The sequence below is a fragment of the Castanea sativa genome, chromosome 4 (assembly GCF_040712315.1).
Source record: "Castanea sativa cultivar Marrone di Chiusa Pesio chromosome 4, ASM4071231v1".
Classification (NCBI taxonomy): domain Eukaryota; kingdom Viridiplantae; phylum Streptophyta; class Magnoliopsida; order Fagales; family Fagaceae; genus Castanea; species Castanea sativa.
The window spans coordinates 30,657,850-30,802,028 of record NC_134016.1 but is presented as its reverse complement, the minus strand read 5'-3'; the positions used below and the strand labels follow the sequence as shown (position 1 = coordinate 30,802,028).

The window sequence follows — 144,179 nt, the reverse complement described above, 5'->3', positions numbered from 1 at the left end:
CTACCTCAAGTCTAGGTCTAGCATCGTTAGGCTTATATCGTGCCTTCCCAAATCTAACAAAGGCATGAAGGACGACTATTTAATCGCCTCTAGGGAGTGGTACAGCGGTCCCCATTGTCCAGTTGAAGAGGGAAAACCAGGTGTGATTCCATAGGACTTAGGTCTCCTGGGGTTTATTCCTTCTAAATTTACCATTTATATCGATATTGTATTTTATTTTCCTCTTTTTTGACGATTAATGTTGGTCTAACCATGTTTGGTTCCTCGAACATTTTTTCAAACAAACAGCATGTGTCGCCCCATCTAAGCCTATCCAGCATCGCGGAACTCAATAGAGTTATGAGATCCGAGGTATTCATGAGTGAAGACCTACAAGTGAGGGCAACCCATCTCATCTTGGGGTACGAACCGTTATTGAACACCTTCCAAGATATAGGCAACGCGATCATTGCGGGTGACCGGAGACGTAGAAGGATAGACGTCTCGAAACCAGATTTCCTTGCTCCCCACAATTTACTGGACGACCCCTCCGTCATCCTATACGTTCGCCTAATAAAAGCAATCCCTCTTCCGGCATGACCCAAGGCAAAAGCCATCCGAGAAGAGTCCACATCCCCTTGCTTATCCCTTGAGGAGAAAATATACCAATTTCGACTTGAGGAAGCAGAGAAACCTTCAAAGGGCCTAGTTGTCAACCTCTCGGACGAAGAAAACAAATCCATCGAGGCCTTGGGTATTCAGGGTTTCATAGTTGCGCGGGTTGATAGCAGTGAAGAGAAGGAAGAAGAAGAAATGTCTCAAAAACCAGGGATAAGTTTGAAGGATCTTCTCGGTAGGAGGAATAAACAAGCCATTGTGAAGGGCACCTCGGTATCTCAACCTCTTGCCAATCTCCCACCCCTTCCCCTTCCTCTAAGCCCTTTTCTTCCTGCACCCAACCTCAAGAAGAAAAGAGCGAATGAGGTTGGAGACGAGGAGTTGGCCCAGAAGAAGAAGCAGAAGCAACAAAAAGCGAGAAAGGGCCAAGTTTGAACCTCTTCCGTGGAGAGTAGGGATAGCCATGAATTGGTTGAGGTGCATCAAGCTCAATCCCATTGGTCACCTTCATTGGAATTGGATGGGGTTCCCATTTCCCGCAACTCTTCTATAAGAGAATTCCAAAAAGGACACGCTCACTACCTGACTAAAGTCTTGGAACAGCCCTTCCCTTTACCAAAGGACATGGAAGCCCTAGAGAACATGAGGTAACCACAACTCTTCCTTTCCCTAGAAAGGGATTTGGCTCTGGTATATGTTACTCAATTATCTCCACTTTGTTATTTTCACTATCCACTTTTTATAAACTTTTTCATACGTACTTTCCTATTATTACCATCACAATGTATTTGTTCACCACCTCCTCACAGGCTATCCAAGAGGTGTTTGTGGCCAAGAAATGGGTAGAAGATGCTCGAAACAAGGCTGATGCTGAGATCAAGGTCAAGATTGAAACTGAACGAGCTCTAGGCCTAGCCGAGTAGGAGAAGAAAGAAGCTACTGACAAGCTGACAGTAGAGGGGCAGTTAAGGAGGAGTGCTGAGGCTGGGCTTAAAACAGTCGAGATGCAGGCAGAGGAGCAACGTAAACAGCTTCTTGCTAAAGGATAAGAGCTAGCCACTGCCTAAAAGGACATTCTGCGCTTGAAGGGTGAGTTAGCTCAAGCCCAAGAAGCAGCTCGTACTATCAAGGAGACTGTGGATGCTACTTCATGAGCTTCTTACAATAAGGGGGTTGAAGGGACTGAGAATCGGTTGGTAGAAGAACTAGTTGAGGTGTGTAGGGAATATTGTCAACAAGTGTGGGCAAAAGCCCTCAATGTTGCAAAGGTCCCTGCCACCTCAGAGTGGAAAAAAGCCGAGAACATGTGGATTCCCCCTGACATCCGAGTGATTAAAGCCATACTTCTTCCTCCAACTACCTATGAGCCAACACCTCCTACCCAACCCTCAGTTGTCCAGGGCTCACTTACCCACTAAAGCGTCTACAGGCTCTGATCTAGCTGCAGCCTAGGGTGACCGGGTTGATCCTCCACTTAGGGCGAAAGACAAAGGAAAGCAAATTATGACCTCGTCCGAGATCAAGCCTTCCAACGCTTCCCTCATCATCAAAGAAGTGGCCCCTAAATCCCAAGAGACTAGGCCCAAACAAAAAGGGGAGGAGGACAAAACCAAGGTAGCTGAAGTAAAGTCCACAAAATACCCTCCAATAAAGACCAAGACATAAACAACCTAGGACTCTTTCTCCACTTTTTGTTCTAACTTCAAGATAATTTTGTTTTTATAAGTTCACTGTTACCTTTTGTCCTGTGTTTTTATTTCCAATGTAACCATATACACTTGTAATGACAAGTTCAACTTTGAGTTTTAATTTCTTACTAATTTCACTTACTGGCAATGTTCTACCCTTTATTTTAATATAATTTGTATATGTAACATGAATAACTTGGTGCACAAATGAACAGTGTAAGTCACAATAATGCATTAGGTAATAACAACAATCTGTCATGGAGATAATTTTATCTTATGGACTTATGCCTTCAATAATAATTTGTATGTTGGAATTATATTGTTTATCGTGCAATAGCTAGTAGTTAAGGAACACAAAAATATACATGAACCCAAAACGAGGGGAATATGGCTTGAAACAAGACCTTATGTAAAACTTAAGCGCAAAGTAAATCATCAATCTTACCAAAGTATGTGGTCTGGGAGCTAAATATTGCCAAAACTCTATTTAATCCTTGGAAAGATGGACAAAAGTGGTAATTTTCCCAAAGTAGATGGTCTAAGGACCAAATACAACTAAGGTTCTATTTAGCACTTAATAAAGATATCAATTTCTATAAGGTATACGGTCCAAGGAGCTAGGCATGACCAAGTTTCTGTTTGATACTTAGAAAAAATGAGCTGAAGTGTTAATTTCCCTAAAGTAGATGATTCGAGGACCGAGCGTAACTAAGGTTCTATTTAACACCTAATAAAGATATCAATTTTTACAAGGTATGTGGTCCGAGCAGCCAGACATAACCGAGTTTCTGTTTGATATTTAGAAAAAATGAGCTGAAGTGTTAATTTTCCCAAAGTAGATGATCCAAGGACCAAATGTAACTAAGGTTTTGTTCAACACTTAATAATATCAATTTCTACAAGGTATGTGTTCCGAGGAGCTAGACATAATCGAGTTTATGTTTAAGATTTACAAAACTAATAATCAATGCAACACAATGATAACAGAACTAAGATGACAGAAGTGCCTTTTATTAATAACAGTACCTTCGTAGGTTATTTACATTCCAGGGACGTTGTACAACTTTTTTATCTAAGTCTGCAAGATAATATGCCTCTATACCAGCTACTGAAGTGATACGATAAGGTCCTTCCCAGTTAGGTCCCAATTTTCCCCATGCTGGGTTCTTGGCAGTACCTAAGACCTTCCTTAACACCAAATCATCAGGAGCTAGTGGCCTTAACTTCATATGGGAATCATATTCCTGTTTGAGTTTTTGCTGAACATAAGCTAGCTGAACCATAGCATTCTCTCGCCTTTCCTCAACTAGGTCTAGGCTTTTTTCCAGTAAGTTGTCATTATTGCTATGAATGAAGGAGCTCGTTCTCAGTGTCAGGACCCAGTTTCTAGAGAGATTACAACCTCAGCTCCATAAGTCATTAAAAAGGGTGTTTCACCAGTGGATCTTCGAGGTGTAATCCAATACGTCCACAAAACAAGTGGCAATTCTTCCACCCACCTCCCTTTAGGATCATCTAGCCTTTTCTTGAGCCCATTGACTATAACTTTGTTTACTGTCTCGGCCTGCCCATTCCCTTACGGATAAGTTGGAGTGGAATATTTATTCGAGATGCCTAGATCACAACAATACCTTCTAAAGGCCTTACTATCAAATTGCAGGCCGTTATCTGAAATAAGAGTATGAGGGATTCCAAACCTGGTGACAATGTTTTTCTAGAAAAACTTCTTTGCATCCACATCTCTGATATTTGACAATGGCTCCGCTTCAACCCATTTAGTGAAATAATCCGTTCCAATAAGCAACCATTTCCTATTCCCTGCTGCCTTTGGGAAAGGCCCCACAATATCCAAGCCCCACTGAGCAAATGGCCAAGGACTACACAGAGGGTTAAGGATACCTCCTGGTTGATGAATATTGAGAGCATACCTCTGATATTGATCACATTTTTTTTGCGTAATCCTTTACTTCTCTCTGCATATTGGGCCACAAGTACCTTTGTGTAAGAGCCCTATGAGAGAAAGACCTTCCCCCTGTGTGACTTCCACAGATCCCTTCATGTAACTCTTCCAAAAGTAACTCCGTTGCTTCAGGGTGTACACACAACATATATGGTCCTAAAAAAGAGCGTTTGTATGATTTCTGATTCTCGAACAACCAAAACCGAGGTGCTTTTCGGCGTATTTTGTCTGCCTCAAACTTTTCCTAGGGCAAGATATCACTTTTAAGGAATGACACTATAGGATCCATCCAACTAGGCCCCACCCTAATTTGATGAATTCGGATGGTGTCATTATTCATTCCAGTAGGTTTACATAAATCTTCAATAATGATGACCTGTGGGAGGTCTTGTACCAAGGATGTTGCAAGTGTGGCTAGTGAGTCAGCATAAGTGTTCATACTCCTCGAAATATGCAATAAGGTAAAAGATTCAAACTTAGATTGTAAATACCTGACATGGGTTAGATACTCTTGCATCCTCGGATCTCTAGCCTCTAGTTTCCCTTCCACTTGGCCCACAACTAATTGTGAATCCAACAATATTTGCACCGTTTTTCCACCTATTTTTTGAACCATATCCATCCCCACTAGTAGAGCTTCATATTCTGCCTCATTATTAGTAGCCAAGAATCCCAGTCTCAAGGATTTCTCTAAAGTAAGTCCCTCAGGGGACACTAAGACTAGTCCCACACCAGATCTTCTTTGATTTGCCGCTCCATCAACATACACCTTCCATGTCAAAGGCTCCTTGCACGTGATCACGCCAACTGATTTTTCATCCATGTCCAACTTTTTGACATTTTCTTCTATTGAGGGTTCGGTAAATTCTGCGACTAGATCAGCAAGGATTTGACCCTTCATAGAGGTGCGAGGCATATACTTGATATCGAAAGCCCCTAAGACGGTGCCCTATTTGGCAATCCTTCCCATGTAGTCAGCACTTTGAAGTATAGACTTAAGAGGAAGTTGAGTTAAAACAACAACTGTATATGATTGAAAATAGTGGGGAAGCTTACGCGTAGCGTGTACCACCGCTAGGATCGCCTTCTCCAGCGGCAAGTGATGTACCTTGGCCTCTTGTAAAGATTTAATCACATAATAAACTGGTCTCTGTACGTTATTATCAACCCGTATCAAAACCAAGCTAACAACTTGATTAGCCACAGCAATATATGCAAACAGAACTTCATCAATTTTTGGCCGAGACATAATGGGTGGTTGTAAAATATACTCCTTAAGCTGTTGAAAAGCTAGAGCACACTCTTCAATCCATTCGAACCCCTTCCACTTATTCGGTAACTGGAAGAAAGTCCTACACCTGTCTGCAGACCGAGAAATAAACCGATTAAGGGCAGCAGTCATCCCTGTCAACCTCTGAACTTCTTTAGGATTCCGAAGGGGCTGTAAGCTATTAATTACCTTGACCTACATAGGGTTAACTTCAATTCCCCTGTGTGTTACCATATATCCTAGGAACTTTCCAAATCCCACACCAAACGAGCATTTAGAAGCATTAAGGCGCAATTTGTACCTTTGTAGCGTCTGAAAAGTATCATTCAAGTATGCTACATGCATGGAAACCGATTTACTTTTCACCACCATGTCATCCATATACACATCAATAGTCTTTCCCAATTAAGGCTCAAACATCCTAGTCATCATTCGTTAATAGGTAGCCCCTTCATTCTTCAAACCAAAAGGCATCACCTTATAATGATAGTTCCCTGTAGGGGTGACAAAGGTTGTTTTCTCCTGATTATCCAAAGCCAAGGGTATTTAGTGGTAACCTTGAAAAGCATCCAAAAAACTCATCCGAGGATGCCCAACAATAGCATCTACCAACTGATCAATACGAGGCATTGGGAATGAATCTTTAGGACAAGCTTTGTTTAAATCTGTGAAGTCCACGCACACTCTCCACTTCCCATTCTTCTTCTTCACTACCACTATATGAGCCAACCATTCTGGATAAAACACTTCTTTGATAGCACCAGCCTTTTTGAGCTTAAGTACTTCTTCCTTGATAGCCTCAGCATACTCTTTAGATGAGTGTTGAGGTGGTTACTTCCTTGGCACCAAAGCTGGATTGACATTCAAGTGGTGACAAATGAAATTCGGATCAACCTCCAGAGCCTCATAAGCATTCCACGCAAATACATTCACATTCTTTTTAAATAACATAACCAACTTCACTTTCTCCTGAAGTGGCAGCTAAATTCCCACCTGAAAGAATTTTTCATGATCGTCGTCAATAAGAACCTTCTCCAACTCCTCACACGTAGGTCCTTTTACCTCTGCCACCTTGGGTGTGGCAGAAGACATTGATTGCAATGAGCCCCCCTCAGCAGAGGCCAATGACTCTTGCCCAGGCTGATGTAGAATTGCAGCCGTCATGCATTGTCTGGCCATAGACTGACTCCTAACTAATTTTTCAATTTTTTCACTTGAAGGGAACTTTACCTTTAAATGCAGCGTTGAGGAAACCGCACCTAAAGCATGAAGCCAAGGTCTTGCAACAATGGTTGTATAGGGAGAATAGGCGTCCACCACAATGAAGTCCACTTCCACAACCTCGGAACCTAACTGTACAAGTAATCTAATCTGGCCCATTGGTACAACAGCCTTCCCTTCAAAGCTTATCAATGGTGAATCATAAGTCGTCAAATCCTCAAACTTTAACTTCAGCCCCTTGTACAGGTCAGGATACATAATATCTGCATCACTGCCCTGGTCCACGATTACCCTCTTCACATTGTAGCCCCCTATCCTCAACGTGACCACCAAAGCATCATCATGGGGTTGGATGGTTTCGATCTTATCTTCTTCCGAGAAGCTCAGAGTAGGTGGGACATTTCCTTTAATCCTCTTCGGCTTAGAGTTAGACTCCTCGGCAAAGGTTCGTGCCACAGACATCACCCTAAAAGGACGAGAACCAGTCCTACCTGGAGCAGCAAAAATAACATTGATCATACCTAAGGGAGGCCATGAAGCATTGTTACCCTGATTCATCGAACCCGAATGATCTCCCTACCTATTGGGCCGATACAGAAACTACTTTAACCTATTCTTCTTAACCAACTGCTCCAAATGATTCCACAGGGTCTTACAATTCTCAGTGGTATGACCCCCCTTGATGATAATGGAAATAGAGGTTCTGATTACGCTTCTTGGGGCCCCAGCCATCTTGTTGGGCCACTTAAAGTATGGTTCATGATGGATTTTCTCCAACACCTGCTGCACAGGCTCACGAAACACATTATTAACTACCTAAGAAGGGGATGGACCAGATTGCCCAGCAAAATCTCTCTAGGGCCTGTTGTTATTGTATTTGTCTGACCTGAAATCTATCCTCTCCTAAGGGATAACCTTCGCTTTCCCCTTACCTTGCTGTTGATCTTCCTCAACCCGTTTGTACTCATCAATGCGATTCATGAGCCGACGTACACTATTTATAGGCTTCGTGGTCAGAGATTTCCTTAAGTCATGCTTAGTTGGCAGACCAACCTTAAAAGTATTGATCACCACTTCGTCAAAGTCACCATCGATCTCATTAAACATTTTCCAATATCTGTCAGAGTATGTCTTCAGGGTTTCCCCTTCTCTCATGGCCATGGACAACAATGAATCTAGAGGCTGAGGAACTCTACTGCAGGTGATGAAACGAGATCTAAAGGCCCTAGTGAGTTTCATGAAGGAATCAATAGAACTTGCTCTCAAGCCATTGAACCACCTCATCGCAATAGGTCCCAAGCTAAAGGGGAAAACTTTACACATTAAAGTTTCATTTTTAGAGTGCACCACCGTTCTCTGATTAAAATGACTCACATGTTCTATAGGATCCATTCAGCCGTTGAAATTTGGTTGGGTGAAGCATTGAGGAAGCTTTCCTTTCTCCACCCTGCGTGTGAAAGGTGACTTAGAAATTTGGTGCAACGCCCTGCTCATAGCATCGTTTCCCAAGCTCCTGAAGGAAGACTTCTTGTCCATACGACCATGAAGATCATCTTCCTCACATGAGAAAGATTCACTAGGAGGAGTTCTTAACCTAGGTCTATAACTACTACCTTGAGAGTCTTCAAAAGAAGGATCTAAAAACGAAGGTGTTCATCTCCGTCTTGCACGGCGTAACTTCTTCTTCAAATGGTCAATCTCCTTCTGCATGGCCTTACCATCGTCTTCCTAAGGAATTCTGCTTCCACCTCGTGAGTGACTCCTAGTGGTGTGCCCTATATTCACACTACCCTCCCGATCTCTTTCCCGCTTAAGATGTTGGAAGTGATCTTCATGTTGGGACCCTAAAGACTATGCATGGTGTGCACCCGAGCCTACCATCACGTTACCCTTCCTCAAACACAAGATTCCCCACAGACGACACCAATTGTAAGGTCACAATTTGCACCTAGACCCAACCGTGTGAAAGGAACCGGCCCAAAAAGTCCAATACAATGAAATTTATAGAGAGTGGGCTTGAAACCTAGCTTTTATGGATATGGGATAACGCAAATGATAAGATAGATCCGTGATTCACATGCAACAAGAGGTTTAACTAGCAGAAAGTCTTCTCGGACGTATGCCGAGAACGATTTGTATTGCTTTTCTTTGTTCTAAAGATAGATTACAATTTAGGGTAATGGTTATAGTCTTTTTCTCTTTCTTTTTCTGGATCTCTCCTCTTGAATGCCTTTCTTTTTCTTTTATATCATTCTCCTCCTTCCCTCCATCTTCCACATATGGATCAAATTCATGATCTAGATACTTGTCCCATCTACCGCCCTCTTGAAATCTTCAAACAATAACTGTAAGGTTGATCACCACTGTTTAGATGTCATTTTCCCATTAATACGGCCAAAGAGGTAGGTGCGGAGTCTTAAATGCGGTGGTAGCAACTTTCTATAAGATATTTCTCATTTGTTCTTCCTCTCTATGCCCTTGGAAAATACCTCTTCATCCACAAGACTTTTTAGTATGTAACTCTTATCACCATGTTGTACCTTTTAACCTTCACTTCACTTAGCCGAGGAGTTACCCCTTCTCAGACTATTTCCTTCAGTTGTTCTCGCCACAGTTTGACTGTGGGCTTTTAAGTTCAGTACCGTTACTTCCAATAAACCCTCCTCGGACAAATTAATACCCTCGGATCAGACCCAAAGCCCAAAAACATATTCTAACCCTTCTGCCCCCACAATTTTTATTTTGTTTTTTTGTTTACTCTTTATTGTAAAACTTTAGGATATGGATCAATTACACTTAAATATGAGAGTAAAAAATTAAAATGGTAAAAAAGTTTATTTGCATTAAATAGATGCCTTTTCTCTATGCTACTCAAATGGTCTATTTGCTCCTTTATTTTGTACGCATTAAATTGTTGTACAATGATTTTACTATGTACCTCACAATAATTATGTTAAAACCATTTGATAGTTCACCTTTTGTGAAATTCTATCATTAATTAAAAGTTCCGCTATTTATTTTAAATTGTTTTTATTATTTACCTCAGTTTTATATGATACACTTCTTGTCACATAACTAAAGATACTTCTTATTTTATTTTTTCATTATTTTATTTTAATGATATTAATGAAAGTTCTTATTTAAGTAATAATTTTATTTAATCCATGAGGATAACCCGCCCTCACTCTGTGTAGCACAAGTTTTATCAGCCCCAAATAGTTGATGGCATGAGATGAGTTTTACCTACTCCTCCAAATATTTGTATATATAGCTTTTATTTTATATCCTTATTTTTATATATAAAATTTAATATATATATATATTATTTTTAATTGCCTTCTAATGAAGCAAAATTTTACCTCGTTAGTATGTTTCTCGTCAGTACTATGGACGACCTAGAGATCTTGTACCAAAGAAAGCACTAAGCAGATAATGACACCGGTTTAGGGCCTGCCAAGGACTCTCCGATGCTTTAATTAGCTTAAACTCTTTAAAAATCTGTAATCTGTAGAGCAATTTGTGTGTGTGTTCAACATGCCACACTTACTTGTCTAATGTCTCTCCTAGCTTTATATAGCCTTTGTGTGAGTGAATGCTTAGTCTACTGGCCTCTCTAACGTTGTACCACAATTGGAGAATTTATGGCCTAATAATGATCATTTATCCTTAGCCCTTTAACGTCTGTAACGGCCATTAAATGCACATAATTGGACGACAATAACGGCTCCATTCTCATTTATCATTTGGACAATAAATGTTGCCAGGAATTAATGTGCTTAAACTCGTCCATACTTTTAATCATCATTAACATGGACGGTTTGCAATATGGACAAACATTTTATCGTTATCCATTAGTTATGGTTAAGCTGGAAGGTTAAATGGCTCATTTAATAGCCATTTAACTTCCCCATTTATTGTCCTGTAATGGTTGTGTTATGGTCAGCTTAAAATAGTTGTATAGCTATGAGCTGGTGGCTGGAAAGGTTGTATGTCTGTTACACTTGTGGCATTTAAGTGAGGAATTTATATTTGAGCATTAATGTGTGCTTATGATCATCCTTAGAAATGACGATCGTCCTTAGTAATGATGATCGTCTTTAGTAATGACGGTTGTCCTTAGTAATGACGGTCACTTTATGTACGACTATTTTACACTACTCCTCAGTTGCCCCCTTTATTCCTTTGTCGTCCTTTGTTTGGACGAGCATAGGAATAGGAAAAGTTTTTGGCAGTTCAATCTCCCCTTTGTGTCCCGAGATTCTTGTCCCATCACATTTAATGTGAGGAGTCTTTCTCGTCAAGTGATTGACACATGCCTTCTCTTCATTGGTTGCGCGTGTGAAGTTTTCTTGAGCTTTCCGCGCGCCTTGATTTTTGTTTTCCTTTTTAGAAAATTGCTCATCGGTTTTTAACCATGCAAATTTAATCATATGACTTACTCTCAATTTGATCATCATTATGATTGTGTTCATCGATTTTTAACCATGCAAATTTAATCAAATGACTTACTCTTGCTTTGTGAATTTGATCGTCATTATGATTGTACTCGTCCAAATTAAACCTTATGTGACAATTTTACTCTTATCGATATTTTCATCGTCTACTTGGTTTTACTCGTTGGACTTTCAATAACGGGCTTTCTTATTAAAAAAAATTTTGTATGGTAAATAATACTTTTAGATCTTTCAAGAGAACGACATTAATTCATGTGGGAGAAAAATGCCCCCTTATTCATTTTTGCTTAGAAAACAATTTGATGAAAGAAAATTGAAAACATCATCTAACAAGCAATAATACCTCTTGAAGTGCTCTACATTCCATGTACTAGGTAACTGTTTGCCGTTAAGTGATTCGAGGTAACAAGTTCCTCTTCTAGAATACTTGTCAATCTTGTATAAGCCTATGTATTTTCGTTGTCATTCTTTTGACTGGGGGAACGATCCATCTTCTCCTTCTTTTTTTGTTAGAGCTCATCGATTTCTTCCATCCTTCGCTTGCCATCTACTCCATTCGTCGTTAATGCATCCTTTCTGTTCATGTACTTCTGGTCTTTGAACAGAAGGTCTGTCATTGTAGTTGGCGAAGTCTTCCCTAGGGAGAAGATGAGGTTAGGATTGTTCAATCCTGCTTAGAAGGTCCTCATTATTACCCGATCGTTTGCCTCATCAATTTCTAACACTACTTTGTTGAAGAATTTTACATATTCTCTTAGGGTTTCCCCTTCTTATTGTTTCACAGTTAGCAAGTATGAGGTGGACCTCTTATGGCTTTGGCCCCCAATGAAATGATGAAAAAAAGTGTCACTCAGTTGCTCAAAGTTCGCAATTGATGCCACAGGCAGCTTGCTAAACCACACCCTTGTTACTCCTCCAAGCGTTGTTGGGAATGATCTGCAAATTACCTCATCTGGGATCTGCTGGAAGTTTAATATTGTCTTGAATGCCCTTATGTGATCTAGGGGATCCTTAGTGCCATCGTAAAGCCCCAGTTGTGGGAGACGAAATTTGGGAGGCAAGGGGCACTCTAAAACGCTAACAGTGAAGGGTGAGTTTGTCCTTTTGATCATGCCATCAAGATTTATCACTGTCTTTCCCTTCATGGCGTTCTTGACTTCATCTAACTCCTTATTCATGTTTTTCATCATCTAAACGTTGCCATAAGCCAATTGTGCAGTGTGCTTAGAAGTTTCTCTTTTGCTATTTCCTGGACTATGGGCTTCGTAGTCATTGTCATTGTGATTACGTCGTGACCGTGACATATTTGTGCCCTTTGAACACACTCTTCGCTTCAAGTCTTCATTTTGTTTCTTCAATTCTTGCACATTGGTTGTTAATGCTTGGATTTGTTGAGCCATCACCACGAGGTTTGGTGGCGCAATTATGGTAGAGTCCATCGGTTCTAAGGAACTTAGTCAGTAGAGAATTCAATGACTTATTGATTAATAGCATGTCGCTTCCCATAGACGGCGCCAAACTGTTGAAGCAGAATTTCACCTCGTCAGTACGATGGATGACCTAGAATCCTGTGTCAAAGAAAGCACTCAATAGATAGTGGCACCAGTTTGGGGCCTGCCAAGAACCCTCTGATGCTTAAGTTAGCTTAAACTCTTTAGAAATTTGTAATATGTAGAGTAATTTGTGTGTGTGTTTGTGTGTTCAACATGCCTCACTTACTTGTCTCTCCTGTCTTTGTATAGCCTTTGTGAGAATAAATGCTCAGTCTACTGGCCTCTCTAACGTTGTACCATTGCTGGAGGATTTATGGCATAATAATGACCATTTATCCTCAGCCCTTTAACGTCTATAACGGCCATTAGATGCGCATAATTGGACGACAGTAATAGTTCCATGCTCATTTATCATTTGGACATTAAATGTTGTCTGAAACTAATGCGCTTACGCTCGTTCATACTTTTACTTGTCATTAATATGGACAGTTTGCAATATGGACGAGCATTTTATCGTTGTCCGTCAATTATGGTTGAGCTGGAGGATTAAATGGCTCATTTAATAGCCATTTAACTTCCCCATTCAATATTTTGTAACGACTGTGTAATGGTCAGCTTAAAATAGTTGTAACAGCTGTGAGCTAGTGGCTAGAAATGTTGTACGTCCGTTACACTTGTGCCATTTTAGTGAGGAATTTATATCTGAGCATCAATGTGTGCTTATGATCATCCTTAGAAATGACGGTCACTTTATGGACGACCATTTTACACTACTCGTCACCTTCAACCCATCCTGTTTCTAACTTGCTCTGCACGAGCTTTCCCAATCTAAAGAAGATGTCAATAAGATACCCCTAATGCAATCCCGCCTCACCTTGCTGCCACCCCTAGCATTTTTTTTAAATGAAATTGCATACTACTACTATTACAACCAATCGTACATAAAATGTCAATGATACTTCAATTCCTCGAAAGAGATGAACGCATGCAAGTCTTCCTTGAAAAATCAAATAATGATAGGAAATCATTTTATATGTATATAATTTTAAGTTGGAGGGCCAAATTCACACCTTGGTAATTTGTTGTGGAAATATCCCGAATTGTAGGGATAGAGCCACCATTGGATTGGGGGGCAATGCCCCCCAATTTTTTTATTTTTATTTTTTAAAAATAATAATAATAATAATAATATTATTATTATTATTATTATTATTATTATTATTATTATTATTATTAATTTTTTTCTATAAAAGTAATATCATTGATTCTTTTAAGAGTAATGTTATACTCACAAATGTTTTTACAACATTTTTACAAACTGTTTTAGTAGTAAATTTTTATTGGTTCGCATATGAACCTACCACTCATATCATTTTTTTACTTACTAATAACCAATTATCACATCAGTAATTTATAATAAAAAAATTGTAACTCTAACATTTTCCTCATGTTGGAGCATTTTAATATTATATAATTAAAATTGATTAATATTACAACATATATGTAAAGATGTGGGAGTTAATATGAAAGATGAGAAGTTAATGAAAATGTTTAATCCCACATTAAAAATGAGCGAGACTATTTTTTTTTTCTTCTAATTATGATGATTAATACGTTAATATGAATTGACTCAGATATTGGGCTAGATACGTGCACGAGAGGTAGGTGAAGGGAGGAGGGCTTGAACTCTTTATACAAAGATTGTTCTAACCATACGACATTTGTTGGATTGTTGTATCCTGCACCAGTTACAAATGATAGGCCAAGAATGTATTAATTCCTTATGATAAATTAATTGATTAATTAGCCAAGTTAATCATTTAATCCAATTAACATGCAAAACACATGGTAGCACAAATAAATCACCAACTAAGTTAATATACAACGAAAAATAAAGTTAACATGGTGATTTGTTTACAAATGGGGAAAACCTCCAAGGCAAAAACCCCAGCTGGTGATTTTAAGGTCACCACTCCCGAGAATCCACTATTATCACAACAAGAAGTTACAAGTGAAGGAATCTCAGTACCTTATACCAACCTACAGTTGCACCCTTACCCTAGTACACAATTGGACTTATTCTATAGTGACAATCTCTCATTTTTAATGCATGGCTCCTAGTACATGACTAACCAATCGATGTGCAAATCACAGTACGTGACTTAATCACCAACTTGAGAAAAATGTTGGCTACAAAGTTCTTTAATTCATCAACACGATGAAGATCACAAAACTTCTTGGTCACAAAACCCAATGACGTACAAACACAGTAGCTTCTTCAAGAGAAAGAAGAACTAGGGCAAATTCTATCACCAGTCACAATTTGCATGAACAACACTTTACTCCACACTCGTGCAATTGTGCCACCTTTGACGGCCCTTAAAATAATCTTTATATATGTTTAGGGTTTTAAGAAAAGAAAGCTTAAACATGTACGCACGAATTGGAATGAAATCAGAAATTTGATTTTCATAAATCTCGATAGATAGGGTATCTATCAAGCAGCTATCAAGCATCGGGTTAAACTGCCTTTTGAACCTCGATAGATGCTATCTGTCGAGCTAGTTATCAAGTTTTAAAATCTAGCACTTCTTCATTTGTTTCTTGGACAGATTTGCATGGTTTCAATACTTGGACTTGAACTCTTATTCTTTAAAGTATTAAACACATTCTAGATCTACCCAATTACAAGTAAAGTACATTTTGTTAAAAGATTAGCCAATTCTATATGAAATATGTTCCTAACATGAATCACATATGTCCTAACAATAAAGTTTAGCCAACTAAGGGCTTAAATTTCCTTAAAAAGAGCGAGTGTTGCACCTTAGTCCAAATAGTGTTATATGTTTTCTAATATCAAATTAATAATATTTAAAAGTATTATTCAGTTTCTCTTTGTATTATTTTTGTTATTATTGTGTTTGCACCAACAATTTTAAGAAGATTCATTCATGGAGCCTAAACAAGAAAAACCAAATGAGACTGTTGGAGATCTCAATAAGATGAGTGAGGAAGAATATAGTCCTCATAAAAAAAAAATAAGTATACAAAATATGAATATAATTGTCGCTCTTATTTTTTGAATTGTCTTGCCGGTCATTTCTATGATTATTATGATACAATTTATAATTCTGCCAAGAAAATTTGGAAAAATTTACAAAGCAAGTATGATATCGAGGAGGTTAGTGCAAAGAAGTATGCTGCTAGTAGCTTTTTCCCTTACCAAATGGTGGATGGAAAATCGGTGGTGGATCAAGCACAAGACTTCCAAATGATTGTGGCAGAATTGAGATCCGAATGCATAAAAATTAGAGACAATTTAGTGGTAGCTGGCATAGTTGATAAACTACCACAATCTTGGAAGGAGTTCCAAAAGACTTTGCAGCACAAACAGAATGAGACATTCTTAGAGACTTTGATCACACGCATTCGTGTGGAGGAGGAGGTTAGAGGACAAGATGTACTCATGACACAAGAGAGGAATGGTAATTCCACCACAAAGGTTACCTTACTTTAGCCAGTAATAATATGCCTAAAAGTCATTTTCCTAGAAATGGTCAATTGAACCCTAAAAAGAGAGCCTTTAAAAATAATAATAAACCTCAAGGAAGGGGAAACCTGAATAAAAATTACAATAAGAACCAAGGACCCCATTCACAAGATCAATTTAATAGATCTTGTTTTGTCCATGGCAAGAGTGGGCATATTGCTTAATTTTGCAAATTTCAAAAACGTGAATCTGTTCCGCAGGCTAACATAATCGAAGAGTCTTTAATGGCTATGATTATAGACATCAATATGGTGCAATATACTGACGGGTGGTGGGTAGATTCTGGTGCTAATAGACATGTCTACTATGACAAAGATTGGTTCAAGTTGTACATTCCTTTTGAAAAAGAAAAAACAATTATGCTTGGTGACTCTAGCAAAACCAAGGTTCTTGGGAGTGGTGAGGTTAATTTGAAATTCAGTTATGGACGTGTGATAACATTGAAAGATGTACTTTACACTCCGTCCATGAGGAATAATTTGATGTCAAGTTTTTTGCTTAACAAGACTGACTTCAAGCAAACTATGGAATCTAATAACTATGTAATCACTAAAAAGGGATGATTTGTGAGCAAGGGTTATGCTTATGATGAAATGTTTAAATTGAATGTTGAGAATAATAAAGTATCTACCAGTTCAGTTTATATGATTTCTTCTATTAATTTTTGGTATGGTAGTTTGTGCCATATAAATAATAGATACGTAGGAATCATGAGTAGTTTAGGATTAATTCCAAGATAGTCAAAATATTTTTGAAAAATGTGAAACTTGTAGTCAAGCTAAGATTACGAAAAGGCCTCATAAAAGTGTTGTAAGAAATACCAAATTGCTTGAGTTAATTCACTCCGATTTATGTGAATTTGAGGGAAGTTTAACTCATGAGGTAAATAGATATAATATCACTTTCATTGATGATTTCTCAAAATATACAACTATTTATTTGTTGAAAAATAAAAGTGATGCTTTTGAAAATTTTCAAAATTTTTTAAAAGAAGTTGAAAATCAATTCGATATAAAAATGGAAAGAATAAGAAGTGATAGAGACTGTGATTATGAATCAAGTGCATACAACTCATTTGTTCAATCTTTGGGAATTATCCATGAAAATACTGCACGATGTTCACCTGCTTTTAATGGTGTAGCTGAAAGAAAAAATAGAACTTTAATTTAGTTAACAAATGCCATGTTAATTGAATCTGGTGCATTTTTACATTTTTAGGGTGAAGCTATTTTAATTACATGTCATGTTTTGAATAAAGTGCCACATAAAAAGTCACATACCATACCTTTTGAAATGTGTAAAGGACATAAGTCGAATTTGGGATATTTGAGAGTATGTGGTTGTCTTGCTTATGTAAGACTTACTGACCCTAAAATACCTAAATTAAGTATAAGAGCTATTATTTGTGCTTTTCTTGGCTAAGCGATTAATAGTGCAACCTATAGGTTTTTTGATCTTGAAAAAAAATAATATTTGAATCTGGTGATGCAATTTTTTATGAAGAAAAATTTCCTTTTAAATTGAAAATTAGTGAGGGTGAAGAAAATATTTTATCACAACCTAGTTCTTCTACTTTTCATTTACAAAATCAAGAAAATTTTGAAATGGAACCTAGAAGGAATAAAAGAGCTAGAGTTGAAAAGGATTTTGGTTCTGATTATTATGTTTTTAACATTGATGAAAATCCCCAAAATTTAAAAGAAGCTTTAACATCACCTGATGCTATATTTTGGAAAGAGGCTATAAATTATGAGATGGAATCTCTAATTTTTAATAGAACTTGGAAAGTAGTAGATCTCCCACCAGGTTGTAAGACCATAGGATGTAAATGGGTCCTTAGAAAAAAGTTAAAATCGGATGGATTAATAGATAAGTTTAAAGCTAGACTTGTTGCAAAAGGCTTTAAACAAAAAGCCGATCTTGATTTCTTTGATACATTTTCCCTAATAACAAGAATTACATCTATTAGACTGTTAATTGCTATTACTGCAATTTTTTATTTGAAAATTCATCAAATGGATGTAAAAACTGCTTTTCTAAATGGGGACCTAGAGAAAGAGATTTATATGGACCAACCTGAAAGCTTTGTAGAGTTTGGACAATAAAGCAAGGTATGTAAACTAATTAACTAAATCCCTATACGGCTTAAAATAGACATATAAACAATGGCATAAAAAGTTTGATTCCTGTATGATTGAAAATAGTTATAAATCAAATTAATGTGATAAATGTATTTTAATGATTACTGCATATGCAATGGAATAATTTACATGTTATTATTAGCCTCTATGTGGACGATATGTTGATTTTTGGCTCAAATATGCATGTTATAAATGAGACAAAAAAATATGCTTAAAAGTCATTTTGATATGAAAAATCTTGGTGAGGCTAATTTTATTTGGGCATGAAAATTACAAAAACATGTAATGGAATATTTCTTAATCAATCATATGATGTTGAGAAAATATTGAGAAAATATAATTTTCATGATCACAAAAGTGTAGCTACTCCTTTTGATTCTAGTCTTCATTTATTTCCTGTGAATAATGATGATGAGATTTTTAATCAAAAGGATTATGCTAACATCATTGGTAGTTTGTGTTATGCTACAGATTGTACTAGACCTGACATTGCATATGCAGTAGGAGTGCTTAGCAGATTTACTAGTAAGCCTAGTAGAGATCATTGGCTAGCTATTGAGCGAGTTATGCAATATTTAATTGGTACCAAAAGCTATGACTTATTTTATAAAAAATACCCTGGTGTGATTAAAGCTTTAAGTGATGCCAATTGGAATTCTTTGTTTGGTGATTCTCTTTCTACCATTGGTTATATTTTTACCTTAGGTAGTGATGCTATTTGTAGGAAATCTAAAAGGCAAACAGTAATTGCTAATTCAATAATGGAAGCTGAATTAATAGCATTTGCTTCAGTTAGTGAAGAGGCAAATTGGCTTAGAGATTTGTTATATGAAATTTCACTTTGGAAAAAGCTAATTTCACCTATATTAATTCATTGTGATAGCACTGCCACAATTGGTAGATTTAAATATTGTTATTACAACGGTAAATCCTAACCTATAAGAAGAAAGCACAGTATCATGTAATCTTATTTGAGTAGTGACATCATAACTGTGGATTATGTTGTAAAATTTTAAAGTACTCGCAAGTGTACAAACCGTACCGAAGTATAATTTGACAAAAACAAGATCGAATCCACAGGGACTTGAATGAACATAAGAAAATTAATTAAACTTTAACCAAATTAATCCTAATCTAGTTTAATAAAAATTGGTTGTTTTGAAATTAAATATACTAAGCAAATAATTAAACTAAGAAAAAATATAATATAAAGCATTAAAGAGATGTAAACAATCTAGATAAAGGAATTAAAGTATTGGAATCCGTCTTATAAGTCACATCAGCATATATTTATGATAATTAATTTTTTCCAACTACTGCATAATAATCTAAAAATCAATCTTGCTATCATGAAAAATATTATCATTAAAACTTCTATTTAAATATCTAAAGCATGCTCTTCTTCACTTCCTAGGTATAAAGTCAAATCATCAATTGTATCCATAGACAAACAAATCACAAGAGATGTCCAATTTAAAAATCAAGAAATAATAAACCAAGCATTCAATTAATTAAGACAAATCCTAAATCATGAGAAATATAAGATTGAATTCAAATCTGGAATCCCATCTTAGTCAATTGATATGAACCAAGAACAATTTAAATCATTAAAAAACAGCTATTGCGGGAAAAATCAAATCATATAAATATTACTGATAATTCTTAACAAGGTTTCATTATCAACCCTAATTATAAATTTAGTTACTCATGGTAATTGAAATAAAAAACAAGAATAAAATACTAAATATTAAACTAGACATATAAAATAAATAAAGAAATAGTCACAATGTTGTCATGGAGAAAAGCTATAGAGAATTGCTTCTATTCTATATTTTGCATCCCAGCCCTAGCACTAGCCTCCTCTGAATTTTGCCCTAAAGATCCTTTAAATAGGTCAAGGAATCCTATTACAAATTGAATACCCATTTGGATAAAATCCCAGATTTTTAGACTTCACTTAACCGACGATTTTGGCCCATTTAACGGCAAAATTCGGACTTTTGATAAACTACAAAGTTGTATCCCTTTAAGTTAACTTTCCAGTCCAACTGAATCATCTCGATTGGACATCTGAACCGAATGTTATGCCAAAAATACTAACCGATGTGCAAGCTGAAATCTTAATTCGAATTGGACTTGGCTTTGGTGCAAATTTTCTTTGATTCCTTACTTCAATTAAACTTAAATTTAATTGGGTTGGCCTTCTTTAGTTTCATCATGGTCCTTGTAAAAGTAAAGTCCATTAGTTTTCTTCTTTGCACAAATCCACTTATTTAATTTCATTCTCCTACAAAAGACAAATTAATCCAATAAAATTCAATTGAGCACAAAATTGATTATTCAACATTATTTCAAAACCAAATATAAAATGAATGAATTAACTCAAAATAAGTATGATAATGCTTTCTAACAATGATATAAATATTCAAAATTAAGCTATTATTAATGCACATCATTCATCCCTATGATGTAAGAGCATTTATCCTGTAATGTGGAGAGGTTGAGTAAAAAACTCCTAATGAAATTTGTAGCTCATATAAGTGGGGTGTCAAAATTATAAGAGCGCCCTTGATAAAATTTCATCTATGTGAGTGTGGGGTTGAGACCGCTCCCTATGAGATTTGAACTTAGTCTCAAATACACTCATGCAACTGGGATCAGCACACGGCCATAAAGTGCTAACTATAAAAACTCATGTCAACACCTAGGTTGTTATGTGTAAGCAGTGACGCTTAATTTCCCTAAAGCAATCCTAGTTCAAGTCGGAGACCACTACGACTTTGGAGTTGAGATCGTTGTTTTACTAAGTGAAGGTTCAATACAGAGCACACCTTCATGATACATAGTGATCCATCTCTGCCTGGTAATCTCTCTTTAACTAAAAAAAACTAATATTAAAATGAGTGGGGGATTGTTGGGGCATTTTAATATTATATAATTAAAATTGATTTATATTACAACATAAATGTAAAGATGTGGGAGTTAATATGGAAGATGAGGAATTAGTGAAAATGTTTAATCCCACATTGAAAAGGAGAGAGACAAATTTACTCTTTTTAATTTTGGTGATTAATGGACTAATATGAATTGACTCAGATATTGGGCTAGATAAGTGCACAAAGTGAAGGTAAAGGGAGGAGGTATCAAAAATGGAAATGAATTGGCCTCTTACATCCTCCTACTTAACAACCCATTCAGAATAATTATCATATCCGTTGATGAGTAAATGACCCAAATTAATACTCCATCTTGAGACCCATTGAGCCTATAAATAGGCTCATTCACACCAATTAGTCACCAATCGAACCATAAGGTTAAATGAAAATAAAATAAATATAAAAATAAAATAAATATAAAAATAAGTTTAATAAATCATAAAATAAATATGAAAAAAGGCATGCCTAAATTACTAATTAAAATTAAGTCTAATGAACAAGTCACTTAGTATAATACAAATTCAACGTTTCAGAAGGAACAAAGCTAAAAAGTAATTATAAAATAAAAGGATTTCATAAAATTGTAATCAAGCTTTGCTAAATATGTCTTATTACATTATATATCTTAAAATTATAAGTATAAAAGTATATCTCAAACTCTAAAGTTACATTCTATGCATATTGGATATCTCACACATTGCTCTAATCTCAGGAATTACGATTTGAATCAAAACTTTAAGCTATATCTTTGTTGAAAAGTCAAGCATCAACCTTATTATAAAGTCTCTTGTTTTTGTGGAGGACATATTTTATGTAAAACTTGTTAATTCTATCAATCGGGGTCTAAATTTCCTCACAGTTTTCATTAAGCTCTAAATTTAGACAACAGTATTGCAATAAACCCATGAAGGTAATTTTATTCAAAACTAGAAACTAGATGAGTCATAACAACTTTTCCGAGTTTCAATAGTTGTGAAAAAAACCATTGGGTTTTCCAGGATTTTATCAGGTCAATTGCATAAGTGGTCCAATCAAATAACAAGACCAGCTTAAGTGTTGGTTCATCAATACTAGCCCAACTGGCCTAGAATGGTCAGGTTTAATAACTATTTCCAAAAGTAAAATTGCAATTACACTTAAATGTGAGAGTCAAATAAAAAATTAACATGAAAAGTTAAAATGGAAATAACCAAAAAGGGAAAAAGTCAAAATACCTTTTAAAAAAATGATCTAGTGGCTGAGTTTGAAAGTGAAAAATGGTTTTTTTTTTTTTTTTTTTTGGTTTTTGTTTTAGGAACCCTTGTCGCAAGGGAAGTAAGTTAACGTAGTAAACCTTGAACTTGGAACTGAGTCAACTTGTGCCTAACATTCCATGATGTACTCTTTATCTTTAATTTTAGGTCTATATTATAACAGTCAGAAACAATCTAGTTTTGATAAACAAATAGGTTTTGTCCAACATCGGGTGTCGTGAGTCTATGTGTGTGTTTCTCACTAACTCCGCTTAACTAACTATCACATGCACTTTTGGTTGTGGCGTGTTTGTGTGATAAAAAAAACAAATGGGCTTTGTCCCACATCTAGTGCGTGAGTCTGTGTGTGTGTGTGTGTGTGTGTGTGCGCTCGTTTATCACTAACTCCACACAGCTAACTGTCACATGTAATTTTGGTTGTTGCGTGTTAGTGTAATCAAAAAACAAATGAGCTTACCACCGAGCCTTGTAGCCTAGTGGTACCCAGTTAACATTATAACCTTCAGCTCAGGGGTTATATCCCCTATAATTACCCAGCAAAAAAAAAAAAAAAAGAGCTTTGTCCCATATCAAGTGCATGAGTACATAGGAAATCGATGTGGGGATCTTTTGGCAAAAGAAGAGTCAATTGTAGAAAGCCTTTTGTGATGTAGTAATGCTACAAAAAGTTCTTCTTCTTTTTTTTACAAAAACTTCACAATAGTTGAAATGGTTGACTATGAGTCCATGAGTGGTTAACACATTGACATTCATGTAGGATGGAGCTACTGCTTTTTCTCAACCACTCATAATTGATAACTTTAGCATTTTTGAAATTAGTCACAGAACCATGCGATGTATAAATAAATATTTGATGATTTTTTTTTTTGGTTAAGTGAAAAATGAAAATAGTAGACAAAACTTATAGTGTTAGTCTCAAACCATTCTTAAAATGATATGAGTATTTTCTAACAAAGTACAATTGCTATAATATATTAGATTTTTTAAATTAAGCTATTTATATTTGTTATTTGAAAGTATTTTAAATTTTGTAAGTTTTTTTAAGAAAAGATGATACATTTTACATTCAATTACTGTATAAGGCGAGATCTTTTGTAAATAATGTAATATGTGATTAAAATTTGTTTCTAGTACTCCTTACCAATAACTCATCTTCTATAAGTCTTGAAATGCCTGAAGAAGAAGCAGATATAATTAAATTCATCACTTATATTATAAAATAAAATAAAAATACAAGACTTTAACAACATAAGAAAAATATAATTTTTATCAAGAACCTACTAACATTACGCTAAGAAAGTAACATAATTGTCAATGAAGCAACTCTTAATTGCCAAAATTAGACATAGCAAAATGGACTGATGTAGATTGAACTGAATTGAAATGGACAGTAGAAATTGAAGTCGACCGAAATGCTACGTTGATATAGCTATTGTTTAACATTAGATATTATATAGATTTGTTGCGAAAAAAAGTTAGAGTAATGAATTAGGCATAAACTATCTTTGATGCTGATTTTTTTTTTTTTTTTTTTTTGAAAGCCCAGCAGCAGGAAGAAGCCTAGCAATGTGGGCTTGAAGAGAGATAGTGGGTTGATAGGAAAGAACCATTAATGGAAGGAATAATAGATCATAGGCCCATAAAATAAATAAATGGGTCTTGAGAAAAGCAAATGGGCCCTGAGAAGCCTAAAGGAGGAAGAAGCCCAGCAATGTGGGCTTGAAGAGAGATAGTGGGTTGATAGGAAAGAACCATTGATGGCAAGAATAATAGATCATCGGCCCATAAAATAAATAAATGGGTCTTGAGAAAAGCAAATGGGCCTAAAGAAGCCTAAAGGAGGAAATAGTAAACCCATGGGCATTATGTAATGAAAAAAAAGCAAGAATTGTCCACAGCATGCCCAAGTTAATGAAGTAAGAAAGAAAGGGGTTGATGGAAAGCTCATGAGCCCCAAGGATGAAGGATGAAATAATTGGGCCAAGAAAGCCCAAAAGAGTTAGCAAAGTGCCCATGGGAATGCAGAATTAGAAAACGGGTCAAGGACGCCCAAGGGAAGCAAATGGGTCAAGGATGCCCAAGGAGATAGAAATGGGACAAAAGAGCCCACAAGCAAACGGGCTGAGAAAAAACTTAAAAGCAGAATGAATGATCATACAAAGTCATTGAAAGAAGGATGAGCAACAGACCCAAAAATGCCCAATTAACACAAGTCAAATAACATCGTGGCAAGAATTGCAGAGTGGTATGGCAGGAATGACAACAAGACTACGGGTGGAACAAGGAATGGACTAAAAGGAAAAAAACCCAAGCAAAGCCAAGCCCTTGAAAAGAAGCAAGCCAATAAAGAATGAAAGACCAAAAGACAGTTCACGCCATAAGAAGTTATAGATGGATGGCAGAGTGCACAAATGAGCCCCAAACCACCGCAAACGCATGAGTAGCGAACAGGTTTTGGACGTACACAGGAAGTAGAGCACGCGCAAGACTTAGGCACTACCAGCTTGTACCCAACCAATAAAGGAGTGGTGGGTCATAAGTCAGAGGTAAAAAAGGGTATGATTTGGCGGTGGGAAGAATGGGAAGCCTATTCTAGGGTTCCCGCTCAAGCTCTTTTGGGGGAAATGTCCTGCTAGGATGACATATCACTCAAAAGAGAAAGAATGAGCTAAAACCACTAGGTGCATGCCATAAGGGATAGGTAGAGAGAACATCCACATCGTGACAGGTTAGAATGTCACGGCGAGCAAACAAACAAAATAGCCTTCTTTATCAGGTAATAGAGAATGGCATAGCCAGCACAGGTAAGTGGTAGTGGTTAGGCAGCTGACAAACCAGCAGTGGTCGACAGGGACACCCACACCAGATAAAGGTTGTTAAGGGGTAAAATGGTAAAAAAAGTCACGGCAGAAGTATATAAAGGGCATTTGCTGGGCACAATAAAGAGGGATCGCAACAATAGCAATCACCACAAGAGTGATCACCATCACATCGCACAAGAAAAACACAAAAAGAAAGAGAGAAAACAAGGAAAAAAATTGAAATAGTAAAACAGAGGAAAAGAAACAGAGAGTTGAGTAAAGAACAAGAAAGAGTAGAATGACAAGCATGCACCAATACGTTTTCTTTCCTTCTCTCCCTCCTAAAGCCTACTCTCTGCTAAAGAAAAAGAATTTGTTTGGGTGCAAACCATTCAAGTCTGTTCCCTCAAAGTGAGTAATTTCTGCAGCAGGATCCTCCTGTGAGGTTTTCTATATTGAGGAAATGGTTCCCTCCTTGGCCTTTGTTCTATGACAAAACTGAATGTGGCAAACTAATCATCTTCTTCTTTGATCTTTTACCAATCATTGCTATCGTTTCTCCTTTTGTCTTTATTATTACACTTATAACGTGTTCTTTCTCTTGCTTTAATGAAATATTGCTTACTTAATTTACCTAGCAGTAACATATCCTGCTTATCACTATTTTATTGTACCCATCTACCATAACTTTTCAACGGCAACTTCGTCATGGGCATGTGACTAAAAGTTTCGGCAAACGAACGAAGGCATAGTTTGTGCACAAGCCGAACCAAAGTGAGTTGCAGTTAGGCTAGTCCTGACTCTCTTATGCAGTTGGGCTAGTCACAAAAGGCCCACCACAACTATTTTACAACATTTTTATAAAATGTTGATGTGACCAACTTCTTATTAGTTTTCTCTAGGCCCACCATTAATATTACTTTGTCATTTACTAATAATCATTCACCACATCAGTAGTTTGTAAAAAAAAATTGTAAAATAGTTTTTATCTCTAGTATTATTCAAAAAGTTTCATGATAGCATTATTGTTTTGAGTTATACTTAAATCCTTCATGAATGTAAATCAATTTTTTGTTGATGTTTGGACTTTGGATGTCATATACCTTAAACTCTGCTAAATTTAATTCTCTTTAAATAGATTCCCTTTTGCGAGAAAAAAAAAAAACAAAACGAAACAAAACCAACAACAACATATGGAGCAACAAAAAACAAAGCAGAATAGAGGTGAAGAAACGGTGGGTGGAGTTGTGTGGTGAGAGAATGACGAAAGTGGGAATAAGATCTCAAAGGTGGGGCCCCTAATCTCGAATATTTCCATAGAATAATTCACTCTCATTTTACATTCACCTCATTATATTATGTGTTACGTGTCAACAAACTAACGACTAATTATAAGCTACAAATTTATATTCAATTTTTTATTTAAAAAAAATATGTATTTTTTTAAAATTAAATTTTCAGCCATTTCCTCAGTTGAAAAATTACAAATTTTTTAGAGAAAAAAAAAAAAATCAGAATGCAAGACTAGTAGGAGAGAGTTGAGGAGGGTGTGGTGAAAACAGTGACAAAAGGAGAGAGAGAGAGAGAGAGTGAAGAGAGAGTGGCCATGGAAACTGCAATATGCGGTCGAGTCCCTCTTTCACCCAACAACGTTTTCAGCCCTACAAAACTACTTGGTACTATTCTTCTCTCTCTCGCTCTGTTGTTTTGATTTAATTAATGAAAGCTTTGTTGTTGTCTATGTTTCCACTCTTTAGTTCAATCAAATCCTTTCAAAGAAAAAATTAATTACTATATTGATTATTTATATTGAGACCATGTAAACAAAAGTTAAAATTGTAATGGAAATGGAATGAAGCTTTACATTTTACATTGTATTATTATGGAATTGTAGGTATCTCAGGGGATAAGTACGCAAATTATAAGCAATGCAATCAGCGGAGCATTTTGATGGCAGTAACAGCTGCTGGGGCAGGGAAAGGAGGAGGCTTATTGGAGAAGCCTACCATTGAAAGAACCACACCTGGCCGTGAATCTGAATTTGACTTGAGGTATTCACACTATACCCTATACTCTATCTATACAAACTGTTAGAATTATGGTTCAATGATTAAATTCACTGGCTTAAACTTGAACTTACTTTTGGGACAATCAATCATTTAATATGGATGGCCTGACTCTTAGAATTATGGTTAAATGATTAAATTAACCCGCTTAAATTTTTGGAACAAATGGTAATTTAACATAGTATCAGAGCAAATGGTCTTACTTGTTAAAATTATGGTTAAATGATTAAATTCGCCGGCTTAAACTTTTGGAATAATTAGTAATTTAATATGGTATCAGAGCAGAAGGTTGTGAGTGCTAGAATTATGGTTAAATGATTCAATTCACCATTTTCTAACAGCTTAAGTTTTTGGGACAATCAGTAATTTTTCTAACCCACCGCATGGCATATGTACTTTTAGTCGCACGAACTTTTTAATGAGTTGTGTAACTTACTTGGTTGGTTTTATGAATTCCTACATGATGGGTTGGAAGAGATTACTCCAAACCCGTTTGGGGGAAAACTATGTCTATTTGTAAATTGCTTAGTGTGCCAATTTGAAAACAAAACTAAACAATTAATCCACCAGTGAATAGTAGTATAGGTTTTGGAGCAAGAGTCTTATAGTTCAGAAACTTTCTATTCTTCTTTATAAGGAGAACTAGGGTCCCACTTGTTACAATTAAATTATCCACCAAAAAAAAAATTATGGTTTTTTTTTATTGGGTGAAGTTTGGTAAAGATATAAAACTGGGTCTTCTTTTTCATTTTTATTTCCAAAATTAGCAGTATTTTTCTACTGAAAGACTAAGACATGACGATTTTGAATGACTCGGACCTTCTATATTCAAACCAAAAGGTCCAAAACTAGTTCAAAGGATTGGCTTTTTTATTCAAATTAGATGAGTTCTATGATTTTCCAAACACTCTTGTTGGATTTCGATTTACAGTGAATTTTTGCAATTGATTAGTCACATGCTTGTGCAATACACAGGTAAATTCACAAGAGTTTAAAATCATATACTATATAATAATAATTGCATCCTAGAAGTTGTAGTTGTGAGTTGCAACATTTGATTCAACATAAGTATTACATGTTATACAACGTGTTTTTGGTACAGAATAAGTACACATTATATGTGTTTCTTCAGTACAAGTATATCAGAATTATTTACATATTTCGCTTCTTGCAAATTTATTTCTAAACTTTTAAGAAATTTAAATACTACTTTGATTAAAACTCAATGACCAAAAGTTTAAGAAATTTAATAGGAGTTTTATTTTGTTACTTTAAATTATTTAAATCGTCTATTGTAATTGTTTTGTTTTGATAAAGACTTGGTCTTACATAGTATTCTTTTTTGATGAAATTTAAATTTTTTTTTTTCAATTTCAATTATATTATTGAAATATCCCTTTTACCTTCCATATAACTGATATAAGTATATAAGAAATATTCCATTAACATTGCTCATAAGAAAAAATATTATTAGTACAAAATGGCTGCTATTAGTACAAGCTGTTGCATTTATTATTCAAGTGATTAGTTTTTTTCTTTTCTTTTCTTTTACTTTCTTTTGTTTTTTGAAAGGTAGTATAATATTTTATTAAAATGAGAAACCTGGTGTTATATGGTGGGGCGGGGATAATATATGGAGAAGGTGATAAGTAAGAAAGATGGGACTGCTTGGGAGGGTGGTGTTATAATGTTGTTAGATTGTGGAAAAATATTAAAGTGGCTGGGCCAATATATCCAAAGTTATTTTCAGAGGCAGAAGATGGCACTAGAATATGGTTTTGGCATAATCTTCGGTGTGGTGATTTGTTGCTCAAAGACATATCCTGAACACTCTTTCTTATTACAGGAGATAGAGATGCAATTGTGGTGGATTATATAATCAAAAAATGGTTGTCTTCACTAGAACCCCTTATTTTACATTATATTCCACCAAAGTTTATTGCAACTTGCAAGGGTAAATTGATTTGGTCTTCTTTGATTATAAGGCTTTGAAGCGGGGAGTGATAGTGTTTTTTTCCTTGGAAAAGCATATGGATAGTCAAAGCTTTACTAATAGTGGCATTTTTCGCTTGGACTGTTGTTTTGGGGAAATTATATCAAGGGACAGTATGAGAAAGCTGGTATAATAATTACGGATTGGTGTTGCATATATATATGAAATGGGGAATCAATGGATCATTGGTTGTGATATCACATAAGAAATATGGACTCATGTTCTGTTTCTTATGGGTTAGGTGGGTTATGCCAACAACAGTGGTTGAGCTATTGACATGTTGGAAGGAACATTTTGGCAAACAGTATAGCATTGAAATCTGAAAGGCAATTCATCTTTCATTAATGTGGAGCATTTGGAGAGAATCAAGAGATAGTAATGTGCATGCTTTTGAGGAGATGAGTTATCCATAGTGAAATAGAAGCTTTTATTATTAAGGTCTCTCAATGACTAGATGATGGCTACTAGTTAACTCTCTTCCATGAACTTTTGGTGTCCCTAACCTTATGAACTCTAGATGTTAATTGTATTTCCTTTGGGTGCTTCACTTCTGTACATTATGTGTACTAGGTTGCACTATTTTTAGTAAAACTTAATACTTTTCAAAAAAAGAATGAGAGACCTCATGCATACTGGATATATACGAAAGGCTCCCCTAAATATTTACAATCCAAGATTTAATGAATTTATAAAATCTACAGGAGTGGAGGCATTGCCAAAATCAATACATTACTTGTATAAGGTCCATATGATTGACATTTAAGCTCAATGGTACTCAACTAAACCATTCAAGTTGGGATTATTCATCCAAATCATCTACTTAAGGCAAAGAAGAGATTCCTTCTAAATAGAATTGCTTCTATGTCATCCAAATAAACCATTCCAAATTAAAATACACGTCAACCACCTTTTGGGGCATTACCCATTGAGTCCTAAACACAGTGAAGATAGAAGACCAAAACCTTCTAGCAAGAAGGCAATGAAGCAACAAGTGATCAACAAACTCATCAAAATGGAAGTTTGAGAAGTAGGTTCTTCCTTAAATGCCTTTCTTGGTTGGTAAAAATGGAATGGCAAGCTTGATTCTTCAAGTCATCAGCAAAATATTGCCATCTGTACCAAAAACAAAAGCCCCATTAGTGCTCAAGGGTCTAAAACACTAAAAGATGGAGAAGCAACTGAAAACAGAATCAACTACTAGGGTTAGAGTCCTACCACATTTACACATACAAATCAATTCACTATAACCATCCTTCTGATAAGAGTATCCAATTTTACAAATTTTCCTCAAAGCAGCTGTCTGAGCAAAAAAATAACCTTCTTCTAGAATGTAAAAGGAATTTCAAGGAGTCCTTTTGAAATTTTTTTATACATGTTACTGACAATGATGCCATCATAAGTACATATATAATGTTTGCACAAATTTTTCTGAGAGTTTATGAGTGTACCCTCCTTTTGAATTTTTTCAAGGAGTCGTGCTTCTTCTTTTTTTCTTTTTGACACCATTGCCTTGACTAGAGCACCTAATTGAAAGCCTACATAAGTTATTTGTTGGGTGCTCATACTGTATGTCTAATCACTTGCAATCTTATGGAATCTCAGAGTTTTCAGCTCTGACATGGAAAGTTTGAGTGTCTACCAATAGATTCAGATAGAGAATGAACAACCACAATATAGCAATATAAATCTTCCAACTAGAGGTGGGCAATTTGCAGTGCATTTTGCCTTGTTTAAGGCCCTCCCACATTACAGAACAATCAGGGAGTGAAAATTCCTCTGCCTACCTTAAACTTTGAGGAGGACTTTAATTCTCCATGACTCCATCTATTTGCACATTTCGCAAACTACAATCCACTTCAAATTTGTCTAACTTATACAAAAGGTACTGACAGTGTAAATCTTTCTGTTATTATTCTCTTTCTTTTACCATCTCGACATGCTCTGTTGGAGACTGAGTTTGATTGGGCTATTTCCCGAAAGCACTCATCTTGTTGGATTATTTAGAAGTTTCAACAGCCATGGGAAAGAGTAATTATGATTTTGCCTCCTTGACTTGTATCATCATTTACTTGTCTTATGTAAGTTCTAGACCTTTATTCAGGATGTTATTACAGATGCCTTTGCATATTAGCACTGGCTATGCAAAATTTGACAGTAGGTATGTAATATGCAGTATAAAGTTTGAAGATAGGTATGAATACTGATACCAAACATCTTGGGTGGAGTTTAGGATTGCAATCATTTTTTTAGGTTTAAAACTACTGGAGAAATATGGGCATTTCAGTAAATGGTAATCTATGATTTTGCCTCTTCATTGATGTGGAGTTCAGTTCTTAAATGGCATATTTATCATTAAATTCAATAGCAATTTCATCCATCTTTAATATGGGTCAGATTGGCATTCATGGCCCACAGTGAAAACTTTTGGTTCATTATTTAAAGTTGGTATGATTACCTGGGCCATTTGGATAGGCGGCCTTTTAGGTTCAAATTCATAGCTCTTCCTAACTGTTCTTAATGATTGAGGAAGGCTGAATGCGAGGACTGTTACTGTAACATTTTGGAAGTGGCTTGATGAAGGTGATGAGCTGTTACAGCATTGTCTCGAGAAGTTTTTGCTAATATTCTCACCTGTCTAGAGGGTATTATAAATCTTTTTGAATAGCTTTGTCTTCTAATACTGGAAAGGATAGCTTTTTTTATTACTTAGGTACTAACTGTTTTCTACTCTTTGTTTATATTATTTGTATGTTTTCTTGTTAAATCAAGTACAACAAAGTAAATAAAAATTGAATCTGTATCATATGTTTGCCCATCTTGTTCTTAACTGAATGGCATTTCTCCTTAGGTTTCAACTTCTATCAGTTGTTCTCTGTTCTTCCCTGTATTATTGTAATTTTAATCACAAGTTAATTACCAGTGCACCTGAGCAAGAGTTGTTGAGCCTGGAAGCATACCATCATCATTTTAGTATAGAAGTAGAAAGAAGGGAACTATAGAAATTCCCCGTCAAAAGTAGAAAGAAAGAAATGATGACAATGCCCCTATCTTTTGGGGTGAATGACTAATTTATTCTTTTATCCCAAGTTGATTAAACCATAATTGCAAGTGGTTAATTTGTTGAATAGATTGTGTAATGTAACAAATAGAATTGATCCCAAAGGAGCTGAATCATCCAATTAATAATCATTGTCGTTCTCTCTTCTTTTTTCCCCCTCTAGTATGGCAATGTGCCGTGCTAGTGGTTGATTAGCTGTATTTGTTTAACATTGTCTGAGTTCATGCCGAATTTATGCCCAGATGGAGATGACTATCCTTTTCTTCAGATAATAAGAGAATACTCAACTTTGTTTATTGATTTGGTTTTCAGAAAATCAAGGAAAATGGCGCCACCTTACCGTGTTATGTTGCACAATGACAACTACAACAAGCGGGAGTACGTTGTTCAAGTGTTAATGAAGGTCATCCCGGGAATGACCGTTGACAATGCAGTTAACATCATGCAAGAGGCACATTATAATGGCCTGGCAGTGGTGATTATTTGTGCTCAAGTTGATGCAGAAGAGCATTGCATGCAACTCAGAGGAAATGGCCTTTTGAGTTCAATTGAGCCTGCCAGTGGTGGGTGTTGAGTTTTAACTAGTATTATTATCAGAAAGATATATTTCTTAGGCAACGGGGTTCAATCCATGTCAAGTACTACAATTTCTGCTCATATGTACATAAACTGAGAAAGTCCTATATTAAGAGAAAAACCATTGTTATTATGTTCGCCAAAGTTAAGCCACGACTCCAACTAATACATCAATGTTGGTTTATTCAAATGGACGTGGCATTTGTGTGTACAGTTATCAATTTGTGTGCATTGTATTGAAATTATGGAGAATATTACCTTAGCATGTGTTTCTGGCACTAGTTTTTGCCTATCAAAATTCTTGAATTTGATGTTCAGGCTTAGGAATCGATCAGAGCAGAACAAGTAGGTTGCTTTCTTAGTTCTTTCTAGGAATATAAAACAAACATGTTTTTTTCCTATAAAAAAAAAAATACAATAGATTCTATTTGATTTGATTTGATTTTTAGGCGGGGTTGTTCTGAATGGAACTAATTTAAGTGGAAATTTTTTGATGAACTATAAATAAATGCTCATTTTGAAAGCAAGGTGTAAAATATAAAGCTGCATGAACGAATGAACAGTAAATTAGAGGAGTAAATGGAGACGCGGGGAATCGAACCCCGTGCCTCTCGCATGCGAAGCGAGCGCTCTACCATATGAGCTACGTCCCCTACTTTGAAATCTGGGGTGAAAAGCATTATACATTTACCAAGCCAACAAAGTCAGAGGATAGTCACATAAAAATAAATGAATAAAAAATCAGAAGATGGTCAACTCTACCTCCACTTCTCTCTCTCTCATAAAAGAAGCATTGAAACACTTTTTTGTTAATGTGTATATATATATACATATATGAATACTCTTTGAGAAGAAAAGGAGAAGGAAGCTCTCAATCAGTCAATCCATCTCTAATCTCTGGAACAAAAATTTATGATGGAAGGGGGAGATGATAAAAGACCCATTCCAATTACAAAAAAGCAATTCAAAGGGCCAGATTGTGTATCAAAATATTTACATCTTTAGAAACAAAAGCAAAATTCAAGCAAGACAAAAGTTTTAGAGTAGATTTAATATCATATAGAACCGAATCCAGTGAACCAAAGGATGGGGATGGGGTGTTGAAGTTTTGCACAGTATCAATGAGAGTTTTGGAATCTCTGTCAATGATTGAATAATTATCAAACTTAAGGCCTGCACAAATCCCATTTCATCCCTTGAGTTTAACTTTTAAAGGTACACATGGAAGTTAATCATATTTAAAATTGTAAAATGAACTGATATGTTTACAAAAATTCGAGTTTGGCCAGTAAAAATACTTGTTTGAGTTTATATTCTAATTACACATATGACATATCAACATCAAGCCAAAGTTTAGAGCTTGATTACTTAAAAGGAACCAAGTTTGAACAAACCAAAATTCAACATGATATGTTCGTGAATACCAAAGATAATTTTTTCCATGATTAATTTATTACAAGTTCAAAAGCCAAATTCGTAAAAGGACATTTTTCATGATTTACTTTGAAGTGTAAATGAGTTAATTAATAAAATTATGATATTAGTTTGGTTGCTAGTATGTGTACGGCATACGGCATACGGCAAAAGGTTCATCTTCCCCCATGCCTAAATCCAAACAGCCTATGAACAATACCCGACCTTGGGCCCACCATTCCTCATGGTCTATCTTAAGCGGCCCAAAGACACCCGCCCATCAATTGGGAATTCAATACACGGCAAGACAGTCCTCATAAGCAATAGTTTTGGCATCGCCATTATTCGGTTATACCTCAACATACCAAGAGTGCCTTAGGAAACTCCACTGCCGAGCAATGTTTGGTGGCTAGCACTAGTTCCAATATCCCAACTCCTATTTTCAATGCAAAGTGTATTCTTGTCAGGAATAATCAAATGGGTCCAACCCACACAAGTGATGCCAGAAGACAATCATTATCACCAGGCTATAAATACATGAAGAAAAGAGGAAAATGGGGTTTTTAGACACTAGAGAGGAGGGATTAGGATAGTAACCGAGCATAAAAGAAAGGCTTTCAGTGAGAGAGGTTAGTTACTTTTACGGGCCTTCAGTGAATCTGCTTAGGAGCTACCCATTGTAGGATACTCAAAAAACTCCATAAAACAAATAAATTGTGAGCTCAATTATTAGGTTGGCCCATCAGTAGAAAATTAGGTTCGCACAGTATGCATTAACAAAGGTAGAAATATGGGTTTAAGTAAAAAATGTATTAAATTAACTCAACAAAGCTTATAAGCAAGCTTGAGCTAATTTGAAATATAGGTTTAAGTAAAAAATGTTTTAAATTAACTTAAGTAACTCAATAAAGCTTATAAACAAGCTCGAGCTAGTTTGGAATCTATTAAGGTTATTGAAATGACAACCTTGGATTTGTATAAATACAATAGTAAGGTTTTCATTAACGATATATATTGTTTTAACAAATTATTGTTATTAATTTATATATACACACTTTCATTCATCCATAAACCTTAAAAGGAGGGAAATTTCATTCCATCTATAGCATTTATAAAGAATTTTTCTTATTCTGTTGGTGAAATCACAATTTGAGAGGATATTGACTAACTAGCATTTATACAAACCTCAAGAGTGTGGTATTATTATACAAATGTTTTGGGCGGTGTCAGTTTGATAAAACTAAAGGAAAAGTTGTGTAATATGGTTTTATATATATATAGAATAATAATACAAGCAAGATAACCTTTTCAATTGAAAGCAAGATATACTTTTAACTGACTGAAACTTGAACAACTATGATTAATGTAGGACTATAATTTATACATTGGGTGCTACAATGACCTGCTTATTTTGCCAGACGCAAGTTGCCAAGTTCTCCATTTAAAGATAAGAAACTATGTCCAGTAGCACAATTAAAATAATAGTCAAAACCAAATACGTCGTTGTTACTTTTTATCGAAGAAGATAGTAGGCCATGTTGTTAACTATCGACAAACTTACATCAACAGTTTATAAGTCAGATATTTCACTACCAAGATACTCGGATGAGGAATTTTAGGTGCAATGCCAATTATAACCAAAGCTGTTTATGGTCTCTCGTTTTGCTACACGGATACTTGTGTGAACAATATTATTATATCGAGCACGCTCGCATGTGTCATTGTTTTATACAAAGTCGTCAATTGCATTTTGTTCCAGTTAGAACGGCCAAAAAAGTTCACTCCAATTAGTTACCCAAAAATGAATGACCCCCCCCCCCCCCCCCCCCCCCCCCCCACCCCCCTGTTCAGCCTCAGCTTGAATTCTAGTCCATTCCAATTTATTTCGATTTTTGCTCTGTTCCACTAAATTTCAGTAGGCATGTGAACAAAACTTTGTTTTTTTTTATTGATTTTTTTTTTCCATTCCTTTTTAGAATAATAATTTGAGTTTCGCTGGAACCATAAGATAGCTAAATGAAAGATCAACTTCATGGGCAGCTTGGTACACTTTTGGATGAGTTAAATAGAAATAGCTAAATGAAAGTAACACCTCCAATCATAAGAGTCAACAACTTTTGGACGAGTTCCGCATTAGATCACAATGAATGGACATCAAACTAACTACATTGTCATCTGTTTATATATTAGACACAGGCTTTGAAGTTTTTACAGGCCTGAAAATGTTAGTGTGATTCACACAAGGATCCAGAAGCCATACCTAAGCATAAGACAAAAATATTGCAAATTAGTACCTTTAAATGCTAAAAGATACACGATCTTTAAAAGGATGCCCTGGAATCATTAACTCAGCTATGGCAAAGGTAACAAACCTCTGGTAATCCCATGGATGGAGAAAATGGCATCTTAGGGGCATTTTCTTTGAATGTAAGAAGCCCCATGTTCTTCATACCTGTCAATCATATACAAAAACAAAACCATTTAAGTAATCTATAAGAAGTTCAACACCGATTTTGTAAGCCTGACTTTAATTTTTCGTTCCAATAAAAAAGTGTGGTTAAAATGCGTCTCTAACAATTAAAGACACTTTCTAAGCACAGTTATGGCAAAAAGGGGAAGCTTACTCAGACTTGGAGAACCACATCTGCTGAAATGAACCAAGAGAAGCCAATATACTCCCTCCTATCCAAACACTGCAAAAGTTCTCAACACCAACAATAAGTTAGATGAAGCAACAGTGCATAAATTTTGTATGTAAACAAGAATTTTGCAAAGAACAACGAAAGAAAGAGGTGTTGCAGGAGTTCAACTATAGCAGTATGTTAGCCAAAAGTGAGAGGCTACAGTACATAAAATTGAGAATAATGAACTTCATTAGGAAAGTTGAGTATGTGGACACCATGATTGATAGATCATAATTGATTAAATTTTGAATAACTAAGGCACAAAGTTAATCAGATTCAAGCCTTTCATGTATCAGGAAGTGGTCTATATAGAGGTTGCCCTGGCCCCTAGTCAAAAGGCCTAGTAAAAAATGCTAATACATTTCTTCTATACAGAAAATCATATCACAAAATATCATGCTTCAAGCTTACAGAAACTTGCATCCTAATCATGCTTCAACCTTAGAGAAATCTATAAAGTCAGACCCGTCAAAATGATGCCACCTACTCGCACTCAAGCAACACAAGTAGTCCTCATGGAAGAACCACAATTGTAAACATTTGTTTGACAGAGCATCAGATACCAAAATATTAGGTACTGCAAAACACTGACCTGAATCTCCTTTCTGTTGCATTTCCACTTGCCAATACTTTAACTCGAGCAGCTTGAGGAGATTCCTACAAATTGAGGATGATATCACAGAAATGAAAAATCTCCATGTAAACTCAAAATTCTCCATGACTTGCCTAAGGTGTGATATCAGTGGTGTTTGTAAAAATATAATAGTAAATAAGATTTTGGGGGGTGGGGGAGGTAAGTTGGAAGGTTTGAATGCTCCAATGAAAATTGTTGGTGATAAGTTGCACTAATATGGTTATTTAGGCCCTGTTTGGTGAGTGAGTTCTAACTCACATTTTCGCATTTTAAACAACCTTAAACATATTTCCACACACTTTTTCACCCACACGTATATTAAAAACACTCAAACAACATAACTTAAACTCCTCTCCCAAACACCCCCTTTATACTCAAGGCTTACTGCATTATGAAACCGATCAACTAAGTTGTTGAAAAAGTGTGTACCAACCAGAAAGGAATGTAAGCAAGAGTTGGAAAAGAGAGAGGAAAAAAAAATAGGATAAACAATATACTTCTAGCAAGTCTTTCTCAAGGCGTTCCTTCAACTGTTGCATTGACGCAGTGCCACCAGCAAGCTGTATAAAATAGAAACAGCAGAAAGCTTGAAAATGATCCAAGTTGTAGTAAACAAAGGCACGTCTATTGGATATATTGTGTGTGTGAGTGCATGTGCTCGTGTGTGTAATCAAATTGCATGAAGAAAGTAGGGTATGTACCTGATAGAGTGGTCTCTAAAGAAAAGGTAAAAAGAGTCTCATTGAAAATATTTTAGCATAGATAAAACTATTCACCTAGTCCTATAGAAGTTATTGGGAAGTCTGCACACATAATACATTATAATAATTATAATAATTTGATCATTTTTTCCACACAAAAAAAGGATATTCAACTTAAACTAGGTTACACTATTGAAGTTTTCATACTTAGTAGCATTTTATAATCTATACAAAAAATATTTAAGAAGTTAATGGATGAAAAGTCAGAATTAATCAAGATATCGTAAAGAAGAAAATTGAAAACGGAAAAGACAGATTGACACATATATTAAATTTACCAGTATACTACTAAATAGCTCTCTCCGAATGTCCACATCACACTTATTAATGCTCTCTATGACCTGAACAGTTTAAAAGAAATTAGTAAACCAAGAGAAATTTAAAAATAATTAAAGACGAAATGCATGCAAGTGTAAATGCATAATCAAACAGAAAAGTTCACCATTTGTGGTAGACCACGAACAGATGGAGCAATCTCCGCAAAATTCTCCATGCCAGGAATTGTCTGAGGTTTACATCAAGAATAAAATTGAAAAGTGAACACACGCCAAAAGTAACGAAGGGGATATTGAATTGCCAAATAAACTGAATAAGCACACAAAACCATTGAGATCTATATACCAATTCAACCACTTAACATTTCAGACGCACAGACAAGAACACTAGATATACCATGATACAGAAATGGAAATTCTTAACAAACTAGAACTCAACATAGCGGGAAGATGGGAATTAGTTAACTAATTAATATTTTTGGGTTTATTTTATATAATATTGTTAGGCATGTTTATTTTAGGTTTTAAATAAATAATAACCATAAAAAAGTTCATAGTGAATGATAAAGTTAATAATGAAAGTTATTAGACATATATGTTTATTTTGGGGTCGATGATTTCTTACTAGAAAATAATCAAGTCAATGATAAGGTTGAAAAGAAAAGGAGGAAATTATAATAAAGACATTTTGATCAAACCTTGAACCCATACCAAAGATAGCTCATAACAAAAAAAATTAAAAGCATTAGACTGGTGAGAGTAACTGAGATTAGTAGAGAGAGTGTGAGAGAGAGAGAGAGAGAGAGTATCAAGGGTTGGTTAAAGCAGCTTGGACGGAGGCCGACGATAGATGGACAGGTCTATCGAAAACCAATGACAGAGGTGTGATGGCTGGTCAAGAGAGAGGTAGAAGATTTTTGATTGAGAGAGAAAAACAAGAGCCCATATGATTTGTGAGCTTGATCAACAGTTGAGATTGCACAAAGTAATCAAAATAGATCCTTTTTTTTTTTTCATTGGTCGTCATATTAGGACCATGTCCCTACTGTGCCCTGACCATGTCCAAAAAATAAATAAATAAAACTATTTTTTTCCTCCCAACATGCCGTGAATACGCATGCAACCTTGTTCCCATCAAATATAGTCTGACATGGACACACCAGGGATTTTGCCATATCCGTGCTTCCTAGCATAGCATACGTACATTAATAAGTTGCACATGCATTGAGTGAATTTTCAACCAAACATAAATGCTCTTTTATTGGTACGGTACACATGCATTTAGTGAATTTCAAAACCCAAGATTCTTATGGGAGGAGGAAATGCCATTTGTGCCAAAGCTCAATGGCCACAAATATGTACATTAATTTTGGGTATGTGCATATCATACCAATATATCATATCAATAAAACCCAGTTTTTATTGCACATTCATCCAAAAGTAACCAGTCACCAAGATGACAACGAAAGTTAAAGAGGAGGGTGTGTTTCCATTTGTATTTCCTATTATGATTCCACTAAATAACTTATCTTTCAAATTCTCATTAAACCAACGCAATAGAAAAGGCAATCAATAAAATTAGGAAGCTAGTGTTAACACACAGTGAAATCGGATTTTTACAGGTAGAAGCCAATTTAGCCAATAAACCACTGTTTTAAACCCATATGGTAATAATGGTACTAAATGAGATATGAACCCAAATTTTCCAATTTACTTGAGAAAATATATAAAAATTTGACATTTTGTAAACTCACAAGACACCCACCTGAGCCAGGGATGGATTAAATAAAACATCAGGAATCTTGAATCTGTCAGCTCCAATTTCAATAGTCCTGCATTATCCATTCAGAATAAAATAACTACATATCAATTTAGAAAGAACAACTTAAGGTTACTTAAACAGTATATAACCGAGGTAATAGGATGTTGTTATAATGCCACATTGTGCCTCATGAATCCAAAAAAGTTTATGAAGACCAGAACCGGGGAATTCAAAGATGCAGAGCAATGATACATGATGTAATCTGATAACTGGTAACAAAAAAGTAAGGGGCTTACTGGCCATCAGGTAGCTCATATGGCGTCATTGGAATGTTTGAATAAGAACTTTCTGTAACAATAAGGATACAACATCAGAATGCTTAGTATGGTCAATGCTTCTAAAATGATGGAGATTTAACTTGAAGAGAATTAACAAGATTGTCAAGGTACAATTATATATGAAACATGACCGCTTGTATATCATCTATTGCTAATGCGAAAGTACTAAGGTTCAGGCTTTGTACATTTTCCAAGATAATATTTAATCAAGCTGTAAAAGAATTGACGTATCTTGCCAATGAGCCCTAGCTCGACCAACATCTCCTCCCCTTCCAGGAGAAAGGTGGTGAGCAAGGTTGTGGGTTCAAAACCCATCAAGTGCATCTGTAATTACTAATTACCAATAAAAAAAAGGGTATTCCATCAGTCCTTAAGTAGGCTCCTGGCTCTCATACAATAAAAATTAAGCATTTTGTGATACAATAGTGGGAGCGTGGATATAAATGAGCTACTTAAGGAGCCTTTGGGGGGACGGGGTATGGAAGAGTAAGTAAAAATCAGATTCTGAACCCATCGCAGGAGTTTTGGACCTTCTAAAAAATTGATGAAAACATGGTGAAAATGCACTTGCAAATTCATGAATTGCTACAAAAAACATGCTTGACCACAAGCACTAACCAGAGGAAAAAAGAAAAAAAAATACAGTAACTAAATAAGATAAGCATAAAATTACATGCATATATCTTTATAGCTACAAAACAGCATCTTAAAGTGTAGATAGGGGAGGAGCACAAACCATCATACGGAGTATCTGGGGCTCGACACACACATTCCTTAATATCACTAGCAATTACCCTCTGTAATAAGAGAACAATTAGAAAATCATAATAAAAATGAGAGGGATATTAGTAGAAAATTAAAATAGAGGATACATCTCAATATAAAAAAACCATGATCAATCACAGACCTGGGAGTAGAGCTTGTAGCTTTCTGTTGTATTTGGAAAATCAAGGTCTACCGTCTGTGGATTAATAAAAGTTAAAATTGTTAGCAATTACATGTTAATAATTTAACATGCAAACGCACGATTAGGAAATGTATAACTCATAGTGCATTTCACTTAAAATAATGACAGGAGTATAAGAATCTTGCGATATCTAGTAGTTCACCAATAAAATTTATTCTTGAGCTGAGAAGCATATCAATCTTTTTGGTAAAGAAAGTCAGAAGCATAATAAGAACAGTGGTCAAGGTGTTGAATGGTACACCTTTAGAAGTTTAATCTTAAGCAATAATGGACAGTATTTTGAATTTCAAGGCCTTTGATTACAAGCAGCACGCCAGATAGTCAAAGGGGAATCAGGTGTATACTAGAGTCAACTTAAATTTAGGAACAAGTGAGTATATTGTTAAAGAAATCACGAATTGTTAATAAACAAAGACATGTTTCAGGCTAAGAAGAAGAAGAAAAAAAATCTAACATTAGACTTCATATAAAGCTTACAAGCAACCTGACCATGTGGGTACTATAATTTTGTGGTTTCATGCAGAGCAAGAAGTCAAGACAGAGGAGATGAGGAAAGAAAGTATGAGAATGAATTATGATACAAATAAAATGAACAAATTATGCGCACAAAAGAAACAAGCAAAGAAATCATTGAATACCTGATACTCCCCTGGCCTTGTTTCCTTTCTCTTAAAAGCATATCGAGGTTTTATCTGCAAAAGAATATTAAGAACACATTTTGAAAAATAAAAGGCAAGGGAAATTTATGAAAATTGAGACAATCAATTTGCCATTCAAGATAAATATTAATTTTAGTCACTTACCATCATTCCTTTGCTTTCCAAACTTTTCAATAAGCAATCAGTAAGAAATTCTCCTCCAATTGGAGAAGATGCCACAGCCTATTGTTGCAAACACAAAAACAAGGGAAAAGAATCTGTTACAAGCTATGAAAAGATTAATTAGAACTTTAACATTGTAAAAACAGGACATTAAACAACTTTAAGCCGCCCCCTCGTATTTTGGGGAGAATAGGAGGGGTGGGTACAGGTTATATAGGATGAATGTTAAAATATAAGAACGAAGCTTATACAATCACTTAGTAACAGTTGTATGTATCCAAAAGACATGGACATCAAAACTTATCAACCATAGGTAATTAACATTCTTAAATGTTAAGATTTAAGAATGAAGCTCTGTTTGATTGATCTCATGCATGGGGGGCTTACAAATAACCATTCACTTTAAACTTCAAAGAATCACTTTATTTTTTACATTTTATTTTTAAAAATTCTTTTAGGTGACTTTGTGTTCATTATTGTGTGCATGATGTGCATGAAGTAGTCTATTCCCTTATTAAATACCATTACTTTTTTTTTATAATACCATTACTTATCCCACCCCCCCCCCAACAAAAAAGAAATGATTGCCCAGGGAAACCTTCCCTATTTTTTGGAACTCAAACAACCTTCTAAAATTAGATAATTAGTTGTACTTGTGACTGGGATGAAAGGATTACTGACAATAAAAAAAAAAGGTAAAACTTGCCAAATGAGTGATACGAGCCAGTATATGTATCAATAATTATATAGCTGACAGTACATATATGAAGCTACAGTGACTATGTAAGAGTCCAAAAGGCAGAATTTGAATAGAAACTGAGCTTGCTTAACAAGAACAAAATTTACTTGAATATAACAATAGCAAGTCATTCTTCCACTTGGTTAATAGGTGAGGAATACCTTTTGAAGAACATAACCATCATGCACTGGAGCAACTGTGGTTGATCCTCCACCACTGAACGAGTTGGGAATTATAGACTATCATATATTAGTTTTGCTTCTCACATATACCAAGAAATATTAAATGAGGATGAATAATATACTTTTGATAAGTGACAAGAAAAATAAATAACAATTGCAAATTGCGCAAACTCATTAAGCTACTGACAAGACAAGAAGAACCAACATATTTCTTAAATCAAAGAAAATAACAGTCTTTCCAAAAAAAAAAGTGTTAACATTAAATATAGACAAAAGGAATATAACGCAAATCAATAACTCATAATTCCTTTTTTTTTTAAACACTGATATTTTTGTGATGAGTATATCATCATTTTATTAAGAGTAGGAGAGTGCTTCCCGTTCAAAAATATCATGCAGAAAGAAAAAAAAATGTCAAGAATTTGATTAAATTCAAAATTAATTTTTTTTTCTGCTAGGTAGATAAAATCCAAGAAATAATCAAAGAAATGCAAAGCAGATATGATATGAAAAGAGGTTTAAATTAAAAGAAATGCCAATCAATAATGCTTTGCATGTAGCTAGTAATGCCAAAGAAAAGGAACCAATACTCATGCAGAATAATTAAATGTGACTACCTGTCAACAACTAATGCGGTAGCACGTCCTGATGCAAAAGATGTTAGAACCTGGCATCAACAAGTACTCCGATCAATCACAATACTGACATTTCTTGATGAAAGGAGAGGGAAAGAGAAAATTCATATTAATAATCAAAGTACGCGAAGTGAGGTTATGGGTCCATTAGGAGCATACAGCATTCTTGGCCAAAAATAATGCAGGAACTTTGTACTTTTCGAACATAAGCTCCGCAGTCCTGTCAGATACATGACAATCAAAATCTTTAACCAAACATAAAGCTACATCCTAAAGAATAAAATGTAAAAACTGAAACCATGAATATTGATTATCACTAAGAGGAAAAGGCTTATTGAGTTAGGTGAGTTTAATTGTTCCGCATGAGGGTAGAGCCAGATAATGAAGGCATATAATCTTAAGTGACAAGAAGCTTGATTCTTTATAGATTTATATAAGACAAGAAACTAATGATCATGTATCATGCTTTGCATCAAATATTACTTAATAATATTTTTATTTAAATCATGAAAAAAAAATCCTCCATTAATGGATTCAATCATAAAGGTTACAAAAATAAAATAAAATTAGCCCAATGGGACAGTACTTGTGTTCATAATACAGTACATTTTTATAAAACTGGCACCATGCTCTTGACAAACTCAACTGAAATGCATTTACATGTAACCTTAGACCGCTGTAGTGAACATTCCACTTTCGAAGAGATCATATTGTTGTCTAAGTCTTAATTTTGTCTTAAATTTTCAGACATTTCCAATTACCCATTTTAACATACGTTACTTTTGTTTAAGATTATCTTAAAAGGCTGTGGATAAAGATAGTCCTCTTCTTATTCTTGGAGTGGTAATTTACAAATGCACCCAATGGTTTTGAACTCACGACCTCGCCGTTCTTCTTGTTCTTACAATAGGAGGATGCACCATCTAAGAAAAAATGTCTATTGATGAAACTATGAACCTGGTCTAAATTCTTTGTCCAAGCTTATCCACAATGAGGTTTGAACATGGCGGCTTTCGGGTCTCTCCAGACCAGATAACATACATGCACTTTATACACTAAAAACTGTTGCTCAAAACACCCTACCAAACAGCCCCTATATTTGAAAGTTACAACACAGTTTCATGAGTTCAATAGGAAACAAAGAGGTTGTTGTTCTATTACACACAAACTTCGAAGATTAATTTTGACAAGGTTTAGACAGAACCTAGGAAACCATTAAAATTTATCAGGACTACAATCAAGAAGAAGTTATTTAAAATTTGCAAGGACTAAAATGTTCACTTTTTTCCCCCACACTCCATTTTCAGCTGAAATTCCTGATGCAAGATACCTTTTAGTTGAACATTCAGTTTCATTTCACAGAACATAAACCCTAGAAAAACCAGATAAGGCTTCAGGATCAACTGTTCTGAAAGGAAAAGAATTTATCATTATATCACAGAAGTTTTTTCTAAAATAAAATCAACATATATATGCAGTTTTCACTCAAAAGTTACCAACGTCTGTACCTTATATAACTCATGAAATAACTGACAAAGAAAGCTGCTAGTATGTATGCACAGAGACAACAAGTAACAACAACTTCAGTAAGCCAATCCTCATTGGCTCTAAAATAATGCAAGCCATAAAGATTACAGCATCCAGAAACCGCTCTAAAATGAATTATATATGAGAAGCACTCATCATGTTATACAGTGCCAGCTCACCTTTCTCTTTGCTGTGGAGTATTAGAAGATGGTTCTGCAAGTAGCATTGGATGCTCTTTAGGATCAACCAATAGGCATTCCCTAAAACAAAAGAACAACCAATTATGACAATTGACATACAGTAACATAATTACCCAAAAAATTTCTGGCTGATAATTGATATTTTATAGATAAATAATACAATTCTGATTGGTCTTGAACACACAACCACACAGTCCACCCAGTTCTCACAGCAAGAGGTACTATTTCAGCTAAAGCTCATTGAATTAGGCTGAAAAATGATCACAAAAAAAAAAAAAAAAAAAACAAGAGCCTTCACATAGTTACATATAAAAGTTTGTAAGTTTTCAGGCAGTGGAGTGGAATTACAGAATAACATAGATCTATTTTTTTTTAAATCTGATATTCAATGAGAAAATGCTTGCGCGAGTAAATACACACAGACACAGAGTAGAGTCCTACCGAATGACATGATTCTACTCTAAATTCAAAGCAACTAAGTAGGTCCACACCTTCACCACATCTCTCAAAACTACAAAAGATCATACGATCATTTTATGATTTAGACACACAAGCCATCTTTATTTCATTAGCATATCACTAGAAAATAGGATTACGAGCACCAGAAGATAGTATAGAAATCTATCCTCAACCATTACCTGAAAGCATGGTCCCATATGCAGTCAGCTATCTCCCAGTCAGCAATGACTCCATCCTTCAGAGGTGACAGCACCTAATAAATAGACAACAAAAATCCTTGTAATAAGAAATTATTTTAAAATATCAGGTCAAAATTCCCATATTAGGTAAAACTAACAAGCTTACATCCATATGATCCCGACGGAAGCCTAAGGATTGAGATCCAACGAACAATTTGCGTTTTCCCTTGGCTTTGTCAGAATCAAGAGTTTTGACAATGTTTTTAGAATCTACTGCAGATCCAGAATTTTTTTCAGTAATTGCAGTCTCATCAACGTCCATTTGGTCAATTGCCCCAACAACCTTAACAAACACAGAGGGATATCAAAAACTGATTCTAGCTGGTACAGATTCAAAAACAAAGCACAAGTGCACAACAATTTCCAGCAAATTATGTTAAGGTGGACAATATATTTTACACCTAATCCCTTAGAGTGTAGACTGTAGACTTATGAAGCAGTTGCATATCATTATAGAAAGCTCCCAGGCCGATGCTCACAACCTTTAACAGTCCAAGCTGGGTTTTCTTTTAAGTAATAAAAAATTTATTGATATAAAAAAAATTTAAAAAAAACAAAAACAAAAAGCGTAGCCCAAGTACACATGGGGTATACCACTGGGGACTAAACAATCAATTATGCAAATGACATAAATCTATCAAATCAATAATTGATCATAAAGACTGACTATGCAAAACCAAGGTATGGGCCAGTGGGACCACCCCTGTGGGGCAAACCCCGGGTGCCTACACACCCCCGCTGAGCAAGCATCGGTTAAATTGCGAAATGTAGCTATGAGTTGAACCAGAGACTTCTGAGTTTACAGTCAGTCCAGGCACTCTCCCTTACTGCTAAGGTACCCCGAGTGGGGGCAAAGGATTCATACATATATGTCATATATATTCAACGCATAGAATGAATGCGCAAGTCTAAAATCCCAAGAACCAAGAACCAAGTTTTTTTTATTTTTTATTGGTAAGTTATACATACTCCCAATAGATCTTCAACCGACGACCCCTACCTTCCATGCCATTGGCGTAAGTGCCAGTTGACCTATAGTTCATTGGCGGCTCAAAGAGCCAAGTATTCAACACCAAAAATTGAACATTCCCATTTCCCACCAAAAACATATTATCACAATCAACCTCCACACCCCTTCGTTAACTATAAATTACCAAAATCACTACATTTTGCACAACTGTTTAAATAACACCAAAACCGGAAACTTTTAACATTCCCCCACCAATCTTACCACAAAAAATACCTCAAAAATACCATCCCATTCCCTCTAAAAGTTTCCACATACCATTAACAGTTCGATGCTACAATTCCAAACTCACTAACACAAATTTTATAGTAGCATTGTGCACACATCAAATACAGGTGTGGGGGTAAAATTGAGACTAAAAGTTAGAAACTTTAACAGAGTGAGAGTGAGAAAAAGACTTACAGAAGGGAACACAGCTTTGGGGGCATCTTCGCCGGCGTAACCGGCTTTGCAAGTGTGCGACCCTAGGTCTATTACTATAGCTGATACCTCATCTGTTTCAACAAAACAAAAAAATCAACAATTCAAAAGAAAAATTAGTAAACTTTAAAAATCCCTAGGTGTATGTATGAGAAAACAAAGTATGAAACTTTGTGCACTCACCTCCTCCGTACATGGCTGCAAGATTTCACAGAGAGAGAGAGAGAGAGAGAGAGAGAGAGAGAGAGAGATTTTGGGGTTCTGGTTTTGGTCTTGTAGTTTGGTTAGGGTTTTAGAGAAGAGAGTCGGAGTGAGGGAAAAACTGAAGTCAAAATATTTTGATTCGTGAAGATCCGAATCCGAATCCGGATCCGACTGTGACTAAGATTCGGACTCGTAGTGGACTCGATATTCCCCCACTACTCTAGTTGGTCGAATTTGGGTAAAGCAGTGTTGGGAGGGCGGGTTCGGGTTAGAGATATTCGTCACCTGTACCCGTTTAAGCCTAAGAACTAAGATGTACTGAGAGAAAGTAAGAAGGTATTTTATGCCAACTTTTTTAAATCCCAGTTTTGATGCTAGTGGGAGTTTTGTAAAGTGGGCCAAGCTGTTTGGCCCAGTGAAAACAATTACAAAAACCCAACATTTTGGGCCTGCCTATTTCAAATGTGTTTAGTTTTTCAAAACAAATGGATTTGGCTTTCCTATTAAAAAATAAAAAAAAGTTATACATTTACAATATTTTCACAATACTTTCATAAAAAATTTTAAATAGTACATTTTTATTGGCTGTTACAGCTGGGTAAAAAACTTAAAATTTTAAATAGTACATTTTTATTGGCTGTTACAGCTGGGTAAAAAAATAATTTAAGTTGTAGTATCAAATTAGAATCATTAATAATTTACCACATATGATTTGTTGTAAAAATGTTGTGGATATAGAGTAGTATTTTTTTTTTAAATGTTTTTAGAAGGATAAAAAATGGTTTTGAGATAGGTTTTCAAAACGTGTTTTTATTACAGGTTCTTGATGTGAAAGAAGACCAAAAAAAAAAAAAAATTTTATTTGGCAAATGTATCTCTAGTATAAGTTTTTGTTAAAAACACAAAACTCAATCTTGAAAATACGTAAAAAAAAAATCAATTTTGGTATTTGTACAATAAATTTGAGCAACCATTTTCTAAGTTTGGCTTTTTAAAACGTTTCACTATTCCATCATATTTTATTTTTAGATGATTAAAATGAGTTTGTTTAAAATGCCTAACCAAACAAGATACAACTTAGGTCTAGTGCATTAATGCACTGAACCAAAACTTAACCCAACCAAACAAGCCTACTTTACTTTCTTTCATCTTCTTAAGAAAAATCCTAAAATAAAATGTGTTTTTGTTTTCGATCTCTAAAATAGTTATAAAAAAAAAATATTTTTCAAAAACATAAACCAAACATGCAAATTATTTTACGTGCATCATACCCACAAACACCAAACAAGCAACAAATCCAAATTGAAATTTCAAGCACAAACTACTAATACCAATACATATATATATATATATATATATATATATATATATATATATATATATATATATTACATAATTGAACAGGCAACAAGTCCATTGAACTTTCAAGCATAGCAACCTTGCACATCCATCACAAGAGAAAGAGAGGAAGGTAGAAAGAGAGACTTTGATTAGAACTACAATTTAGTTTTGTATAGTTGGAAGGCTATGACTCAGTTGTCCATGTCCCAATGGAAGATTTAGCAGCTATTGCGGCCCCTGCTTCCTCGAATGAAACTCTAGGTTGAGGAGTTACTCAAAAGGCTGCCAAGATATCAGTATATATGGTTTGATTTACGAGTATAATAAGTCAATTTATAATCTTTAACTCCAGCTTTGAATCCAACACTTACTTTAGTCTCTATTTGTGATGACATAAGTCCCTCCCTACAACTCATGAACTAATAATTTTTGTAACAACAAGGTCTACTTGACATGAAATAAGTTTAAGTTTAAGTTTGGATCCAGCTTTATTGTGAATGGGGGAGATGAACGAGATGGAGAAGAGGGGCAAAGATTTGGTGTGATAGTTCTCATGGCTTAACGAATTCAGAACACCACGAATCTTACACACCCAACACCAATTTGTGACTCTCAAGATCAGCACCACCAGCTCATAGGGACTAGATTGAAGACATGACATGGCTAAGGTCATAGGTCGCTGGGAGGGTCATAGGTTGTAAGAATTCTAGAGAAAAAAAAAAGAAGAGAAAGGGCTTAGAAAATAATGGGCAGGGACATTATTTATAGAATTGTAATCGCCTTTTGGTTGAAAACAACTAAAAACTCTAAAGGGATCAAATCATAACTATAAAGTTGTGATTTACAACTATGTTTTATGTTGGCTTTATTCCATAACAAAAAGTGTTGTATTTGCTTTAATTTGTTCCTTGTATTTTGTGGGATTTTATTGTATTGGGTTTAGTATTAAGTTGGTGAAGAATCGAGCATAAAATAAAAAATCAGTGAATTTTGAGAGTGTCTCGCTAAAAACTTACCTGCGAAAGAGTCACGTGAAAAGCACATGCTAGAAGCTGAAAAGTTGTGCCAGCCTAAAGGATTTCATGAGTATCTCACGAGTAAGCCCTTCACACAAGATACTCGCAAAACTCTCTACTTAAAGGATTTTTAAATGTGACTTTCTTACTCTTCACCCATACTATATATACCATCGTTACCCAAAAAAGTAAAGAAGACAATTCAGAGAAAAAAAACCCTAGACAGGTTTTCTACAACACACGCATCCATCTTTTAGAGAGAGAAAACTACTCATCCTTAGTGAGAAATCATTGTAGCCTCTTTTTATTCCCTCCCCCATTGTCATACCTTGAGAGGGGATTTGTACCCAAATACAACCCATATCTTTTCAAAGTGTATAAAGTATTTTGGAGCTTGAGAAGCTTTGGAGATTTTCCAAAAGAAGCCAGTGAGGCTTGGCAGATGCAATCGAGCGTATTGCGGAATCCAAAAAGCTAAACAAGACACGATTCCGAGAAGCCTTGTTGGAGTAGGAGTTTGGAGGGCTTAGGTACATTGGGTAGATTAGGCTTGGAGGGTCTTTTGCTATTCATGTATCCCAACTTATTGTCTAGTGGATCGATTTACCGATTGGAGGGTGGCGGAGAGGTTTTTCGCCGAGTTCTTCGGTTTCCTCTTCGATAACACGTCTTGGTGTTATCTTGTAGTTGCATCTCTCTTCTCTTACTCTTGTGCTTTACTTTTATTGTTTGTTATTCATGTTTATGCACTAGAGTAGTTATCAGTTTATTGCGTTTCATTTACTCTTGTTCCATAGTTAGATAAGTTAGAATACAAACAATCTAGTCGTAACTTTTAATTGGGGGTCTAAACAAGCTATTGTGTATTTACATAAATTCAAGCTTTTAATAACGTTGTTCAATAAATATCTCTTATTCTTTTTTCTTCACATGTGCATGTGAGAGGTGACTCTCTCCTTCAAATTTTTTTTTTTTTACTTTGTTTATATGCGATTGAACTTACTAAGAGCATTAACATCAATTGTGCTAAATCCTATTTTTTTTTTAGCATTTAGCACACCAAGCATTTAAAAAAAAAACCATACATCAAATGTGTCAAATGCTAAAAAAAAAGTCATTTTATTCATTTTATCTCTCCTCTCTCCTATCTATTTGTCTTCTCTCACCTACCTCTCTCTCTCTCTCTCTCCTCGTCACAAATTACTTCTCTCCCAGCCGTTTTAATCAATTGCAATACATCACAATCAAGAGCTAAAGGTGGCTTTTTATTGAGTCGACCCTTACCATGGAGATCGACGTGGGAGGACAGGATAAGATCAGCCGGTGGAGACCAAGGTTAGCATGGTGGATTTTGTAATTGTGAATGGGTTGTGAGGATGGTGAGAGAGACCGTTGAAGAGGAAGAGAGGGAAATGACTATTGAAAAGAATAGAACATTAAACTAGAACACATAATGTAAAATGTATTGTCAAATGCTATATTAAAGTAGCAGTAAAAATAACGTGGGAAAATAATTTATTTTTTGAACATAAGCTCTAAGAAATGCTAACTCGCCTCCTTTCTTGAAAGGGATAAATTATCATGTGGATTAAGAAACTTTTTGTTTGACATGAGACTAACTTAATAAAAAACACTAAATTGTCAACGAACTTAAAATTATCAAATCATCACGCAATTTAAGAATATATATATAGCCTAACTTTTGTATTGGTCAATAATTTGTTCTTAGATTGTTTTTTTCCCCAAATCACTAGACAATTGCTGAGGCTAGGTGTATGAATAATCTTTTATTTTTTAATTTTTTTATACAAAATAGAATTTATACTCTATCATAATCTAACTTATCTTAGTGTATATGTATGTGAAACTCTCCCTACAATTGCTGAGGCTAGGTGCATGAAAAATCTTTGATGTGCAATGATCAAGATGCAGTTTTTTAGTTAACCGAGAGCATCCTTTCCTCTGCTTGTTGGATTATATTAATATTGGCAGTTATGGCATTTATTAATGAATAATTTAATAAAAAATTTATACACTTATGAAAAATATAAAAAATTATAAAAAAAATAATTGTTTCCATAAATTTTTTTTAAAAAAATCTGTTAATTTTTTAAACAGTTTTTTTTATCAGCGTATTTATAAATTATTAAATTATAATGATATTGAGAACAAATGTCTCCCTAATGTCAAACTTCCATTCCTTTATTAAATGTAGTATCGTTTTTTTTTTATTATTATTATTTTTTTTTTGAGTTTTTTTTTTAAGACTTGAATTTTAGTCTTTATCTCTCACACCTTACAAGCATTTAATACTTAACTACCTATTAAGCATACGTGTCAAGAATTGTGGCAGTACGTATGATAAAGTTTTAGCTCTTCCTTATTGAATGCAATTTAAGGCCCGTAGCCCTGACCCCTCTATGTCCATGATAAATGTGAAGCCTGAGAAAAAGAAGCCATCTGATTTTGAAGACTTAAATTTTAGTTGTTATATTTCCCACTTTACAAACATTTAGAGAGGGTTTGGATAGCACATCTGCGTCCAGCTTTCCGCGTGTTTTTTTTTTTTTTTTTAAAGACCAGCGCTTAGTGCACTGTTCATGGGACATGAACAGTATACTAAGCCATATGAACAGTAAAAAAGAGTAAACAGTAATTTTTTACACATTTAAAAATTATTTTGTTACAGTGTTTTCAGTTTTCAGCAATAAGTTCTATCCAAACGGACCCTTAATACTTATAAAATAATTATCTTATTAAGAATAGGTGCCAAGAATCGTGATAGTATATATGATAAAGTTTTAGCTCTTCCTTAATGAATCCAATTTAAGGCCTGCAGCCCTAACCTCTCTGTGTCCATGATAAATGTGAAGCCTGAAAAGATAAGGCATCTGAAAGAAAATCAAAATTAAAATTAAAAAATTTCTTAATGTAATCATATCTTATCTTATCCAAAAAGAGAAAGACAGTCTGATTTTCATCATTTGTGCAGACCACGTAGAATTAAGAGTTCAAAATTTTGACTCATCAGTTACTGCATGAACCAACCAGCGTGGATCTCATTGTTTTCTTAAAATTCCGTGAACTTTTGCCTTTGCCCATTAAAAAGTAAAAGAGTAACTATTATAAAATAGTATAAAGTATAGTTGTGAATCTCCAATTGTGCCCCTAAATTCGGTGAACCAGAAAAACTTTTTGTCATTAAAAAACAAAAATCAAAAAGAAAAAAGAACAAGCACTTACCTTTCTTTTATTATTTTATAGTATTAATGCAAGACAGAAAAAGAAAACAGAAAACACAGACATTTTGGTAACGTATAATTATAGAGAGCTTCACAGTTGTCAAATGGTCCTGTACAATATTAGTCATAACTTACGAGAATTATATATAATTATATATCCACCACGTTATGTTTGAGAAATTTCTGTGTGTCAATGTCACGGACACACACCTGCCTCACCTAAAATCAGTCCCAAAATTCAATTTTCAAAAAGCTCACCACCGTACACTAGTGAAATTTATTGCTACCTTATCATCATATCACAATTCACATGATTCATATCCACTATCAAGGCTCGTACCTCCCTCTTTAGCTTTCACATTTATTCACATAAGCTATTACTGAAAATTGAAAGCTAAGAGAGTTGAAAGTGGGAAGTTTGGTCCATAGCATTTCCTACTTTAATATATTGTAACAATTTTTATGAGTACTGGTGATAATTACTTAATGGCCAATTAATTATTTTAGAAAAATCTTAATACTATTTTCATTAAAAATATATAAAATGTCAGGACCAAAAATCACGTAAAAGACTTAACAACAACAACAACAACAACAATAACAGCGTTTTATGACTGAAGGTCCTAAAACAATGAATTTGTAGAGAGGGTAGCAACAACAAAGTTTTTGACGTCATTTTTTCCCATTCCTGTGTCTCTTCTTTCTTATTTATATCTTTTGCCCTTACTATCTCAGCCCTACACCTCTCATCTACTCAACCCCCTTTACTGACACTTATCCATTTCCTTGTAGTCGGTAATGGAGAGAAGTTTTAGCTCTGTACTTTGTACTATTCAGGTCATTTCTACATTAATGCAACGGATAAAGCTGATACTCCCTATTTAATGCGGCCAGAATGGTTGGTGCAGAACATTCAATGCAACGTTCATAGTTATCCAACCCCCACCCAGATATTTGCAATATACCCCATACATCATCAATCTATCTTTCGTCCTTTGCCAGGCCATCCCACTTCATCCTCGGAACCTTGACTTTTATTCTCCTTTACTCCTTATACTTTCTAGTATGTCTTCGAGTCTTTAGATCTTTGGATCCTCGGGTCCTCGGATCTTCGGGTCCTCACATAAAAAATTGACAAATTTTTTAGAAAAAAAAGAGTTAACGGATGCTCCAAAACATTGATTTAAGAACTTCTTTAGAAACTTTACCCAATAATTAGATCCAAAAATTAATTACTTTATATTTTCCTATAAAACCAATGTTTTTAAAGCATTTGTTCATTTTTTATTGTTGAATATGAGATATGGATTTTAATTCTCGTCTACATCAACAAATGATTTGTGTATTGGTTTGATGATAAAAATTTTTTATAAAGAATAAATGCCATAAGTTGAAATTCTTATAAAAAAAAAAGCATTCATTAACTTTTCCCTTTATTATGCGAAATCGGGGGAAATAGATGTTTAGTCTTAATTTTTGAACTATGAAGCCAAATAGTCACATTTTCAAACTAAGTAACAAAATAACCTTATTTTGGAATTCGACATTATTAATATTAAGTTTCCGTCAGAACTTGATATCATCAATATCAAGTTCTATGCATATTTTTAAGTGAAACTTGACATTTTTAATATTGAGTTCTACACAAAACTTTTTTTTTTTAATTGAAACTCATAAAACTCACCATAGTTTTTTTTTTTTTTTTTTTTTTTTTTTTTCGGAGAACTCAAACCCAAGGGCCAAGTGTTATTTCAAAAAAAGAAATTACAGTGCATCCCTTGTAAATGACCACGACTGGAAACGATTCAAACTTGTAACTCATCGCCTGACTTAAAAGTTAGATTGTTTAGCAAAAATATGAGCACACTTAAAACTTGACATAGCTAATATTAAGTTTCAAAACAGAAGTATTTTGATACGCAATTAAAAAATAAGGCTATTTGACATAAAATAGTTAATGCTAAACAGTCATTTTCTCCGTAAAATCTGTTTAAGCCGTGTATTCTACGTGCAGCAATAATTAGCAAACTTTACTGTTCTCTCAACTCTCAACGAGATTGACGTGAGCAGCATAGGCCCCGCCCAATTACTCCCACTACTAGTCTCTGCTTTCCTTTCTAAATAAACCCAAATCTCTCACTATTTCGGTCTAAATAAACACACACACACCTCTCTATTTCTCTTTCTGAATCCAGCTCTCTGATCTGAGGTCTGGATTCTCTAACAATGGCCTTTAACCCATTCATCTTCGTTGTTCTCACCGTCTCTCTCTTCCCTTCCATCACTCTCTCTCGCACCTTGTTATCAGAGACTACCACTCACACTGACCTTGATGTCTCTGCTTCACTCCAACGAGCCCAAGCTGTCCTCAACTTCGACCCACAAACCCTTCAACCCTTAGACCAACAACAACAACAGCTAGAAGAAGAAGTGCAAACTCTCACATACCCAAATGCCTCTTACTTCTCAGTTCAACTTCACCCACGAGAGAAACTCTACAAAACCTCACACAAGGACTATAAAACCCTCGTCCTCTCTCGTCTCGAGCGCGACACGGCCCGTGTCAACTCGCTCACCACCAAGCTCCAGCTCGCCCTCCATGGCGTCAAGAAGTCGGATCTCCAGCCCTTGGAAACGGAGCTCCAACCCGAGGACTTGTCTACTCCTATCGTCTCCGGCGTGAGCCAAGGCAGCGGCGAGTACTTCTCCCGTATCGGTGTGGGAAAGCCATCAAAGCCTTTCTACATGGTCCTCGACACGGGAAGTGACGTCAACTGGCTCCAGTGTCAGCCTTGCTCCGACTGTTACCAACAATCCGACCCGATCTTCAACCCGAGTGACTCCGTCTCCTACAACCCACTCTCCTGCACGTCCTCACAATGCAGCTCGCTCGACGTGCCCGCGTGTCGCTCCAACAAGTGTCTCTACCAAGTGTCCTACGGAGACGGGTCCTTCACGGTCGGCGACTTCGTCACCGAAACGCTGTCGTTCGGAAACTCCGGCTCCATAAACACCGTCGCTTTGGGTTGCGGACACGACAACGAGGGACTCTTCGTAGGCGCCGCAGGTTTACTCGGACTCGGTGGCGGCCCACTCTCACTCACATCTCAGACCAAAGCGTCGTCGTTTTCTTACTGCTTGGTAGATCGTGACTCGGGACGATCCTCGACTCTCGAGTTCAACTCAGCCCCACCCGCCGACTCGGTCACCACTAGTCTCCTCAAAAACAGCAAACTCGACACGTTCTACTACGTCGGACTCGCGGGGATGAGCGTCGGAGGCCGAGCCGTTTCGATCCCAACCTCGTTGTTCCAACTCGACGCGTCGGGAAACGGTGGGATCATCGTCGACTCGGGCACCGCTATAACTCGGCTGCAAACTCAGGCCTACAACGCGCTCCGTGACGCGTTCGTTAAGCTCACTCAGCACTTGCCGTCTACAAGCGGAGTCGCTCTGTTCGACACGTGTTACGACCTGTCGTCGCAAACGTCCGTGAAAGTCCCAACGGTGTCGTTTCAGTTCTCGGATGGGAAGTCTCTGCAGCTGCCGGCTAAGAACTATTTGATTCCGGTGGACTCGTCTGGAACTTTCTGCTTTGCTTTCGCTCCAACGACGTCGTCTTTGTCTATTGTTGGGAACGTGCAGCAACAGGGGACACGTGTCAGCTTCGATTTGGCAAACTCAAAGGTTGCTTTTTCGTCGAATAAATGTTAGTAGATGTAAACAGTGAATGTTTTCATTAAAAAAAAAGGAAAAAGAAAAAAACAGGTAGTAGTACTTTCAATCAAAATGGTAGTGTAATTTACGTTTTTACCCTTGAAAAATGAGTGTCTGATTATAGTGTGATATTTTTAATATTTTTAGTATCTAGCAAAGTGAAATCAGAAATGAAAGGCTGTAGTATAAAGTTGTTGTGTGGCTGAAAAGTGGGGCCCATTTAAATAAATTCCAAAGGAGCTTTGGTTGGTGTGGTTCATAAATTATAAACAAAGTTGTTGTACGTACTCGCAATTTTTGTTTTTTTTTGGGTAGAATTGTACGTATATGGCTATGGCATCTAGAGGAACTCAGAGGAAGTAGTACTGTATGGAAAATTAGTAGAACTCAAGGGACTTTTAAGCAAAGTGGGAATGTGACATTTAATGTTGTGTCATGTGTGTGTTTGTTTGTAAAGAGCAAAATGTACATATGTTATGACAAAGGGAAAGGGACAAGGGTGCACGGTGAAGCTTACGTTGTGAATGGTTTGCATGGGTGACACGACGCATCCAAGGAGAAACATGACAGTGTTTTGGATTTAGTGACGGAGGGGATGTGTCATGTGTGTGCATTGCATTATTCATGGTTGTTTCTTTGTGGTGCTATTGGGATATAGTAAAAGATTTGTTGGGTTTTTTAGATTTTGTTTGGGGCGTAAGACAAACAAATATTCTTTCAAAAAAAAAAAAATATACATATACACACACACTCAGTTAATAAAATATGTTCACAATGTATGTATGTAACATAACTGTACATTAAAAAAAAAAGGAATATTTTGTTCCAAGTTCCAACCTTTGGGTATTTTTGTGTCAAAATTGTATATGTGTTCTAAAATATTGTATAATTTTACTTTTTAATCATTTTACACGTTATAGGCTTCATGTCATCAAAATCAAATTACCTTGATTTCATGAATCTCCTTTGCAACATTACCATTTTTTTATTCCTCAAATTAATGATAAAGACTTTTTGGATACATTTTAAAAGTATAATAACGATTTTGAAATAAATGTGGAGGTTGAGGATTATAAGTATAGGTAGACCATTATTATAACTAAAATTAACCACTGAGGGTGGGTGACAAAGACTTAACTCCCGTGTGGCTTGATTAGGATTCATATCTTGAATTCAAATTCCAAACTCTTTGAGGCGCAGAATTGATTTAAGGATGTCCATTTTTGTTGTGTGATTAAGACTCAGTGGAGTTAAGATTAAGCTATGGTTGAATCTATATATATTAGAGAACACATATATTGGGCGAAGACATATACTCGATAAAGACGGAACTAATAGGGGACTTACTGTTTCTCAAAAAAAAAAAAAAAAAAATAGGGGACATCCTTTCCTAAAGATATTGCTTACCGCATATATATTGAGAATACAGGCATTTGTGAATTTGATTGAGGTGGACTATCAGTTTATCACTTCGCCCCGTGGAAATAAATAAATAATGAGTACGTACAAAATTAAAAAGGTGAAAATGAAATGTATGAAGGATATAAAGTCAAATTGAATAATTGAGATGGAGGTGATGTAATGGAGTTATTGAGGGGGAAATACTATTACGGTTATTGGTTGTTTTCTGCTTTTAATGATGATTGAATTAAGATGTATTAAGAAATAATTATTTGACGACCGTACGTTTTTGGTGTGATGGTCACTCTATAAATATAAGTGTTTGTGAGGTGTGAAGTAAATGTCGGGGTTTAAGTTTTTAGGAAGGAGCTTCACACATATATACTTAGATTAAGTTAGAGTATAAATTATATTTTTGTATAAAAAAATTATTTAATATCAAATCAATATTATTTTAGATTTTTATAAATATTTTGGTAGTTCTTTTTTTGGCTGCCTCAAATTCAAATCATAGCTCCGTCCCTACCAATGCCATCCCATCACTTATTCACCCTTCAAACATTGATTTTTCAACAAATAATTGTTATCGAGAAATATAAGAGATGACAAATAATTAAGAAATAATTATTGGTATATTTTCATTTGCTAATATTTTGTAATATCAAATCAATACTATTTTAGATTCTTATAAATATTTTATAGTTCTTTTTTTTTTGGCGGCCTCAAATTCAAATCATAGCTCCATCTCTGCCAAATACCATCCCATCACTTATTTACCATTCAAACATTGATTTTTCAACAAGTAATTGTTATCAAGAAATATAAGAGATGCCAAAAATGTTTCATCCTTACCCAACTTTGCGAGGATTTTCCCATCTTGAAGAGGTGACAGGATGGGGACTGGGGATGCCTTTATTTTTTTTTTGCTCGTATCTTCTTGAATATGTACATATATTTTTATTCAATTATATTTAAATAATTATATATATATATATATATCATATTTCTAATTTACACTTGTCTCTTTTTTTTTTTTCATCTTTTTTCTTCTCCTCCTGGGGACCAAAAAATTGATATATAGGATACTTATGATCCAGCGATTCCGACCGGTCGCCATCATTCCCCAACATCTCTTATTCAGGAAAAAAAAAAAAAAAGACTACAATTTTTTTTTTCCTTAGCTAAAAAGAAAACTAAAATAATAGAACTATGGTCATGGTGTTAATATATGCAAAATGGTCTATTGATTTGGAGGGGTTGGTGCGGTGGGCTTTATGGGAAAATGGGCTGGGTGTGTGGGGAACAGATCACATGAGTTGGAAGCCGCTTTTGTGAGTGGAAGACAACGTAGGTTATTGATATATTATTATGGTTTTTAATTTTTAATTTCGGAGGGGCCGTACACCCCCCACTTTGTTCTCTTCCTCCTTGGGGATGTGGGTCCCTTTCCCTTGATTGTCGGCAGGCTTCTGTATTGCCACATCATTTTCCACCACCCTTTCACTAGTCAACATGTGGCATTTGAGCTGCTTCTGGGTCCCATTTTGTAAATATGGTGCTAGTACTACTAATAGATTACTTCTTATAGTTCTTTACTTATTATTATTACCCGTGAATGATTCTTTCTTTTACTTGAGAGTGATGGTAAATTAAGTTATGTCTGCAATGCGTGTAACGTGCTATTTTTAATCATTTCCAATTATATAGCCCTTAACTAATACTCTTCGTGTTTGTTGATTGTTACGTTTACGTCAAAACTCAAAAGTACTAATAATTTTAAGGAAAATATTAGGATTATAACTTTTGCCGGAATTTTTGCTATTGTTTGCCGTATAACTTGTTAATGTCACACGTTATAAGTGATGGAGTAAAAGTGATATGTTTATATTTTCATCATTTATAACTCGCCACGTGGTTAAATTGTGATAAAATTGTGGCAAAAGTTATGATCCTAAACAATACTCATAATTTTACTCCAAAATGACCGAAATTTTTGCACCAACTAATTTAAATGCTATTAGAATTCTTGCATTTTTGTGTGTGTGTATGTGTGGAAAAACATACATACACATACAAGATAGAAAGAAAGAAATTCTAACACAAATATACATTATAAACTCTAGTAAAAACTCATGGTAACTTTTACGACAGTTTGACCAATTACCCTCTATTCCCCCTCTATCCAAATTAGTTTTTAAAGGAGAGCGATGCAAATTATACTATACTTAAAAGATTAGCCTAAAACTTATTTTAAAATTAAAATTATTAAGATATGATAATAAGTTTTCGTTTTTTTTTTGGGGGGGGGGGGGGGGGGGGGTGTGTAATCTTGGATCATAGAGTGTACGTATGAGTGTACCCAAAAAATAACGAAAAGATCATGGTAGATGGTGCCTATCTTGCATTAGCAAATATGAACCTCTTGGGATGTGCTCTCTCTCATAGTAGAGGCAGAGAGGAAAGGAAGGCACGCAAGGTGTGGAATAATAATAGTTTTTGAAGTACATAAAATGGTTAAATATACCTATTTTTTGGCTCCACTTGAAGGCCTTAAGCCATGCGTATCCACAAAGATACAAGATATGTTGGTATTAAAATTAAATAATTGATCCCATTTGTTGGAACCAATAATTGATCCCATTTTTTTTTTTTTTGAAACTGAACATTCATTTCATTCAAAGGGAAGGCAGAACAGCCAATACAAAGCTCAGAACCGACAGAACAAAACAGCAAAGAAAAAGTAAAAAGGCAGACCACAAACAGACCAGGCCACACGCTAATTCTTTTAGCTGAACCTATCTATACCAAGAAGATTAGCTACAATATCTGGTGTTGTACCAGTCCAGTACTTCAATTCCCCGTTTTTTTGCAAAATAAACAAACATAATTTTCACTTGATAACTGTATATATTTGAGAACCTAGATAGTTTGACTTCTTGACCAAGACCAAGCCAATTTCCAAGACGTACTTTCTACAGTATAGAAAGAACTTTCAAACTAGAGCCCAGGCACATTTACTCAAAAGTAAAACATGTTATCAAATTTCACCCAAAAAAAAAAAACATGTTATCAAAAAAATAAAAAGAAGTAAAACAAAGTAAAGGCTTCAATATCTTCATATTTTAGAACCCCAGAAACTTTATCTTTAAGAAAAAATGCAAAAATATCATGGGATGGGACAGTGAAAATATCTAAAAGATGCAATTAATATTTATCCTGTGATTTTGAAACCCCAACAGACAATTTATAATTGTAGTCAAATTTTGCATTAAGAAATAAAGGGTTTTCAAAGGATTTTGAAAAAGCATAATTGTTCCCCTTGTGACCTTGTCTGCTTCTTTGATTTGTAAATGATTATAATTATATCAAAGCTGGTGGGCCTAACTTGAATCTTTCAACCCCCCCCGCGGCCTTTTTTTTTGGGTTTGATGCCAAACTCTTCACATGAAAGAAATGAAGAGTTTGTCATCATGTTGATTATATCTAAGTCACATTTGTTGAATGAGATTTGGCATAAACAATGCACTTCTTGCATGTATGCCATTGAAAATACAAGTCAAACCATAAACTAGCAATACCATCTAAAGGTAGCTGAGGTTCCCATTGACTGTTAAGGCACTTGGACCACCATATATATATCACCTACTAGGCCTTTAATCAAGGCCTAAATCTTGGGAAAATTTTCCTACCTGCTTATCAATTATCATGCTCCTTTAACTTTTCTTGTATCAACTGGTTTTTAAAAGCTGAATATTGGAAATGATTCTTTAAAGAATTAGCACCACCAGAACTTTTCATTTCGCACAAGATGATATATTTTCATACTAACAATTTTTTTTTTCTTTTTTGGTTCTTAACAAAATATACGGTGCTAAAATCTTGGTTTGGCCCTTCACAAAATAAATAGAAACATAAAAAAAAAAAAAAATCTTTGCCGGGAGTTTATATGATTAGAGGGTTGGGAAAAAAGGCAATGTCTCAAAAAAAAAAAAAAAAAACAGCATTTCGGAAACCACACAAGTTTGTTAGACTATTGTGCTATGTTTATTCCATTCATATACCAATAAATCAACATTCTAACATCGTTTCCCTCTCCCTCATGCGTGTTTCTCAAAAAAACCATTATAAACCTCGCAAACAAGTAGTACCATATCTAAAAATATAGATTCTTTTTGACCAAGCCAGCAAGTAGTACCATACTAAAGTCACATACACAATGTCACATGTTATGTTAGGCCTTGTAGGTAATACTAAAGATTGTTAAAGTCACGTGGACCATATATCACATGTTAATTAGGCCTTCAATCAAGGTCCAAATCTTGGAATGGTTTTCTTTTTCCTACTTGAATACAGTTGTGCTTCAACTTTTGATGTAACAAATAACTAACATGTAATGATGCATACATGGATGCATTTAAAAATAAATACATTTTTAATCATAAAAATATACATAATTGATTGAATTATTAGAAAAAAAACTTAATTAGATGCATATTAAAATTCTTACCTAAGTTTAATACATTTATGATTATTTTTATTCTAGTTCTTAATAAAATAGAAAATATAGCGATTTTTGTTGAGTATATATAATATGATTGGTTTTTATTTTTTATATTTCATTAATATTAACCTTTATCCAAAACAATGGAAGAGCATCTGAGCACGCGCGTGAGTGTGCTTAGAGGCTAATATATACTCCCTCCGTCCCACTTAGTTTGTCCTGTATTCCATTTTGGGATGTCCCAAAATATTGTCCTGTTTCTAATAATAAAAGTCATTAATTTACTAATATTCCTATTATACCCTTATTTAATTTTCAAAACTACTCCATTTAAAAAAAAAATCAACAAATTTATTTAAGGGTAGTTTTGGAAACTAATACATTTTTAAAAGTTAGATAAGACAATAAATGATGTTCCCTTAAAAAGTTTGACTTTTCAAAGAGAACAAACTAAATGGGACGGAGGGAGTATAAATTTAATTGGATTTAGATTCTTCGATTTTTGCACCCAATAATTCACTTGTTACAAAAATTAAAAATTAGATGGACACGTGACGCAAAATTAGATTCCAATTGAAATCCAATTTTGAATCTAAATGGATTTGGATTCTTTGATTTTTACACTCATTAATTCACTTGGTACAAAAATTAAAAACTAGATGGGATACATGGCGCAAGATTGAGAATACAATTGAAATTTAGTTGGATTTTCTCTTCTTTGGATTTTAATATATATTAGCTTGTAATTTCATGCATATGCATGAATATACTTAAAGATATACAATAAAATGCATAATATAATTTTTATACATATAATTTAAATACTATTGATAGTCATTTTTATATTTTGTTAACTCTTTAAAAAAATTTGTAAGGATATTATTAGGTATAAAATGTAAATTTTTCATTTTTTATTATTATTGTGAAGCACTTTTTTTTTTTTTTTTTACAATTCATTTGTTCTAGACTCTTTGGTTTTTGTACTTAATAACTCACTTTGATAAATATTTATGATATGCCTCCACATTTTATTCTAAAATTAAGAAATAAAATTTGTTAAGAATAAATAATTTAGAACACATTGAGCAAAATTGGAACTCTAATTTAGAATTTTAATATGAGTTTTTCTTAGTTTCACCTATTATTATATATATAAACTAATCTGTAAGCCCGTGTATATGAACAGCTACATTTAAAAACAATCACAATCATAATTACACACACAAACACATGTATATGTGTGTGTGTGTGTGTGTGTATGAGTTCAAAATAAACTTGATGTAAGAATTACAACTTACACATTTTTTAAGCCTTGAATTTCTAAAATATATAATGGTTTATATATATATATATATATTTAGAATCTAATTGGATCTTTACAATTTGGTTTTTGCACCCAATAATTTACTGCCACAAAAATTTAAAAAATTAGATTGGACACTTGGCGCAGAATTGAACTTCAATTAAAATTCAATTTAGAATCTACTTGAATTTAGACTTTTTGACTTTTGCACCAAATAATTCTCTTGACACTCAAATTTAAAAATGAGATAAGACACGTGACACAAAATTAGACTCCAATTTATAATTTAATCGGATTTTCTTTTAGTTTTGGCTATATATATATATATAGGCTAGTGTGTAGCCCTGTGAATATGCACAGATACAATTAAAAATAATCACAATTATATAGTTCAAATTGTACATTTTTTATATAAGATGTTCAAATTATATATAATATTAGCTTACATTTTTTTCAAATCATATATATATATAAGGGTTATATATTCAAAATGATTATGTAAGAAATTTACATACTACACAAAATAACTAATATGTAAAGAGTCTCTAGCCCAAAAAAGAAAAAAAGAAAAAACCCGCCTAGAAAAGATCCTTCACCTTGTTATCGTAGACTAATTCTAAGGGGTAGTAAATTCTTAAAAGCGGAACCACACCCTGAATTCCAACCAAGCCAGGTGTCAGGCGACTTCAAGTTCAACGAATCCAAACTTGCAAAATTTGAACGACTTTTACTTTCTAGGCTATGATCAATTGATGGGGATGATTTGAGGTATTTTGAAGGTTAAGCCGACAGAAAGATCTTTTGAAATGAATTGTAGAGCAATTAAGTATTTCTTAAGTGGAAATGGTGATCAGTTTCCTATAAAGTGAGAAGATCTTAAAAATACATTATTTCTTCAAGTCATTTAAAGGGACAAGTTTTTAGGGTGCTCAACCTAACGTAGCATAATAACAGTGGCGGCTCTAGAAATTATTTTTAGGATGGTCACTAAGAAATTTAAATTACACAAAATTTAATAAAAAGATAATTTTAATATATTAACGTCACAAAAAAAAAAACATGTAAATACATGAAATATTACAATATAGGTTATACAATATTTTCAAGTTAGGATGGTCTTAGAATATATTACTTAAAAATAATTATTTATATAATTTTTTTTTTTGCATGTATGAACAAGTGAGGGTGGTCCTAAGACAACCCTCACATTAGAGCCGCCAGTGTACAATAACAACCTATTTCTTTGCATTAAATACAAAATGGGTGTCGGTTAGTTAGCATAATAATTAATAAATGTTGATATGATGAGTTCAATAACTTTTCTCTGATACGGGTGTAAATTTGGATCAAACATTTTTTTGGGTTGAGCATTAGTCTAAGGGCTTGTCGAGGGGGTTTGTCAAGCACCAGCGTTGATGATTCTTTTGTTTGACATTTGGCCATTTTCGTACTAACATTTTTTTTTTTTTTTTCCTTTTGTTCATAACTAAATATATATCATTGAAATCTTGGCTTTGATTTACATTAATAAAGGTTAAGGAAATGTCAAGTGTTTAAATTGACCTCAGTTACAAACTTTTTCCTTAACTGTTTAATATGGACAAACCTTCTCAATCACAACTTATGTTGACCTAAGAGTGGATAAGAGACACAAATTAATTTTTTAACATTTTTTTTGGGCTAACTTAGATATCCAGAACTCTTTGAACACCTAATTATTCTCCTAGTTAAGAGTTTAAAATTCATAACATATTTCATGAGGTATTAAGAACCATTATACCAACCTTTCGAGTTAAACAAATTTGTTAGATTACTACTAGATATATCCACTTACGTATACAAATTTATTAGAATATTGTCATATTTTTAATTTTCGTTCATTGTGCTATATTTATTTTCGTCCATTCACTAATCAATCTATAATGAAACTAATCAAAGTTTTGACTTCGAATAACTAAAAAAAAAAAGTATATTTTAATTATTTTAATTGGTAAAGTCTCTTATTTTCAAATAAGAAATCTAAGGTTCTATTCACCTACACTAAAAATTAATATTCTTACGAAGCTAATATTAGTTTTGGAATTAACTTATACGGTAAACTGGGGGAAAAAAAAATCTGTTTAGTGAATAAAAAATGAATACTTTTTTACCAAAATAAAAATGACAACTTTCTAAAGCAAACAGATAGTGGACTTATTGTGCCATATTCAATTTCGTCCCTTCACTTGTCAATCTACATTTTGACTATTTGATATTAAAAAATCAACATTCTGACCGAATCTATAAGTATCGGAACTAACAAATAGATTAAATGGCAACTTTTTGACCAAAAAAAAGATGAAGACTTTTTTTGTTTTTGGTTAAAAGGAAACTGCATTAAGAACTAACAAGCCGAAGAGGCTAAAGTAGCGGCTAAGAGCCTACATTAGTACAACCCAGAAGCATCTGAATTAACAAAAGTATAAATTTCAACACTCTTCAAGGCAAAGAGAAAGTGGACTTCAAAAAAAAGGAAAAAAAATAGAAAAGGGGGGCATTCCGAGAATCGAACTCGGGACCTCTCGCACCCAAAGCGAGAATCATACCACTAGACCAAATGCCCACTTTGTTTTAAGAAACTAAAAAGGATATTAATAACGATAATATAGGATCTTACATTAAAACTGACAAGTGAAAGTTAATACTTAATACTCAACAGATAAATCTTTCGTTTCTGCCAGGTTTGGAAGTAGATAGGCAGCCTTAACTACCAAAAAAAAACAAAAAAAAAAACTTATAAATCATGCACAAAAAAGGTTAAAAGTTGAAACAAATGAAAAGAACTTAATGCTGACAATAAGAAGGGTATTATTTGTCATATTTTGGATGAAAATGGCTTGGAAAGACTGGTTGGCCCTCCTGAATCAGCAAAACTAATATTACAAACTTGTTGTGAGACCAGAAGATGGAGCACTTAGATGAGGTGCAAGAAATTGCAACAAGAAGTTCTCTAGGTCATAGGCATTGCCATGCATTTAATTGAGCCACATAATATTACTCTCAATTCTATAGAATAAAATAAAATGTTAGAAAGAACCATCCTATTATCCCCCACCCCCCCCCCCCCCCCCCCCCCCAAAAAAAGTGTATAAAACCATTGGATTTCTAATGAAAAATATTACAATGTCCTTGTTAAGAACAAAGCATAATATTCGTATTAAAATTATTGCTATAACTTTCTTTCAAAGAATGGATGTCTCTGAGCCACCATGGTGCCTTCCATATTTCCTTTTTCCCAAGGTAGCTTGGAAATAATGTCTACTAAAAGTTACTTCATCTGAAAAATCATAAAAGCAATGTTCAGTTACTGAGATGCACATTCTTCTTCATGAATAGAATCCACCTGTCTATGATCACCAAAAATTCATTAACTTATGCCGACGGTTAACCCAGTTGTTCCAAGGTTTTGGCACTGTTAACAAATGTGGCACTTTTATTAAATCCCTCCAGCAAAAGGATTCGAACTGCTTCCAGCCCATCTTGAAATGTAAAATTCAACTGAAAATACATTTTTTATTGAATAATTAGAATCCAAAAAGTATTTTGCATGTTTTTCTCCACAAGTCCATGAAAACTTTCTACATACCTCTTCACGTTCTTGTTTACTGAAGGGGCGGAGAACATAGTTGATGGAATCCATCTTCCCAGGAGGCCGTCCAATTCCTAGTAAAAGTTACCAATTTAATGACAAATTGGTTATAAAAAGAGCTTTTAGCAACACACACACACACAATGGCAATTACTTTAGTGCTTTTAAGCACATACCAATTCTTAAACGAGGAAAATCACGGTTCCCTTTGAAGTGATCAATGACACTCCTCATCCTGCAAGGGAAAGCAATTAATAAGAATTAATTTTAATATCCTTTTTTTTGGGGTGGGGATGTTGAGATGTAAAACTATCCTTACAAGCAGCCATTCATGAAGTAAAAAAAATACTAAAACACAAAAAGATAGATATATTTTAACAGTGTCCTGAATCCAAAAAATTGGGAATTGTCGTGTTTGACACCCTGGTGTCAGAGTCATCCCAGTGGGTTAGTGCCCTCAAGGCTCAAGGTGTAGAATAGGAGATTTTATTTACTCTTCTTTTCTCTTCATGTTAATATATTTTATTACAAGTGCCTTATTTTCTAGGAACCCTAGTGATCAAGTAAAACATTAATCAATTTGATTGTCCTAATACTACTTGTAATGAAAAATCTTAACCTTAATTGACATGTTCAATCTTTTTTCACATCTTTTCTGTCCAAGAGGAGACAGAATCCTGGAATTATGTGCACAGTAACCTTGGTCTTCAAGTGATTTAAAAGGTCTATCTTTTGACTAAAAGCCTGAGACAGTATGCAATAAAAAGACTAAAGTTCACTTTACACACCCTATACTTGGGTTAGTTGTCATTTCAGTCCCTTATGTTCAATTCAGTTTCTTCCATAACATTTTACATTGTTTTAAATGTTGTCCTTCAGTCCATTTCCATGAATGACGGGGCTGTCAAATGCCAACCAAGCTCAAAACAATATAGTTTTATTAAACCACGTCAGGGGAAAAAAATCTATATAGCTCATCCCACTTTCTTCTCCCCCCCCCCTCCCCTTTTTTCTAACCTTCTCCCATTGCACGGCCATGGTAGCCCAAGATGCATCACCATATGGCCAAGCTGGCACAGCACTGTACCACCACATGGTCACCATGGCCAGCTGTGCCACAGTCATCATGGCCAACAAAACCACCATAAGTTGCCGAACCTGTCATGAAAAACCCACCCACACTGCAAATCTATCTAAAAACAACCCAATCAAGCCTCCAAGTCACCACAAAATTGCTGCTTTCTTTCGCCAAGAGCCTTGTAGTTCAGCTGGCATCTCCAAGTGTTTCCAATGGAGATGTTTAGGGTTCAAATCCCCTCCCCCATTATAATCATTGAATTTATCAAAGGATCATTGCTGCTTTCTTTCAAAATCAACCAACACAACCACCACGTCACCCAAAATTTGGTTTTAATGGGGGACTGAAGATTTTTGAGTAAAAATGGGGAGAGAGATTTTGGGATTAGGTGAGATGTTAGTAGTGAGAATCTGGTGTGTGTGGGCTTTTAAATTTTGGTTAAGAAATTGGACTTGAGTTAAGTAAAAAGAATTGGAGGTTAATTTTCTGGGATAGTAAAGTAACAAGAGGGTTAATGGTGTAAGGTCAAGGCAAGTGAGATTGAGAGTGGCTTTGATGTGCATAGGGTGAGACACATAGGTGGTTGTGGTGAGGCAAAAGAGAAGCTGTGATGAGGTTTACTTTGACATGAGAACTTTTTTTTTTTCTTTTGTCTTTTTGAAGAATTTTTTTGACACATTTTTAAGCGGGGGAGAAGGAATTTGAACTCTGAATGTCTTCATTGGAAATACAACGAAATGTCATTTGAACTAGAGGTCATTGGCTTCTTTTTGAAGGAATTGAGAGATTTAATATTTGATGAATTGTATTTTTTAACTGACATGACATATTTTAAATTTTTAATTGGACCAATTGTTACACATTATAAGGATTGCATGCTTATATGGCATTTAACTGCCACATTAATCACAGTACTAGAAAAAAGAAGAAGATAACATTGAAAGTGTCAAACATTAGGGATGAGAATTGAAAAATTTTATACATAAACAAAAATTGAAAACTAATCCAAACATAAAAGGGTATAAAGTAGAGTTTATTCAAATAAAAGTGTAAACTCGAAAAACTATATTCAAGAATGGTATCTATCTTTTCTATAAGATGCTGAATTATATCCATGAAAGATTTTGTATCAGCAGAAGTATAACATTATAGCAGCATAACAATCACCCATTCTTATTAAAAAAAAAAAAAAAAAAATCACCCGTTATGTCCTCCATGTCCTCCTTTTGGCAATAGCCGCAATTTCGCAAATGGCAAATCTAAGTCATCAAAAATCTGTTGAAGAAGTCAGAAATTCAGATTGAACAGAAAAATAGTGAATCAGAAGTCAAGAAGATCTACAAGAAAAAAAAAAGGTTGTGAGAAAGTGCATGTAGTAGGCAAGATGTTTACCACGAGAACTTGCTTTAATGGAATCTTGTAATAAGAAACGATAGCTCCAACCTTCACCAACCAATCCTCATCAAAACCATAGGAAATAACTGGAGGAGAGAACTTGATAATTATTAAATATAAAAATCTTTCAGATAGCTTACTTACAGACTCACCACTTGCATTCATGAAAGTTTGGGGTTTAGCAAGCATAACAGGAACTTCTCCAATAAAACCTGAAATATCAAACCATATTAATTCAACACTAAATATATAAGAAAACTAGTTTTTAATCCACTGATTTCTGCTCAACAAACATCACGAGGAGCTACTTCAAACCTATCATTTGCTAAGGCTTAAGGTATTATACCCTGTGCAGTGGATGTTAAGAGTGTAACTCTGATATCAAGGGAACTCAAAGCAAGATTGATTTTATTTAGAATCATACTCTGATAAGACAAGATTCATCATCAAATAAAAATTAAAAGAAACCTAGACAATGTTAAGTAGGAATCTTAATCTAATCCTCAAGTTATATCAAACTGATGCAATGCAATCATAAGATAGAAGAACCAGAAACCAGTTAAATCCTGCATCAAATGTTTATTTCCAACATTTCCCCCTTCCTAGAAATATATACTAAGAGGAAGGTTCTATCATCTATAGAGAACATTATGTGAATGATGATTAAAAAAGGAATATTTCTAGCACCTTCAAGCATCTCACAAATATGACAACTAAACCACAGTTATCAAAAGAATGATTGTAGTAAGATACACAAATTGTCACACTGCGTTAACTTGCCTATTGATTAATAAAGCTGAATTCATCATCGCAATCATTGGCTGTTTAACAGATTTTATATGTACAATCACTTAACCCAAAAAGTTCAAAAAGAAGGCAAACCTTTTCCTAACAGAGCTTTGAAGGAAACACTGCTTATTGATATCCCTTCAGCTTCAGCTATAGCATCCACCATCTCAAAGCCCACCTGCACAGAATCCCACCTTATTATAACCCCATACGCCACCAACCCAATGTACTCAAGATAGCTCTAGCTCACTGCACCATATATCGAGCACCATGTTATGAAAACTAGTGCCCAACCTCACGCATATCAGAAACTTTTTGGATAACTCGAATGCTAACACCCCATTTAACCAAGTTTGAAAATTTAAGACACCAGCTAAAACTATGAATTCCATCCTAAGGACCCCTCTCATTAAAGTTTGGATTTTTTTTTTTTTTTTTTTCTCTAGTTATTGGTAAATTACACACGCAACTACCCGCAACCTCATTCTTCACCCGATTATTGATTATTATGAACATAGGAAGTGCCATTTGAACTAGAGCTCATTTTCTGCTTTCTCTCCAATCTCTTTATAGTAATTTGAACTTTAAATTTCATTTACTTATCATATTATCATATGATCACAACCTTATTTTCCTTTTTTCCGCCTTTTCGTGTGATAAGCATATAGAAATTACAATCACAATTGAAATAAAAAAAATCTACAACAAAGAACATTGCAACTAAATTTAGCTAAATTTAAAGTTCAATAAATCACAGAGAGAGAGAGAGAGAGAGAGAGAGAGAGAGAGAGAGAGAGAGAGAGAGAGAGGTAGTACGGACATTGTGGCGAGTGGATTGGAACTTCTTGCCGGGGTTACCGAGGCCGACAATGAGCCAGGGCTGCTGCTTAGGCTTCGGGGACTCTACGACCGGTCGTTCCGTGGGCGAAGAAGCTGTGGTGGTTGCCGTTGTCGTTAACATTGAAGCTGAAGAAGAAGAAGAAGAAGAAGAAGAAGTCCAATTCGACAAAGACAAAGGAGTTATTAGGGATTTGTTACAGTTAAAGTTAAAAGAACCAAACCAACGGTAGCAAATAGGAACAAAACGTGTGGGGGTGGTGCTGAAACAACCACCGAACCCAAAACTCATACTTCCTTTTCTTTTCTTAAAATTGTTGAAGAGGCTGAGGAGGGGGAGAGAGAGACAGGGTTTTGGTTTTATTGACGTTTGAATTGAATGTTTTAAAGTTTGAAACCCTTGTTTGTTTGATCTTGTTGCGCTTCAAAAAAGGTTTTTTACTTTAAAAAAAAAAAATTGAGACGCCGTTGCCGGGGATCGAACCCGGGTCACCCGCGTGACAGGCGGGAATACTTACCACTATACTACAACGACTTGTTGGCTTCTCATTCCACACTTGCAAATTATGTTACGTTGCAAAGGTAGCTTACTTTCAAGCTAATTTTTTTCGATAATTCTCAGCTCCTCGCATGGTAATTGTATATTCAAAAATACATATAATTTGAATTATAAATTCATGGTTAAGAATAGTCAAATCAAGATATCCATCCATCTAAATATAAACAGTTTAAACATATAATTTGATTCTTCAAAAAAAGAAAAAGAAAAAAGAAATCAAACATAGGATTTGCATTTTTTTTTAATTATATATATATATGTATATATATTTTTCTTTTCAGAATTCTATTAGGCTTCTGACTCATATTCCACAAAATATTGAGTTATTTTATTTTTATCAATACTAAGTAAGACCCATTAGTTTTATATAAGAGTTGTAGTAAGAGTGTAAGTCTGTTAGTATTAGAGGTAAGAAAAGCTATCGTGAGAATTGAAAAAAAGAATGATACGTTAGTATATGTACAATACAATAAATAGAAAAGTTAGGTGCTGTTTGGTCCTTGAATATTGATTTATCTTTCCTATCTTTTTCAAAACATCATTTTGATGCCCTCATACGTGATGAAAATAAATGGAATGGTGTCAAATTGGGTTGTATGATGTATGGGGTATGGACACCTTGAGAGACATGGAAGAGTATTTTGGCAGCAAGAGAGCTCATTGGGCGTGGAGCTGCGTATCTGTATGGAGGATGGGGAATGGATAGTTGATAAATGTGTGGAAGGATCAATGGTTGCCTACTCCAATTACACTTAAAAGGTATTAAACCTCATTGTATACCACAATGTAAGAGCTTATTCATGAGCCAACTCGTACATATGGAATCAAGAACTTATTGATGAAGTCTTCATGCCAAGAGATACTGCCATTATAAAACAGATACCCCTATCTCGAAGGTGTTTTTGGTGGCTCTTTGTATTGTACAAGTACATTCTCTAGAAATTTTATAGCGAAGAGCGTCTGTTTTAGCTATGGTCCCCCGTAGCTTCGCCATTGCCCATACTCCCTCTGATGCCATTCTTATGTTTGTTCCGTGCTATTCCTAAAAAGTGTAATAGTGTACAAATGTTAGCAAGTATTGCTAAGAAGCCATGTGGTTAGAGCCTTAAGAGGATTTTCCTGCTTTTCTCCTTCCCATTGTAGACAAAGATATAGCTTCATAATTTTTTTATCATTCTTAACTCAAAAATTTTTTTTTTTTGAAATTTTACTTTATGGTATTAACATATTAATTTTGTGCAATTAACTCATAGCGTGTAATTTCAGGACAAATTAATGCATGTTATTATAAATACAATACCATGTGACCAAATTTGTTAAATACATCATTTTAAGGAAATATATAATGTATATGTTGTGGCGTATAATAAACAAAGAAGAAAAATGAATCCACCCACAAACCAAATAATGACGACTGTAATGTTATTTTGGTGTCTATTTATTTTGTACTTAAGTCTCGTCACAATATCACACTCATGTCTGTTTATTTTAGTGATTGACAAACGCATAAAATTCACTAGATAAATACATAAACCTCAAATTAACCCTGAATTAAGATTAAAAAAAAAAAAAAGCCTCTTAGCACTCACATAGCATGTGTGATAAAGCTAATTAAATTATAGTGACATTTACCATTTATGTGAGGGAAGGGAATACCATATCTTTATACTCTTGAACCCTTAATAATTTTTTGCAGTTTACAACAATTTACTTATATATTGTACTTAAATTGTACTTTGTCTATTATAAATATAAGATTTTGCAAAATGCAAGTAGGCAGTGAATGCAATTGCACAGAGTCCCGCAAGTAGCCAATAAAAATAGTCAAGATGTGCCCGATTAAGATTATCAGCACACCAACTATCTCTGCCAAATCCACTAGTAGCTTCCTCAATGACAAAGACAAGAAAGCTGCTTAAAAAACTTCCAACCCCAAAAATGCTGAGATAAAGAGCGAGACCCATGCTCCTTAATTCAATTGGAACTTGATCATAGAAAAATTCTTGAAGACCAATCATGAGAAAAACCTCAGCAATGCCAGACAGAACATATTGAGGAAGAAGCCACCACACCCTCATTGGTATAGTCACATATGGCATATCAATCAGCCCATATTCCTTAACAGTTTTCAGCCTTTTTATTTCAACTAAAGCTGCAACTACAATGCAAATAGCATATAAAAGCATCCCAATTCCAATTCTCTGTAACATAGTTATCCCAGATGGTTTCCTAGTGAAAACTCTTGCTATAGGAACAAAAATGCAGTCATATATGGGAATGAAAAGAACTGTGGACAAACTAATAAAAGATTGTAGTGAGGCAGCTGGTATCTCAAAGCCAAGAAAAATTGTTCGGTCAAGGTTGGCACCTTGCTTGGTAAAGAAAGTTGCAGTCTGTGCAGTCACAATAGCAAAAATCAAGCTAGTAGCCCAAATTGGAACAAGCCTAAGAACTGCCTTTGCTTCTTCAACTTGATTGACAGTACAAACCTTACCCTGCAAGGCTTTGTTAAGGAACCTGCCACATTGAGGATAAAAATAATTCTGTATGAGTTTAGATCTAAGAAAGGAATTAAAAGTTGTTTAAGTAAACTAACATTGTTTCGAATGAAAGAGGAGCAAGACTCGTCCATTAGTTGGAAAACTGGATGTATGACTCTTTTTATTAGTAATATAATCAAAGTTCCTGATAGTGTTTTTTTTTCCTTTGGTAAGTAGAAGTTCCTTGTGGCATAGTGAAGTCTTATATCCTAATAAGGAACCATAGTCCGGTGGTACAAGTAATTTTAGTGATCTTACAAGGATTTCTTAGGTGTCAATGCCAGCATGTAGAGTTCCTTCTCTAGGAAACTGAGTTTATATCCCTAGGTAATCCAGTGGAGCATAGGCAAAATGAGTTATGTAGTAGCTATACGTGCAGTGTATGTATTTCTAACACAAAAGATTACTAGAAATAATTGATGAATTTGATTTAATGAAATAAAATGTCCATATTCTGAAAGAGCATCAAGAAAAATGAAATAGAGACATTATACATGCCACATGAAAAATGATTGAGTAGCTTTGAAAAATCACCAACCTAAACCACACAAATTATCTTTGATTTGTGCATTGAATCCTTGCATTATTTTCAAAGAAATATATCATTTTTCTCTCTATCATGCTTAACTCTATAACATGTAAGAATAAAATCCACTGAATGTTCTTCTAGGAGTTCACTCTTCTCCCATAAGTAGGATCCACTCTATATCATATTATCATGCACATCTATACATAAAATTCCAACTCTTATCTTTTGGTGTAGAAGGAATAGCTAGCTAAGCATGTAGTGACTCTGCTGAAATAACAGTGCATATAATCCTTAAAAAAATCTATCAAAATTCCTTATTCGACCTTTTTGTTGCTATTTTATAGCCCTTTTCCTATTAATAAATTAGCATAAAAAGAAAATTAATCTCTTACTTGAATTTCTCAGATTCATAGTGTCGCAGGGTTCTGCAAGCCTCCTCTTCAAATGCTATTTCTGATGGGGTAGTCCACCAATTTTTAATTGCAGCAAGAAACACCTGACCAATTCTTACAAATGGGTTTTTCTCCTCTTTGATACTAATACTATATCGATAAGTTCTAGTACCAAGCAAGAAGACACCAAAGGCAATGATCATCACAATACAAGGGATTCCAAATCCTAGACCCCAACTAAGGTTGTCTTGTACATAGCTTATGATCAACATTGCTACAAAAGTACCTGCACAGAGACCAAAATACCACCAATTGAAGAATGAGCTTTTGGCTTTGCATTCCACTGGATCTTCTCCATCAAACTGGTCGGCTCCAAAAGCTTGGACACAAGGCTTGTACCCACCTTGCCCAACTGCTACTAGATATAGAGAGATGAAGAATAAATTCACTTGGAGCTCAGAAGAACATAATTTAACTTTGAGGGTGCCCATGTACTTAGATGTGATGAGAGAAGGAAGCACTGACAGAGTCAGCAGGCCTAGTCCCTGAAATTATTCCCAATCTAAGCCAGTGATAATTAACTAAAAAAAATATATATATATATAATGCTGAAACATTACAGTTTGGTTTGGGAAGAGTTGGTTTTGAAAGCTGATGCTATCTTGTCATGCTTTTTGAACCACTAGTTGAAATCCTAGGTGAGCTGTGACTACAATCCTAAGAACTATTTGGTGTAACGACCCAAGAAAAAGCGCTAGCCACATCTGCGCTATACCTCAAAAGGACTAGTCACAATTGAGGATCCTTGTAGTTGTTAACAAAGCCCAATTCAACCCAGTAAATACCTGATGTGAGATTCATCACACACCCACACACATCACACAATCAATCAAATTGGGGCATCACAATTTGGAGATAAGAAAACCATGTGTTGTTTGAAAGACTTTCTGTTTTTATGAAAATGTACTAATCCCTAGCAGAATTCTTCCATATGCATATATGAAAAGGCTTATGAGGAAGAGAGGGCTGACTAAACTTTGGCAATATTCTCCATTTTGTCATCCCCATTGTAAGAAGAGTTCCTTTTTCTAGTATTAGTAAAGGTGTGACAGGACGGTCTTCGGTTGTGAACAAGTGCTAAGTGTTATTTATGCCCTTAGAGAAGCAGCTGTGAGATCTTTACAACTTAGTTTTTTCTGCGGTGATTATATTGGTAGATAGCAAAGAGATCGCTGCCATGCATGAAGGAAAAAGGAAGACTTAAGTGGCAGGTTGAAGTTTTGATCAGGACATTAGACATCTTAATGCTTAGGACAAAAGTTTATACAAAATATTTAAGAACTTTGAGGTGACAAAGCCAATAAAACTTGTCAATTCAATTGTTGTGAAAATTATTGTATTCATAACATTACTCTAATTTCGTTTTGTTGAATAAAAAAAGAAGAGCACAAAATCTGAGCTTAGATTCTACTTGTCTAAGATAAGGATAAAATTTGATTTTTTAATTTTCTCCTATCTTTGGCAGAGAGAGAGAGAGATACGCACCAGAATGTAAATGCAGGAAGCAATAATAATGGTGCGGTAGCGGCCCAGATAAGAATCAGCTATGAAGGCTCCAAAGAGTGGAAGCAACAACGCAGTTCCTGACCAGGTGTTGACGTTCACAGCAGCAGTGGCTGTTGACTGCCCCAGCTGCTCAGTCAAATACATTATCAGGTTGCAGCCAATCCCATTATACGCAAACCTCTCTGCCACTTCCACGCCTATATGTATAATAAACCCATCATATATGTATATTTTTTTATGCCCAAAATAAAAAAGCAAAGGAATCACCATGCTTATTTGTTGAATTGATTAATGGGGTGGTAGTGGTACATGTACTTTCTTTACCTATGATGAAACTTGCAGACCTCCAACCTCCAGAGTTGGATCTCAGGACACGTCGGCCTTTGTCGTCTACGGCCTTTTCAATTATGTCTAAAAGCAATGGAGTTTCAGTGGCCATTTCTTGAACTACGAGTTGAATCTTGAAACAGGGCAAAGTGTGTTGTGTTGGCTTGGCTTCTCTTCTCTTCTTTGCTTAATTTTTATTTTATTGTGGGTGGGGCAAGTTGTTGCAACTTGCAAGCTTCGGCTTTTAAAAAAAATAAAAATAATAATAGTAGTAAATATAATAAAATATTGTTCAATGATTGGTTTTTTGGCCACACCAATTATTTTTAATTTTGTTTGCGTACTTGGTGGTTTTTTTTTGGTAGAATTACTTGGTGGTTGTTTTTGTTCATGTATTTTATACATTTATTTGTATCTCGAAATCAATGCCATTGTAAAGGGTTTCAAGGAATCAAAGAAGATTTTTCATTAACAAAAAGGCGCTGATTAGAAATACTGAGAAGAAGATCCTTACATTGGAAGAACAATTGTATGTTTATTGGTTACGGGTGTGCATTCAACCTATAAACACAATGCAACTAATTCAATCCTATATTTTAAATTAGTTTTCGTGTGTTGAGTTGGGGTGTAACTTTTTTTTTTATTTTTTTAGCTTCAAGTTAAGTTAGGTTCATGTTAATAGTTTTTTTTAAATTTATTTAACCCCAACCTGACCTACTATATACTTAAGTTTATTTTATTTATTTATAGTTTAATTTAGGTATTTAGAGAATTAGTTTGAATGAATTTGAAAATTTAATATATATATATATATATATTTATTTGCAACTCAAACTGAGAGAAAATTCAATTATGTTTCAAATTAGATTTTCAATTGTGGGTTAATTGCCATGTATCCATAGTCCACTTATGTTTTTTAATTTTGTGTCAGGTGAGTTAATAATTGCAAAATACCAAGAGTCCAATATTAATAAACTATAAAATAAAAATAAAATCGATCATATATCTATTCAACAAAAATCATTACACGTTCTATCTTATTAGAAAAAAAAAACATTACATGAAGTTCTCTACTTTTACTTTAGAAATAGAGAAACATATTGGTGGTTCTTTGGAATCGGTTCTTTTTTTGGCTCTTTTGATACTGTGAGAAGTTCCGCCTTGAGATTGGTCTATTTGCATGTGTTTTTAAATGGATAAGTATGGGTTATTTAGTAAGGTGTAATCTGGTTTTCATTTTACATAGAGATAGGTTCTCTTTGCTTGTATATATAAAAATAGAGATCTCATGTGTGATAGCATAAGATTTTGTCATGAGATGCATTCTTTGAATTTTTCTTTATATATATAGGCTTTCATCCCAACAAAGTTTGCGTTTCTATTAAAATATTAGTTCATTGAATTAGCTAATAGAGTAAATACATATATTAATTATCTATAATTTTGCATTAATTATTTATATTAAATAATTTTATATGATTATATTTTTATAAATTCTATATAAGAAATAATTTTTATTTGGAATAATAACAATAGTATTAGTAGATTTAAAATATGACATTCTCCCTCATATTTAGTTGCTTTGACAACATTTGACATACAAGTCATCTAAAATTAACTATATTTGCATTTTTATTTTATCAAAACGATATTTGCATTCTTAAGTAGGTATGAAACATGCTTATTTGTATAGTCACTATATCATGCAATTTCAAGTTTGCAAACACATATAGTAGATCAAATCACCACACTACTTTGTCTTTCTATTTTGTTTATAAAATAGAATACTAAATATTACTACAATTTTTCTACAATGAAAAATTATTAAAATATTTTTTTTGATACATCAATAGTTGGGGTGGGTGATTTAATGTCTTCACTCTCTAGTGAGAAGTGGAAACAACAAGAATGTGTCAACCAATAGAGCTCTCTTCGTGAAAATGATTGAAATATTGGAAGAAACTAACAACAAGTGGCACCAAACATTATGCAATAACTCAATTAGCTGCTCTCAAAAAATAATGGCAAGAATGGTGATAAACATAACTATAAAATTCACATAACTTCTACAAACAATTTTTTGTTACTAGCGCCGCTCCCTACAAGATAAAGATGGTGGTGCCCTACAAGATAAAGATGGTTTACACCACCGTCACAACTTTTTAAAATCAACCTATCCTCAACTTAGGTGTGTGAGCTAGACTATTATAGGGTGAATTGGACTATTATGGGAGTAAAGGTCCTTATTAGAGATCATAAAAGATTTTGCTCAAAATTGAGTATAGAGGGTCAAGGTGATTCCCATTATGTATTGTCAGTTTTGATATAATCAAAATCTACTAGATTATTATTAATATTATCATTATTATTTTTTATCTAGATAAATTTTCAATAATAGAAATGATTCAACTAAGGAGGATGCAATGTGATACTTCAAAATATTTAGGATTTTGAAAAAATTGCTTGTCAAGAAATTACAAATAAGCATATACTTTGTTATTAGTAATGCAATTCTATTACATCTAAATTAATGAATACTACCCTTACATCCTAGTTACTTAAACAAAATGACAATCCATATAGACTAACAAACAACACCACTATCAAGAGTCTTGTAGTTCAATTGGTTGACACCTTCATATGTTTTCATGATAGTTAGTGTTCAAATCTCCTGTAACTACAGAATTCTCAAAAAAAAAGAAAAAAAAAGAAAAGAAAAGAAAACAAGCGAAGCAACTCCATCACGATATTCTAGCAAAGGTGGAAATGCCAATAAGTTGGCTTTACATCATCATGCATTTGATAAAAGTCAATAAGTATCTGTAAATTTTTCAATTGCCCAGATTCTTTTCTATGATTTTGCTCGAATTAATATATCATTGATACAAGGGAAAAATTTCAAGGCAAGAATAAAAGAATTTACAATATTTAATGCACCATCAAATTGGCAAGTAAACTTTGCACCAGATTTTGTTATATATACATGGTATAAGACATCTCTTTCCATAATGTCAACCGTATCTTCTCTTTTCACATAAGTGATATCAGTGGAGAACAGGTGTTGGTGTGACACTACATCGCATGTGGAAGGTTCAAAATTTTATCTCCAGTAAGAGATTCCTCAGGACCATTTCTGAAAAAACAGAATATGTTGAAGATTTAATAAACAAAAATGAAAAAAAGAGCAAATAACGCATATGACTGATGGTTACCTAAGATAACTCAAAGCTGACATGCGGTAGAGACAGGTGAACACCAGGATATGCAACCCAATGGTGTAGAAAAAAGCAAAAGTTCGAGCATACCTGCAAGAGCATCTCTTATTATATTTGACATACACTTCAGAGGAAAAAATTGGAACCAAAGTAGGAAGAAACATAAGAGCAGTTTCTTAGAGTGTCACTCAACACAAATTTTTTCTTGTCTTTCACATCTAGTGATCAAGAAAAAAAAAAAACATTCCACAAGCAGAGGTTGCACACATTAAGAAATTCAAAATTTAGAATACAGACAACAGAATCATACTTATTGCCAAGAAGAAAACGTCCGCTGCTAAGCGTGATTCTATCCCTGAAGCCCAACTCCTTGTACCTTTGATCCCTTTCCTAATTACAAGTCAACAAATTAAGTTAGTACATGATTGATAACAAATATTAGCACTCAAAAGAAATATATAACCCACAGGAGGGCAGACAAATAATTATGATGCAGAAGAGAAATCTGGGATGCATATTTAGCAATTGAAGACTAATGCTATCAGTACATAGTAACCCAATACTGTTGGCAATGTCTACCAAACTAACAGAGGTGGTTTCTCCTGCTGTCATTGACTAGATCTGTCATCCTTTCACTCCTGGTAAGTATTACATATTTGGTAGGTTTGCAGTTTAGATAATGCATCAACTTTTTCACAAAAGTAAAGAAGCAGCTTCAGAAATAGTGACCTATAATTTCTGAGCAAATAAGTTCCAGTGGCCAATCTAATTATGAAAAGCAACCTCCAAAGTAGAAGAATGTAAATGAGCTTTGAATAAAGTTCTGGTTTTGTTGTTGATGAAATTTGATATTTGTAGATGGAATTAACCAGGCTTAGCATATGATAATTCACAATCATCTGGAGTACTTGGGAATCCAAAGAAGTATCAACTTCAGAATTGGATGATAAGAATTCTTTTTTTAATAAGTAGCAGAAAGCCCTAGATTAACACCCCCCCCCCCCCCCCCCAACCGCCAAAACAAAATAAGCAGAAAGCATTGTGTCTGTTCACTGTAAGTCTGTTATTATCAGTTATCACAACTTCAAAATGGAAGAAAGCAAAATCTTGGAAGGCCTCAAATCTGATATAATGCCTAACTAAAGAAGGGGCATATAAAGAAAATATACAAATTCATCAAAGAAGCTCAAGAATAACAACCTTTTTTGAGAATGCTGCAAATGGATTTATATCATCCTCATATATCTTCTTGTACTTAGATTCAACATCTGAGGTAAAACCACTTTCAAGATCCTCGGCTTGCTGAAAAATGACAATTTAGTAAAAAAATAAAAATAAAATAAAATAAGCTTCAAGAAACTAAGTGGACCATATTTTAGTTATTAAATCCAGCCTACTTTGAGCAACTGCAGGATTTAGTTCACTCAAATGCCAATTCAACTAGAGAATTCACAATCAAACTGCATGGTCAATTAAAAATCAAATAAAAATTAAGAATACTAATAAAAAAAGGAAAAAAATGTTGAAAACTTTATGAATCAATTTAACATATGAGCAAATTATGACTGACTTAATACAATATTAATTATTGAGCTATTTTATGCAAGACAAACATTGAGCGTGCTTAACAATATTATTTTTTGACCAAATCCAAAATTATAATATATGTACTGGGTCAATGTACAAACACACAGAATAAGTCATAAAGAAGATTGAGTATGAACTTTACCAAAAAACAAATTAAGAGATACACTCATAAAAGAAATATTAGGCATATATCAAGTAAGTCAATGAAATTGAAATAGAAAGAATTTATTTAAGGGAAAAATATGTAAAAAGAAAAAAAAAAAAGAAAAAAAATGGAATGATAATAATTTAATCTATTTCAAGTTTGTATGATTTTCCTTCATAGTAATTTTATATAATTTAAGAGATACATTTTCAGAAAGAATCACAAATAAATCATAGAAGATATTTTATTCCTAGATTCATTTCCTTACTATAGCATTTTTCTTTTGTTAAATATATATATATATATATATATATATATATATTTAAAAAAAAAAAAATTTAGGCAGATATGTAATTTGGAGCATCTGAAAAAACCAGGACAGTTTAACAAACCCTGTCAGATTGTGCAAGCCCAAAGGAACCCACCAGGTTTGACAAGTCATTAACTTTAACAATATAATTTAGGACTAAGACTGGCCTAGGCACCAGATTACTAGTTCACCAGTCCAACCAGCCAGGTCAGATTGGTTCGATAACTACAATAATCAGGGAAGTTGCAATCAAGCACCTTCTTTGATCCTCTAGAGACTACTCTTTCATGGTTGTAATCCTGGACATAACGAATCTTTCCATAGAGTTTGACATTATCAGCTTTTGTCTTTTCTAGCTCTACTGTCAGTAGCCCAATCTTCTCCTTCAAATGCCGTATTTCCTATTAAAATTGAAAAGCAAAATCACAAATTTAAACTCTTATCTAACAATGTCAATATAATATTTACAAACAAGGATAAAAAGCCAAAACTGAATATTTTCGAAAGAACAGAATACCTCTTCTGTCTCTCCCAAACGTGCCCTAAATCGATCCCGCTGATTACAAATCACCTTAAGCATTGAACTCTGATCTTGATCTGAGGAAATATGTTTTTGATCTGCATTCTGATACAGAAAAGGCTAACATGAATAAGAGAAATCATGGGGTAGAAAGCAACAGCATCTTGAAGCCTTAATCTAGCCAGGAAGAATTAGGCATTGATTAAATCATACCAACAGCAAACTAATAGCAGCATATGTTGTTCTTTGTTTTTAGCCTTCTTGCCCTTTAAAATTTTAATTAGGAGGACTTCTTGTATACCCCAATCCACAATTTTTTTTCCCCAATAAATTCATTACTTGTTCAAGAAAATACCAACTCTGTATTTTTGGTCGGTATATTGTGTGAACTCAAAAATGAGGGGTAGAACAAAAGAGAGACAAGTACCTCAGAGAGCTCAGAACCCCTGGCCTCTGAAAGATCCCAGTCATCAAACAGATTGCCTTTTCTATCTTTGGAACTATAGCCCTGCATTAGAAGGTAAAGAATCAGAATGCATAAGAAGGTGAAACACAAAAATGATCAACAATTAAACTTTATAAGTTTTTTTTTTTTTTTTTTTATAATTCCAAGAGACATGCTAACAAGTTAGCTAACAAGTTAACTGAGATTGCTAAGCAAATAAACAAAATAGCTTTACATATTCATAAAAAAATACAACTTTATAGGTAGCCGGCTATGCAAGTTTTTTCTGAGTAAACAACTGACATTTAATTATTTACCCATTTATGCATCCTAACTAATAATATTAGTTTTCGATTATTTGATAGTTGGAAGAGAGAGGATTTGAACCCTAGACATCTCCATTGGAACACCCAAAAGTGCCAATTGAGCTACAAGGCTTTTGGCTCTAATTAATAATATTATGACTCTAAATATCACTGACCAGAATCTTTAACAAACTACATGCTGCATAAATTGATATTTTGATGCCCAATATGCAGGTCTGACTATTCATAAACCTGGATATCACTTAAGAGGCAAATCTGGCTGCCAATAGTCAATTCATAGACTTTCAGAAGAAGTCATAGATGCAAACCTTCAATATGTCATCTTCTAACTTTTGTATCAACTTTTGCTGTTCATTGACCTTAGCTTTAAGTTCTTCTGTCTTGCTTTCGGCTGCTTCCAGCAAAGCTGTTTTCTCATTTAGTTTGACCTGCAAGTGGTAGAAAGGTGTAAAAATTATAAAAATAAGTACAAGACACGGTATTATAAGTCTATAAGATATTTCAGGTAATTTTTTCTGTGCAGTGTCTAGTGCATAATACGCTGATGCTATTTGTATGTACAGGTATTCTTTTTCATCCCCACCACACTAATTTCTATTTCGTTCTTGGAATAGCTTGGAATAGCAGGACAAGGACAATCACACCTTCAACTGTGTGAGTTCATGTTCCATTTTCCGGTTCTTGTCAAGAAGAAGATGCTCCATTTTGCTCATCTCTTCCCCACCTGTAGCTGCGTCCCAATCTTCAGCCTCAATTGAATTATAAATCAGTACCTATACATATAATGGTGTAATGTTAGACAGATAAGCACCGAAGTACTGTCAGGCTTCAAAGAAGCACAAGAAAGATGCATGTAAAGTACAGTGGACACCGTAGGAAGAAAACACACAAAAACATGCAACTCTATAACAATCAGGAGGCTGAAATGGGGATGTATTGATGTTGCATAAATTAAAGCAGAACTTGTAACAGCAAGCACAGAAAAAGTTCTACATATCGCATAAAAATATCTAACAGAGCACTCTGCTGATGATCATATTAAAATATTGGGCCATCTAGTGACACAAATGACCAAATCTTGGAACTAGTTATTCAGATGGTTTAAATAGCAGTCACAGACTCACAGTGAAGTATGGTTGCAGGACCAGAAAAGCATCTTATTGGTGAGATCCTTCTTCTAGGCCTCATTAAACATGATATACACAACTTAATTAAGGTAGCGTTTGGAACAACTGGGTGGAATGCATTCCAGAAGAGCATTTTGCAGAATGTAAAGTGGCAACAAATGTATTTCTTTTGAAAAAACTGTGTTTGGTATAATGCTAAACCTTATACTAAAAAGTAATTATGCAGAATGGGGTTGCCTTTGGTTTGGAAAAGTGTAGAATGCATTTTTTGGTACATTTAATAATTTTTTATTAGGATGAATAAAGTAAAAAAATAATAATAATGGTTTCTCATATATGTGTGAGTGTGTCAATTTTTCCCTTCAAAAAAATAAGTTTTTTCCCCACCTCATTTCTATCTTTTTTCCCTCAAGTTTTAATCGTCACCACTTTTATTTTTCCTCTAAAATTTCCCCACCACACATGTTCAAGCCCCCTCCCCCTTCTTTTTTCTCCATATCACACTTTCTTCCACCTCTTTCCCATTTCTTTTTTCAGCACACGTTCACCCCCCCTCCCATTTCTCCTCTCACTAGTCTTTTTTTCTCTCCCCCCCCCCCACTTTCCTCGCTCACCATTTCTCTCTTATAAGATATTTTCTGCCCTCTGTTTCTCTCTCTAAAAGATTGTAATTTTCATAATGACCCATTATTTTCCTGCCAAGCAGGAGCCGGTTTATTTCCTGCTTCTCTTTTATAGCACCCTCCTACAACCCATGTTGGGATGCAACAGCAACCACCCATACTCTGCTCGACCTCGACGACCTCCACTTCATCCACAGCCTTGGCAGTGGCAACATAAGCAGTGTGATTTTAGTTTTTATTTTATTATTATTTTGGTGTTGTGATTGAGATTTTTCTTTTCTTTTTTTCTTGTGATTTTGGGGATTTTCGTTTTTGGTGTTGTGATTTTAGATTTTCTTCTTGTGGTTTTGGTGGTTGTTGCTGTGAATTTTCTGAGAAAACAATGTATATAGAAACGAAAAAAGAAAGAGAAACAGATAGAGAAAGTCATTGTGAGTGTCAGTGGTGGGTCCCACTTTAGTTAAAATGAGAACGTCAAGATTTTTTGACTTTTGACTTTTGCTCTAGAATGTGAGATTAATGGTTATACCAAACACCTCAAATTTTTCCAAAATGCATTAGTTTGGTGTTACCAAACACAGCCTAAAAGAGTAACCAAATAGTAAATAATTTTTTTTATTTGAAAATTTAAGCTAATGCAACTTGAAAATTTTCATGCAGCATCATCAATAAAACTTCAAAAGATACGAATCACTTACTAAAAAATTTCATAACATTTGGTAAAAGCTGAAATTGATTAGAGGACCCTGCTGTTTAGTAACAAAGAAGGAACCAAACTACCTGCATAAGTTTCAATTGTTTACGCAATTCATCAACCATTTTCTCTGTTGGCCTTGCCTGAAGCTCTTTCTTCATCTCTTCAATAGCAACTTCCTGAATTAATAAGAAAAGGCAAAAGGAGTTAAGATATATCTATACATGGAGCCAGGAACGAAACAATATAATCAACAGAGATACAGCAAGCAGTAACCAAATGTGCATGATATCAGATGAGGTGATAGTATAAACAAGATTTGAATTTATTTCAGCATTTATGGTCTTAGCAACAGAATTCCCAATGAATGGTAGAGGAGAACAATAACTTCAGTTATTCCTAAACATGATTAACTATTAACATTGAATGAGCAATAGAAAAACAAAGTGGCATACCTTTTCATTGAGCAGCACTTTCAATTTCTTAATGTCTTTCATGTGTTCTTCTTGCTCATTTGATAAGGTTGTTTCAATATTGTGAAGTTCCCGGTTCAGTTCAGAGATTATTTTCTCTTTAGCATTCAAAGAATTCTCAAGGATGCTATTTGAATCTAAATTATCGCTGCAATTGCAATAACAAATAGTACACTAAAAACATTAAACAGAAAAGTAGAAAAACAGCAGAATCATGTGAAAAATTCAGAAAGATGAACATATTAATAATGGAGGACACAATTGTTGGAGGAAAAAGATGTCATAACTACGCACATCCAACAAAATTTTTTACACCCATCTGTATTGTTGGACAGAAAGCCAGGTAAAATCTTAAGGCGGAGACCAAAAATAATGGCCACAAACATGTCACAAGGAAGCTAGCTCTGTGAAGATGTAAAGATTATTTCAATGTTTCAACAGTTATTCTTCTTCAGAAAAAAGATTCTCGTAAATATATGATACATCTTTAGCCTAGGGGTGGAACAGGTGCTACCATGCTAGCTTAGTGATACTTAATGAACCAAAAAAATAAATAATTAAAGAAAAGAAAACCCAAAATCATACACTAATTTAATAAAAGTTATGTCAACTGGACACCCTCTCCTTTTTTCTATATATATGTGCGCGCGCGCGCGCGCGTGTAAGTGAGTATATATATATATATATATATATATATATATATTTTTCCTCCTTATGCCATGTAGCGCATTATGAGTACATTAAATTATTAATATAATTTTCTCTAATTAGAACTCTATAACCAAAGTTCAAGAAGTTATAGATAGGCACAAGTTTTAAAGAGAAAGATCAAGCACGTCCAAAAGATTACACAAAGAGAAGGAGCCTAAAGCTAAAATCCAATCCAACAAAATTTTGAAGAGAAAAAAAAGACCTTAAGCTCAGGAATCATTCATTCTAGTCCTCAAAACTTCGAGCATTGTGTTCCCACCAAATGCAGTAAATCAAACATTTCCACATTGTTTGATGTAGTAATAAGTATAAAAATTCGTCCCCAGTTTTCCTCTAGTGGGCATGTATGCATTAACTCATTATATTTTCATAACAATGCTATCCATTGTTATTCAAGTGAACCTAGAGTCATAATGTGGGTGGATACAAAAGTAAAAATTGTGGTACTGAAGTACCTCACCTCTTCTTATTTCCAGCATCTTCATTTGCAGTTTGTAATTGAGAACGTAGAAGTCCCTGTGAATAAAAAAAAAAAAGGAGGGGGGGGGGGCATGTATATCAGCAGAATGAATGACCATTAGTTAATTGGTGCTGTATATGTCGGTGTCATGGAGATATTGTGGACCACCTATTGCTTCATTGCGATGCTGCCTATGTCTTGTGGATTGAAATATTTTATGATATTTGGGGTTTAGTTGGTAATCTAGTCGACAGTGACAGATCTATTATTTGGATAGTAGATTTAGTCTGGGAGGCACCATTCCAATGTTCGGAATCTTACTCTGTTATGTTTGATGCGGATGGTGTGGAAGGAAAGGAATAGCTGCACCCTTAAAGATACGGTGCGACCCCTTGATCATTTGAAGTCCTTGTTGTTTCATACCTCGTTTGATTGGTCTCACAGTTAGGGTTTTACTCATTTTCATTCTATTTTGGAGTTCCAAGACTCACTTCATTTTCCTATATAATTTCTTTGTAATCTTTTAGGCACTCTGTGTTCATCATCATGAACATGAAGTAATCTTTTTTTTTAATAAATAATTCTACTTATCAAAAAAACAAAAGCAGTGAGAAAAGTTGCGCCAAGGCTCTTTGTTGGGGTTTGTCCACTAGCCAACACTGAGAGATGCAAAGAGTGTCCTAGATCTAGGGAACCAGCAACTCCACCAGTTGTCTCAACAGCAAATTTAGAGGGTCCCCACAGTGGAGAGGCAGTAGTCAAATGGATTTTATTCATGCTTAGCCAAACAACATGGCAGAGTTGAGGTTCTTTTGGTAGAAACTAAAGTCTTTGAAGTAGCGTCAGAGGAAACGACCAAAACATTCCAATTACGTATATATGTAAGTGGAAGAGGCTTCATCTGATAGGTGTTCTTGGGTCGAGCAGGAGCAAGGTAGCTACTGGAGCAAGTAATGGAACTTTGTAGTGCAAACCACCATGTTGACATCATTAGAAGGATGAGGGAGGAAGGCAAGGCCCTGATGATCTGGAAAAGGCCCAACGGTAAAAGGCCAGTCCTTGGAGTTATTAATGTTTAGAAAGGAAGGCAAAAATAGAATGGTGGGTGGAAAGGCTTTCAGCAGGAGGTGCGAATTAAGGAGACTGCGAATTAAGGACCGAAAATTCCTCATATATAATCGTTGAGACGAGAATTGTGATAGATGAGGGAAGCAGAAAATTTGAATCTTAAAGCATTCACATAAGTTAGCACAAAAATTTCTGTCTATTTAACTATTTTAGTATAAGGACCTTCTTTTTCTATTTTATATAACCACTTTTCCAAAACACTAGCATCAGATTATCTATTCTACATTCTATTTTACTTGAATAATAATTTTTCATTCATTTTTTGTTATTATATTTTTCATTTTTTTTCATTAACTATCCTTTGTTTTCTCAGCAAACAAACAGATATTCACCTCAAGATCCACTATGAAATCAAACCCCCAAAAAAAAAAATCCTCATCAATGGGCAAACCTTATCTGAATTCAGCAGCAACACCAGCTCACAAAACTTGCTTTCGGCAGTAATCTCCAGAAAACCACAATCAAGACTAAACAATCCTTATGAACCACCTGTGCAGCAGTTCACAACATATCATATTTGCATTGCCCAAATCATCCAAGCCCCAGCACAAACATTTCAAAATTTGGATGATGAACCTAAAAATCAAACCCAAAATCATCCTCCACCTCCAAATCAAACCCAAAAATCAACCCCAGCCTCATCAATCTCCAAATCAAACCCAAGAATCACTTCGGCTCCCTCGCAAAGACTGTGGAGGAGGATGATTGATGACCTAAGATTGTGGAGGAAGACGCTTCAGCTCCCTCACAAACCCAAGAACTGCATCAGCTTCAAGCCAATCCACCCTCTAGGTCTCATCGGAATACAAAGCCTCCAAGCTGATCACATTCTCGCTACGTGGTGAAGAGAATGAGCAAATGATCAAAGATGAGTGAGAGCTAAAATGGAACAAGTAGTAAGATGAGGGAGAAGTGAAGGAGAGAGCTTGGTTTGCTAAGAAAGAAAAGAAGAGCTAAACGTGAAAGCAATACAAAAGTAAAGGAAATTAATAAAATATTGAAATACACAGCTACAGTAATTGTGTATATTTACATGGTTACTATAGCAACGATGTATTTCACACACTTTAAGATTGACTGATGTGGGAAATTTTGGGCTTAAATGTGCAAATTTGACACCATATACCTATTTTACACACATTGATGTGAGATCTCTTAGGGTGACAATTTTGGAAAATGGGAGAATAGGGCTCGTGCATGGAAGGAATTAAAAATAGGATTTAGAACAAAAAATTAAATACAATGTTTAGGCAGCCAAACAAGTCTATATGGGTCCTGACGCAGGTTTCATTATGGGCCCATGATTCAGGTTTGGCCCAAAGGTAGAATAGTGCTCCAACAAAATGATATTGAGCTGCACGGAGAACCTGAGAACCCAAAAAGGGACAAAGACCCTTGCAAGGACCCAAAAGAATATTGTTCGTTTACCCATTCAAGACAATGGGGTAAAAGGGGTAAACCAGAGACGCCAAAAGGGGAAAGAAATATGGAGATGGTGACAAGGATGTAAATGGAGCAACATACTTAAGAAGACGAAAAATCAATCAAGATGTTCATTGTGGGGGGGGGGGGGGGGGAACTAGTCGAGATTAGTCACTTCCTAGTGCCCAAAGTTTTAGCATGTCTGATCGGACCCATGTTAGACCTAGATATTTCTTGGGTTGCCCTTGGCAATATCCCATGTAAGAAAAGATAGAGAAAAGCTACCAAGCAGAGGAATGTTGAGGAACTATTGGGTTAGATGAATGATAGGCCACCTTTAGGGACAATTTTTTCTGATGTAGATGTCGAACTGGAGGAAAGAATTGTATAAACATACCCAAATGTGTCTAGAGGCTAACTCTAAGCAAGAGGAAGACAGTCAGGAAGCTCTCGAAGCCATCCTATTGAACATGTATTAGGGTAGTGAGGCGGGGTAGTTAGAGAACTCAACCTTCAAATTGGGTAATAAATAGGATTAAGGGGTTCAATAAATTTTTGGGTCTGTTTTAGATGGTATGAAAAGGAAGCTATGAGGCTGCTTACTAGTATTGAAATTTGATGGAGGACCACAGAATCTTCCAATTCACAGCAGATGAACAACCCAAACCACGTATGAGAGGGTTCATGGAACTTAAGAATTTGGTCTCATCTATGAATTAACACAATGGAATCACTATTAGTAAATCCCCATCCACGCGAACATGCATATAATGAACTAGTAAAAGTTGCTAGCTATTGACTCCCCATGCTTTTCAAATCTTCGAAAGTGCACTAATTTCTTTCCCTCCATAAGGTCCACATCAAACATAAAAGAACAAGATTCCAATTATCTAATGAATGCTTGCCAACCCAATTCCTCTATCCATAACACCCACTGAATCCCAAAGGATCTGAAAACAAAACTCCACAACTCAAAGGCCATGCTATAATGTATTAAAAGATGGTCCACCATTTCCTCACTACATCGGCACATACAACACCAACTCACAAAAGAATATCCCTCTGGGATGAGAAAAGCTCTTTTGAACACTCCAACTTAAAAGATACCAACTAGCTACTGACAGTTTAGATCTGTCAATGTCCAAAACAGGAAATGTGTCGGAGTCAGACATGGGAAGGAATGGCATTGACACAGCTGCCTGCATGCCCCATGCGTGTTTGTGAGAGAAAAAAATATTTTAATGGGGGCTCAGTCTAGATATGGCTTAGTAAACTAAGAAATACTGAGAGAAGAGACGCAGAAACATGAGCTTGTGTTGGGAAAAAAAAGGGAGCACAACCAAAAATCAAACAGATTATGGATATGGGACAAAGTTTCTCTCAAAACTAGTTTGGAAAGAAACCCTTCAAACTCTTCCTATGTATTTTTATTAAACGTGAATTTTGACAAATCCATCATTAGATTGCATTTTCTTACAATATCCTCCATGCTTGCGAAATTTCAAGAAGATCAATGATTGATAGCTATGTCTCAAATATTTAAATTTCAAGTTTTTGTAGCCTTAAATTATGCATAAAAAATAAATTTATAGATCGAATAGTAAATAACATCTGATTTGAACATCCGTTTGAACGAAATTTGATATGTATGATAAAAATCTAAAGAACATGCAATCCAATGGTTAGATTTTCAAAATGTGTAACCATGTTAATTTTTTAGCGAGAGTTTGAAGAGTTTTTCTTCAAACTAGTTTGGAGAGAAACTTTGTCCTTATGGACAACCAGCAGCTAAGTAAATGACTATTGTAAAATTAAGATTTATTATTAGGGATTTAAGGCAAGTTGGATCCTTTTAAAAATATGGCTCAAGGGATATGGCAAATGCACCTTCTCCCTCTCAAGACTAAGAAGCCGTGTTTGAGCCCGTTCGACTTCATCCATCAATAGACTGAGCTCTGATTGCTTTGCTGCAGTGTCTTCATCTGAAATTATTAAACAACAGATAAGATAATATAAAGACATAACCTTTGCTGGGCAGAAAGATGAGGCATAAAGGTTCAATTCAGAGTGTCTTGTGACAACAAAAAGAAAAGAAGATGCCATAAACTTAAGTAACAAGATTACGACATGACTTAGAAATTCAAAATTAACGTATCACCTGATTGTGCACGGAGTTCAAATAACTGGCTTTGTGCAAGTTCATGTAATTTCTGCATAGTGGAAACACTTTCTTTAGCTTGTCGTAATTGATCTTGCAGCGATTGTTCCCTGTGTGAAGCAGGGATCATAAATCAGGGCCATAATAATGTGACAATTCAATAGGACATGATATACACAAAAGCAAACTGTCCAGAAATAAATAATATATACGCCTAATGACCTCAGCTCCATAACAGAATTTGCAGTGCCACTAGAAAGGATGTTACCTTTCTTTTAAAACTTCCAAAGTCTTCTGGTTCTCTTCTGCCAAACTACGTTGTTTCATCTCCACAGTTTCTTTTACTTTTTCTTCCATCTAAACACATTAGAATTTTTACACATTAAAAGGAAAAACCATCATTCCGATGATTAAACATAATTTCATATCAATGGGAACTATATATCAGTCATGCCACATTTTGTGTGTTTTGAATTCACATTTAATGAATAGAACTTGAGGAAAGAAAGGAAATGGCCATGAGAATCTCAAAAGCCAGCACCTCAAAGTATTGACATATTAGACTACAGTGACACAAATAAGAAGCTCAAACATCAAATTTATAAAATAAAATTATCAGTTCCCATTTAAAAGTTACTTGGCAGTTAATAAAGAGTTCACAAAAGCAACAATGCTATTTTCCATCTACCCCACAATGTGTAGGCAGGAATAAACAAATCAAATGAAACATTTTGCTTAAAAAAGAAGCAAACTGCACCAACTGTTCACTCTTATACAATAAGATTAAAAAATAAAAAGATAATATGACTCCCTAAGAAAAAGAAGCAAACTGCACCAACTGTTCACTCTTATTTTGCTTAACCCTTCTGTCTATCATTACTTTTCTGTAAGCAAATTATATAAATGCTACCCTTTTAAAGTTCTTAACAATTTTATTATCTTCCATCTTTATGTAAGGGACCAAGAGCTTTAATCATTAAAATTTGAGGGTTATGAAATTTCAAACTACTGAACCGATCATATTCATGAGGCAGCTATATTCCAAGTAAAAGATCTACCATGTTTACCAAACTAGTTCCTCCACCCAAAAAGTAATTCCACTCTTTTAGGCATTACCTCAATGAATCCTGAAAAATGTAAATGCAAAAGACCACAACATATGGGAAACTGTGCAACTCACTAGCAAGTGAAACAGTTTCAACACTGCTTTTGCACATACAACACCAATCCACCTAAACTATTAGTGCTACTACTGTAATTATAGTAAGCATTACTCACCTGTTGCTCTAACTGGCGGTTGCGCTCTTCAAGTCTTCGTATCGTTGCCTGCTGATTCTTTAAGTGGGTAGCCTCTGTCCGGAATTCCTCAAGCTCGACTTTCATTTTCCGATTCTCAGATTCTAGTTCAGACAGTTTTAAATCTTGGTCCTGGATGCAGCAGACATATGTGAATTTACTCATAAAATGATGGCATAGAGAGACACAGTGTGTGTGCATAGTGCACACACACAATCTTTTAGCACGTAGACACAAAGAATAGAGCCATTGTTTGAACAGCAAAACCTCAACTAGGTGCTAAAGCCTTATAGATGTAACACCAGAGGCCTAGGTTTTGAACTGGCTTATAAGCTAGTCACATCTACTATTACTTATTGCAAACTAAATAATTAAAGAGGGAGAGAGAGAGAACAATTGTTTGGAAATTTTTGAAAACCTTCAACCATGGAATTGAAGTACCTAATGAAGAACTTGTTCATACTCAACAAGCTTGAAGAAATTTAATATAACTATATAAGTTTTAATAGTAGATGCAACAGAAGTTGCATAAGTAGCAAAGGTTGTTTGATGTTTGCGGTGATTACATGACTAAGGCTGGGGATAACCAGACTTTGAATGATGCTGTTTTCTCTATAGTTGATCTAAGATTTTTGTTCCTTAGATCACTGTGTGAGTGAATGCTTACATCCATGCTTCTTTTCTAGATTTTGTTGAGCAGTTGTGCTTTGCTTGAATCTTTTAAGAGAACATCAGTACATACTCAGGGTACTTCAGGACTCTCCTCTTTTAGTCTCTTGATAAGTAATAAAATTCATTCAAGAGCAATAAGCGGCACAACCCTAGTACCTTTTTTATATAATTAAAAATATATATCATTCAAAGTGAACAAAAGAAAGAATACATAATAAAACACTGTCACAAAAAGAAAAATCACAGTAAAATGCAAGCTATCTAAAAAAAGAAAGGAGTGTTCCCTAAAATCACCATCCACTTAAATACACTGCTTAGCAATGACTGCTTGATAACATTAATTGGATGCCCTACAGACTAAAATATCCTACTGTTTTGCTCTTGCCAATTTGTCTGCAAAACACAAAGTACACAGATGTATACAAGAGAAACAAGGGTTCAAGACTCCTTAACTTTACTAATAAACAAGTAAATCCAAGAGAAAAAAACTAAAAGGAAACTATCATCTAAACTTCAAAAGATAAAAAAAAATCCAACAAATTTGGGGAAGAGTGTAAACTATTAGCCACCATCCAATCATAGAGAAACCTTAGGTAGATTTAGCCTTGTTACTTTTTTCTTTTCTGTTCTTATCTTCTTCTTCTTGGTGATAGCTTTACCCTCATTACTTATAACTTTCAATAGTACTGAAGAGGTTTACTACTATACAATTTAGAAGCAACGTCTCATTGAAACTTGCTCTAATGCAACACAATAATGAAACACACTGGTACTTACAGCAATTGAAGCAAGAGCTGGATAAGGATCTGGGGCCTCATAAAGTTTTTGATAAATTTCAAGAAAAGCATTTTCTCCAAACTTTGCTCTCATGGTGAGATTGTTAACTTCTTCTTGGTATCCCTTAAGTAAAGAGTTAAACAAACTTAACTTTTCTTCTGCTGAAGCTTTCTTGAAATCTGTTATCAAAACAGTTTTAAATATAACACCAAAACAATTTTATTTATAGGAAAAAAACGTGACAATGGAAAAACATAAAAGAAGAGATAGACTCCACCAAGACATCCCAATGGATCTCTTTTAAAAAAAAAACACTTTGGTGAGCCACGAGAGAAAGTAGATCTTCTTTTGTTACCCTGGATTCTTTTCCTGCCCCCTTCCTTTAAACAAAAGAAATAGTAAATATGGGGGGGGGGATCATTTCCTCTCTCTCTCTCTCTCTCTCCTCTTCCCTACTACCCTCCTACAGTCCTACACAAAGTGTGAAACATTAGCCTGATTGTTTAAAGATGTATAATTGATACCTCTAGTGCTTTCTGCAAGCTTCCGTCGATTTTTCTGGCTGTTCTCCTGATTATCAGCTATCCTAAGCCCTTGTTCATCCAAAATAACCTTTACCTTCTCTAAATCAAAACCTGTGGACAAGAAAAACAGAAATTTGTGAATGCTTTAAAATTATGGTATCTATTTGTTGGATGATACACGAGAAATATGTTGACCGCACAACTCTGAAACAATCGCATTACAACAGAAATAAAATCAGGAGGCACAAAGGGGGGGGGGGGGGGGGAGATCTGTGGGCACTCAATAAGAAATGAGGTATGAAATAGAGTAGTCTCTTGAACCTTCATGTATGAGAAACTGTCTTATGTCGCTAGTGTATTCATTTTAACTGCACCTACTGTGTTTGTTATCATCCCATACTTTCTTTAATCATGTAAAATCACATGCAATATCAATATGGTTAGAATTTTGAATAAATAAATAAGAAAAAAAAAGGTGTTCCATTCAACAAGTTACTATAATATTTCTCCTCTTCATAACCTGCTAGAAAGATAGAAGATATGTTACTGTAGCATGCTAGCACAAATAAGAGAAAATCACCATCTTCTCTACCCATGAAAAGTTTTAAATCAGTCAGAGACCGTATTTTGTTCTGGAGATTTCTCTTGTATGCTTCCCAAGTTAAAATGTTCTGACCATTCGATTCACACTCATCAATCAACATACATCTAATGGGCAAATACCAAAAAGAATAAGAAGGAATAGCAAATTAGCCTTGTTTGTGTCTTTTGGCATGTAAATAAAAAATTTACTTTTGTAATACAACACCTTAAGAATAGCATTTGTGTAACAAATCAATTGTCCATGTCAATTCCTTCAAGATCAAGCAATTAAATTTATTAATTCATATTTTTTTAGCGATAAATAAAAAAGCGTGCCTAGCGTGCTTCTTCGAAATGCGCCAAAAAAGCATGCCTAAGGTGTGCTTCTTGAAATGGGCTTTGCTTTGGCCATGCAAAGTGCTTAGACCTTGGAGCTTTGAGCCTTGAGCATTAAGCATGCTTTTAGTACTGTACAAGACTAACCTTTTATTTTTCTATGTTATGTTTAACTTATTATGTCTTGAGTATTTTAAAAGGTCATATGACTAGCATATGACTTTTGATGAAGTTGGATGGTTAGAATTTAATTGTCATATGTAAGACAAAGGGTTATGATTCTAGAGACACTGAACACTACTATGAAGTAGCCTTCATTATAGGGAGCCTTTTCTGATTTAATAATTTAAGAAATTTTTTAAAAATATTTCTTGAACTTTTTGAACCTAGAGATTGATGTTTTAGGGCATGTTTGGTACTCTATAATGATGATTATAGTGTAATATGAATAAGCATTTTTTGATAATTTAATAGTTCGGATAGGAGAGATTTGAACCTATGATGTATCCATTGGAAAAACCAGAAAGTGCCAACTAGTTGAGCTACAAGCAAGGTCGTCAAAGTTGGGATTGTATAATAAGATCATGAGAGGTAGGCAGGACCATGGATTGTGGGATTGAATTGTAGATAGTAAGATCTCCCCTTTTTTTGGGAAAAAAACATTAAAAACAAAACATAAGTTGTGACTTTGTATGTTGAATAATCAGATAAATTATGAATTTATCTATTAAAAAATAAAGATGTGAATAATGAGTTTGCATATAATCACAAAAATTATAGATTACATGTAACAATTTCACTTGGTTGAATAACTGTGAGTTAGCAACTATGTCTAGAATTGATAGATTTTAGTTCACTTCTGATTGGGAAGAGCATTTTTCCTTTCTCATTCAACGCAAGTTGTCTAGAATATGCTCAGACCATTTCCCTATCCTTTCGGAATGTGGTAGAATACAGCAGGGAAGAAGACCTTTCAGATTTGAAAATATGTTATTGAAGGCTGAAGGCTTTAAGGGGAGGATTAAGAAGCGATGGAAGTCATACCATTTCCAAGGTACTCTGAGTTTTATTTTGGTCAACAAACTGAAAGCTTTGAAAAGAGATTTAACGACAAAAATCAAGAGCCCTATGGTTGCAAAAAGGTGACAAGAATACTAAATTTTCCAACAAATAGTGAACTCTCACAGTTGAAATAATACAATTAGACATTATTGATAGGGTCCTTACCCCTGACCAAGTAATGATGAGGGGTCATATTACTCAGTTTTATGAATAATATTATTACTTATAAAAAAAGAATAAATCTTATGTAACCATACATCAATATGTCTATCCTAACGAAACCAATATACTTAAGTTTTAACACAATGTATCGAAAATGTTCTGCAAATGTTTAATTAGCAACCACATACCAAAATAACTATCAACAGAAATGGAAAATGGTTCTAAGTTCCAAGTTCAAAATCCAAAATAAGATAGCAAATGGAAACTAGCTAACTCTACAATATGAAATCCAAAAGCAATATGAATAATAAGGTGAAAAGAACATTTAATCATCCATTCTATCGCTCTTATCAGATATACCATCATAATCATCATCATCCACGTCCTGAGCATCAACACCAATGGGATTATTAGAGAGAGGATTATGCAATTTTTAGTTACTAAATAGTGAACAGGGATTTTCTAGTTTAAAGTGAAGTTATTTATTTATTTATAGATTTTAAGTTCACCTAGGGGTCATTTTGACAGTTTAGTACTCATAAGGGCCTGTTGGGCTGCTAGTATCTGTTGGACGTAGCTGGGCTTCTATTAGCCCAAACCAATTTTCTTTTTCTTTTTTTTTTATAGGTAATCCATGCAGTTTTATTGATAAAAAATAATAAAATCTTTGAGTTCACGATGACGAACACAAGGGAACAACGAAAAAAAAAACCCTATAAGTGAGTCATTGACTTCAGCAATAACAAACATATATCTAGCAAATTTTCTCGCTCCTCTGATTTGCATCTTCTTAAACACTATATTGTTTTAATATATGGTCCTTTTCAACCTTGTCCTTGGAAAATGAGTTCTTCATTTCACTAAGTAAGCATCTTTACCATCTATTCCTAATTTTCCATTTAATTTTCATAATTCATTTTTTTTAAATCCCTTTAATTCTCATTTTTTTTAGTCAATTGACTAAAGCCTTACACTATTCTATCGCCTTCGATCCCACTTCTTGTGTATTTCAGGTACTCAACACTAATGATTCGGGGCCTGAGAATGACAGGGCTATATTCAAGTTTCCCAGAACTTGAACACCGTGCTCTGCTGGCCCAAAATGGCAAGAATGGGTAACAATCAGTAACTTCTAACGCATTGTGCTAATCCATTGATAACTTTACCACGTCTCACTACAACGTTAACCCCAATTCTAGGATCGCAGATCTAAAACATGATATAGTTTAGTTTCAAGATCCCAAAAAAAGAATCACTCAATTTCCCCAATTTTCAAATGCAAAAGTAATAAAAAATATAAAAAATGAAGATTCAAATGTAACACTATCATATTCTGTTCTAACTTCTAAGTAATCCATAAGATTCACGTTAACAAGTGAGACTGTGCATATATTGATATATGTGTTTGAAAATTTGAAAATTTCTCAAACCAAAGAGGCATTTAATCTTCATCTGCTAAAAACTATAGCTTCTACTAAAAGAGTACTCCAAACTATAAAGACAAAAAAAAAAAAAAAAAACCACTAATTTTTACATAAGTAAATGAAAACTTCAATGTCAGGAAAGCAAATTCACAAATTAGAAGGAAATGCGAGAATTGGAAATTGGAATTACCCTTCCAGAAATTGGCGACGATTGGGGTAGGAGAAGAGGACGGGTTGGGTTTGTCCCTCTCGGATCCACCTTGCGGAGCCTCCATTTTCAACGGATCCGGATCGCTGGGTTTTGATTTTTTTGTGTGCGTGTGTGTGTGTGTGTGTTCTTCAGTCTCTGCAACGACGAGGATTTTAATTTCGTTTGCTCTGATGGATCTGAGAGAGCTTTGGCTTTCAGTCTAATGGTTTTATTTTTATTTCTAATTTCTTTTGGGTAATGGGTTTCCTTTCAGATTTAAATATAGCAGTGTGGTATTGCTTAAGAAGTAAATTACAAATTTCCTTTTCCAAGGTTAATTATTATTATTTTTGGTTGGTAGACAAGGATAAAGTTTTTAATTTTGATGTTTTTATCCCTTGTCTATTATCGTGTTAGTGATCCGTTAATCTCTCAAGTTTTGAAATCATACATGATCCATGTGTTTCCTCTCTATTTAAATTTTACAATTTTTTTTTTAATATATAAGTACAAAATTATACTTGAAGTCTCACTAAATTTTGAAATATTTACACATTTTTCACAGTAAAAAAAGATTTGATAATTTTTTTTAGATAAAAAAAGTATTGATAATTTGATACAACAAAATCTCACAATATTTTTATAACAAGTTAAAGGGTCAAATTATTATAAATTAAAATAAAATTATACCCAAACCTATCATAACTCAAAGCATGGTTGTTATATACTACTTGTATGATATTTTATCATGGTTAACGCATTTGTCTAAACTTAATCAAAATAAGTTAAAATAAAATTATAAGTTAAAATATTTTTATAACAAGTTAAAGGGTCAAACTATTATAAGTTAAAATAAAATTATACCCAAACCTATCATAACACAAAGCATGGTTGTTATATACTACTTATATGATATTTTATTGTGGTTAGTGTATTTATCTAAACTTAATCAAAATAAGTGTGTATCAGTCTTATTATAGTCTCATTTTTACATGTAGTAAGTCTTTATCTTCGCAACATTAAATTTCAATGTTGATAAAGTATTAAGGCCGATGTATGTGTATGAAAATAGTAGATAGCTAAATTAGTAAAAGTAGAGTTTTTTGGATTAGTCTAGCTAAATATTTGAGGAGACTAATGTGAATACTATTATAGACTTTCTCAAATTTTTAACTTTTGTTTCATGACTAAATTAACATAAAATACCACAAAATGTCATTAATATTAGGCTATCACATAAACTCCATGACTAAAATTAGTACGGAGATTTTGTTTTCCTTGTGATACATTGGATTGTTGTGAGATTTATGTAATTTCAATTTTGTATCCATTATGTTAGATTTCAAAATTATTACCGTTGATTTTATGTACAAATCAAACACTTAAAAATGTTTTAAACAATTTTAAAAGCCCAACCAAACATTGAAAAACAAAATTTTTTTTCTAAGATTATTTTCAAACCGGAAAACACTTTACGTTAACATAAACACGGCCATGGAGATGGGCTACAACGAATCATTGTGGAATCTGATTTAATTGGGGTGGTTGAAGCTCTTAATGAGAGCAACTATAATGGTGAGTATGGGATGATCATCCAAGGATCCTTGCAGCAGCTTCGGTCTTTTAGGAGCTAGAAAGTGAGATACTTGAAAAGGGATTATAACAGAGCCGTGCATGAACTTGCACAGATAGCTAAGACCACTGGATCTTCTCAGCAGTGGAAAGGAATGGAGCCGCCAATGATACAACATGTGTTGCCGTTAGATAGAGCTAAATGTTAATTCTGGTTTTTGTTTGCTCTTTCTTTCCTTCTCTCTGTACTCTATTGTATGCATTTTTCAGTTTAATGAAATTCCATGTTCATATTTCAAAATAAATAAATAAATAAACACGGCCCAAGCAAAAATTGGATTGATAAGGACTATGTACCTTCAATTTAGTGTGATTACATGCGTGCATGTCTGTATCAATCCACGACAATCATTTAATCCATATAATTTTATGATAATAAATGTCAACAGCAGAAAAGTGTGACATTTCTAAATCAAAATGCAAAAAACACCAAAAGTGAATGCCCATTAATCATTTAAGGAACTTATGAAGTACATGTATGTTATGTTTCTAAAATTTAGGAATTTTGTCAAATGCTTTGTAGTTGAATTTGTACCTCCCCATACATAAAGTGCTTGGGGGTCTAGAGGGGAAAGAGTTCGAGTTGTGGAGTTAGCAGCATGTTGTAATTATCTCTAAAAAAATAATTAAAAAAAAAAATTTAGGAATTTCATCCACTAATCTTCTTCTCTTAATAATAATAATAATAATAATCTCCTCAAAAAATTTTTTTTTTTCTTAATAATAATAATAATCATGAAAGCTTGTGGACTGTGTGGACTGTTGTAGCCAAATGCATACGCAATAACTTGGAGTTCTATACCTACTAGAGCTCAAATAAAATACAACGATAATTCAAACCCCACTAAAATAGACTCAAATTTGTAAATATAATAACTATATAAATCTCATAAAAAATATACTGATAAAAATTAAATAGGTAATATGTGCAAGTCCTTATTCTTTTTTGGTTAATCAAATTGTACCATATCATTTGCTCAAAAAAGATAAAAGGAAAAAAAAAAAGTATCAGATCAATTGCTATTAGCGTTGGACCAGTCCAAGGCCTACCCAAAAAATAATTATGAGCCTTCAATCATCACAATGAATCCAGTACAACTCTTAACACTTGGGTTGAGGGAGCTCATCCCATACAACCAAAGCAACGTGAAAAAGAACAGTATCTTTTTTGTTTTTAGTTAAATTATTAATCTGATTAATCAACTATTAGTGGTATGTTTGGTAACTATTTTTTCCCTTTATTTTTTGTTTTCAAAAATAAAATTTTATTTTTAAGACTAAAAAACTTATTTGACAACCTAAAATGGACAAAAAACAAAAATTGTTCTTAAAACTCAATTTGTGAAGGAAACTAAAAACATGTAAAAAATTGTTTTTAATTTTTAATTTTCAAAAGTCAATGAAAATACGCATTAATTTAATAAATTTATCTCATTAAATGAGTTAGCATTATAATTCAAGTCCTAATAACAATATATTTTAGTATTTTCTATTTTTTCAAAAACTATCTTTTTAGTTTCAACTAACCAAGATGTTTTTTATTTCAAAAATGCAAGATTTTTTTTTTCATTATATTCCCCAAAACAAGTTTTTGAAAATATAAAAGCAAAACTGTTATCAACCATAACCTAAAGTGTTTTGATTTTGTTTCTAAAACATTAATTATGTCAATTTAGGTGGCATTTGAGTTTGATGTAGAATGTTTTTTGAATGGAAAATATTTTATGAAAAACAAATTATTATTTTTTCCTCATGTTTGGTTGGGTTCCTAAAAAAGCTTTCAAAAACATTTTTAGGTTTTTGATTTGTACGAAAAATTAGTTTAGATAATCTCACAAATATAACATAATGAATTCAAAATACACAACACTAACAACAACCCAACCAACACCCAATCCAAACTGTCATGCCAAAAAAAAAAAAATATAAAATAATTTAAAAAATTTCCAAATCTAAATGTCACAAGATCCAATGAATCCAATCAACACCATATCCAGATTTTCAAAACCAAAATTTATTAAATCCAATACAAACTTACAAAAATTAAAAAAAAAAAAAAACATTGATTGTCTAGGAGAAGAAGATGCTTGCGTGGAAGAGAGAAGAGAGAGAAAAAACTTATTAATCAACTATTAAGGCAACGACTATGGTTATGTGGGGAAGGAGCAACGATGGTTGCGTGAGTTGTTCAATGGAGGATAGGCAATGGTAATGCTTCAAGGCCTTTTGATTTGTGATGGCAACAACTACGTTATGTAGTGGAAAGTCATGACGATGAAGATTTTGGTTCCCGATCATGAGATATTGTGTAGGCGGGGGTGATGGGTGGGTGTATTACTTTGTGTTAGTATAAATTATTTTACAGCCTTTGAGATATGTAAGTCAGTTTATGCCTTAAGAGATCATGTTTTCGACATTTTCAACAAGCCCAAATACATGAAAAATGTGAAAATGTTTGGTTGTTATATGTGTGCGTATGCGGGGGTGATGGGTGGGTGTATTACTTTGTGTTAGTATAAATTATTTTATAGCCTTTGAGATATGTAAGTCAGTTTATGCCTTAAGTGCTCATGTTTTCAACATTTTCAACAAGCCCAAATGCATAAAAATGTGAAAATGTTTATGTGGAAAATATTTTACATCAAAATAAATGCAACCTTGGATTCAATAAGCACTAGCTAACCTTATTGGTCTTTTGCAGCAAACCTAATTAACAAAAAAAAAAAAAAAGGAACAAAATATATGCAGTATTTATGGTTTTTTTGTGTGGAGAGAGAGAATTCAAACTAGCCCATAACTTTGGTTGTTATATGTGGCATGCTAATTGTAGCAAGAGAGAGCACTTAGGGTGTATTTAAGATTGGATTTTATGACAGGATCTTTATGTCACTTTTGTAATTTCTCTATTTTCTTAGTGAAACATTATTCTAGATGCACTCATGGACATAGGCTTAAGTTTGAACCACGTAATTCTTAGAGTTTCTTGTCTTATTGTTTATCCTATTTTTCTCTTTCTATTTTACGTAAACCTAATATTATTGGATACACTCATAACACCAAGGCATTGAATTTTTCCGCTAAGCTTACTCACATCACATGTACACAGTGGTGGAGACTGGAGTAGAAGTTTTTAAAATGTTTGGTACAAATTTGTTTTTCATTAGTTTATTTTGTTTAAAATATTTATAATGTAAAAGTATAGTTACAACTAAATGAAATGAAAATTTAGTGTCCGTTCAAGGACAACTTATCTATATTTTTGCTAAAAGTTTTTGCTAAAAATGTGCTAAAGTAAATATTTGCATTTTGAAAAAGTGAGAAAAAAAGAAAAGAAAAAGTAAGGTTTTAAAAAGTTATACATATTAGCTAAAATCTGAGCTTATAAGCTCAAGCCAAACGGACACTTAAATTATACCTTTAAAAAAATAAAGTAGCCAGTGGGTTGAGCTGGAGATGATAGGTTTAGGAGTGGTGGAGCTCGCGAGTTGACTTAGTTCTTGTGATGGCACTTGTGAGTTTTTGTTGCAAAACTTGGACAACTGCATTGATTTTTATTTTCTTATAAGTTTATTTGGGAAAAAGGGAAAAGAAAGAAAGAAAATTTTAAATGAATCATAGATAGATTATTAAGACTGATGTAGTTTTATGTAAATAATAGATTAGTTAAAGTAACAAAAATGATCAAATTTGAATAAAATTGTGGTGAGTTGGCTGTGAATGCTCTAAGAAATTTAATTCAATTCCTTTTCTTAGTATCCCATATGGCCAACAAGAGGGGCTTTCCTCTTTCTCAATTTTTTGCTTAAAAAAAAAAAGCTGGGCCATCTCTTTATTACTAAGAGTCCAATACATGGGAAAGGCTTAGCCATAATGAGATACAGGCATAAAATCTTGATACATTTGAGTTATGATCCTAGTGTCCCACATGAATTAAGTGTAAGCTTAACTATGTGTTTATAAGCTCTTGGACACCCTTCTCTTGCAAGCCGGTTTTCAAGAGTGAGTTTTATCCATAAGTTTGTGACAATTTGATGGAAACAATTAGTAATCAGAAGCTTTAAGCTTACTTCGTGAGTGGAGAAGATTTAAAGTATTCGAAATCTCATTCAATGAACTAGCAAGCTTTGGGCTTGCAAACCCATTCCATCTAGATACTATGAAGAATACTTGGACTTTAGAGACCATTCCTTGAATAATAAGCTTTGGGCTTTGTAAACCAATTCCGTTCAGTGAAGCATACTTGGGGTTTTCTAGCCCATTTTCATGAAGTAATGAGCTTTCTACTTGCAAATTCATTATATGTAGCAAATATAACTTGGGCTCGATTTGAGAACTTAAGGATCATAATCATTATTATTTTGAAAAAAAGTTAATAATTTGCATCAATTATAATTTGGGATTACTATATTTTCCAATTACAAAAAACCTAAGGGTGTGATGAAAAATTATTTCACTTGCTAATGCATAATACTTATCACACCCCTAGGTTTTTTTATGATTGGAAAATGTAGTAATTTAAAATTATAATTAATGCAAATTATTAATTTTTTTTTACGCGTGTGCTCAGAGGCTAGTTGTGATTAAAAAATGCATCAATCCCAAACTATGGTGAATAAAAAGTTTTGTCCTTTAAAAAAAAATAGTAGACCATTTAAGCACATGCAAAGTGAAAAGACTAGTTTTAAAATAAAATAATACTTAACACAAAATCTAAAATGGACTTTTTTCAGCAATCAATCTAAAATGGAAGTCTCTTGATAATGCAATGCAATAAATAAACTTTGGACTCTTCTTCATCCAGTGCAATTGAGATCTCAAATTAATGGGTCTACCAAGTTGCCTTTGTTATTTAAAAGTACCATTTTATTGAACATGTTCTTGCAAAGTACCATTTTATTGACATAAAAATGCATATACATCTCTCCAAATACTTCACATCACCATCTTCAAATGCAATACACATTGTTTTTTTTGTTTGAAAATTAAGTATAGAAAATTTTATTTCCCACAGCTAGCCATTAAGGACGAACAAAGTAACCCATTTTTCTCATAAAAACACTTATAACTTGCATTGTCTTCTTGTCTTGCCCACTAGTGTTAACTTGCATGTTTGTAGTCTTGACTGTTGAAGCGGTGTTTTAGCCAAATCCATTATTTGCTTTGAATGAAGCTATTTAACGTGCTTTAACTTGTCCAAACTGCCTGGACTAGTACCGCCTCATAGCTCCCCTTCTCTTTTCATTCCATTGTTAATCATTGGAAACTGCCAGAGAAATAAATCTTCATATCAGTAGATCATGTTTGTAGACTTCCTAGATTTCATGCCAATGGACATTCCCACAACACATTGATAGGGTTATTTTTTATTTGGAAAAATAAAAGAAGCTACTAGTCTCCAAGACCCCATCAGCTCTATTATACATGCTGAAGACTTCACGCAAGATGAAGCCTTCGGTCTCAAAGCCAACGACTTCATGTTACTACCTGACGGCATCTACACCTGGACGGGATGAGAAGCTGATGGGGAGAAAGTTGAAGGCCAAAAAGGAAATAGCGACGGGTATAGCATGGCTATACTTGGCCCCCAAGAATATGTATATAAGGAAACATCTTATGACCCATGGTTAACCTTAATTAAGGAGATCTCTATAAGAAAGCATCCCGTGATATACGCTTGTTAAAGAAGATCTTCCCTAAAAGGAAAGGCCCTCTTCATCAAGAAACGGATGTCAACTCTACGCTACTATAAAAACCCCACAACTTTCACAAACCAAAGTATGCTTAATTCATCCCAACTTTAGCACTCTAGAGTTGTGAACAAAAAGTTTCTTTAACTTGACCGTCGGAGGGTATTTAGACGATACCACATCGGTATCCTTCGAGGGTTTTTTTTTGTTTTTGTTTTTTTGGTGTTGTGTAGGTCTTGTTTGGAGCATGTGAGAACCATATAGCTCACTGATGATTTTCGGTATCATCAGTTGGCGCCGTCTGTGGGAAACGATAGGAAGTAAGCCGTACTACCGCTTCTCGGACAAAGAGTTGCATGGTACTCACTCGCTCAATGGCAACCACCACCAACAATCTAGGGGACGAACCATGTACTACTGCCCTTGAGAGACAAATTCAGACTCTCGCTGCAGCTCTAGAACTCCTTACCAAGCAAAACCATGACATACAAGCCGTCTGTCCGCTGTAGATACGGCTCCACCGTCGCACATAGTGGTCGAGATGAAAATGATGAAGGAATGAATGGACTTCATGATGAACGCCCTCAGAAGGCAGGTTTCAAATGATCTTGATGAGTTAATCCACCGGACGTACTCGCCCTTCACTGCATTTGTTACCTCGTTCCCCCTTCGGCCAAAGTTTTGCGTGCCTCGATCGGAAACTTACAACGGTAGTAGGGACCACTTTGATCACCTGGAGACCTTTAAGACATTGATGCACCTACAAGGGGTGGTGGATGAAATCATATGCTGGACTTTCCAACTATGCTAAAGGGTCCTATAAGGGTATGGTTCAGTAAGTTGACGTCGAATTCCATCGGCACCTTTAAGGAGTTGAGCGCCCAGTTCGCCTTGCACTTTATTGGAGGGCACAAACACAAGAAGACCATGGCGTACCTGATGAATATTAAACAGCGAGAGGAGGAGACATTGAGATCCTACATAACACGTTTCAACAAGGAAGAACTCTTGATTGATGAAGCCGACGACAAGATACTCGTGGCCGCGTTTACCAACGGACTACGGAAGGGTAAGGTCCTGTTTTCCTTATACAAAAATGACCCTAAGACTACGTTAGAGGTAGTCTATAGGGCAACTAAGTACATGAACACTGAAGACGCATTGCTGGCCCGAGAAGATAGACCTAAGAAGAGGGAAAGACATGAGGAAGCACGGCAGGATAGAGGATGAAAGAGAACAAGAACTGAAGACCGACGAGAAGATAGGCATTCCAAAGCCCCCACTGGGAGGTTTACAAGCTTCACGCCTTTAAATGCCCCAATCGATCAAGTCTTGATGTAGATCAAGGATGAAGGAGCCCTGATGTTCCTAGGGAAGTTGAAGGGGGATCCCAACAAAAGGTCTCGAGATAAGTGCTGTCGGTTCCACCAAGATCACGGGCACAACACATCTATTTGCTATAACTTGTAGCAAGAAATTGAAGCTCTTATTCGGCAAGGAAAGTTGTAGAGGATCATCAACAAAGAAAAGACGGACACACCACAAGAGCAACCCACACAGTGAGGGAATAAACATCCCAAACTACCTATAGAAGACATAAGGATGATCGTGGGAGGAACTACCACCTCCTGCTCCACTAAAAAGGCTTGCAAGACTTATCTAAAGATGGTTCAAAATGTCCAGCTCACAGGCATCATTCCCAAGATGGTGCGAGTTGACAACCCCATCATTAGCTCGCCATCTCCACCACCCATATGACGATGCATTAGTTGTTAGCATACAGGTAGGAGATTACAACACACACCGAGTCCTGATTGATAATGGCAGCTTAGCCAACATCCTTTACTACCCAGCATTCCAATAGACAAGGATTGACAGAGAACAATTGGTTCCGACTAACGCTCTACTCATTGGTTTTGGAGGAATAAGGGTATTCCCCTTCGGTGCAGTCACGTTACTTATCACGATTGGTGATTACCCTTAGCAGCTCACTAAGGATGTGACATTCCTTGTGGTCAACTACTCGTCCGCTTATAATGCCATCTTAGGACGGCCTACCCTCAACTTGTGGAAAACGCTAACTTCAACTTACCATTTAATGATCAAATTCCCTACTGAGTATGGAGTGGGAGAATTACGTGGAGACCAGGTGGCTGCTCGCGAGTGTTACATAGCTATGTTGGAGATGGATGACCCTCTTCAGGTTATGAATGTAGAAGAACATCGGGTGGTGGCAGAGCCCATTGAAAGACTTGAGGAGATACATCTTGACAATTCCAGACCCGACCGGACGACTAGGATTGGCACCTTTGCTAGTTCGCCTGTTCGCCAAGCACTCATAAATTTTCTCCAGGAGAATCAGGATGTTTTCGCCTAAAGTCATGAAGACATGCCAGGGATCGATCCTTCAGTCATAGAACACAGGTTGAATGTGTCGTCTACTTTTCCACTTGTTCGATAGAAGAAGAGAGTATTCGCCCAAGAATGGGACCGGGCTATAGCGGAAGAAGTCTGCAAATTGCAAGACACAAACTTCATTAGGGAAGTATATTACCCCGATTGGCTGGCCAATGTGGTGATGGTTAAGAAAGCCAACGAGAAGTGGAGAATATGTGTAGACTTTACGGACCTGAATAAAGCATGCCCCAAGGATAGCTACTCGTTACCGCGGATTGACATTCTCGTAGACTTTACAGCCTGCCACCAGTTGTTAAGCTTCATGGATGCCTTCTCTAGCTACAACCAGATTAAGCTAAACAAAGATGAAGCTGATCAAGAGAAGACGTCACAAGCCAAGGGCTAATTTGCTACAAAGTGATGTCGTTTGGACTCAAAAACGCGGGCACAACGTATCAAAGGCTAATGAACAAGATGTTTACGCATTAAATTGAAAGGAATGTTGAAGTCTATGTTGACGACATGTTGATAAAAAGTCGAAGGAAAGACGATCATTTGAACGATCTTAGGGAAACCTTTGACACCCTTCGCTCTTACAACATGAAGCTCAATTCGAGCAAGTGTGCGTTCAGGGTGACAGTTGGAAAATTCTTGAGGTTCATGGTGTCTCAGAGAGGTATCAAAGTCAACCCTGACAAGGTCCAGGCCATTATGGAAATGACACCACCAAGGAACGTGAAGGAAGTCCAAAGCCTCAACGGCAAAATAGTAGCATTGAATAGGTTTGTATCATGAGCAACAGAAAAATGCCTACCTTTCTTCCGCACATTGAAGAAGTCTTTTGAATGGACCGCTGAGTGTTAACATGCGTTTGAGGATTTGAAGGTCTACCTCTCTTCCCTACCATTGCTAAATCCCTTCTGGCTTGGGGAAGAGTTGTTCCTTTATTTGGTGGTATCCCCGGCTGCCATCAGTGTGGCCTTGGTTAGGGAGGAAAATAGGGCATAAATGCTCGTGTACTACACTAGTTGAGCACTCCAAGGCGCGGAGGAAAAGTACCCATCGATGGAGAAGCTTGCCTTCACTCTAGTTACTGCAGCATAAATGCTAAAGCCATATTCCCAGGCTCACATTATCGTCGTCCTAATTGGCAAGCCGCTATGGTGAGCAATGTGTAGTCCTGAAGCCACCGGAAGAATGGCGTTATGGGCAATAGAACTGAGTGAGTTCGACGTACAATACCGCTCGCGCACCGCCATAAAGGGGCAAGTAATTGCTGACTTCATTGTGGAAGTTCACTAATAGGGAAGTAGGGGTGTTTGCGATGCAGTGCGGTTCAGTTTTGGGACATTTTTAGCACCGCACTTTGCGGTGCGGTTTAGCTAAAACCATAACTGCACCACACCTTATTTTTGCTGTCACATGTGCGGTGTGGTGTGGTGCAGTGCGGTTTAAAGTTTAGCCAAAACTATAACTGCATCGCACCTTATTTTTGTGGTCACATATACGGTGCGGTGTATAAGATGCGATTTGAATGATTTGAAGTTGGTATATTTTTCAAATTTTGGGCTTTTTCTACCCAGCCCAAAACTAATTTTTTCCTTTGTTTTGGTTTAAGTTTTAAACTATTGAGCTAGTTTTTCTTTATTTTGGGCTAACTTTCCTAATCAACACTTGCTAGGGTTATCAAACTATATATATATATATATATATATATATATATATATATATATATATATATATTTGAAAACTAGGGTTATAAAACTATTAATAATATATTTAATATTAAAAATAATTAAATATATTAATATATAGAGAGGCTGCGGTGCGGTGCGGTGCGGTTTTCTTATTGTAAAACTGCAAATCGCACTGCACCATGCAATGCGGTGCAGTGCGATGCACTATTACTTGCGGTGTGGTGTGGTTATGCCATTTTGTGGGCGATTTAGGTGCGGTTTATGCGGTTTGTGCGGTTTAGTGAACACCTTTATATGGAAGGCAAGGAGGCATAAGAACATTGTCAATGGAATATTCACACGGATGGGTCATCTAACAGGCAGGCTGGAGGAGCTGGTGTAGTGCTCCATTCCCCTGAAGGTGACGAAGTTGAGTGCATGGTTCGTCTCGACTTCCCAATAACAAACAATGAGGCCGAGTACAAAGAGGCCGAGTACGAAGCGTTGGTGGTAGGACTAGACCTCGCTAAAGCTGTGGGAGCAATAAGTGTGATCGTACACTACGACTTTTAGGTGGTCATCAGTCAAATAAATAGCAACTACGAGTGCAAAGGAGAAAGAATGAAGAAGTACCTAGAGCAAGTACAGAAACGAGTAAGCGAGTTGTGCGCTAGGTTTGTCCAAATCCCAAGGAAGGAGAACAAACAAGCTGATCACCTTGCTAAAGCTGCATCAGCAGAACATATGCTTATCTTCGGGAAGGTACTTTCTTTTGTACAGCTTTCACCTTTGATCAATGACGTCAGTATACAAGAAATAAACTAGGGAAGCAATTGGACTATGCTGATAGTCTTTTATTTGAAAGACGCCACGCTCTTCGACGGTAAGGGGGCTACGCGAAAGTTGAAGGTCCAGGCAGCACGATTCGTCATGATAAAGGACATCCTTTACAAGAGAGGCTTCTCTCGTCCATATCTAAGATGCTTGAGCCTCGAAGAAGCAGACTATGTCATGAGAGAAGTCCATAAAGGCATTTACGAGAACCATTCAGGATCATGGTCTTTGGTGCACAAAATGATTCGAGCTGGGTATGATTGGCCAACCATGTAGAAGGATGCATAGGCCTATGTTAAAGCTTGCGACAAGTGCCAAAGGTTTAGCAGCGACATCAGATAATGGTAGAAGAGTTCACCCCTATGGTGGTCTCGTGGCCTTTTGCTCAATGGGGATTGGACATCATGGGTCCATTCCCGATAGCAATGAGACAGCTAAAGTTCCTAATAGTCGACATAGACTACTTCATCAAATGGGTAGAAGCTGAAGCCTTGGCCACCATTACAGAGAAGAACATACGAAGCTTTGTTTGGAAGAACATCATTTGCAAATATGAGATCCCTAGGGTCTTGGTCTCAGATAACGGGAAGCCATTTGATAACGACTCCTTTAGGGACTTTTGCTCACAGTTAAGGATCAAAAACCACTACTCCTTCCCTGCCCACCCTCAAGCTACCGGACAAGTTGAGGTCACGAACCGATCTTTACTTCAAATCATCAAGACTTGGCCTGAGGGGGAGAAGGGTGTATGGCCAGAAGAGTTACCCAGCGTACTATAGGCATATAGGACGACATCCAGAACCCCCATAGGAGAAACGCCATTTCGACTGGCATATGGAAGTGAGGCAGTCACCCTAGCTGAGGTCAGGCTCATGAGCTATAGGGTGGACAATCACGATGAGAGGAGGAATGATGAGGCCATACGCCTATAGCTTGATCTAGTGGATGAAGTAAGGGCGATAGTTGAGAAGAGGATAGAGTGATATTAGGACAATATGGCCAAACTCTACAACGCTAAAGTCAAGCATAGAGACTTCCAGGTTGGAGATCTCGTCTTAAGGAAGGTCACTAGTGCTACAAGAGATCCATCCTAAGGAAAGCTTGGACCCAATTGGGAAGGACCTTACAGAGTCACATTGTAGCAGAGGAAAGGAACTTACTACTTGGAGACACTCGGCGTGCAGAAATTGCGCCATCCGTGGAACGCTGAGCATCTTAGGAAGTATTACCATGAAGACAGCATGAAGGATGCTACTTCTCATTTCCAGTTTATTTCTTTTAGTCATTTCTTTTAGTCAACTCTTATCTACAGTACTTTTTAAGCCCAAAGGGCTGAGTTTTATCTTTTTTGGAACAATTTTCTACTTAAATATGCATTCATCACAATAAGAAGAGTTATCCAGATATAACCTATGTGCATGTTTGCCCCTATAAAACTGCGTTTAAAGTCCACAAAGTGGTAGAGTTTATTTGCCCCTACAAAACTATGTTTGAAGTACCCAAAGTGGTAGAGTTTATTACAAAGTCCACAAGTGGACGAGTTTATCACCGAGTCCACAAAGTGGACGAGTTTATCATCGAGTCCACAAAATGGACGAGTTTATGACTAAGTCCACAAAGTGGACGAGTTTATTACTAAGCCCACAAGGTGGACGAGTTTATTACTAGTCCACAAAGTGGACGAATTTATCACTACCAAGTCCACAAGTGGACGAGTTCACTATTAAAGTCTCCAAAGTGGATGAGTTTATCAAGTCCACAAATAAACGAAATTATTAATCCACAAGTGGATGAACTTGTAAAATCTAGAAGTGGACGAGTTTAGTTCACAAGTGGATGAGCTTGTTAAGTCCATGAGTGGACAAGTCTAAATCCGCAAACCGACGGGTCTATCCTAATTTCCAAAAGTAAATATACAAAGTCCCTAAGAACAACACATTCACATGATAGAAAGCACATCCAATCAAGACACATATGCTCATCATGAGCGATACATAGAAATCAACTAAAGCAACGGATGTAGAAAAACGTCAAAGCATAAAAAGCCCAAAAAACAAAGGGAACCCAAAATTGTTTGAAAATAAGATGGAAATAAGTTAAAAGTAGAAAGCTAAACTACAGGGTCCTGGACATCCGGAACGGGAGCATTCTCATCATCTTTAGGAGGGGGTCTTGGGCACCTAGGGCTGAAGGGTTCTCCAAATCAGCTTGAGGGTCTTCAGTTGATGGAATTACAAGAGTGATGGGCTTTTCATGAGTCGGTTGAGCGAGCACCACGACGTCATCTTTCCCAACCTACTCTGTATGAATTAACTCGTTGGTCTTATCATCAGTTCTCACCAGCAATAGGGTTTGCCGGTACGGGGTCGTCCATGGTAACTTGGGACAAGTCCAAATCTGGGTAGACAAACTTGACTTGCTTCAAGCAATCCTAAAACTAGTCACCATAGTAGACGATGCTAATATCAATAAAGCCTTGCGAGGCCTTGAACTCTGTCACAACGTCAGCTCTGGCCGTCTCAACTTGCTTGCAGAAAGCTTTCAGTTCCTTCTCCACACTTGCTTTTGTCTCTTCAGCCTTTTTCCTAAGGTTGACCTCCTCCGTTAGCTTCTTCTTCAAGTCCTCCATCTCCTTGTTTAGAATGCGAATGACCTCTTTGTACTATGCTTGCTTGTCGGTCAGGGTGTCATTGCATTTTCTAAGGCGATGGATAATCCCATCCTTGGCAACGCACCTGTCTTGGAGTGCCTTTAAACACACCATCGCCTGCAGAATGAGACAACTGTCAGCTAAAAATTGAGAATCATGACGCGTATGTATCAATGGAAAAAGACACACCCTAGAAAGGTCAAAAAGACCTGACGACCCCAGGTCTTCGGTCTCCTGATTATTGCAAGGATTTAAGTCCATCTCCTTGATGATTGACTCAACCATCTCGATGGCGTATCCCTTGTGAGTAAGAAGATGTCGGGTTTCTTGGTTAACGGGGCTTGGTGATGTCATCAGGCCTTTACTAGCCTTATGACCCTGTTTGGGAGGCGACGATTTCTTCAACCCTTTGTTAGCCGTGGGTGTAACCTTACCTTTCTTAGGAGGTCAGTCCTCCTTCCCGTTAGCCTTGCGTTTAGGCACCCCTTTCTTAACGACTTTAAGAGTTGACGAAGACGCCACCTCCTTACCTTTCTCCTTTTCTTTCTCTTCTCTCTTGCGGGTAGTAGCTGCCCTCACCGAGGCTCTCATTCTAGCTGCCTCAATTTCTGCAAAGAATGACTGATGAAGTTAGATGCGTACATGACATGCAAATGAAGGCAGACAAAAGGAAAGGGATGAGACACTTACATCGACGAGAATAATTTTTTAGTCTACGTGCTGCTGGCGTTGGCTCCAGACCACCATAATAGGCTTGTAGACTATTAAGAGTAATTAGGTCTCTGCACTTCCATTGCTTAAATGGAACTTTAAGGACTCGAAAAATAAACTCCTCTTGCTCTTCAGTTATACATGGACGGACGTTGGTTGAAAAAAGAAGCAGACGACATTATTAGAATTAAAAGAGTAGATGACGTTAAAGGTAAGAGATAGGAAAAAGTGATTGTAGATGGCACTAAACCTAATTCCTTAACTATGCCCCAAGTGTTGTCGAAACCATGAGGCATGGTGACCCACTCTTCTGGATGACAACCTAATTCGTCCTTTGTACCAAAAAATATCTACTCTTCCACTTCCTATTGGAGTCAGGCGTGTCTGACACTAGCCTAAGTGTTTTCTTCCTTGCTGCAAAATGGAATATTCCTTGGGACGAGGCGAAGCGCTGAGGTCGATAGCACCAAAAGAACTCATCCGATGTAAGTTGACGGTTTTCGCTGCTAAGACGACCCTAGAGAATTTCAACCCCAATGAATATCCTCCAGGCGTTAAGAACAATCTAGCTAACGAATATCCCCAAAAAATTGGCCAACTGACGGTGTAACGATGTCAGTGGTAGCCTCAGCCCGGCAGTAAACATGGCATCATATATGCCGACGTCTACAGTTCTCCCCGAGTAACACTTCTTAAACTTCTCGGGGAGATGGATTAGGATATCTTCAGGGATTTGGTAATGATCCCTTAAGTCCTTAAAGATATTAAGCATCATCGTTGACTTGAAGTCATTGACGGTCCATATCTTGGGTAGGATAAACGGACGGGTATGACCATTCCTTGGGCTTCCTGAACTATCTCCCTCAGTAGCCCCCTCGTCACCCTCAACCTCGTTATCGTCATCTTCTTCTCCCTTTTCTCCCTTTTCTCCCTTACCTACCTCTCCATCATAGCTCTCTTCTTCTTTGTCAAGAGAATGGGTTGACGGTTCTCTCTCTGACGACCAGAAAAAGCCCTCATCGGGCTCATGACCTGATTGGAAGACTTTGTCGTAGCCCGCTCCCTCACGGACTGATGATTGTTCACTCGTCGCTTTTTTATCACCTGACATCTATTCACCTACAAGTGACGGAGCAATCTAAGAGCCTACTTTGATAGGTCTCTAATAGAAGTAACAACTAAAACTACGAAGGGCCAAAAAAGAGAGGAAGAAAGGAAAATAGGGAAAGGGCACTTACTGGATAAAATGACGACTTTGAAGCTGACAAGATATGATAAAGTTGACGTGGTCCACGAGCGGACGGTAACATAAGTGGCGGTATAACTGTTCTATCTCTCTCTTAGAATTTGCAAGGATGAAATAAGAGGAAATATGAAGAAGAGGTGAACTATTTATAAGATGAACGTACACGGGAAACAAAGTGATGCCTTTGTTCAGAATCGAGGCCAATCAGCCTACGCCACGTGTCCTAGCCTTTAATAATGATCATTAATGAACACGCCTTTTTATGAGCTGCGAATCGGACTCCGTAGCACGTTGGCTAAAGTTGATAGAGCCATGGAATAGGGGGTAGCTGATAGGGGTAATTTTCAATTGGAAAAATAAAAGAAGCTGTTAGTCTCCAAAAACCCGTTAGCTTTATTATACATGCTGATGACTTCATGCAAGATGAAGCCATCGGTCTCAAAGTCGACGACTTCATGTCACTACCTAACGGCATCTACAATTGGACGGGATGAGAAGTTGACGGGGAGAAAGTTGAAGGCCAAAAAGGAACTAGTGACGGGTATAGCATGGCTATACTTGGCCCCCCAAGAATATGTATATAAGGAAACATCTTGTGAACCACGGTTAACCTTAATTAAGGAGATCTCTACAAGGAAAGCATCCTGTGATATACGCTTGTTAAAGAAGATCTACCTTACAAGGAAAGACCCTCTTCATCAAGAAATGAATGTCAACTCTACGCTACTATAAAAACCCATAACCCCTACAAACCAAGGTACACTTAATTCATCCCAGCTTTGGCACTCTAGAGTTGTGAACAAAAAGTTTCTCTAACTTGATCGTCGGAGGGTATTTGGTACCACACCGATATCCTTCGTAAGTTCTTCTTCTTTCCTTTGTGTTGTGTAGGTTTTGTTTAGAGCACGTGAGGACCATATAGCTCATTGACGATTTTCAGCATCATTAACACACATCATTGTTTCAGTGTATTCATCCTATGCCCAAATTCTTTATGGTTGAACTTGCATAAATTTTTTTGTTGGCATTAAATTTAAAACTCCCTCACTACCATAATGTTGGGGAAAACAAAACATAACAGGGTTACCAAATTAGATATAAGGCAAAAATCCAAAACTAACCCTTTAACTTTTAGCCTTTTTCATTTTAGTCCTTTAACTTTCAGTTTTGTCATTTCAGTCCTCTAACTTTCAATTTTTGTCAATGTGGTATTCCGTTAGAGCTCAGTTAGGTGCTGTCGTTAAAGGTGCTGAAATGACGCCGTTTTGGTTTTGGTTTTGGTTTTGTTTTGTTTTTGTTTTTGTTTTTGTTTTTGTTTTTGTTTTTGTTTTTGTTTTTTTTGGAATTAAAAGAAAATAAAAAATCTATATATAAAAAAAAACATTTAACTTCATCACTTCCACCTTTGGACTCTCCCAACTCCCACTCCTCTTTTTCTTCATCTCCTTAAAATCTTCCACACACTGCTTCAACTTCATCTTCTTAACTTGCTTCTCGACTCAGTGAGTTTTTTTTTTTTTTTTTTGGGCGACTCAGTCAAAAATTTTCTCCCACCCTTTTTCCTAGTCCCCATGAGCGTCGCTGATCTGAAGTGTCCTATTCCACCAGTTGGTCCATCTCCACCATTTGTAAAGCGATAACATCACGTTGGCCACGCACGTGTCTTGACACGCTGGCGTGCACTTGGCCCCACTGAATGGGCTCGAGCTCAAAATTGCGGCCACTAGAATGCTGTAATGGGATGGCAGAAACGAGTGTTTTTGGTTGGACACAGTGTAGAAAGGGAGGCGTTTGGCGAGGTAAGGGACGTCGAGGCTGCTGAGTTGGGCCTTAAACGATGTCTTCGAGTTGAGTTGGTGGTACTCGATCGAGTCAAGCTTCAGGATTAGCTCAAATCATGAGAGTGCCACCGTGGAGGTGTTGAAATCGCCAATTCCTAGTCGGTTGTTGAGTCTGTCGTTCCCCTTAATTTTTTTTATACAAAGTTTTATTTTTATTTTTTTTAATTCTGAAATTAAAAAAAGCTAAAATGGCGTTGTTTCAGCACCCTTAACAGCAGCAGCTAACTGAACTCTAACAGAATACCACATTGACAAAAATTAAAAATTAGAGGACTGAAATTACAAAACTGAAAGTTAGAGGACTGAAATAAAAAAGACTGAAAGTTAGAGGGTCAGTTTTGGATTTTTGCCTAGATAGTATTAGAGAAATAAATATTTAAATAAATGTTGGGGTTCTATTGCGATTTTGCAGAGGCTTTCACTAAAATAAAAATAACAATCAATACCTAGTTCAAGAAATATAGAAATTTGAGAGAAAGAGAGAGAGAGAGAGGCAGGAAGGGGGAGAGGAGTACCATCTGCACTGCGTAGCCGTGGGAAATCATAAGACATAGGCTTGAAGAATTGTGGACTGCAGAAGTATCTACATGTGAACGGATTCTTGAGAAATTTATGATAAGAGAGTCTGAATATGGTTTTTCAAATTGGGTGAGGATGATAACTAATAAGGTGGTTGCTTATGGTTTTTGAAGTTGGGTAAGGATGATAACTGATGAGATGATGAACCATTTTAATTTGAGTTTAAAGCGTGGAGGAGTGGGGAAAGTGCGAGACATTAGGTGAAGAGTTCGAGAGAATTGTGGATAAGATTTTGTGAGGTTATTTTAAAATCACACAAAAATCCAATGCAATATTTTGTAGTAGTTCAAGATTTAAAATAAATAAATAAATAAATAAGAAAGACATCAACCTGTGTGCTACGAATTATATGTGGGTTTCAAAATTTTTTGGGTCGTGGGTGGTGAGGGGGAGAGATCGTGATTGTACTGGGAGCATGTTCTTATTTTGTAGATAGTGTTTTACGTGAGTTAGAGAAGTATTTTTACCAAAATTTGCCCCTACATAAACATAGGCTATGGGGGTATTTTGGAACAAAAAAAATATCTGGTATAAATAGGGGAAACTCCTTAAATAGTAGTATAGATTTGCAGATGCTTTCGCTAAAATAAAAATAGCAATCAATACCTAGTTCAAAAGTAGGGAGAGGGGGGAGGGGGGGGGGGGGAGTACCATCTACACTGCGTAGCCATGGGAAATTGTAAAACATAGGCTTGAAGAATTGTGGACTGCAGAAGTATCTACATGTGAATGGATTCTTGAGAAAATGATGATAAGAGAGTTTGAGTATGATTTTTCAAATTGGGTGAGGATGATAACTAATAAGGTGGTTGCTTATGATTTTTGAATTTGGGTAAGGATGATAACTGATGAAATGATGAACTATTTTAATTTGAGTTTGGAGCGTGGAGGAGTGGGGAAAGTGCGAGTCATTAGGTGAAGAGTTGAGAGAAACGTGGATAAGATTTTGTGAGGTTATTTTAAAATCACACAAAAAATCCAGTGCAATATTTTGTAGTAGTTCAAGATTAAAAAAAGAAAAAGAAAAAGAAAAAAGAAAGACATCAACCTGTGTGCTACGAATTATATGTGTGGGTTTCAAAATTTTTTGGGATCGTGGGTGGTGAGGGGGAGAGAACGTAAGAATAAGTACCTTTTCCTCAACTCTTGATTCTCTTATCTCAACTGTTCCAGAGTGCGTAAATCTGATTTTGAAAGTGAACGTGTGCTACAATTAACAGCACCTACTTGCCTGTTCAACAAAGGCATTAGTAATGCTCATCTGGACAAACCTTAGAATCATTTGATCACCAATGCTGAACACCAGTGATTGGTTCATAAGAATGAGCAATTGAGCACATCATAGACTTCATCAACTATAAGACCAATGCTGAACTTTAACCATAAAGAGACTCTGTACAATTAGTTTACCTAATACGGTATCTTTGAGAGTTGTAGATTCTACTGACCTATATAGAAGACGACTAATTGGATGACTGAAACCCAAAGGTCCATCAAATAGAACAATGATGGCCCACCAATTATATTAAGATGCAACAAAACCTCAATTGATTTTTAAAAAAAAATTTTCATTTAATATGCGAGATAGGGAGGGAAAGAAGTTAGCGGATGACGCACAGAGCATTATCTTTGAAGACCCAGAGTCTATTAACAATTTTTTTCTCCTTTTGTACCAGTTGTCTATGTCATGACAACAAACTAAAAGGATACAGTTTGTTAGGTTAAAAAAGATTGACTCCGGTTAATTAATTTATTTACCAAAGTTAATTAATTAGATCAAATTACATGCAAATCGTAGAAATATCAACAAATCACCAAATAACTAATATGCAATAGAAAATAAATTAACATGGTAATTTATTAACAAATGGGGAAAATTTCTCGCAAGACAAAAACACCATCAGGTGAATTTAAGGTTACTACTCCCAAGAATCCACTAATCAATAATCAAGCGGTTACAAATATGAGGAATCTTATCACTACCTTGGCCTATCCCAAAATACCAACCTACAGTTGAGCATTTGCTTCAATACCTAATTGAACTTGATATTGTAGCAAACTTCTTTGCTTTGCACAAATCTCCAATTTGGTGACTAGCTCCTTTGCATGGATCCCAGTACGTGACTAACTCCAACAACTTGGTTACTTCATAAATGATGAAGATCAGGAAGTATTTGGTTACAAAACCCTAAGACGTACAAACGCAGTAGCTTCACATAGAATATATGAGTTCTAGGTCTCTGTTTCTGTACTTGATAACGTTTAAAATAAGCCTTATATATGACTCGGGTTGTTAAAAGAGAAACCCTAATCATTCAAGTTATCATGAGCCGAATTTCAAATCTAAGAATTCTAAAATCGTAATTCTTGATAAATTGAGCTTGTGTTGATTTTCTTCATTAATCTTCGATAGCAAGTAATGTCGAGCTAGTGTTGAACTTTAATAAATCAACTTTTTTTTCACTTGTTTCTTTGATCAAACTTCATGTCTTTAATGATACCACTTGATCTGTTAGAAAAACATACTTCTTGATACATTAAACTTAACTTACATCTACTTAATTACAAGTAAAGTACGTTTTGTCAAATGATTAGTCAATTACACAAAAAATATGACTCTAACAGAATCGATATATCCATTAACAGATAAAGATTGATTCATCAATTCACTTAATTGAGCATATAACCAATATTAAAATAAATTAAAATATTTTTTTATAAAAATAATCCAACACAATGTATTGATCAAAATTACAAGAAAATTTGGCACAAAATTAAGCCAACAAAAAAAAAAACTTTACTTTAAGCTTTTTGTAGTAAAACTTGTAATACTTTTAGCATTTTTCATTTGATTTTGTATGGTTTACATGGATTTGTTAATTAGATTTTTTAAATATTATGTGTCTTATATATGAATAAAAATTAAAAGAAATTGAGGATTTATAATTTTAAATGAGAAAAGAGACCCTTTCCCGGAGTTATGAAGTACATGGCTAATATGAGGAAGCCAGGGCACCAAGAGATGGAATTGGAGAATTGAGAGAAAAGAGAGAAGAATCAACTAACATTCCTGATCATGAATGAAGATTTTCAAGTACAATGCTCCAATGCGGCAGTTAGACTAGTAAAGTCAAAGAGAGGAAAGAACAATGCACCAATGCGGTAGTTATACTAGTAAAGTCAAAGAGAAAGAGAAGGTATAATAAGACTAGTAAGACATTTAGTTAACAACTAGAAATATTCGCATAAAAAAAAAAAAAAAACTAGAAATATTTTCTTCTATAGAAATTGTTAATGCGCATAAGGAAGTACAAACAAGAGACTTTACAAAGATTATAATTGAAATCGCCTATGCACTATTCCATATGAAAATGGCCATCATCATCTCCAATAACAACAACTTCACCCTGTTTCTTGCGAGCTGCTGATTCCTTTTCCTCGTTCTCATAGTCATGGCCGTCGATGACATTTTACACACTTCTCAACACCCTCTTCTTCATTCCAGTGGAGCTCATGCCAACAACAACAAGAAGAAAAACATCAACTCTGTATCATTGGCTAAATGGATTCTCAAATTTACCATGTGGATTGTATTCCTTGCATGGGTTGCTCTCTTTTTTGTCATTCCTACAGACTTCGGGAGTGAACTCTATGCTGACTGGATTGGTGCAACCAATGGAAGCCTATTTGGGTACACAGGTAGCTACTTCTTAATTCAACCTCGTTGTCGCATTCAAAAGAGTTTTGACTTAAAAATGTGCATTTTCAGGGAGTATGTTGCTGTTATACAGTGCCCCAATTATCATTATTGCTTTTCTTGCTGTTCCATTTCTTCTCATCTCTGGGGAAGACCAACTACAACTACAACTACAACTACAACTACAACTACAAGAGTATGTATTTTATTAATCTATGCACTCCTTTTACATGTTTTCATTTTGTTTTTACGATATATGATAGCTAGCTGCAAAAGGAATAATATAATATTGCCCATAATCTGTTTGCTGAAATTGGAGTAACATGAAGAAAAAGCATAAGTTTCATCTATTTCAGGAAGAAGACTCCAAGATTCCGATTGTGGACTTTTCCCGTTCTGGTGGATGGACCACTTGGGGTTGTTTCCGCTGCTGAATTGATTGGCATAATCCTCTTTATCGTGTTTGTTATCTGGGATGTTTATGTCTATACTGCAGTGATCTTAGGAACGTTACCTGATCACTTGATCTCCATAGAACAATGGTACGATGTTTTGTTGGGTTGTGTGTTACTTTGTTAATAACTTTATTGTATAGCTTTTAAATAGAAACCATAACCTATTTTTATATTGCTTAATTTTCTTCTGATCATTTTACTTCAGTAGTTTTTGCAGTTTTGTGTCATCCTTACAAAACTTTTAGGGTAATTACAGGAAGCTCACCAAGGTTAGAATCGTTTTCACTTTGCTTACCTTTAATTTAAAAGTTGACACTTTGCCTTATTTTCACCTTGACTACTTGTGATTCAAAAGTTGACACTTTGCCACCTAAGATATGGTTCATTAGACTTCTGTAAGACCATCTCTAGTAGTTTTTCTAAAATTTTGTAGTATTTGAGAGTAAACAGTTATATTCACCTTTTACCTATTTACTTTTTCAAATAAATTTTTCAACAGACTCTATTATTTCTCTATCTCATTTAAATATTATTTCTTCATTATTTATTTATTCATTATTTTTTTTAAAATTTTATTTTTTTCCTGTACGGTGTGCGGTTATCGACCTGTCCTGCATAAGCCCAATTGCGCACGGTGCGCGATTATTAGCCCATTGTAGGCCCATATGGTATATGTGCATGGTAGATTTAGCTGAGATATGTTTTGGGCCTCGGAGTTGTTATTGTTCGGATACATTCAAGAATACCTCGGTAGAGCCCTGGGGAATATTGATGCCGAGCACTATTCAGTGTCTAACTCTAGTTCCAACATCCAAGCTCCTGTTTCCAAAGTGGGGGCCACTCTGTCAGGAATAATCAAAACAAGCCCCACCCACACAAGTGGCGCTAGAAAGTAATCATCATTAACCTACTAAGGAAAGGCTATAAATAAGAGGAAAGGAGGATGAGAAAATGAGGTTGGACAATAGAGGGTAAAGGTTGGAAAAAAGAGAAATCGAGTGAGGAAACCTAGCAGCAAGTGTGCTTGGCAAGGGAAGTAACCTACCTTGGTGGGCTTTAATTTGTCCAGAGGGATTACCCATTGTAGGAAACCCATAAACCTACAGTAAGAAATAAATTGTGAGCCCAGTAGTACGGTTGGCCCATTAGTGGAGAATTGGGTGTGCACAATTGGAGCCATTTGTGGGAATCTCCTATGCAACTGTAGTTCCAATGGAATTTACTTGACAAAACATGGTCGACCATCATTCAGCAAGCTATGTCAATAGTGGGTCCGGGGGCTCGTCCCAAAGTTCGAGCTGGAGAGAAAGGAGGTATAAGAGAAACGAAGGATGAAGGCATGAATGAGGCTAAGAACACTTTGGCTTGGGAGAGGGATCGTCGCATATGTATCGGTCTGCGTCCGAAGTCCTCGAGCAATAGCATCATGATAGGCGAGGTTAAGAGTTAGAGCGCCTATACAAACTTGTCAGGGATCTAGAATTGGAGGTGTAGGGTAGGTGCCAAAGAAGGAATCGTAATGAGTGTCATGAAGAATCTGTAAGTGTTGGTTATAGCCACGGGGAGGCGTCCCGTCAATCTGGTCCCTGTCGATCACGGGAGAGATCGCGGGATTTCGCTGATTGGGATTTAATTTCCCTTGAACGGCGTAGGCATTGGAGTGTAGCAATGGATGCTATGAGCCGTGCGCTACTCAGGGCGGCTCAATCACCATTTTCAGATGAGATTGAACATGCCCAGATGCCAAGGAGATTTAGTAGACCACCGTTCATTTCGTGTGATGTAAAGGCAGATCCCATTGAGCACGTCAGTCACTATATCCAGATGATGTCTCTCTATAATCAAAACGGCATGCTCATGTGTAAAGTATTTCCTTCCAGTCTCGAGCCTATTGCTTTAAAGTGGTTTAACGGATTAAGAAGGGGATAATTCACAATTTTGGGGAATTGATTCAAGAGTTTGGTGCTCGGTTTATGATGTGCAACCGAGTGCCACATCTGGTGGATGCTTTGCTCTCTATAAAGATGGGAGCAAGGGAAACTCTTCGGAGCTATGCTACTAGGTATTGAGATTTGTATAATGAGATTGGTGGGGGTAATGAGAAAATGGCCACTAGTACTTTCAGGTTGGTTCTGTTGGAGGATTCGGAGTTACGAGAGTCATTGATAATGAGACCCCCTAAGAATATATGACAACTTATGAGGCGTATTGAGGAATATAAAAGGCTGGAAGATGATTAGCAGTAAAGTAAAGGAAAAGTGCCAGCCACATTGCCATACTCAAAGGAATCTTGGCCAAAGGGCCTCCAGCCAAGATTCAGGAGGGATTTGAGAATCCAAGAGCCTAATGCTCGTACTGGGGAAATCAATATGGCGTTCAAAGTGCCCGTGCATAAGATTCTAGAACGAATAAAAAAAAGAGCCTTACTTTCGGTGGTTGAGTAAAATGGGGTAAACCCAACAAGAAGAAATCAAAGCGTATACTGCAGTTGTCACTGGGACTATGGGCATAGTATTGAATAGTGCAGGGTGTTTAAGGATCATTTGGATCAACTTGTGTAGTCCGGACATCTGAAAGTGTTTGTTGTGGATTCCAAGAATGGAGCTTTTGGCAAGCCTCAAGATCATGAGGGAATGCCCTTCCACCCCCGCTGGGTGTGATTGAGGTTATTCATGCAGCATCAACGGGCACCAGTGTGAGTCAGCGAAAGGGAGTGTTAACTGTGGTATCGGTACAAAATGATGGGGAAGATATTCGGTCCTAAAAGAAGATGAAACTTACCCGTGAACCGATTGCTTTTGGCGATGATGACCTAGAAGGAATAACCCAGCCGCATGATGATGCACTCGTGGTCACTGCTTGAATATATGGTTTTGTCATCAAAAAAGTGTTGATAGATCAAGGAAGTGGGGCCAAGGTAATGTATCCCGATCTCTTCAAAGGATTGGGGTTAAAGGTAGAGGATCTCTCTAAGTACGATATCCCTCTAGTGGGATTTGATGGTAGAATGGTAATTTCGGATGGGAAAATTTCACTTCCAGTGAATACAAAGGGGAAATAGGTGATGGTGAATTTCATTGTGGTTAGTTCATTTTCTCCATATGCGGCAATACTCGGCAGGCCATGGATTCACACCATGGAAGCCGTCTTGTCCATTTTGCATGTTAAGGTGAAGTTTCATACCAACCAAGGTGTCGCAATGGTAAGGGAGATCAGCAAGTAGAAAGACAATGTTTAGTGACAGCCGTGAATCAAGAGATTAAGCAGAAAGAGTCTGTTGAGCAGGACCATTTGTAGCAATTACAGGAGCCCTCAGAGGGCAAAGGAACTGATAGTGCCGAGGATATGATTAAGGTTAGCATACTTCCTTATGAGAATATGAATTTCTATATAGGAAGTAGTATGAAGCATGAGGATAGGGTGAGTGTATTGTTACTGTTGGTTCAAAATCTCAACATCTTTGCATAGAGCCCCTACGACGTGCTCAGTGTGGACCCCGAGTTCATTATTCACAAACTTAATGTAGATCCGATGTTCCCCCTGAAGTAGCAAAAGCTGAGGAGATCGGCCAAGCAACATGTAGAGGCCGTGAAGCAAAAGGTTGAGAAGTTGAAACTGGCTGGAGCAATTGAAGAAGTATACTTCCCAGAGTGGTTGTCCAATACTGTAGTGGTGAAGAAGAAGAACGGTGAATTGAGGGTTTCTGTAGACTTTACCGACCTCAATCGAGCTTGTCCTAAGGATCAGTTTCTTGTGCCGAAGATTGATCAATTGGTGGATGCCACCTGTGGACATCCCAGGATGAGTTTTTTGAATGCCTTTTAGGGCTACCATCAGATTGTCTTGATCACCGAGGATTAATAGAAAACATCGTTTATATCTCCAGAAGAAAATTACCATTACACGGTAATGCCTTTCGGTCTAAACAATGCCGGGGCTACTTATCAAAGGATGATGACTAGAATGTTCAGAGAGAAGATCGGGGGCATGGTAGAAGTATATATTGATGATATGGTGGTGAAAAGCAAGGAGAATCAAAAGCATGTACATGGTCTACAGGAGGTATTTGAAATACTTAGGTGGCACAAGTTGCGTCTAAATGCTGATGTGTGTGTGTTCGGCGTGGAAGCTGGTAAGTTTCTTGGATATATGATCACACATCAAGGAATAGAGGTGAACCCCAATCAAAGGGTTATAGAGCGGCTTAGGTCACCGAACAACCCAAAGGAGGTACAAGTTTTGACGGGAATGCTAGCAGCTTGGTGAAATTCACCTTTGGTATTGAAGTTATAGAGACAACGGGAGTTTGAGAGAGAATCTATTCATTTAGGTTTGACACATACCTTGTTTCTTTACAAAATTCCTTGTTTAATCTGTTTTTGTGTTTTTATTTTTTATGTTGGGAGGAGAGAGACATAAAAATGGTGCAAATTAAAAGTACATATTTACCCTTGTTTTTATTTTATTTTAATGGAGGTGGGTTATAAGAGAAAAACAAAGCTAATTTCAAGTGGACAAAATGTCAATTTTTGAACCACGGGTAGGAAAGATGAAAACGAGCTTAACTACAAGTGGGTTTACTTTAATTTGCACAAACTTTTATAACAAAGATGGAATTAAAATTATTGATCTCTCGTATTAGAATGAAGAAATGCTTCTCTAATCTAAATACATATGGAAGTTTTGAAAATTGGAACTATCAAAGAACTATAATTGGGCCTAGTTACCAATTTTCCCTTTTTTTATTAGACTGGATTAAGGTCCGATTCTCGATTGAATTGGCCAGTATAGTCTAGTTTTTAAAACCATGGCTAAAGCCACAAACTATTTTATAATATTTTTACAAACAATAGATGTGACAAATTCTTTCTAATTCTTATCTCAGCCCATTACTAACATCATTTTTTTATTCGAGTAATATTACAACTACAAATTATTTGATAACAATTTTACAAATTATTGATGTGACAAATTCTTACTAGCTCTAATATGAGTTTACCACTAACATCACATTCATGTTTACCAATAATTATTTGAAAAAAGCTAAAACCACATTAGTAATTTATAAAAATGTTGTAAATTAGTTTGTATTTGTAGCATTACTCTTTTTACTTACCAATAACTAATCAATACCTCAACAGTTTGTAATAAAGTTTGTAAAATAATTTGTGGTTTTAACATTTTCCATATAAGAAATAGAGTTTGGTGCTTAACCTAACAAACTTTCCAACTAAGATATAATAGACTGACACGTGGCTAATAACTAAAACTAATTTAACAAACTTCTGTTACAGCTTCAATGACACCATTTGAGAACTTTCAAACTACAAGTCATTGTCACTGGTCTGAACTCATCTCTTTGCAATCATAAAACATGTTGTATATGAGAAATTTAAATTCTATAGAGTGTGCATTTTCCCTTTAAATTTTTTAGAGTTCTTTTTCGTCAGTACATGAAGATTGGTTTCACAGGTTGAGATTCCTAGTTTTTTTTTTTTTTGAAATTTTCAGTTGTTTCATTTTGACAAATCTGGGACTTCGCCTTGGTTCTATCGGATTAGATTGCTTCGCTTTTTTGTTTCTTCCGGTTGCAAGGGGATCGGTTCTTCTCCGCCTTATAAATATCCCCTTCGAGCAAGCAATAAGATATCATGTGTGGCTTGGACATCTCACTATGCTCCTGTTTACTCTCCATGGACTACTCTATGTAATTGCATGGACAATTGAGGGAAACCTTCTACAAAATGTGAGTGCTTAGGGTAAAACTCTTTTTCTTTTGCATAGCCATATTTATACACTTGTTTCTCTCTTCCTTATATATATTTGTTAGTTTTTTTTATAAGAATATATTTGTTAGTTTGTTTGCCAAAAAAGAGGATATTTATAATCACTACTGAAAGTTGAATTACCCAATTGCTATATATATATATATACACACACACACACGCAAAAAGAATGCAACGGAAAGGGAAACAGCAATTGAAAATGGAAAAATGGGAATTACAAGACTAGAGAAATTATTTAATAAAGCAAAGAGTTTTGAGACTTAGAGATGGGGAGATGCTGTGCAGCAGTAATAATTGTTATTTTTGTTAATTTGATTTCACTCTTTTTGAAAATGATCCTTTATGCCGCTACCTTCTGGTTTGGTTGTTTTATTCATTATTATTTGGTTAAAAAATTTTATTTATTATTTATAATGTAATAGAATAACATTTAACAATTAAAGACAATAAAAAAAATAACAACATAAAACACAAAAATAAATCATATCAACCAAAAGTTGAATTCTAAAAAGTACAAAAATTCATCAACTCAAAATAGAGATACAAGAAAAATAAAAAAATCAACCAAAATAAAAGTAAAAGTAAAGTTTTTTATGTCCTCTGTAAGGTTATCTCTATTTTATTCTTTACTCCCGTCATCCTCTTTGTTTTATAACTAAAGGTTACAAATTGACGTTTGATTTCTTTTATTTTTTTTCTTTCTCCATCTACGCTTTATTGCCCATCTCTCTCTCTCTCCATCTTATTGTTTTTCCAAATTTAATGATAATTCTAATGTATTAAATATGTACCGTAGCGTTTATTTATTTATTTTTACTCTATTTTGCTTCCATTAAGTTAGTGTATCCATAACTATTAGTTTTTTCATATTATGTTTGGTTTCTTATTATTATTATAGTGTTTCTAAGTTTGCATTTGTTTTGTATGTCATTTTTCCATTGATGCATTGTAACATTTCATGGGAAGACTTTATAAGAACAATTTTTATTTATTGAATTTAAATAAAATATTATCTACTTAATTTTTTTTTAAATGAGATAAAATATAAATAATTTAATGATATGGAGGATGTTTTTGAATTTAAATGTTGAATAAAATAAGATGAGAAAGAAAAATAGTAAAAATGAAATGTTTAGCAATAAACACCAAATTATTTTAGTTATGCTAAGTAATAAAATAACATTATTTTTATATTATCTTTATAATGCAATAGGATAACATTTAACAATCAATGAGAATAAAAAAGATAACAACATAAAACACAAAACTAAATAGTATCAACCCAAAGGAGAATTCTAAAGAATACAAAAGTTCATCAACCTAAAGTAAAGATGCAAGAAAAATAAAAATATATACCAAAATCTGAGAGAGAGAGAGAGAGAGAGAGAGAGAGAGAGAGAGAGAGAGAGAGAGAGAGAGCATTTTGTGTGTGGAAAAATAGATAATTATGCATGGAATGAGAGAGGGAATGACAAATTTATATAAATGCATAGAAGAATAGTGATATTATGGTAGAGAGGAGTGGGGATATGAAAAGTTGAAATGGAATGAGAAAGGTTGAAGAAAGTTAAGATAAAGAGTAGTGGGGATATGAAAAGTTAAAATGGACTTCAAATTTAATAATAAATAAGAATAGTTAAAAATAAGATAAATATGATATTTTGATTGTAATATAATAGAGTTTTTAATTCACTTTAAATGTTAAAAAATTATATAAAAAATTGGAAAAAAATAATAATGACATGGTTGCTGATGCGGCTTAACTGGAAAGTAGCGATAATAAATGTTATGCTTCAGCTTTTAGATATATATATAACATGGTGATTGTTCAAAGACACAAGCATGACGCTATAAACATTTCTAGAATGGGATTTTTGATTTTTTGTGGTTAAAATACCTGTTGACAACCTTTTATGTTATGATGCAAATTCTTCTACTTCAACAACTCTTGATTATTGGATAGATCATATTTATATTCTTGCTAAGGCTGTCTGGTGATTGTATACTAATTGTTACTAAATATATCTTCTTCTTCCTTTTATTCTTTTTAATATATCTTCTTCTTGATTCAATGGTATGGTCATTGATAATTACTTAGCACACACAAACTATGAAAGCATGGTGCTAATTTACAAGTCATTGACCTGACTTGTTTGATGACCTTTGGCTGCTATCCATGTTGTTTTATTCATATGACAAAACATTCATGATTCTAACTAGTTCATGATAAAAAAAAAACATGAGCATAGAAGTGAGTCCCTTTGGTCTTGGCTTGTATTCATAATTTTTTAGCTTATGTAGCGCTTGGTACTTCTATATGCATGCGTGGGTCAGAGTGCCTCCTTGGTTTTGGAAGAAGCCAAGCTGATATGTGTTTATCTATATCTTTAATTAATTTGGTGCTCATCACATAGAATCTGTTCCAATTTCTGTTCAAGCCATTTTTAAATTGTGTAGAACTAGGCTGTAACTAATTTCATCCTCTTCTTCAAGACTTAATTGAGAGGTTAGTTAAGTCATCGAGTAGCATCACACAGAAGAAAGACAAGAGAAACCCATCTCCTTTGTAACCCTTGTTAATGGCTAAACCATATGCTTTTTCTTCCTTCATAGAATGTATCTAAGAATACCTTCATCTTCATGGAAAGAAATATAAGGTCATATGAAGATGACATTGCTTATAGCTCTAATTGTTTGATGCAGACGTTGATGTGGGTAGATCTTGGTGTTGGTCATTTTCCAGGTGTTATAAGTCTGGCAATTGGTCTAATAATGTGGATGACATCACTTCATCCAGTGAGAAAGAAGAAGTTTGAGTTGTTCTTCTACACTCATCAACTATATGTAATTTTTGTTGTCTTTTTAGCTTTGCATGTTGGGCATTTCATTTTCGGTGTATCTGCTGGAGGAATATTTCTTTTCATTCTAGATCGTTTTTTGAGAATCTGCCAATCGCGAAAGATTGTTGATATAATTTCAATCAAGTGCCTACCTTGTGGAACTGTGGAATTGATGCTTTCAAAACCTGCAAGTAATACTAGTTCCCCATAAATTTGTAGTTTCCTTGTTTTTTTGTTGTTACCATAACTGTGACACTTTTCCTTGATAATGTAGATTTGCGGTACAATGCCCTTAGTTTTATTTTCCTTCAAGTTCGGGAATTATCTTGGCTGCAGTGGCATCCTTTCAGTGTATCATCTAGTCCTTTAGATGGTAAATATCATCTATCCGTTCTCATAAAGGTTATTGGCAAATGGACAGAAAATCTTAGAGGAAACATTTTGAATAGTTCTAGAGCTGACCTACATCTTCGGCCACAAACAAAGATAACAGCTTCTGTTGAGGGGCCTTATGGTCATGAATTACCATATCACTTGATGTATGCACCCAAACAGTCAATTTCACTAGAATTTACTAAATATCAAGCTTAACTTTAAGTTTCATATTATCTTCCATTTTATGAGCTGACTTCACCATTTGATTCTCTAGGTATGAAAACCTTATTTTAGTCGCAGGTGGCATAGGAATTTCACCATTTCTGGCTATCTTGAGTGACATTCTCCATCGTAATAGGGAAGGAAAACCTTGTTTGCCTCGAAACATCATTATTGTTTGGGCTGTAAAAAGATCAAACGAGCTTCCTCTTCTTTCTACCAATGATATGGAATCAATTTGTCCATTTTTCTCAGATAAACTAAATCTTGAGATTCACATTTTTGTCACTCGAGAATCACAACCTCCACTGGTATGCTTAGTTATTCTCTCACACCTTTTTTTTTTTTTAATTTTGTTTTGTATTTAAAGTTATCATGTTCATTTTGTGAAATTTAATGGTTGTTATTTATTTGCAGGAAGAGGGCCAAGTACACGAGGCTACGAACTCTTCTCCTCTTGTGTCTAATTGTTGCAGCATGTCAGTTTTGGTTGGTACAGGAAATAATATATGGTTTGGACTATATATTATCTCATCTACACTAGGCTTTGTTATCTTACTTTTTTTACTGGATATTTTTTACATAAACCCTTATGACATATCTTCATGGTCATACAAAGGGCTTCTCCTTGTAATTTGCATGCTTGCAAGCGTTTTTATCTTTGGGGGTGTTGTGGTTGGTTTGTGGTATCTTTGGGAAAGACAAAATGTAGCAAGGGAGGCATGCAAGGATGATAGGATAATGGTTGAGAAGATGCAGCATGATGAAATTGTAGCTCACAGGGATTCATGTCAGCAAAAACTTGCGAGTTCAATCAATACTTATTATGGTTCAAGACCAGACTTCAAAGGTATAGCATTTCAACTTTTGTTCAAAACATAAATTAAAAGAATAATATAACAACAACAACAATGACAATGATGATGACAACAACCAAATTTTAGTCCCAACAACAGCAATAGACTAGTCAAGGTTGGCCACGTGTATTCTTGTTTGTAAGGGACACATTAATGTGTGTCTATAGTGACTAAATTTCACACAAGCCATCAATCTATCACAACCCTCCTCTATTTACTGGGCTTAGGACCAATTGTGAACAAAATATATGACATAAATGGATGAAGTAAAAGTAAAAGAAACATGAAAAAAAAAATCTTAATGACAAAGTTTAATTTCTTTAGTTGTACTACACCAAAGGCTTTCTTGATTGCCTTTCCTTTGTCTTGTTGTAGATATTTTTGGGGATATATCAGAGAAATGGGGCTACGTTGATGTTGGTGTTATTGTGTGCGGTCCTCCAAGTCTTCAGACAAGCGTTGCCAAAGAAATCAGGTCACAGAATATCAGGAGACAACGCCATCATCCAATCTTCCATTTCAACAGCCATAGTTTTGATGTGTAGGCACCACCTTCATCATCTCATCTTCCTCTTAGGGGGTGTTTGGTTTGTTATGATGTGCCCTTGATGTGATTCACATTACGATGATGTGAGATTAAGGTTTTTGGTTTATTTTATTTTCTTCTAATATTACCATAATCTAAAATTACAATATATATTACATCACCTTAATCTCATCACATTCCTAAACAATGTAATGTTGTATTCTTGTATTGAGATTGCATTAATATAAGATTACATTTATGTAATATTACAGTGTAATGTAATATCACGACGAACCAAACGCCTCCTAATGTAATCAATTATATTAGAAGCTAAATACTCTCTATTGATATGTATAAATATTAATAACAACATACATACAATTATATGTGTATATGCACTTTTAAGTTATTATTATTCGGTTCCTTGATCTTTAATAGGGATTCTAAAGATGGTGATGGAATTATTTATTCTAACCTCTAAGCTTTTAAAGGAAAATAAAAGTGACAATTGGATAAATAGGATACATTTTGTTACAATACAAGCTCCACGGGCTTTAATATTTTTGTATTATTGTACTACATTTACTTGGATTACACTCATATTGGAGAACCTCTTTCTTTATAAAAGCAATCCCTTGAATAATATTTTAGAAAATTTTATACAATAATTTCAATCTTTTAACATGCTATACTCAGTGGAGAACCTCTTCTTCATACTACCCTTTATAGATAGCTAGTTGGGAGTCTAGTCTATATCTCATTGCCTAGACATTTCCTATGTAATTCACAATGTTAGTCAATTCATGGTTGCAACATGGTCCTCTCAATTTGCTGTTGTTCCCAGAATCCTCCAGTATCTGAAAGGTGCCTGTTCCATAGATTGCCCTTTTCCTCTCATTCTCCATTGACTCTCTAGCTTCCTAAAATGCAAATTGGGCAGGCAATCCCATTGACTGTCGGTTACTACAAGGTATTGCTTATTTCTTGGCAATTCCCTCATTTCTTAGCACAACCAAAAACAAATTTTCATTACTCTCTAAAGTATTAAGGCAAAATATCATGCACTTGCTAATACCACAACTCCACAGCCAAGCTTTTTGGTTGCATTTGATCCTACAAGATCTTGGAGTTGATTTTCTCCCAAAGATATCAATCCACTATGACCATTGAAATGTCATTCAAATACCCACAGTGATGTCTTTCATATGCATACCAAACATATTGAGATTTATTACCACTTCTTTCATGATCATTTGCTTCAAGTTACTTTACAACCATGAGCTGTCTTCTTACAAGATTAGTTAGCTAATTTCTCCACTAAGCTGTAGACACCTAATTTTTTACTTTGTTAATAAATTTTGGTCCTTGGCCCTAATTATGAGCTTGACATATGTCAACCAAGGGTAATTAAAGAGTTCAAAATAGTTTGGAAGTAATCACAACTCAAAAGTGCTTAAATTGCTTTGAAATTGATACTGAAAAGTGACATTTACTCATTAGTTTAACCATAGCTATCTATCCATAATTTTTTTTGAGTGAGATTTGTTTCATTAGAAAGTAGACATCTTGAGCTTCAATTTGAACACAAATGTTGCCTAATTTGGACTCATATTGAGTATGTTATGACCATTTGAAGTTATGCCAACTAAGCAGTCGAAATTAAGGTTTTTGGGGAGCATGCGTATGCATGAATCATACGCATGGTCGGGGCATGCGTATGCATGAATCATGCATTCGTACTCATGCCCTGACCATGCATACGTAGACCGATTTTCTAGGTTTTAAAACTTCATTTTTAAGGGCCCAAAACATTATTCTTTAATGTGGGCCAGCCCTTAGACCCTTAAGAATCCCTGAAAACCCTAATTTTAACTTATAAATACTCACTTTATATCTCCAATCAAAACCCTAACTAGAAAGAGTTATATTTTGGCCACCATCTTCTCTAAAACCCTAGTTCTCTTTTCTAAAACTCATACACAGTACCTTTGCACGTTTTTTTACAAATTAAAAACCTCTCTTTAGTTCTAAGGTAGAAACTAATGTTCTAATTTGATTTCTTAAAACCTTTTTTAATTAAACTTTTTTCTTGAGTTGTGATTCCTAAAAACTGTTGTGTTCTTTCATTCCCTTGTTCTATTAATCTAATCTTTGTGTTGTAGGCTTGAGGGGTCGGTTGAACAATCTCAAACTCAAAATCTTAAGCAAGGTGAATGTTCTTCCCATGAATTCTTTCTTTGTTTAATTGGATTCACATGAATTTCTTAACATAGTTTTTTACATTTGTTATATTTGATTTGTTTATTGTTTTTAATTCTTTATCTATGTATTGATCTAATGTTAGGTTGTTTATAATCTGTTTTGGTTGTTTTGGTTTTATTATTTTGGTTTTATGTAAAGTTTAACATGTTGATTTATTTAATGTGGTTTACTATTTATTTTATTTCTGTTAAGGACATATTTTATGTAATTGGATAATGTTTTGACAAAACGCACTTTACTTGTAATTGGGTAGATCTAGGATGTGTTTAATACTTCAAAGAACAAGAGTTCAAGTCTAGTATTAAAGCCATGAAGATTGGACCAAGAAACAAGTGAATAAAATCTGTTCATTAAAATTGGATAGATTCTCAACAGCTGCTGACAGATAATATTTATTGAGGATTAATGAATTTCGACAGATATATCTATCAAGGTCTCGACAGATAGCTCGACAGCTGTATCTATCAAGAATTACGAAATTCAGATTTTCAGATCTCATTTTCGGCCCATGTTGACATATGTGTAGGGTTTCTTTTCTCACAACCTAAGACATATATAAGGCTTATTTTAAAGGCCGTCACATATAAGAATACAAGGAGAACAAATGAAAAAGGTGACTGATGCCTTATTCTTTCTGAAAGAAACTACTGCGTCTTTGCACCTTAGGGTTTTGTAACCAAGTATTTCTTGATCTTCATTGTTAATGAAGTGAAGAACTTTGCAGCCAACAATCTTCTTTAAGTTGGTGAGTTAGTCATGTACTAGGAGCCGTGCATCATTGGTTAGTCATGTACTAGGATCCGTGCAAAAGAGTGGCGTTCATATATTGAAAGTTCAAAAGTTCTAAAGCGGTAAAAGGTTTCTGTAGTAAGTTCATCTACGAGAATTGTAGAGTCAAGGGATAAAGGTTTTGTACTAGATTTGAAACTTCTTTTTATTATAGTGAATTGCTTTTAGGGATGATTTCCCCCCAGAGTTTTTTTATTTTTATTTTTTATACTGTGAAACTAGTTTGTTTCATTGATTTTCCTAGGTCATCATATCTTATCTTATTAATTTTTCGCTGTGCATGAGATTGACATGATATTGATGTTTGTTTGTTTGTTTTAACAAGTTTTATTCATAATAAATCTAATTAACAATTTGGGTTTAAAACTTGTTAATTCTATCAATCGGGGTCTAAATTTTCCAACAAGTGGTATCAGAGCTGGTACACATTGATTGGATTAATTTCTTGAGTGTGATCCTTGACCCCCGTTGTCATGGATCGTGGACAATATCTTTTAATTCCTCCTTTATTTGATGGCACTAATTATGCGTAACGAAAAGTTCGTAAGAAATTTTTTTGCAGACTCTAGGTGAACAGGTATGGCAAGCTATTGAAGTTAGCTGGATTAAGCTAAAGGAATCGTCGGTGGATTAGGATGAAGCAACAATCAAAGCAGCAAGTTTCAATAGTAGGGCTTTGAATGCTTTGTTTTGTGGGGTGACCAATGAGGAATTCAAGAAAATATCATCTACGAGAGTTGCCAAGGAAGCATGGACCATTCTTGAGACCACCTATGAAGGTACTTAGATAGTAAAAACTATGAAGTTTCAAAGACTCACTAGTAGTTTTGAAGAAATGAGGATGGAGGAGGATGAGACTTTTAATGAGTTCTATGCTAAACTCAAAGATATTGTGAATTCTGCCTTCAACCTTGGAGAATCTATAGCAAAATCCAAAATTGTTAGAAAAATCCTTAGGTCCTTATCTAAAAGATTCCATGCCAAGATCACTGTCATTGAAGAAGTGAAGGACATTGATCAAATTCCTTTGACTAAGCTTGTAGGGATCCTTCAAACCTATTTGATAGGTTTAGATTTAATGGGAAAAGGTGGAAACAGTAGAAATTTAGCTCTTAAGGGTATAGAGGAAGAGAGTGATGACTCTGAAGATGAGGATGAGGATGAGGACTTAACCTTCATAGTGGATAAGATTATCAAGTTTCTTCAATTTAGGAAAAAGGATATGTACAAACCTCCTAGGAAATCTAAATCCTCTAGGAAGGGTAAGAATGGAAAAACCCTTATCCAGTGCTATGAGTGCAAAGGTTTTGGTCATATAAGGATAGAGTGCCCAAACTATCTTATAAAGGAAAAGACCAAGAATTCAAAAGATAAAGGGTTGGTTGCTACCTGGAGTGATACTGAGGATGACTCTTTCGATGAGTATATGGATGAATGTGGTCACTTTATAGCTCTTGCTGTCATAAACGATAAGGTGATTGTAGAGAGTACTAGTGACAGTGAGGATTCTTCTAATGATGAAGTACCCAAGAAGATGATCGTTCAAAAAGCCTATGATAAGCTATGCACTGAATTTATAAAATCTGAAAAGTTTTCTCATCGTTGTAGAAAAGAGCTTAATGAGGTAAAAACTGAAAAAACTAAATTGTTAGTCAAACTAGATGAGACTATAAGGTTAGTTGAGACTCTTGTTGTGGAGAACACCTCATTAGAAGAGAAGGTCAAGAATCTCGAGGTTGAGCTTAGTCAAGCTAGAACTCAAATAGGGAGGATGTCTAGTGCAAAGCTTGATGAGGTATTGAGTGCTCAAAAGTGAATTTCTGATAAGATTGGCTTAGGATATGCTGTTTCCTCCTGCCATTCTTCTTTCATGACTTCTGGATCAAGGATTGTCTTTGTGCCCCAATCTGAGAAAGATGATAAAGGTATGAAATCTAAAACTGTTTTGGTTAATTCTAAATCCTTCGTTAGACCTTATGTTTGTCATCATTGTGGTGTTTCTAGACACATTCGTCCTAATTACTTTAAATTGTATCCTCATAAGCAAGTGTCCAAACGGTCACAAGTTTCCTCTCAAGGACCTACACCTTTGTTTGGAGAGTTATTAAAAGCTTTGAACTTCTTAACAAAAATAATGTGTGTTTTGTGTACATTGATACTTGTGTATCTTGGATGGCCATTGAAATAAAGTTTTCTAAATTTTGTATTTTTTGTAACATAGATGAGCATCTTTATGCACAACTAAGCAAGTGAGTTTTGTGGCTCGTGTTTGTGACGAGTAAGATTAAGTAATCTCTTGTATTTGACACTTGTATCACCCTTTTTGATGGGAAGGACTAGAAAATTTTAAGAGAAAAGCATAAATAACCATTTCACCACTGTTGCCCACCAATCATGAAATGACATTTGTATGCTTCAGCATAGCAAAAGTGCAATGTCAAAAGCTTGACATCATTGGGTATTTCTTCTTTCTCTCTTATATGCCCATGCATGGTATGCTTAAAAGAGAACTTGCAAAGATAAATAAAAGCAAAAAGAATTAAAATGCTTTATATATGATTGCAATCATGTCTTCTAGGAGATGTGGGAGTTATAGGATGTACCTTAAAGGTGATAGTCCCCATCAAATAGTTATGATTGTGTGTGAGTTATATTGATTTTCTCATATCTCAAATCCTCATAACATGTAGACATTTATGCAATCTTACGATGTTTTTCACACACAACACGCAATGTTCTTTACTACTTTTGATACATGTGCAAGTGCAATGTGATTTGGCCGTCACAAGGAATACATGTGTTAGTGTATGCCCATTAAACAATTTTGACTTGTTTTTGAAATATAAAATTGGTTAGACTTGTTTAGTGTGTATGTGTGTTTTGGATCTTAATGTTTGTCATTTTTCTTGTTGAGAGATGTTTTTGAGAGCTTAAAAAGTTTATTGGATTCTTGGTTGAGTAGCATGCTTGATTGCATTCATTTTTGTGTTTTTCTCTTCTTTGAAAAATTATTTTTACTCATCTTGACAGCTTCTTGATACCTCTTGACAGCTTCTTGATACCTCTCGACAGCTTCTTGATACCTCTCGACAGCTAAGCTATCTGTCAAGCTCCTTGATCTTTCTTCCTCAACAAAATTTAATGCAATCTCGATCCATTGAAGCTTTTGAGAATTTGTCTCGATAACTTCTTGACAAATTCTCGATCCATTGAGAAACTTTCTGTTTATGCGATAGATGCTCGATAGTTGTTCGATCCATCAAGGTTGGCTTCTACTCGATAGCTGCTCGACAACTTCTCAATCTCTCAAGATCCTCTAGCATGCATTATTTTTCACATATTTTGCATCATTCTATTATCTTGTCATCCATAGCATCCTGTTTCATTACATTCATGCATTTATATGGATTTCTTTTGTCCCCTTGATCATCTTTAATCATCTTTATGTTTCTCGGGTGACGCTTTATAGCTTCTTGTACCTTTTGTCAATCGTGACAAAAATGGGGAGAATATGTTGTTTCTTTTTAAGATTCTACATGTTAGGGGGAGAAATACATACCCTTGTAAGGGGGAGATGTGTTTTCATCTTGTCAGGGGGAGTGGTTACCTCCTTGTTGTTGTAGGAGCTTCTTTTAGCTTCTTCTTCTTGTACACCGGTCTTGTGACCATGTTTACATACATTGTATTTATCTTTGATATATATATATATATATATATATATATGATGTATGTTCTTCTCACCTTCCTCTACACGTGTTGTTTCTTCTCTCTTTTATATACATATTTCTTTATGTATGCAATCTTTTATTTTTGTTTTACACTAAGATGCCTTGATGAGTTTTGTTTAAAGTGTTTCAGAAAGACAGATTGTCAAAATCTTCCGTGCCATGAACTCTCTTTTTGTAAAGTTTTTCAAGAGTTTGTGTTAGGATATATTTTATTGAATTCAACAAGTGAGTATAAGTTGAGTGATTTATGACTTCATTTATATGTTTATTTGTCTGTTGTGGTTTTGTCACGGATTACCAAAAGGGGAGATTGTTAAGGACACATTTTATGTAATTGGCTAATCCTTTGAAAAAGCGCACTTTACTTGTAATTGGGTAGATCTAGGATGTGTTTAATACTTCAAAAAACAAGAGTTCAAGTCTAATATTAAAGCCATGAGGATTGGACTAAGAAACAAGTGAAGGAAAACTGTTCATTAAATCTGGATAGATTCTCGACAGCTGCCGACAGATAATATCTATTGAGGATTAATGAATCTTGACAGATATATCTATTGAGGTCTCGACAGATAGTTCGATAGTTGTATCTATCGAGAATTACGAAATTCAAATTTCCAAATATGATTTTCGGCCCATACTAACATGTATGTGTAAGGTTTCTTTTCTTACAACCCTAGATATATATATAAGGCTTATTTTAAAGGCCGTCACATATGAGAATACAAGGAGAACACATGCAAAAGGTGATCGATGCCTTATTTTCTCTGAAAGAAGCTACTGCGTTTTTGCGCCATAGGGTTTTGTAACCAAGTGCTTTTTTTTATCTTCATTGTTAATTAAGTAAAGAACTTTGCATCCAACAATCTTCTTCAAGTTGGTGAGTTAGTCACGTATTGGGAGCCGTGCATCATTGGTTAGTCATATACTGGGATCTATGCAAAAGGGTGGCGTTCATATATTGAAGAGTTTAGAGGTTCTGAAGCGGTAGAAGGTTTCTGTTGTAAGTTCTTCTACATAGATTGTAGAGTCTAGGGACAAAGGTTTTGTACTAGATTTGAAACTTCTCTTTATTATAGTGGATTACTTTTCAGAAAGGTTTCCTCCCTAGGCTTTTTTACTGTGAAACTAGTTTGTTTCATTGGTTTGTCTAGGTCATCATATCTTGTCTTATTCCATTTTCCACTGTGCATGATATTGGTGTTTGTTTGTTTGTTTTAACAAGTTTTGTACATTATAAATCTAATTAACAACTTTTAGAACTTGTTAATTCTATCAACCGGGGTCTAAATTTCCCAACAATTTTGTTTCATGTTTATTTATATGGATGTTTGTTTTATGTTAGTTTAGTGTTTAGGGTCTCTAACATGCTTATTTGATCTCACATGCTATATCTTTATTTGATTAAATCTATAGAAATGTGATTTTTTGAATCTGTGCAAAAGGATGCGCACACGTCATTGAGTATGTGCACGCACCTTAAACCCATATTAGGGCAAAATCTTGTTTTTATTTAATTAATCATTTTTCACATGTTATTCGATTCTATTTAACTCTGTTTAGGTTAATTAATGTTTAATTATTTTCCATGTTTGTTTGAGTCTTTTTGCCATGTTTGGTTTAGTTGTGATTTTTTAACCTTTTGTGTTATTAATTGTTATCTTTTCCTTTATTTTATTTTATTTGATCGTGTTTTATTTGTTCCCTTTTATATTGTGATGTGATCTTTAGCATATTGTGTGTTTTATTTTATTTAAGTGCATGGGGTTTGTTTAGGTTAAGGATTATGGCTCTTTTAATAACTTCTTTATTTAAATATGGCCTAGTAACACATAATGGAGGCCGACCCACAAGCCGGGTGGTCTTGGGTGCCTAACACCTTTCTAAGTTGTACCTAAACTCTGGACCCATAATCTAGTATGTAGACCTATGTATGTAAGTGAGTGGCCCAAAAGGCCCAATATGGTTCCTAGACTTAATCTAGGCGGTGACTCCATTTTTCACCTTCACCGTGGTCCACTCCAAGGCCGAGGCGTATTCCTTGCACTCACACAAGCCTCATCCACTTTGATGATTTCATGAGTTGGTTTCCAATATCAAGTTGGCCTTACTTTATCCAACATGAGTTTGAAGTTGTCTTTAATACTTCTGTTTTTTTTTTGGTGGATGGGTTTTAGGTGGGAAAGGAGGGGAGGGGTGGTCAACCTGCTCTATAGGAGACAAGAGAGTGTACAGTTTGCATAGATTTTTATATTACGTATCTTATAAACGAATAAAAATTAAAAGAAATTGGAGGATTTAGAATGGTAGGGGATCCTTTCCTAGGATTGTGAAGAATATGGATAATTTGAGCTAGCCAAACCTCAAAGAGAAGGAAGTGGAGAATTGAGGAGAAAAAGAGAAGAATAGACTAAGAATTTTTCTTAGCAGTAATGAATAAAGATTAGCAAATAACAATTTGGTATTTATAGTAAGCAAATGTGTAAGATTAGTAAACAATTTGGTTCTAATGAACTCACTA

General features: G+C 35.1%; 8 protein-coding genes and 3 non-coding genes across 13 annotated transcripts; 4 read left to right on the top strand and 7 right to left on the bottom strand.

Moving 5' to 3' along the window:
* The first annotated feature begins 26,747 nt into the window (after positions 1 to 26,747).
* LOC142630441 (ATP-dependent Clp protease adapter protein CLPS1, chloroplastic-like) lies at positions 26,748 to 33,319 on the top strand. The gene is made up of 3 exons (XM_075804436.1): positions 26,748 to 27,040; positions 27,259 to 27,415; positions 32,794 to 33,319. Exons 1-3 carry the CDS (start codon positions 26,971 to 26,973, stop codon positions 33,053 to 33,055), a joined length of 489 nt encoding a protein of 162 aa, XP_075660551.1. The 5' UTR covers positions 26,748 to 26,970; the 3' UTR covers positions 33,056 to 33,319.
* Positions 33,320 to 33,637: 318 nt separating this feature from the next.
* Positions 33,638 to 33,710, bottom strand: TRNAA-CGC (transfer RNA alanine (anticodon CGC)). Its single transcript has one exon. It is a non-coding gene; the product is annotated as a tRNA-Ala (tRNA).
* Positions 33,711 to 36,511: 2,801 nt separating this feature from the next.
* Positions 36,512 to 48,687, bottom strand: LOC142632061 (actin-related protein 4). 2 transcript variants are annotated; one of them, XM_075806485.1, is made up of 21 exons: positions 48,324 to 48,687; positions 48,123 to 48,214; positions 46,800 to 46,976; positions 46,634 to 46,707; positions 45,975 to 46,055; positions 44,428 to 44,488; positions 44,251 to 44,300; positions 43,613 to 43,667; positions 42,695 to 42,772; positions 42,530 to 42,583; positions 41,832 to 41,885; positions 41,661 to 41,721; positions 40,883 to 40,934; positions 40,590 to 40,656; positions 38,992 to 39,054; positions 38,828 to 38,890; positions 38,286 to 38,348; positions 37,747 to 37,811; positions 37,095 to 37,163; positions 36,843 to 36,922; positions 36,512 to 36,730 (listed from the first exon to the last, which is right to left on the bottom strand). In XM_075806485.1, exons 1-20 carry the CDS (start codon positions 48,334 to 48,336, stop codon positions 36,877 to 36,879), a joined length of 1,338 nt encoding a protein of 445 aa, XP_075662600.1. In that variant the 5' UTR covers positions 48,337 to 48,687; the 3' UTR covers positions 36,512 to 36,730; positions 36,843 to 36,876. The 2 variants fall into 2 exon arrangements, with proteins under 2 accessions (XP_075662600.1, XP_075662599.1); XM_075806484.1 differs by having other exon boundaries at positions 38,992 to 39,059; positions 40,595 to 40,656.
* Positions 48,688 to 56,003: 7,316 nt separating this feature from the next.
* On the top strand, positions 56,004 to 57,943 carry LOC142631695 (protein ASPARTIC PROTEASE IN GUARD CELL 1). The gene has a single exon (XM_075805943.1). The coding sequence runs from the start codon at positions 56,170 to 56,172 to the stop codon at positions 57,655 to 57,657; it is 1,488 nt and encodes a 495-aa protein (XP_075662058.1). The 5' UTR covers positions 56,004 to 56,169; the 3' UTR covers positions 57,658 to 57,943.
* A 9,452-nt stretch (positions 57,944 to 67,395) lies between these two features.
* On the bottom strand, positions 67,396 to 67,467 carry TRNAP-UGG (transfer RNA proline (anticodon UGG)). The gene has a single exon. It is a non-coding gene; the product is annotated as a tRNA-Pro (tRNA).
* A 522-nt stretch (positions 67,468 to 67,989) lies between these two features.
* LOC142630575 (peptidyl-tRNA hydrolase, chloroplastic) lies at positions 67,990 to 72,996 on the bottom strand. 2 transcript variants are annotated; one of them, XM_075804587.1, is made up of 9 exons: positions 72,887 to 72,983; positions 72,576 to 72,721; positions 71,849 to 71,933; positions 71,111 to 71,178; positions 70,964 to 71,014; positions 70,773 to 70,846; positions 68,670 to 68,728; positions 68,491 to 68,567; positions 67,990 to 68,402 (listed from the first exon to the last, which is right to left on the bottom strand). In XM_075804587.1, the coding sequence occupies exons 2-9, from the start codon at positions 72,714 to 72,716 to the stop codon at positions 68,289 to 68,291; spliced, it is 669 nt and encodes a 222-aa protein (XP_075660702.1). In that variant the 5' UTR covers positions 72,717 to 72,721; positions 72,887 to 72,983; the 3' UTR covers positions 67,990 to 68,288. The 2 variants fall into 2 exon arrangements, with proteins under 2 accessions (XP_075660702.1, XP_075660701.1); XM_075804586.1 differs by having other exon boundaries at positions 72,576 to 72,996.
* A 59-nt stretch (positions 72,997 to 73,055) lies between these two features.
* TRNAD-GUC (transfer RNA aspartic acid (anticodon GUC)) lies at positions 73,056 to 73,127 on the bottom strand. Its single transcript has one exon. It is a non-coding gene; the product is annotated as a tRNA-Asp (tRNA).
* Positions 73,128 to 74,778: 1,651 nt separating this feature from the next.
* Positions 74,779 to 78,720, bottom strand: LOC142630730 (protein NRT1/ PTR FAMILY 5.10-like). The gene is made up of 4 exons (XM_075804768.1): positions 78,503 to 78,720; positions 78,158 to 78,375; positions 76,613 to 77,157; positions 74,779 to 75,668 (listed from the first exon to the last, which is right to left on the bottom strand). The coding sequence occupies exons 1-4, from the start codon at positions 78,615 to 78,617 to the stop codon at positions 74,876 to 74,878; spliced, it is 1,671 nt and encodes a 556-aa protein (XP_075660883.1). The 5' UTR covers positions 78,618 to 78,720; the 3' UTR covers positions 74,779 to 74,875.
* Positions 78,721 to 81,260: 2,540 nt separating this feature from the next.
* LOC142631264 (protein CASP) lies at positions 81,261 to 101,167 on the bottom strand. The gene is made up of 19 exons (XM_075805394.1): positions 100,875 to 101,167; positions 97,119 to 97,229; positions 96,595 to 96,773; positions 95,128 to 95,277; positions 94,118 to 94,206; positions 93,850 to 93,959; positions 93,579 to 93,673; positions 89,142 to 89,197; positions 87,953 to 88,118; positions 87,584 to 87,676; positions 85,698 to 85,826; positions 85,362 to 85,481; positions 84,710 to 84,790; positions 84,280 to 84,387; positions 84,020 to 84,163; positions 82,921 to 83,022; positions 82,031 to 82,110; positions 81,718 to 81,810; positions 81,261 to 81,638 (listed from the first exon to the last, which is right to left on the bottom strand). Exons 1-19 carry the CDS (start codon positions 100,957 to 100,959, stop codon positions 81,578 to 81,580), a joined length of 2,052 nt encoding a protein of 683 aa, XP_075661509.1. The 5' UTR covers positions 100,960 to 101,167; the 3' UTR covers positions 81,261 to 81,577.
* An 8,701-nt stretch (positions 101,168 to 109,868) lies between these two features.
* On the top strand, positions 109,869 to 110,996 carry LOC142632703 (uncharacterized). Its single transcript, XM_075807062.1, has 3 exons — positions 109,869 to 109,976; positions 110,181 to 110,558; positions 110,655 to 110,996. The coding sequence occupies exons 1-3, from the start codon at positions 109,869 to 109,871 to the stop codon at positions 110,994 to 110,996; spliced, it is 828 nt and encodes a 275-aa protein (XP_075663177.1).
* A 12,424-nt stretch (positions 110,997 to 123,420) lies between these two features.
* Positions 123,421 to 135,146, top strand: LOC142631966 (ferric reduction oxidase 7, chloroplastic-like). The gene is made up of 9 exons (XM_075806345.1): positions 123,421 to 123,826; positions 123,897 to 124,020; positions 124,181 to 124,366; positions 129,791 to 130,025; positions 132,769 to 133,096; positions 133,180 to 133,444; positions 133,555 to 133,810; positions 133,917 to 134,349; positions 134,732 to 135,146. The coding sequence occupies exons 1-9, from the start codon at positions 123,580 to 123,582 to the stop codon at positions 134,899 to 134,901; spliced, it is 2,244 nt and encodes a 747-aa protein (XP_075662460.1). The 5' UTR covers positions 123,421 to 123,579; the 3' UTR covers positions 134,902 to 135,146.
* Positions 135,147 to 144,179: the final 9,033 nt, after the last annotated feature.

Excerpts from the sequence above, each read along its gene's own strand:
- LOC142630441 (XM_075804436.1), top strand. The coding sequence starts at position 26,971 with ATGGAAACTGCAATATGCGGTCGAGTCCCTCTTTCACCCAACAACGTT. Across the intron at positions 27,041-27,258 it reads CAGCCCTACAAAACTACTTG|GTATCTCAGGGGATAAGTAC; the intron begins GTACTATTCTTC and ends ATGGAATTGTAG. Across the intron at positions 27,416-32,793 it reads GAATCTGAATTTGACTTGAG|AAAATCAAGGAAAATGGCGC; the intron begins GTATTCACACTA and ends TTTGGTTTTCAG.
- LOC142632061 (XM_075806485.1), bottom strand. Across the intron at positions 44,489-45,974 it reads ACTCCACAGCAAAGAGAAAG|GACTGCGGAGCTTATGTTCG; the intron begins GTGAGCTGGCAC and ends TGTATCTGACAG. Across the intron at positions 41,886-42,529 it reads CAAGGCCAGGGGAGTATCAG|ACGGTAGACCTTGATTTTCC; the intron begins GTATTCAATGAT and ends ATTAATCCACAG.
- LOC142631695 (XM_075805943.1), top strand. The coding sequence starts at position 56,170 with ATGGCCTTTAACCCATTCATCTTCGTTGTTCTCACCGTCTCTCTCTTC.
- LOC142630575 (XM_075804586.1), bottom strand. The coding sequence starts at position 72,884 with ATGAGTTTTGGGTTCGGTGGTTGTTTCAGCACCACCCCCACACGTTTT. Across the intron at positions 71,015-71,110 it reads TGAATGCAAGTGGTGAGTCT|GTTGGAGCTATCGTTTCTTA; the intron begins GTAAGTAAGCTA and ends TGGTTGGTGAAG. Across the intron at positions 68,729-70,772 it reads GGACATGGAGGACATAACGG|GATGAGGAGTGTCATTGATC; the intron begins GTGATTTTTTTT and ends TTTCCCTTGCAG.
- LOC142630730 (XM_075804768.1), bottom strand. The coding sequence starts at position 78,617 with ATGGCCACTGAAACTCCATTGCTTTTAGACATAATTGAAAAGGCCGTA. Across the intron at positions 77,158-78,157 it reads CTTCCTGCATTTACATTCTG|GGACTAGGCCTGCTGACTCT; the intron begins GTGCGTATCTCT and ends GAATAATTTCAG. Across the intron at positions 75,669-76,612 it reads TATGAATCTGAGAAATTCAA|GTTCCTTAACAAAGCCTTGC; the intron begins GTAAGAGATTAA and ends TCAATGTGGCAG.
- LOC142631264 (XM_075805394.1), bottom strand. The coding sequence starts at position 100,959 with ATGGAGGCTCCGCAAGGTGGATCCGAGAGGGACAAACCCAACCCGTCC. Across the intron at positions 95,278-96,594 it reads CAGCTCTTGCTTCAATTGCT|GACCAAGATTTAAAACTGTC; the intron begins GTAAGTACCAGT and ends TGCTGCATCCAG. Across the intron at positions 85,827-87,583 it reads AACAATTGAAACTTATGCAG|GTACTGATTTATAATTCAAT; the intron begins GTAGTTTGGTTC and ends TTATATGTATAG.
- LOC142632703 (XM_075807062.1), top strand. The coding sequence starts at position 109,869 with ATGTCCAGCTCACAGGCATCATTCCCAAGATGGTGCGAGTTGACAACC. Across the intron at positions 109,977-110,180 it reads CATTAGTTGTTAGCATACAG|CTCACTAAGGATGTGACATT; the intron begins GTAGGAGATTAC and ends TACCCTTAGCAG. Across the intron at positions 110,559-110,654 it reads TTCTCCAGGAGAATCAGGAT|AAGAAGAGAGTATTCGCCCA; the intron begins GTTTTCGCCTAA and ends CTTGTTCGATAG.
- LOC142631966 (XM_075806345.1), top strand. The coding sequence starts at position 123,580 with ATGGCCGTCGATGACATTTTACACACTTCTCAACACCCTCTTCTTCAT. Across the intron at positions 124,021-124,180 it reads CTACAACTACAACTACAAGA|GAAGAAGACTCCAAGATTCC; the intron begins GTATGTATTTTA and ends CATCTATTTCAG. Across the intron at positions 130,026-132,768 it reads AGGGAAACCTTCTACAAAAT|ACGTTGATGTGGGTAGATCT; the intron begins GTGAGTGCTTAG and ends TGTTTGATGCAG.